Source organism: Dendropsophus ebraccatus, chromosome 1, assembly GCF_027789765.1.
Source record: "Dendropsophus ebraccatus isolate aDenEbr1 chromosome 1, aDenEbr1.pat, whole genome shotgun sequence".
In the NCBI taxonomy this organism is placed as follows: domain Eukaryota; kingdom Metazoa; phylum Chordata; class Amphibia; order Anura; family Hylidae; genus Dendropsophus; species Dendropsophus ebraccatus.
In genome coordinates this window covers 198,364,272-198,486,167 of record NC_091454.1, presented here as the reverse complement: position 1 = coordinate 198,486,167, position 121,896 = coordinate 198,364,272, and the positions used below count along the sequence as shown (strand labels likewise).

Genomic DNA, 121,896 nt, shown 5'->3' with positions numbered 1-121,896 from the left:
GTATTACAGTATGGTCACTGAGTGCCTGCTATTCCCTACCTTTCTCCTTTGCCAGCTTATTACGTCACACATAGTTAGACAGTAGTTTGAGGGTCAGTAATAGTATTGCTGTAAAACAACCTGCAGCACAGTAATACAGTAACCTATAAACCCAGGTATGTGATGCTGGGCCAAGTATCTCATCTGCAGTAAAGTGAATGAGAGGCTTTTCCTGGAGATTTACTAGAGAGGGTAATGATAATAATGCTGTAAGCTATATATAAAAGATAGTCTGCCTTGTGTTACAGCTGTGGAGCTATAAGGCTAGGTTACCTAATGGCATAGTCCCTGGCATGAAATACCAACCTTTACCCACATTTTATCATAATTTGACCCATAAGCCATACATAAATAAAGGGACCCTGTCAGGTCTGTACCAGATACAGAGCTACAGATCCTGATGCTTGTGGGATAAAATTAACCATATCTTTAGTTTTGCCGATCATTGTAAAGTCATAAAAGTGTGTTTTCAGTAGCAGCTGAAGTGTCACAGAGGTGGTGCCGAGCCGCAGCCCCTCCCCCAACCCTTACCTGCTTTTAATGAATGACATACAGGGCTCAGTCCTTGAAACTGAGCCCTGTATATTAAAGAAGTACTCGGCTCCCTTTTTTTTCCCTGAGCAGGTAAGGATTTGCTACTGCTCTGCACAGTTCCTGACATAGACAGAGGTGGCAGCAGAGAGCACTGTGTCAGACTGGAAAAAATACACGTCAATAGAAAGGGGATATATAGGTGCAGCTCACAATCTCAATGTTTCATTGGGTCGAGGTGAAACTAAAAATGCCCTTACCTAGAAACGGGCAGATATAGGGAGGTCAATAGTAGAAAACAGTATTTAGTCCTCTAGTCTAGACCACAACAGGCCCAACCTTTAGATATAACAATTTTAATAAAAATAAAAAATAATAAATATCATAACATGTATATTGTAGCATATAAATAAATAAAGATCTTGTATTTAAAACATTTGTAAAATAACCATATAAAATGACTGTATGAATACGGAATTGGAGACTAAGTGAATAAAAAGTCAATATAATGCCGCTGGGTACTGGCCAGTATGTTGCAAATAGCGTTAGTTCCGTGTGTTTCTGCTTGCAGCTATTTTTAGTCACAGTTGTTGTTGGACTAGTAGTCCTTCTGACCACAGTTACTACTGGACTTGTAGTCCTTCTGGTGATCGTGTATCCCACGGTTCCCGATACCTGGCACCGTGAGACAATTGATAGCGGTCAGGCAAAGTCACACTTGTTATAGCAAAAACTGTCACACTTTGAATAAGTGCAGTGGTGTCTATGACGCCTCTCACCCGTCCCAATCGAGATGATGGCTGCTGTCGTGGCTCTCTCCCTCATGCAGAGGCAACCGGTTGATGTCACTTGGTCTGAACTGGAGAGGCTCTGCAGCGCGTCCTCGTGGTGTTCAGTTGGCGTTCGCGCGCCGTATCCCGGCCTTGTTCAGTATCTCGGCCTCGCTCTGTATCACGGCCTCGTTCTGTATCCCGGCCTCGTTCAGTATCCCAGACTCGTTCTGTATCACGGCCTCGTTCTGTATCACGGCCTCGTTCTGTATCCCGGCCTTGTTCAGTATCCCAGCCTCGTTCTGTATCATGGCCTCGTTCTCACCTCGGATGTCTCCGTCTAGAGTGAGGTAATGATGAGGATAATCAATAGTAGCCGTGGATTAATTGGGTGAGAGGAATAGCGGGGGGCCCCCCTGATGGGGTATATTTTGTGAGTTAGAATAACTTGTAGTTAATAGTTCATATATTGTGCCAAACGCGTTTCAAGGTTATAAAAATTAACCCCTTCGTCAGTGGCAATGGTTGGCACCACTACTATTGCCTAACATTGCCACGATGGTCTGATGAAGTGCGCATATGCATGAAAGGCTGTAGTACTTTGTTTCTCAGGCGTCTGGCGTTTTCCAAGCTGCCCAGCATGTCCTGTGGAATTTTTATGCACGTTTGAATAAATAGAAGGTCACATTATATGGTGAATGCCCTTTCTCTTTTCTACATATCTCTTTTCAAGGAAGCTTCGATTAAGCGATCCATAGGATCCTTCAGGTTCATCCAATGTTGAGCAGGAACTATTGTCCGCCTAAGGCTCGTTATTCGGAAACAACGACCAGAATCTTTTGGTCACAACCAAAGCTTTCTCAGGGTTTTTCCACTCTGATTTTATAATCCCTGAGATATAATCATCCACCTTAAAGGGGTTATTCAGCAAAAAAAAAAAATTCTTTGAAATCAACTAGTTTCAGAAAGTTAGATAAATTTGTAAATTACTTCTATTTCAAAATCTCAAGCTTTCCAGTACGTAGCAGCTGCTGTATGTCCTGCAGGAAATGTTGTTTTCTTGTGCCCTGGAGATTCCCTGGAAGACATAACTGTGATATACAGGAAGATATAAGATTCCTGAATAACAAACCAGATTAAAGATAAGTAATAATGCATACCGCAGAGTTTATGGTAACTATACTTCACACAAAGCAGGTGACACAGGCACACAATAGTGGAGCTGTAAGCTGGGCTCAGAGAAGAGAGACTTCAATGAGTAAAGAATAGTGGTGGGCACAACTAACAATAATGTAGTAGAGGTGCAAACAGCGAGTCCATAATGGTAATCTTGAACAAAAAAGAAATACAAATTCTGACATCATAATATTCCAAGCACACAGGCAGAAATCCCCCATTATTGTGCTGCTGGGGGACATAAGGGAAGTGTTCGTTTCCAGTATGTTGGTACATGCAGCTTTTATAGCCTGGCTAGCTTGCCAATGGGTGTTCAAGGACAATTCCACTGCAGCACTTTACCTAAGCCTGTCATCTGCGTCAGCAGCCACATTACATGTAGTAAGCAATTCCATTCATATAATAATGCAGTTTTATTGTTAAGCCCCAGCATGTGCTATGTCTTGCAGCAAGTCCCATCTATGGCTGCTTCCCACATAGGCAATTCTAGCAATGGTGAAGCAGGGGGCTGGGAAGTACAGAGTTAACTGGCTTGCCGTCAAGGCATGATGGGTATTGTAGTTTTGTAATAGCTGAGGGGCTGCAAGTTAGGGTGCCTTTACACAGAGAGATTTATCTGGCAGATTTTTGAAGCCAAAGCCAGGAATTTATTTGAGAAGAGGAGAAATCTCAGTCTTTCCTTTATGACCTGTTCTCTGATTACAGTCTGTTCCTGGCTTTGGCTTTAAAAATCTGTCAGATAAATCTCTCTGTGTAAAGGCACCCTTAGACACCCGTACTCCAAGAGTCTAGGACTTAACCCTATATTTGTTGCCTTTTTTTAAGGTCAGGGTTTTTGGTGTCATGTATGAGCATGGATTTTATGCTGGTTTTGTGCTGTAGATCTGTCTCTTACCCAAAGACCTTAGGGGCGATACGATTCGGACGATTATCGCTCGGTGGAATAGAGAGAACGATCAGCCGATGATTGTGTCATCGGCTGATCGTTCATTTAGGTTCAAACCTAAAATCGTCGTTCTCCACCCGCACATCGCTATGGTGGAATATCGGTGCGCGGCGACCGACGATCCAAGCAGCATACATTACCTAGCAGGGCTTCTCCTGCGCTCAGTCTTCCTCCCCGGGTCCCGCGCGCAGCATTAACTCCAGAGCGGCCTGACTGAGCTGTCAGACCGCTCCACCAATCACAGGCTGGGACCGTCGCGGCCAGTGATTGGCTGAGCAGTCTGACATCTCAGTCAGGCCGCACCGAAGCTGCAGCCCTCACTAAACGATCATCGGGCCATGGAATAGGCCCAGTAAACGTGCGCCGATCTGGCAGATCGGCGCTCGTTTACATCGTTGCTCGGCCCGTGGAATAGGACCCTTACAGTTCTCAGGAGAAGTCACACTGCAGGAAAGGAATATACTGTAGGGCCAGCCGAGGTGACACCTGATGATGGTAAAAGGACAGAGAGTCCAGCCTTAGCATAGTTTTATAAGGAATGTGAGAGGTCATTCAGGTCATTCTCACTGGCAGGTATTACCAACCCTTTACCCACTTTTATCATCTGAATTAATCCCATATTAGAAGCCACAAAAGTTAATATGTAACACAAGCCATTATTATATTTAATCACACCGTGAAGAATAACATTCCACATGTACAGTAGACCTTACGTACCACAAAGGCTCTTTCACACTGGACGTTCATAGAAAATGTTCGCTTGGGGGGGGGGGGGCAATAAAATCCTCATTATTAGCTGCATATTGCCCTGTGTGAATAGGGGATGTTCTACCAGCAATAAAGTTATTTAGCAACAGTGTGTGCAACTAAATAGCGGTTCATGTCCCCCATGGCATTAAGCCATCATCAACTAGTAGTGTACAGTACAGTAGATGGGAGCACAGGTTGCTGTTATTTCCAAAACTGGCTCATGTACCAAGTAACTTTTTTTTTTAATTGTTAGGGTGGTATTACACGGGCCTATGGGGGTCCGATAATACCTGTAAACGAGCAGCGATCTGCTAGATCGTCGCTCGTTTACTGGACCTATTACACGGCCTGATAATCGTTAAACAAGGGCTGCAGGGAGATCGTTACCGATGTCCTTGCAGCCCTTGCTTAAAGTGTCACTGTCGTGAATTTTTTTTTTGCAGAAATCAATAGTCCAGGCGATTTTAAGAAACTTTGTAATTGGGTTTATTATCCGAAAAATGCATTTTTATTATGAAAAAGCAGTTTGAAGCTGTCCCCCCTGTCTTCATTGTTCTCCTATGGAGAGAGCTAAAGAAAAGACCAAAACAGGACAACAAAGAGTTAATCTACAAATCCCTCACGGGATATCTCCTGTGACAGTCACCAGTGACCTGTCTGAGCTCGGATTACAGCTGTCACCCAGCTCCGTGCCTGTAATCCTCTGTTATCTGCTTTCTGCTGCCGGCTAACTCCCTCCTTCCTCCTCCCCCCTCCCCTCTCCCTAGAGCAGACAGGGTACGTCTCCTGCAACAAGTCACAATTTTCAGATTTTTTGGAGTAGATGAAAAAGAGGAAGGAGGGGGGACCTGGGAAAAGGCTTTTTACATGCAGATAATGGCAGATTTGGCTAATAAACCCAATTACAAAGTTTCTTAAAATCGCCTGGACTATTGATTTCTGCAAAAAAAAAAAAAAATACGACAGTGACTCTTTAACTACATACATTACCTATCCACGTTCCAAGGCTGCTGCTGCGGTCTTCTCCACGGGTCCCGCGCGCTCTAACTTCAGAGTGGCCTGTCAGCTGACAGACCGCTCAGCCAATCACAGGCCAGGACCGCCGCGGCCTGTGATTGGCTGAGCGGCCTGTCAGCTGACAGGCCACTCTGAAGTTAGAGCGCGCAGGAGCCGGTGAGAAGAAGACCGCAGCAGCAGCCCGGGAACGTGGATAGGTAATGTATATCGTCAGTCGCCGGCTGCGCACCACTATTACACGTAGCGGTGCACGGTCGGCGCCTGACGAAAATAGGTCCAAACCTATATCAACGATCAGCCGATGATCGTTGTCATCGGCTGATCGTTGTATTTATTACATGGAGCGATAATTGGCCGAATCGGGCCGATCGTTCCGTGTAATAGTACCCTTAGCTTGTCTTGCAAAACACTCCCAGACCAAGTTACTTCATCCAGAGTTTTATTGTATTTTTGTAATCTTTTTCTTTTTATCTGACAATTACTTTGTATTGCACTGCATTGTATTCAATTCAAGCTCTAGGCCGCAGCAGGCCCGCGAGAGGCTGTGAGCGTCTCTACCTTCAGGACACACACAGTGACGTCTCTTATTGTCTGTATGTGCACCTCAGAGAAAGGACGCTCAGTGTCTATAGTGGCTGCAGGCAAGACGCCTAGAAAATGTCAAAGGACTCATCTGAGCTCTGATTTCCCCTGTAATACGGACACCAGGACAGGCTCACCGGTAAAAGCAACGCTAAGCCCCTGTGTGTGACATATAGATATATATGTTTAGTTTTTTCCCCCTACAAACATAAAAGATTGTTGGCAGTAAAAGACCACTTGATCTGTCCCCCAACTAACCTCTCACTGTGTCCTCTGTCCTTGAGTTCAGATTTTTTCTAAAAACACTATGGGGGAGATTTATCAAACTGGTATAAAGTAGAATTGGCCCAGTCGCCCCTAGCAACCAATCAGATTCCACCTTTCATTTTTCAAAGAATCTGTGAGGAATGAAAAGTGGAATCTGATCGCTGATCTGATCTGATCGCTTTAAGTTTTTCACATGTATGGATCGTCTCTGGCGCAGGGATGCCGATGCTGTGGTCCTTTTTTTGAACTAGTGCTCAGTACCAGTATATTCTTGAGCACCAGCCCAGCATGAAGCACTGGGGGCAAACCCGCCAGCCCCCAGTGTGACGATCTCCCCTCTGTGCCACGGCTCTATTAGAAGCAATAGAGGCGCGTCACAGAGGGGAGGGGGTTTCATCACATTGGTGGGCTCATCTCCAGCGCTTCATGCCTATCCGGTGCCCAGAAATAGACTGCGCCATGCGAAGGAACTGGGTGCTGGTTTAAAAAAAGGACCACAGCACCGGCATCCCCTCGCCGCCGCCAATCCATTCATGTAAAAAACTTAAAGGGGTTATCCAGTGCTACAAAAACATGGCCACTTTCTTTCAGAGACAACACGACTCTTGTCTCCAGGTCAGGTGCGGTTTGCAATTAAGCTCCATTCACTTCAATGGAACTGAGCAGAAAAACTCCGCCCAAGCTGGAGACAAGAGTGGTGCTGTGTGTGGAAGAAAGTGGCCATGTTTTTGTTTCGCTGGATAACCCCTTTAAAGCGATGTACCTGATGGTACATTCACTTTAAGTCTTTCCTGATGTGTCTTATGCTGTTCATCCTCCACTATTTTTGTAGCCCGTCTTTGGTATCGTCTGCAGTATCAGCCGGATGAACATCACTTTATTTTGGGGTGTCCGTGCTCTAATTTGCCATAGACCACGGTGTAAAGGGTGGGAGCCATACTTTACACTGTGAGTACAGCCACTTGTACGGCCGCTGTTCACTGAATAACTGACTTGTCAGTTATTTTGTGCAATCACAGAGAACCATGGCCATAGTGTATAGCCGTGATTCCATACACTGTAATGTAATTGATCAATATCATTAAACAATTTTCCATATTACTGACACCTCCAGGAATATCAACCCTATTGCGCACTTTTGTGTCATCAGCAAACAGACAAACCTTACCTACCAAACCTTCTCCTATGTCACTATCCTTACCTACCAAACCTTCTCCTATGTCACTGTCCTTACCTACCAAACCTTCTCCTATGTCACTATCCTTACCTACCAACCCTTCTCCTATATCACTATCCTTACCTACCATACCTTCTCCTATGTCACTATCCTTACCTACCATACCTTCTCCTGTGTCACTATCCTTACCTACCAAACCTTCTCCTATGTCACTAACCTTACCAACAATCCTTCTCCTATGTCACTATCCTTACCTACCAAACCTTCTCCTATATCACTATCCTTACCTACCAACCCTTCTCCTATGTCACTATCCTTACCTACCATACCTTCTCCTGTGTCACTATCCTTACCTACCAAACCTTCTCCTATGTCACTATCCTTACCTACCAAACCTTCTCCTATGTCACTATCCTTACCTACCAAACCTTCTCCTATGTCACTATCCTTACCTACCAACCCTTCTCCTGTGTCACTATCCTTACCTACCATACCTTCTCCTGTGTCACTATCCTTACCTACCAAACCTTCTCCTATGTCACTATCCTTACCTACCAAACCTTCTCCTATATCACTATCCTTACCTACCAAACCTTCTCCTATGTCACTAACCTTACCTACCAAACCTTCTCCTATGTCACTATCCTTACCTACCAAACCTTCTCTTATGTCCCTATCCTTACCTACCAAACCTTCTCCTATGTCACTATCCTTACCTACCAAACCTTCTCCTATATCACTATCCTTACCTACCAAACCTTCTCCTATGTCCCTATCCTTACCTACCAAACCTTCTCCTATGTCACTATCCTTACCTACCAAACCTTCTCCTATGTCACTATTCTTACCTACCAAACCTTCTCCTATGTCACTATTCTTACCTACCAAACCTTCTCCTATGTCACTATCCTTACCTACCAAACCTTCTCCTGTGTCATTATCCTTACCTACCAAACCTTCTCTTATGTCACTATCCTTACCTACCAAACCTTCTCCTGTGTCATTATCCTTACCTACCAAACCTTCTCCTATGTCACTTACATACATATAATAAAGAACAGGACCCAGAACAGACCCTTGTGGCACACCACATGTAACCAGTCTCTGCTCAGAATATACACCATTACCAGCAACCCTCTGATATCTATCCTTCACCAACCACAACTCCACTGAACTATCCAGCCATTAGATCCAAATTTCTCTAACTTCTCTATTAGCTCTTTATGGGGAACTGTATGAAAGTCTTTGCTGAAGGCGATATCCACGGCGCGGCCTTCATCCAGCACTTTAGTGACATGAATCAATGAGATTGGTCTGACATGAACTGTTCTTATTTTTTCTTATCATGGAAAAGCAATAGTAATCTGAATTTTGCCAATCAAATATTTCACAGAGCGAAAGGCGGATAGATTGTGATAGCGATAGATCAGCATGATAGGGATCATTCCCTACTGATGACGGATTTCATACTGCAGTGACTATAATACAGGTACTAGGCGTCAGGATTCCACAGTCTTATTAGAAGTCGTATTTTGTAATGTATTTAATAGATCTGCCTGAGCCATAGTTGTCTCTCTGTCCCTCTGCCCTGGTTGGCGCTGTATATTTCTCACTCCCCCCTCTATGTGCACTGCATGAATCATAGTGAGGACTGTGGAATAGGTGGAGCTATAGGGTCAGGCCGCCTATTCTCTGTGTAGGAGTATACTGACAGGCAGCTTCTCCTAGCTTCATCTGCACAGGGGCAGCCGCAGACATGTGGCTCTACATTATAGCCGGGTTCATCCTCATCTTCATCATCCTGAAGTCATGGCTGGGAAGCCGAGGTCCGAATCCATTCGCTGTGGACACCAGGAGACCCCCAGGACCTGTGGTGTTTGATAAGGGAATGAAGAGGAAAGTGATTAAGAATGGTAATGCCATGTAACACTGTGTTACTTGTGTAATGACTGCCATACAGATGTAGCAGAGCTGAACTGTTGCTTTAAACTTGGGGGCTGCATTGTTTCTGCAATACTTTGTATTAAGAAAAGGAAGGAGTTTACTGATAGCAGTGAGTAGTGTCACATGACAAACTTGTTTTAACTACATCTGTCAGCTCTGCTTTATGTGTGTAATGGTAAGATTGTACATACCGCTTGTGTAATTGTGGTAGATAAGTAAATGGACGCTTTCGGCAGATTTCCTGTCATAGCACCTGGCTGTTGTTATTCATTGTATAAAAGGTTGCACAGTCATGTGACTGCAGGATAGCATTATGGGCTATGCTTGTAGTTCCCGTGTCTAACACTAGAGGCAACAGAGCTCACCGGTGATATAGCCATGTAGCATTGTATCTAGTTGTGTAAGGGGACATCTTACATAAAATGTATCTTTCATGTTGTGACCTGAGAGTTAAAAATCAGCATTAAATATAAGTTTAGTATGTCGTCTGTAAACTTTTTGTTAGCTATTACTTAGTTGTATCCATATTTAGGAAATCAGGGTGCCAATCAGTATGGTCGCCATTATAGGAACATTTACCCAGGACATTGGCGCACCTAGAAGATTTGTATTTTTCTTTAAAAAAACAGCGCCACTCTTGTCCTTTGTTTGCGTGTGGTATTGCAGCACAGTTCCATTGAGGTGAATAGAGCTAATATTACCACACACACACACTGACCCACTGGCCTTGTGTCCAATAACTGCAATAAGAAACCTAAACATGTGAATACACCCTTAAGCCCCTATTATACGGGGTGATGAGAGGGAGCAAGCGAGCGCCGACCTGTCATGCCAGCACTCGCTTGTTCCTTGTTCCCCGCTCGCTGCCAGCACTATTACAGGCGCCAGCAGCGAGCAGGTAAGTGCGTCGGGGCGGGGGGCCACAGGGAGCTGCGGGGGGCTCATAGGAGTTTGCGGCGGTCTGCTGCTGCCTCTCCCGTTACACGGAGCGACAGCAGCAGGTCATTGCTATCTGCTTCGTTGCTTTTTCAACATGTTGAAAGTCAACGATCAGCCAACATTGTGTATGTCGGGTGATTGTTGTTTTTTATTACACAAAGCGATTATCGCTGATAATCGCCTACATAAGGACGATAATTGCTTTGTGTAATAGGCCCTTGACCCTATAGAATGGTGGGGCTGCTGTTTGTAAAGTAATTTTACAGGCGGGTGTAATGAGGATAGGATCAAGTGTAGCGGGAATAGCGCAAGTTTCATGTTCATGTCTTTCTTCTCTTCAGTTTTCTCTCCTGACAAAGTTCCGGAGAAGTTGGACGCCATAGTTATCGGTAGTGGAATCGGAGGACAGGGAGTAGCTGCGCTCCTCGCCAGGGCTGGGAAACGGGTGCTGGTCCTGGAGCAACTGGGGAAACTAGGCGGCTGCTGCCACACCTTCAATGAGAAGGGCTATGAGTTTGATGTGGGTAAGTATGACGATGGTAGAGCTGGATGTAACGAATCCATGAAGCATAAGGTGTATGCAAAAAAACTAACATGGCTGCCATCTTCCAGGGGAAGCACCACTCTTGTCCATGCAGCGCTCTACTCCAATTATTTATATAGGACTGAGCTGCAGTACCAGATATGGTCCATTACAAGGGGGGGGGGGCGCTATTACTAGATAAGGGCAGCCATGTTTGTCACCCCTCCTACTACCCCTTTAACAAAAAACATTTCCATCATCTTTCACTCCCAGGAATTCATTACATTGGTCAGCTGAATGAAGAGTCTCCGTTTCGGATTTTGATAGACCAGCTGACAGACGGACAGCTGCAGTGGTCTCTAATGGACAATCCATTTGATGTGGTGGTGCTGGGGGACCCCCAAAATGGCCGGCGGTATAACATGAAATATGGGACGAAAGCCTATATCGATGAACTGAAGAAATCGTTTCCGGGAGAGGAGAAGGCTATCGAAAGTTTTATGAAGTTAGTTAAGGTTAGTGGTGTAATTCAGTCCTTGCTGTATATTACCAATTGCTGTGTGGTAAACTACAGATTAGGGAACCTCGAGCACACTGGGGTCTGTCCAAACCCGATCATGCAGCATTTGAATACCGGTGGCTGAAGAAGTTGGATGCAGCCCTAAGGCTGCCTGGAAAACATATTTACATCTATAGGCCATAGGCTGTATCCTTGTTGTCCAGGACTCCCTTGGGCTGCATCCAACTTCTTCAGCCACTGGTAATCAAATGCCGCCCGCTCAGGTTCAGACAGACCCGAATGTGGTCAAGGTTCGCTCATCTCTGTAAACTACACAAGGCTCACTATTTCAATAAATGCTAAATGAACTGACTATATTCTATATAGAACTAAGTAGACATTCCCTTCCCATCCATGAGGCAGGTCTCTGTGTGCTGATCACAGGCTCCGCCTGCAGATCTGGGATCAATAGGTAGTCAATATTTTTAAGATTGGTTTCTCTCCAGTGGACCTTTCTATCCAGAAGTAATGGGGGAGGCCCAAAGCAAGAACTTCATAATGCATCCTTGTATGTTACTAGAATCAATAGACAGTATGCAGTAAGCTCCAAAGCTCCACCTAGTGGTGGCTATAGGCAATCATAATGTTATGCTTTCAAATTTAGGCTAAAAGCATGGAGGTGTGTATCAGAAAATCACAGTACCAACTACTATACAAATGCATGGATGCCCTTGGGTACAATTTTTTCATTACATTCCCTATATGAAACATTCAGATTTTGTCAGGTGTAAATAAAAAAAAGTTGATTTGAGTATCAGCTAAACCAATACCATTTTCACCTCCCAGAAAGTATCTAATCGGACTCAAGACATGGTTATCCTGAAGATGCTCCCTTTGCCGATCTCCCGCTTCTTGTGTCACACTGGTTTGGTGAATTGGTTCTCCCCGTTTTTCCGCTATGCATCACGCAGCGTGGCCGAGGTTGTCAGCGAATTTACCAAGAACAAAGAATTACAGACTGTACTCAGCTACATATTCGGGACATATGGTGAGTTTTAAGAAGTTCTTCCTTCAGACAGCGCCACCCGTACCCACAGGCTGTTTGTGGTATTGCATCTCAGCTTTATTCAACTGTATGGTGCTAAACTGCAGTACCAGCATCAGCCTATGGACTAGAGTACATACAGCATATGACCTTTGTGCTCCCGGGAATCATGAATACTGGTATTGTCAGTGTTATCTGTGGTACGGGTGTGCAAAAAGTAGATAAGCAGACAATGTGCACTGTAAATCATTCTAGAACATTGCACCTATAATACCTGCGTATCCTATCTGCCAGTGTACAGACTTCATAGTGCAAACAGGAGCTCCTAGTCAAGGAGTTACACACCGCATGGCTATGTGAATATAATTGTTCTAAGTACATATAATGGTTGTTATGGTGTCATTGTGTATTTTATGGTCATAGCAAATTGTGCTATCACTGATCGGTGGTAGAAGAAATTGTATGTTGTAAATCCGTGTTTGTTTTTCTGATTCCATTAAGTTTGATGATAACCAATATAGAGAGTATTACAGCCACTGACATTATTACCCGGCTTCCCCAGACCCCTGAATGCCAAACATGTTCTGCAAACTAGGCAGAATAGACGTTCATCAAGCTTACATCATCAATATTGTATTTGTACTAGTTATAGTAATAACAAAAAATTTAAAAAAATTTAGGGGCACCTATTACATTATTTTGGATTATTTGGTGTTTTTGCACAGGCAGTATAATTGCTGTCTGTGCTATCTTTAAGCAGTTTATGTCAGCCATGCCTTGTTTGATTTTTTTGCTTGGGGGTGTGTGGCTTCATGTTAGGTATTTTTAGCCAGATTCATCATGTACATTTTTTTTTGTTTTTACGTAAAAAAATGCACAGCAGTAGTGCAGTCAGACCCTGGCATTGTTTTTAGCCAAGCTTTTAGCCCAAAAAATTGCGTAAGTGCACTAAAAATTATAGATCAAGGCTTCAAGGCTTCATGAAGGCCGTATGCTTTATGATAAATTTTGCCTGTGTTCCGCAAGATTTTGTGCAGCACATAAAAAGTGTATTAAACTTTGCAAAGGGATTCACTTCACCTGTTTTTATTGTGAGTTATTGTCTGTTCATGATTTCTGTGTTGAAAATTAATAAAAACACAATTGACAAAAAAAGAGTGTATAAGCTTAAAAAAAAATATTAGTGCAAGTGATAAATGTGCCCCATAGAATATAGGGTAGATCAGGGATGGTGGACCCTTCGGCCCTCCAGCTGTTGCAAAACTACAATTCCCATCATGCCTGGACAGCTAAAGCTTTATCTAACCAGGCATGATGGGAATTGTAGTTTTGCAACAGCTGGAGGGCCGAAGGGTCCACCATCCCTGATCTACCCTATAGTTTTACAACAGCTAAAAGGCCAAAGAGATAAGATATAGTCCGATCCCACTGACTCTAAGCGGTATTCCGGTTACTGAAAGTCTCCTGTTCAAAGATGGTCATCTGACAGATGATCAATAAGGATCATTTATATAAAGCACCCTTATCATAGGTTTAACAAAGCTTTGGCTGTCCAGGCAGGATGAGAATTGTAGTTTTTCAGCAGCTGGAGAGCCAAGGTTCCCTACCCATGTGCCTTAAAATTAATAGTGGAAATGCCCTTTAAGGTGTGGTGTGTGTGCCAGGTGGAGCATTCTGATCTGACTTGACACAAGGTTGGGTGTAGATCTTGAACTGTCAGACTCCATTACGTCAGACCACAATGAAATTCTTATTTTGTGTTAAGAATGCGTGAGATTTTATTATTTAGGATCTGTTTAACCCCTAATTTGAGTCATTACTATTTATACCTGAGAGAATCCAAAATGGTGGCTCTTCTGTCTCCTCAGGTGTGTTCCCAGACAAGGCCAGCTTTGCTCTACATGCCGTTCTGATCGATCATTACCTGCGAGGAGGGTGGTATCCAACTGGTGGTGCCAGTGAAATCACTTACCACCTGGTACCCACCATTGTAAAGGCTGGAGGAGCCGTTCTATCAAAAGCAACTGTGGAGCAGATCCTGATGAACAGCGACAAAAGGGCTTGTGGTAAGTATGGACCAAAGATATCTAAGGATATTATATGTAGTGTCCCATCACAGGTGGTTTTCTTAGTGTATTTTTACCACCCATGTAAAGTAACTCTCTCAGTAGTCACAGCAAGGGATGTCAGCTGTGTTTTCCACTACAGCCACTAGGTGTCTCCCTCCCCCTGCAGACAGCTGCAGTCTATGTGGTACGGTTAAAGCGAATGTACCAACCGGGTCGGGGTTAAAAAAAACCCTGTGATGCCGGTGCTGTTCTATTCATGTGCAAAACTTGAATGTACTGATGGTACATTCGCTTTAAGTTATGTTCTTATAGGTTAACTTATTTGTGCCTCCTCTTTCACTCTCACTTCCTGTCACAGTAGGAGTTTTACTGTCAGGAGAGTTCTTTACCTAAACCCTAGAGGTGGGGGTAACTGGAAATTAGGACAACCCTTGTATCTTCAAGTCAGGACAGTCACCCCCTAAAGGAAAGGAAGAGGGACTGATCCCCAGTAAAGCAAAGATGCATTAAGCCAACATACTTTACTGACACACGCTCGCCCACTCGGCAATATTCTTCAGTGGAAGCTCAACCTAGAGACAAAGGCCTAGGACTCATACTACCTCACAAGGCGGTCTCTGATATAGGGTATATTCACACGGGCGGGCTCCCAGCGAGATTCTCGCTGCGAGCCCGGCAGGTCCTGTCAGTTCCCATAAACTACATACTTGCTGCGGTCTAAACGACCGCAGCGAGTATGTAATTATACCGCGCTTAACCCCTTCTACTCCCGCCGGCTGTAAGCAGCATACATTACCTGTCCTTGCTGCACGGGTGCGGCGTCCTGCTCTCCCGTCCGGCCAATTAGTGTGTTGCCCAGCCGCAGCCACTGATTGGCCGGGCGGGAGAGCAGGACGCCGGACCCGTGCAGCAAGGACAGGTAATGTATGCTGCTTACAGCCGGCGGGAGTAGAAGGGGTTAAGCGCGGTATAATTACATACTCGCTGCGGTCGTTTAGACCGCAGCAAGTATGTAGTTTATGGGAACTGACAGGACCTGCCGGGCTCGCAGCGAGAATCTCGCTGCGAGCCCGCCCGTGTGAATATACCCTTAGTGTAGACAGAAGGTGGTCAGATATCAAAGCTATATCTAAATGTAAGTACAAGAAGTTGTTCAAGATACTATATTTCTATACCCATTCCGGCAGAGTACTGTTACTTATTAGACAAAAACTCCTACCCGGCCCCTATATGGCCACTATGGCTCCCAAGAGGTTATCACCCAACTCCATGGAAAATTTGCTTTGATGTATTGTGATGGGATAGTCATGTCTATGCCAGGTAAAAGTTTTTAACATAGTAAAAGTTTTTAGTAATCGGGGAGGTTAGATGAATTGTGAAAAACTAATTTTATTTTTTTTACAGGTGTTGTGGTCAGAGGGAAGGGTATGGACCCCATGAATATTTTTGCACCTATAGTAATTACTGATGCCGGGATCTTTAACACCTATGAGAAGCTTCTACCTCCTGAGGTTAAGTCAATGCCGGGTGAGTGCAATCTGATCATTTGTCCCTTAAAGTTGCATGGACCTCAATAAAGTTATGATGCCTATACTGACCAATTAGAGTTCAGCTCTGTGTAAAGACGCTGACCTGATTGGTTGCCCAGGCTTTGGCTCCAAATAGGAACACTAAACCTAGAAAGTAATTACAAAGAGAAAAATTGTCTACATTTTTTCCCCCATTTTCTATACTACCATGGTATACCACTACCGTGGTATACGTACCATGGAGGAATAAAGGAATAAAGACTTCATATTTTTGCATTAGAAACCATTTACATTACTTAAAGCGAATTTAGCATCAGGTGGGCTTTTTGCATGAACAGACCGGCAGCGGCACGAGGATGCAGGTGCCATGGTCCTTTTTTTGAACCGCTGCCCGATTCCCGCCCACAGCGCTGGTCTATTCCCGAGCATTAGCCGGGCATGAAGCACTGGGGGCAGGCCCAGTGGCCCCCAGTGTGGTGAAACCCTTCCTTCCCTCTGTGATACGGCTCCATTAGAATCACAGAGGGAAGGGGGTTTCGTCACACTGGGGAAGAAGAAGTTACAAATGGACCTGCAGGGGACTCTGCTAGGTAAGTACAGTAATACCTCTGTTCTCGAACACAAATGGTTCTGGAAGGCTGTTCCAGAATCGGGCAGTTCGAGACCCAAGCTGTGTGTTCCCATAAGGAACAATGTAAATGTGTTTAATTGGTTTTTACACGCCATGGGTCGGGTGCCCGTCTGCCCATTTTGATGCCATCTTTTACACCCAGAACCACTCTGGTAGGTTATGATTAATATAATTTTTCTGTCAGAATAATGGCTAAAAAAGGATAAAGAAAAATCCTGTGAATAAGAAACTGCTGAAAAAGAAACCAACTTCAGCATCGTCTCTCTGGCTGCCGCCCACCAGTTTAGAGCGAGGATTTTCATCACTAGTTCAGCTCACAGTTATCTCCGCTAATTTTGTTCGGATACCAAACAAAACTTCAGGGGGAAATGTGGTTGGAATCCAGAGGTTCTTTCTACAGTAAGGTTTAAAGTCAACTGTGGGAGTGCACAGAGCATGCTCTCTACCTTCTCTTATTTAAGTTAATAGAAAATAAATTTAAAAAAAATCTACATAATCAGTATATGAAACAAAGAATATGTTTTAGAGGATAGTTTTATCTGGTAAAATATATAGTTGATGTATTCCCTGCACTTTTATATTACCTATATGTTCCCTTATGATAGCATGAACTATATCTTATACCATATATTCAGGCACAGGTATATGTAGCTATGGGGAAATGTGTTACCTTATCTCAGTACAGGTGAAAACCACACAAACTCCCTTATCACTACAGTATTTACTGTGCAGGATGAATGTTAGATATTGATGTCTGGAAGCAGCCAAATCAAATTAGGGAAAAAGCTAAAGTCCAACAAAAAAAATTCCTGTCCCTTAGACAAACATTTTAAATCCAACCATGACTTGGTGGGCGGAGTCTAAAGGGGTTAGGCGGCCAGGTTGCTGAGATGTAAATCTGGTACTGCTACCATTTACATTTTGCTGTGTTCTGAAACCTCTGCCATGTTATAGATTATATAGAACAGGCAATATGACTATAAACCATGTGACATCTGCAATACTTCCTTTCCTTATTTCTCACTTCTACATTTCCAACTATTATTCATTCTTAAGGGGGCTTTCATACTATTGGAGCTCGAGAATGTTTAACATTTATATGTTAAAAACAAATCTAATGAAACCTAGTATAGCACCACCTGGTGTTTAAAGTGCATAGCAATGTGCATGTCCTCTAATTGTTCGGAGAGCTGGAGGAAACATATGACCAGTCATGATCATAACCCTTTTAACCACGTATTCTCCCCCTCAGAGATCCAGTCTCAGCTGGGCATGATGCGACATGGAAAAGGGGGCTTCAGTCTCTTTGTGGGGATTAAAGGCAATAAAGAAGAGCTTAACCTTCCTGCTTCAAACTACATTCATATTCCAGACACAGACCTGCAAAAACTGTGAGTAGCCACCATGCTTACCTGTCTACTCCATGATGTCTGGTGGATATGTGCCAACAACCACTAAGAAAGAAGTAGGGTATATAAAAAGGGGTATTACTCACTGTTTGCAGTATTCCTGGGTGGGGTTGGGATTAAAAAGTATGGTTTGGGGTAGTTCCCAATTAACTGTGTACACCCTCAGGCTGGGTTCACACTATGTATATTTGAGGCTGTATTTGTGAGGCTGTATAGCAACCAAAACCAGGAGTGGATTGAAAACACAGAAAGGCTCTGTTCACATAATGTTGTAATTGAGTGGATGGCCGTCATTTAATGGCAAATATTTGCTGTTATTTTAAAACAACGGCTGTTATATTGAAATAATGGAAGTTATTTACCGTTATATGGCGGCCATCCACTCAATTTCAACATTGTGTGAACAGATCCTTTCTGTGTTTTCAATCCACTCCTGGTTTTGGTTGCTATGAGGACCTGACATGAGGACCAAATACAGCCTGAAATATACATAGTGTGAACCCAGCCTGAGTCAGATGATAAAGTCCCTGTAACCTAATAAAATATATTGTTTAAGGGTACAAACCCACACACCGTATATGCAGCGTATTTACTACTGCGATACGCAGCAAATACGCAGCAAATACGCAACAAATACGCAGCAAATACGCAGCAGATTAGATCTAAATAACTGAACACAGCATCAAATCTTCACCATCACATCTGCTGCTTATTTGCTGCGTATTTGCTGCGTTTTTGCTGCGTATACGGTGAGTGGGTTTATACCCTTAAGGTTGTATTACACCAATCGATTATTGGTCGTACTTGGTGTAATATCGATAATTGCTTGTTTCATGTCCTTATCAGCTATCTGCCCATGTCTGCTGTGCTAAACATGATATAGAACTGACAAATTCCCTTTTAACAGACTAAGGGTACTATTACACGGAACGATAATCGGCCGAATCGGCCCAATTCGGCCGATTATCGCTCCATGTAATAAATACAACGATTAGCTGATAAAAACGATCATCGGCTGATTGTTGATACAGGTTTGGTCCTATTTTCGCCGGGCGCCAACCGCGTACCGTTACGTGTAATAGCAGTGCGCGGCCGGCGACTGACAATATACATTACCTATCCGCGTTCCAGGGCTGCTGCTGTGGTCTTCTTCTCCCCGGGTCCTGCGCGCTCTAGCTTCAGAGTGGCCTGTCAGTTGACAGGCCGCCCGGCTAATCACAGGCTGCGGCGGTCCCGGCCTGTGATTGGCTGATTGGCCTGTCAGCTGACAGGCCACTCTGAAGTAAGAGCGCGCAGGATGCGGGGAGAAGAAGACCGCAGCAGCCCTGGAACGCGGATAGGTAATATATGTAGTTTAAACATGGGCTGCAAGGATATCGGTAACGATGTCCCTGCAGCCCTTGTTTAACGATTAATAAATAATCGTAATAGGTCCAGTAAACGAGCGACGATCTAGCAGATCACTGCTTGTTTACAGGTATTATCGGGCCCCCATCAGCCCGTGTAATACCACCCTAAAGGTCTCCATACACCTTAGGGCCCTATTCCACGGGACTGTGTAATCGCTCTGTGTAATTGCAGGCAACGATCGAAAAATCGTTCGTATGTCGTTGATCGTTGATTTAGATCTGAACCTAAAATTATCGTTCGTTCGCTCAAGTTCCACGTTTTTTCACTAATCGTTCAGTGTAATCGCAAATAATTCATTGTTTTTCTGGGATCAGAAGGAATAAACGATCATAGTAACGATCACAATAACGATCGTAGTAAAGATAGTAATTATTGTTCTGTGTAATATGGTGAACGATTTCAGGTTAACGATAAACAATCGGTCAGTGTAATAGGACCCTTAGACTTTAGACAGCCAAACCCGCCATTATTCTAAGGTGTATTGGGCTCTCCTGAAAAACCACTGATATTTATTGCTGGTGGTGATAGGAATTGGCTGCGACAGAAAATCACAGCCAACCCCTTTGTTTAGAGCGAGAGAAACCACAGCTAGCGCTCTCACTGCAGCTTACCCCTCCTGATAGAGAACACAGGAAAGCTTAGCAATGCCGAACATTCCTGTCTATGGAGAGGATGGGTAGTGGTCGGGAGGCATAACAGCAAATCCAGAAAAATTGTAATAAAAAGCGATCAAAAAGTCGCATATACGCAAACAAGCTACTGATAGAAAGTACAGATCATGGTGCACCTCACCAAACCTCAGGACACCTCACACAGCCCCATAGACCAAAGAATACAAGCGCTATAAGCATGGTAATAGAGCGATTTAAAGGAACATATAATTTTTTTAAAAAGGTTTTAATTTTTTAAAAGCCATCACATAAAATAAAAATTACACAAGTTACATATCAAGTCAGTTTTACCCTAGGGCAAACGGCGTAAACACGAAACCTCCCCAAATTTAAGAAATGCGGTTTCACAGCATATTTTATTCAAAAATTACATCTGCCACTGCCATTGCAGAGGGGGAAGGACGGAGGGGCGGTGCAAGCATAGGGCATGGCTACTCTAGGCCACGCCAATTTGACAAGGGGGCTGCGAGTTTACAAGTTGTTTTTTAGGACAATAACTCCATCACCTGCCGAACGGACCCCAGGACAGATCATAGATTAAAAGCCGCTATCCAATGGTACAAGCGGTTTGGGGGGGGGTCAGATTGTGGGTGCAGAGATTGGTTCAACTTGTATACCCTTTATAACAACCTCCAAAGGGTTAATGGTTGGATTTTTGGTAAATCTGACTATTTATGCACTGGTGCTCAAGCAGGAAGTTCTATTGTATAACTGGACAAGTAAGCCATTCTGCTGGGTGACAGCAGCGATAGTAATGTTTAACCACTGTACAGATTTATGTGTAAAAGCTCTTCTCCGGTTCCTCTATCCTTCCCCTTACAGGTTATTAGTATACGCAATTTCTGTGTATCAGGATTAGGCTACTCTCAAATTCCACATTTTTTTTATTAGTTTTTATGGTGTTTGTCACTTAAAGCATAGTTTTTATTATTTTATTGCAGTCGTCAGCAGCTTGTTCTCTTATCATGTTGGCGCACTAGCACCGACCTCTCCACTATGTGTATTTTACAGTGCGGGGAATAGTAAAGGTAGCTGCAGTCGTCTATTAGCACTGATAGTATCATGTGCTCTCACTATAATCGGGTTGGGCATTTAGCAGCAATGATATGAGAATGTGGCTATGTTCACACTGTATAAAAAAAAGAGAAAAGACTGATGCTAAATACATTTAAAATGTGTAACATGTAACCGAATACAGATAGGGGGAGATTTATCAAACTGGTGTAAAGTAGAACTGGCTTAGTTGCCCCTAGCAACCAATCAGCTTTTTCATTCCTCAGAGATTCTTTGGAAAATTAAAGGTGGAATCTGATTGGTTGCTAGGGGCAACTGAGCCAATTCTACCTTACACCAGTTTGATAAATCTCCCCCATAGTGTTTCGAATAACAGGTGTGTATGTGTATGGACATAAAATATTCTCTAAGGCTGGGTTCACACTGCGTTTTTGCAATCTGTTTAACATATACGTTTTATGCAAAAAACGGATGCAATTGTTTGTCATCCATTTGGATCCGTTGTTCCATTGACTTACATTCTAAAAAAAAAAAAAACAACGGATCGAAACGGATGCGTTTTTTTTAATGGACACAAAAGTAATATTGACTATGTTTTTCTGTCCATTAAAAGTAACCAATTAAAAATGGATTTCAAAAACGCAGTGTGAACCCAGTCTAATACAACCACGCAACTAGAACTGTCTATCCCTTCAAATCAAGTTGTTTCGCGCATGGTGGTTTGTACTTTTGTTCTACTTTTAATACTGTCCTTTTAGTCATATAATACCATTTCATTGAATTTAAATGTCTTCCTATAGATAATAAATAAAAGCAAATTGCCATTTACATTCTGCGATTATATTTTAATTACACAGCGTAGAGCCACCTGGTGTTCATAGTGTATAGCAGTGTGCAAGTCAACATGAGCTTATAGTTAGTGAACACACACTCAGTTGCTCTTTCTACACCCAGGTCTCTGCATACTGATCTGAAGTAGCTTTCTACCTTAGGATATGTGCACACTACGGAATCCTGCCAATATATTCCAAAGCATTATCGCCTTGTTTGTTTCTACATCTCATAATTCATTTCCTTTACAGAGAGAAAAACTTCTTTGCTGCTTCAGCTGAAGATGCTCCACAGCTCCTCCCAATGTTATATATCTCCTCCCCTTCTGCTAAAGACCCAACCCACGAGGAGCGCTGTCCAGGTAGGTTCCTACACAGGCTTATGTCAGATATGCATACTGTAATCCACATTTGGTTCCACACCTTTCATACACCTAGACAAGCATTTCACCTCAACTCTACTAGGACTGCAGGGGGCAGTAATTATAGCTTTATACCTCTATACTATATGCTGTATTTTACTTATTTTATTTAGCTATTTATTTTTGTGACAATCATCCCTGAAACACAAACTTGTCCGTGACCTATACAAGGATCTATACAGATAGCATCACATGACCATGTCTGTTAGGGTCCTGAAACCCAGGGACAGAGCTGCAGGCTTCATAGAAGAGGATAAGCAGAGGGCTATGAAAGATTGTGTAAATAAAGTCAAGGCTTGAGGTTCATATGGTGCTTGTATTTGGGGTCCTGGGTTTATTTACTTATTTTAAGGCCTGGTTTAGGACCTGATTTTGGGTTCTGGTCTCAGGCCTGGTTTATTCTCAGAAGAACTTTTGTGTTTTTGTGTATAGGGAGATCACAGTCAGTAATAGGGAGCTGGGATTGGAGGATCAAGAGCTGACGTCTCTCCTAGAGTCTGGTGCTTATTGCTTGTTCACCCTATTTCATAGACTATTATTTCTGTAAAATGGTTATTCCATGGATACCCTGTTTCCCAGAAAATAAGATATCCCCTGAAAATAAGACCTAGTCGAGGTTTTGCTGTATCGCTAAATATAAGACCTCGCCCAAAAGTAGGACCTAGCAAAGTCTTGGTTTGGATTCATACCCACCAAACAGAACACTAGGGCATGCAGCTGTGAGTCTTTTTAGTCCACCGCTGTTGTCCCCTACCTTCACTGTCGATTGCAGAGCAGCTGCATGCAGGACATGAAGACCGTCACCTGCCGCCAACCCCGATGTTCCCTTCCATGGTGTTTAATGTGCAGGCAAGGCATCAAGAGGCCCTTAACCTGCCGTCATCCCCGTTGTCCCCTACCTCCAGATGTAGAGTCTGCCGCTATCCCATCACCTGGTGCTATATTGCACACTGTCCCTGCTGTGCTGGAAGAGTGTGCTGTGGTGAGCTCCCCCTGGTGGCTGGAAGCTGCCATAATGTACGCTTTGACTGCTGTGCATGCGACATGTGAATTCTTCTTTATGGAAAAATACATATTCCCTGAAAATAAGACATAGCGCATCTTTGGGCGCAAAAATTAATATAAGACACTGTCTTATTTTTGGGGAACACGGTAGTTTAGTGAGACTGTGTTGTTTTTTTCCTTAAATGTAAGATCTTAAATGGTCATCGCTAAATAATCTCTATAAAGAATACAAATAATATAAGGAATTGATCATTGCTTTTACACATGCATATATCTCATGAGACAATGAAATTATCGTCTAGGAAAATCCACCCTCACCGCTCTGACCTTCACCCCCTATGAGTGGTTTGAGGAGTGGAAGAATAAGAAGGTCCAGAAACGAGGGCAGGACTATGAGAGTGTGAAGAACGCATTTGCTGAGGCCATGCTGGAAACCACCATTCAGCTCTTCCCGCAAATCAAAGACAAGGTGAGTGAAAATAGGAATATGTGAAATGTGAGGCTCAGATACAATAGTAGGAACAACCATGGGTCATCACATGGAGAATAGGCAGGAATCCTGTTTCATGTTTTCATTCTCACCAGTGGAGCTAAAACTAAGCTGAAACTTCCTGTTGTGCCTGTGGTGATAAGAGGAGGCTGCTGTAAAGTAATCTGTACAGCATTGCAGCAACATGTGACACTAGTAGATAGAGTAGACAATAACAGCTTCCTGTGGAATGATGTCTTCAAAGGTCACAGAGCACACTCAGTAATGTTTTACTTTCATCTCAAGAGGACAGAGTCTGTGTATTTTGGTCTATGTCCATGAGTCTTGCTGTAAAACATATCACTAAGTGCTGTTAAAAACAGCTCAGGCAACATGGCAGCCCCCATAATAATGTACAAAAAGTGAAAAAATTACAGACAGAAAATGGAAACAGATTAGAATAAAAGAACACGTTTTAGTATCTGACTCTAATCAGTAAAATTAAATTTAGGTGACACATTCCCTTTAATAAAGCTGCCTTTATAGGGTTGCCCATGTGCTTCTTACTGTAATACATATCTATTATGTCACTAATGTAAATCTTGGTTAAAGGGCTACTCCGGCAAAAATCTTTTTCTTTCAAATCAACTAGTTTCAGAAAGTTATATCGATTTGTAATTTACTTCTATTTACAATGTCTCCAGTCTTTCAGTACTTATCAGCTGCTGTATGTCCTGTAGGAAGTGGTGTATTCTTTTCAGTCTGACACAGTGCTTTCTGCTGCCACCTCTGTCCATGTCAGGAACTGTCCAGAGCAGTAGCAAATCCCCATAGAAAACCTCTCCTACTTTGGACAGTTCTTGTCACAGACAAAGGTGGCAGCAGAGAGCTCTGTGTCAGACTGGAAAGAATACACCACTTCCTGCTGGACATACAGCAGCTGGTAAGTATAGGAAAACTTTTTAAAATACATTTTTAAATAGAAATGAGTTACAAATCTGTATAACTTTCTGAAACCAGTTGACTTGAAAAAAGTCAGAGTAGCCCTTTAATGCCTCTTTTTACACTGCACTCACCCAAAGGGTCCATTTACACAGAAAGATTATCTGACAGATAATCTGCCAAAGATTTGAAGCCAAAGCCAGGAATGTATTTGAAAAGAGGAGAAATTTCAGGCTTTACTTTATGACCTTATCTCTGTTTATAGTCTGTTTCTGGCTTTGGCTTCAAATCTTTGGCAGATAATCTGTCAGATAATCTTTCTGTGTAAATGGACCCAAAGAAATCAAAGTCTCCAGAGGGGTAATAGAAGCCTTAAGGGCCTATTACACGGGTCGTCAGAGGAGCAAACGAGCGCTCTCAGCGATCGTTTGCTCCCCGTTCCCCGCGCGGCGGCAGCAAGCGGGTGAGTGCGGGAGGGGCGGCGGGGACCTGCGGGGGGGCTGCCCAGGTGATCGCTGATCGTCCGGGCAGCCCATAGGATATAGCAGCGTCTGCTGCCGACGCTCCTATTCAACGGAGCGACGGCAGCAGATCGCTGCTATATCAGTCGCTTGTTTTTCAACATGTTGAAAAACAAGCGACTGCAACGATCAGCCGACATGAACGATGTCGGCTGATCGCTGCACTTTATTCCATGGGACGATTATCGTCCGTAGCGGCTGATATCGCCCGAATACGGACGATAATCGTTCCGTGGAATAGGGCCATTACAAAGTGTCCATTGAGTTGTCTGTGTAATGCAGGACATGTCAGGTCCTCCAGAGTGAGAGACGCTCTTTGTACATGCTCTGACTATTAGATGAGGCTTATTCTCTTATACTATTGTCTAGAAATTCTCTAAAGAGTCAGTTACAACTTCTTCTTTTTTTTGCCAGACAACCCCTCATATTCTTTCTCCTTTATGTATGCATTGGCATTTTGAACCCATATCTCATCATAGGGAGTTTTACTCCTTGATGGTCATATACAGCTCTCTTCTTTCTGCAGATTGACTGCTATACCAGCGGATCTCCTCTCACAAATGAACATTACCTTGGTGCCCCTCGCGGAGAGTTCTATGGAGCAGAGCATGATATTGCCAGGATGAGCCCAGAAACTGCGATCTCCATCAGACCTAAAACTCCCATTGAGGGTCTTTACTTGACAGGTGAGATGTTACAGATGCATACCTGTTACATTTATTTAGCTCCACATATTAAAGGGGTTGTTCACCAAAAGTTTTTTTTCTTTCAGATCAACTGGTGCCAGAAAGTGTCAGAGATTTGTAATTTACTTCTACTAAAAAATATCAAGTATTCCAGTAGTTATGAGCTGCTGTATGTCCTGCAGGAAGTGGTATTTTCCAGTCTGAAGAGCAGAAGAGGTTTTCTATGAGGATTTGCTACTGCTCTGCACAGTTCCTGACATGGACAGAGGTGGCAGCAAAGAGCACTGTGTCAGACTGGAAAGAATGGCCCACTTCCTGCAGGACATACAGCAGTTGATAGGTACTGGAAGACTTGAGATTTTTTAATAGAAGTAAGGCTGGGTTCACAAAATACGGTAAGGCAAAATACGGATGAAAAAAAACGACTGCGACTGTGTGCATCTGTTTTTCCATTGACTTCCATTATAAAAAAAAAACAAAAAAAAAACAGATCCGTTTTTGTTTTTTTTTAAACGTGGTCAACCACGTTTTTAGGTCTGTAAAAAAATACGGATCTGTCTTGATCCGTTTTATTTATTTTTTATATTGGAAGTCAATTAAAAAACGGATGCAACTGTGTGCTTTTTGCAAAAAACGGATTGCAAAAACGCAGTGTGAACCCAGCTTGAATTACAAATCTCTGACACTTTCTGGCACCAGTTGATTTGAAAGAATTTTTTTTTTTTTTTGGTGAACAAGCCCTTTAAGGGAAGGCTAATTCCAAAGAGCGTCATCATAGAGCTTTATAAATCCATGTGCAGCTAGCTCCCCTAGTGGTGACTGCAGGGAATGAGATTTTGTATTTCAACTTGATAACTGGGACGGATAGCCAGGAATTTGAAGCACTATTATGGCTACGTTCACACAGAGCAAAAGGAGCGGATTACGCAAGGAAATATTTCCGCCTGAAATCAACTGACGCTGAATTCCGAGCAGAATGTAAGCAGAATCCCTGCGTATTCTGCTAGGAAAGTGTTCAGCTCGTAATCAGCTCTTGACAAATTCAGCGCGGAATACTCGAGGAATCCGCGCTGAATCCGCATGCATTCAGCGCTGAAATTCAGCGAGTATTTGGTGAGTAAACTAGACTATACCAGAACATATACTAGAATCCTCCTCCCCCCCCTTTTCCCCATTTCCGCGCTGATTCAGCGAGTAATTTCCGCTTGTATTACGCTTGTATTCCGCGCTGAATCCGCGCTGAAACAGAAAATCAGAGCCCCATTGATTTGTATAGGCTTCCGCTAGCGGAAGAATGAACATGTTCATTCTTCTGGCGGAAAGCGGATTAGTTCAGTGCGGAAATTCCACTGTGTGAACTGCAGAGCAGAATTTCCATTCAACACAATAGAAATTAGCTCTGCACCTATTTTAACGGCTGAAATTTCAGCGCTGATTCAGCGCAGAAATTCAGCTGCTTTTGCTCAGTGGGAACGAGCCCTATAAGTAAAAAAATGGAGTTTAGACCTTTACTCCCTTTGTTTATGTAAAAGTAGTTAAAAAATTATTAGACAGCAAATTTTAGGAACCAAAACGATGGGATCATGGGATGTAACTGGACAATTCTATGAATCTTTTCCTTTCTTCTCAGGTCAAGATCTCTTCTTATGTGGATTTGCTGGGGCTCTTAATGCTGCAGTTATATGCGCCTCTGACATCTTAGGACGTAACCTCTATATTGATCTTCTGAAACTGCGACGACAGATCCTACAAAACAAGGCTAAAAAGGCTGAATAGTCGATGGGCCCCAAACCCTGCTGGAAAGAAAAGTGTTAAAAGGGACCAGGCACAGTGAATCGGACCTGCTGAGAATAAAGTTGCGGGACATGTACTACCGGGTTGTGGGAGAGTGTCATAAAGACAGGTGGAGACTTCTAGACTATTCATGCTTTACTGGGAATTCTGGGAAAAAGGATATACAAAGCAGCTCCATGATACCACCTTTTCCCTTCAAGTCAGACAGCTGCTATGTATATCCTTCAAGGAATTTCCAGTAAAGCATGAATAAGCCCCCATACGTTTTCATCAGTGAGAAACAGTATCTCTATGGTCCCACATGGATAGGCCTCTCTGCAGCACCCTGCTGTGTACTGACAAGGGGTAGTAACCCCAAAAGAGCAGTCTACAGATGGGTAACCTCTCCTATTGTCTGGCTTGGCTTACATTCCCAGTCATGTCCTAAGACTTGAAGTGAAAGCTACCTCCAAAAAGGGGCATTAGAGATTATATCCTTATCAAGGTAATCTGTACTGTATTTCATATGACACTTGTGACAAAGTGGAATTTATACATTCTAGTATAATCCAATGGGGACCAGACTTAAAGGGGTTATCCGGTGAAATTTTTTTTTCTTTCAAAACAACTGGTGTCAGAAAGTTATACAGATTTGTAATTTACTTCTATTTAAAAAAAATCTCAAATCTTCCTATACTTATCAGCTGCTGTATGTGCTGCAGTAAATGTTATTTTCTTTCCAGTCTGACACAGTGCTCTCTGCTGCCACCTCTGTCCATGTTAAGAGTTGTCTAGAGAAGTGCTTCTCAATTCCAGTCCTCAAGCCTCACCAACAGGTCATGTTTTGAGGATTTTCTTAGTATTGCACAGGTGATATAATTATGCTCAATGCATCAGGTATTATCACAGGTGATCTTTGTATGGGATATCCTCAAAACATGACCTGTTGGTGAGGCCTGAGGACTGGAATTGAGAAGCACTTCTCTAGACAACTCTTAACATGGACAGAGGTGGCAGCAGAGAGCACTGTGTCAGACTGGAAAGAAAACACCACTTTCTGCAGCACATACAGCCGCTGATAAGTACTGGAAGGTGTGAGATTTTTTAATAGAAGTAAATTACAAATCTATATAACTTTCTAAAACCAATTGATTTGAAAAAAAAAAAGAAGTTTTTTTTTCTAGAGTACCCCTTGTCACTACATAACATTTTAGGTGTCCCTACAGTCCTGTGTATTAGATGCACCAAGAGGATAGAACTGGAAATGTTTGTATCCAACCCAGCAGAAGCCACTATACATTTTGGCTCATGTGCCTTGGCCATGGTCTGAATCTCTTGGCTTTAATCACCATCTCCTTCTGGAATTGGTGCTATGAAAATGGAGGCCCCTCATGCACTGCATCACACAACTATGCTGCTAGCAAGGCCTAGTTAGTTGGCCACCTATCAGTTTTACACTGACATAGGCATTAAGTACTGCAATGAGAAAGATCACTGCATATCACATGGACCTCTAGTGTGACTAAAATATGAAAAAAAGTATAGAAAATGTGTTAAAAAAAACAAAAAAAAACAAGTAGAATACAAGGTAATCAAGAAGGATGGGGACAAAAAACACCCTCAGGGTGCGTTCACAGGTACAGGATCTGCAGCAGATTTGATGGCCAGATTTGATTTGCTTTGAATCTGCAACTTCAAATCTGCGCCATCAAATCTGCTGCAGATCCTGTACGTGTGAACGCACTCTTAAATTAGAAGTCCGGCAAAAATTTTTACTTAAGTCTCGTATTGCCCCCAAAAGTTATACAAATCCCCAATATACACTCATTATGGGAAATGCTTATAAAGTGCTTTTTCCCTGCACTTACTACTGCATCAAGGCTTCACTTCCTGGATAACATGGTGATGTCACTTCCTGGATAACATAGTGATGTCACTTCCTGGATAACATGGTGATGTCACGACCCGACTCCCAGAGCTGTGCTGGCTGTGGCTGCTGGAGAGGATGATGGCAGAGGGATGGTCAGTGTCCCTCCATTGCCCTGTGTCCCTCAGTGTCCCCCTGCCATCATCCTCTCCAGCAGCCACAGCCCGCACAGCTCTGGGAGTCGGGTCGTGACATCACCATGTTATCCAGGAAGTGACATCACCATGTTATCCAGGAAGTGACATCACCATGTTATCCAGGAAGTGAAGCCTTGATGCAGTAGGAAGTGCAGGGAAGAAACACTTAATAAGCATTTCCCATAATAAGTGTATATTGGTGATTTGTATAATTTTGGGGGGGGCAATACAATACTTTAATAAAAATTTTCGCTGGACTTCCCCTTTAAGCTATGTTCACATTTGGTAAGAGAAAAGATCATCCCGGCCGGTACTGCAGTAACGGGCAGATGATCTTTAGCGCCGCTGAGTTGACTATGGAGCGTACGGCCGGAGCTGCACACTCCATAGTGCGCACTGACAGGGTTTTCTGCGGCCGCTATTCACTAAATATCGTCCGCAGAAAACTGACATGTTAGTTTCTCACGGCGCCGCTTGGGATCCCAGACATAGTGTATACCATGCGTATACACTCCGGCTGGGATTCCCTCAAAAGGCAGCACTATGTAAGTTCCGTGGGAATCGTGGCCATTGTAACAACGGCCGTGATTCCCACAGAACTTATGTTGTGTGAACATAGCCTCAGGGTGCGTTGGCACGTACAGGATCTGCAGCAGATCCCAAGCAGATTTGATGGTGCAGATTTCATGCTGTTATTTAGTTGTTTAGATCAAATCTGCTGCAGATCCGCAGCATAAAATCCGCTGCGTTACGGTGTGTGTGTGAAGCTACCCTTAAAGGATTTTTGAGGGTAAATACGACCGATGACCTATCCGCAGGATAGGCTATCAACTGATGGCAGAAATCCAACATCCAGCACCCCCACAATCAACTGTTTGGCGCATTCACGACACCACGCAGTGAACAGGAGCTGGGTCCCCACCAACCAGCAACTCTTGGTCTTAAAGGACTACTTCATCCAAAGTGCCTTACTGTTTTATTTACCCCAATAACTCATAGAAGTCCATGGTGATATCCTGGCACATATCATTGTTGGTTTTCAATGACTTCTATGGATCCTGGCTATAGAGGTTGGATTGGATTGCACAGAACTTACAACTAGTGTCAACTCCTGGACTGTGTGAAAAATTATGTAAATTGAGTACAATTTATTGACAGTCATCTACATGAAATTCTCATCTGACAGTGAGAATTTCTTATTGTCTAATTAAAAACAGGAGTGTAAATTCTTAAAAAAAATAAAATTCTAAAAAATTATTATTGTGTGTTCCTTCCTGTATATACAGTGCACAGTTCTTGTGCTGAGCGACCTGTTCACCTCCTTTTTATATTCATGTAATGAGTTAAAAGGAAACTATCAGCAGGTTAGACAAATCTAGCCCCGTATAGCGTCCGAAACACTGAGGAGGAAGGTATGTGTCTTACCACCCCCCCTCGGCGCTGGTCCCACGCTGTTAGTCTGTGTAATCTTTGTCTGGGAGCACTGTTAGGAGCATTGCCCCGCCCCCACAGCGTCATCCCGCCTGCCCGCTCCAGTGGAGGGGCCGGATGATGCTGTGGGGGCGGGGCAGTGCTCCTAACAGTGCTCCCAGCCGAAGATTACACCAACTAACTGTTCCTGTCAATTACATTGAAGTCTTTGATTGATTAAAAAAAGTTGGTTTAAAATCTAGCAGTGAACTCGTGGCCAATATAAGATTTGTTTTGGACACCATGTAAGCAAAGTATGGAGAGGAATTCATGAGGGAAAGTCACCGGTCCTATTCCCAGAATTATGGTATGGGGTGATATAGTGTATAGTAGCCGGACCCCCTAGTCGCTGTTCCATTGAATTGATGGATTCACGTTGCTTCTGATCTTTCCCCCAACTAACCTCTGACTGTGTCCCCCTTTTCTTGTGTTCAGTTTTTTTCTAAAACCACTTCCCTGATGAACCTTATTTAGTCCTTTACCATATTTAAAGGTTATGATCATTTACCTCTCTGATAGGATGCCAGGGCATGTGTAATTCTCAATACGCAATACTGAAAAAAATCAACTATGAGTTTAAAGCAAATGTAACGATGCCCATAGGGAATAAATGGAGCCATCATTCTCTATGGACATCGGACTCATCTCTGCCGCGCGCACCACTTCCGACAGCGAGACCTTCGTCCCGGGACCGGGTCCAGGAGCAGGACTTGCAGGAAAGGGTAAGTATCCGGGGCTGCACGGGGGGTCGGGCGGGCTCTGCGCTAGAGATGAGTGAACCTGCCAAGGTTCAGGTTCGTACGAACCTGAACTCTCTGCTTCTGACTGCCGCTGTCTCTGCCTGTTGTCGCTGTATCCCAGTTTTCCAGGCGGTCCTCCGGCTGTATCCACCCTCTCCACGGAGCTGGCAGACAGCGGGAATCAGAAGCCGAACCTCGGCAGGTTCGCTCATCTCTACTCTGACAGGTTCCCTTTAAGGCCACTTTCAGGAATACAGCGACAACTCTGGGTTCATTGGTTGTGCCCGCACATAAATGAGCTCTTCACAATGTACAGAGCTGTGAACACAGCGGGCGGCATTACATTGACTTCCATGCAATGTCGTCCCTACAGTAAAGAAGAGACACTGATTCCATGGCAATCAGCATCCGTTCTTTACATAAAAATTATGCAGTGTGAACATAGCCTTACAGAGTTTCATTGATTCCATGACACCGCTATACATTGTTGTGATGAATGGTTTGTCCTATCTTTCCCTATATAATAACTACAATGTCACGTCCATACCTGTGTGTATAGACCAGCCAGTCATGCGGTGCATGAGGCAGGAAATTCCTGATGATGTCACAAGGTGTCATGACTGGGATTTCCTGGCAGGGGCGGTGTGGAAGATGACTCCCCCCCCCCAGGACATATGTTATAGCTGTGAGGCAATATACCTGAGAGGCTTATACTCTCCTGCAACAACACACACCTTCTATGATATACAGATAAGGTCACAGGTCACTGCTTCCTTGCATATAATACATCTTCTATGTCTCCATACTAGATGACATGTGATGTTACCGGAGCTCCGCTGACCACCGGGTAATGACCTGTTGTGCATGATACATAAGTGTTGTGTATATATTGTTGTTCATTCCTGCAGTATCCGTGGAGTCCCTGTACTCTTGTCCATTTTCTTCCAGAAACAGCACCTCTCCTGTCCTCAGTTTGGGTGTGGGGTTTTGCAGCTCAGTTCCATTGACGTTAAAGGGGTTATCCAGCGAAAATCTTTTTCTTTCAAATCAACTGGTGTGAGAAAATTGTATAGATTTGTAATTTACTTCTATTAAAAAAATCTCAAGTCTTCCCATACTTATTAGCTGCTGTATGTGCTGCAGGAAATGTTGTTTTATTTTGACTGACAGACTGCTCTCTGCTGACATCTCTGGCTGAGACAGGAACTGTCCAGAGTAGGAGAGGTTTTCTATGGGGATTCATAGAAAACAGAGACAGAGTTCATGTCTCGGCCAGAGATGTCAGCAGAGAGCACTGTGTCAGACTGAAAATAAAGCAACATTTCCTGCAGGACATACAGAAGCTGATAAGTATGGGAAAACTAGAGATTTTTTAATAGAAGTAAATTAGAAATCTATATAACTTTCTCACAGTACTTGTTCCTGGTAACCAGCAAGCTTGAAGTGCCTCATCTGAGTAAAGTGTTCCAGCAAGGACTGTGTCTATCAATATAATTTCTGCACCATCTTCTCGCAGCTTTACCAGCAGCCTGGGAGGGGGGCATCTCTTATATTTCACCCCTGGTAGATTCTATAATGAATGTAAAATATTTTTCTATGATAAAAAAAAACTAAATGTTTTCAAATTTATTTCATCTGATTCAAATTTCAATTAAAAAAATATTTTTCATGTGACAAAAAGCGGGTAGACGTCCTCTAACCATCTGTTATTCGATAGCCTTCGTGCTATGTGCATCAGTTACGCCGCATGCTCCTTACTGTAAAATGCTGTGTCAGGTCCATTCTATTGGCTTCCTGTAGACTGGTGAAGCATGCAGCACCTCAGGCCTCCACTGATGGTAATGTTATGTGAAGGCTCAAATATCTATGTGAAAGGTTAATGCTGATCTTGTCACTTTTAGTTATAGTGTCATTTGCTTCTACCTGTAAACCTGATTTACGTCTTCCCGCCTGTAAGATCTGATATTTTTTCACTTCAAATGGCCATAAACATTATAGGGGTACTCCAGCGGGGGGGGGGGGGGGGGGGGGGGGGGGGGGGGGGTTTGGGGGAAATCTTTCAAATCAGCTGATTTCAGAAAGTTATATTGATTTGTAAATTACTTTTATTTAAAAAATATCCAGTCATTCAGTACTTATCAGCTGCTGTATGTCCTGCAGGAAGGGGTGTATTCTTTCCAGTCTGACACAGTGCTCTCTGCTGCCACCTCTGTCCATGTCAGGAACTGGGCAGCGTTGGCATCTAGGAGTTTGATGCTTTTTTCCGCTATTTGTCAGGAACTGCCCAGAGCAGCAGCAAATTCCCATAGAAAACCTCCCCTGCTCTGGACAGTTCCTGACATGGACAGAGGTAGCAGCAGAGAGCACTGTGTCAGACTGGAAAGATCACACCACTTTCTGCAGGACATACAGAAGATGATAAGTACTGGAAGACTTGAGATTCTTAAATAGAAGTAAATTGCAAATCTATATAACTTTGAAAACAGTTTATATGAAATAAAAAGTTTTTTTTTTTTTTTTTTGCCGGAGTACCCCTTAATAGGTTATATCCAGGATTGAAAAAAACATAGCTGCTTTGTTCCAGAAACAGTGCCACTGTGCCATAGTGTCTACAGTTTGTATGTGGTATTGCATTCCAGTTCCATTCAAGTGAATGGAAAAGAGTTATAATACCGCCCACCCCTCCGGGATAGGTATAACGCTGATTTTTGAAAGCATCTATATAACTCCTTTAAACAAGCGGGCAATTTTATAAAGATTTCTTTGTACAAAAACATATGATTACTATATATCTATCTATGGTCCTTGGTAGCAATGGGAAACCTATGCCCTCCAGCTGTTGCAAAACTACAATTCTCATCATGCCTGGACAGCCAAAGCTTCGCTTTGGCTGTCCAGGCATGATGAGAATTGTAGTTTTGCAACAGCTGGAGGGCCAAAGGTTCCCCATCCCTCGTCTATGGTATGTTAGAGAAGACAGGACATTCTTAGAAAGGAAGCAATTGAACACCAGGGGGCGCCAGAACAAATAGGTTACAATGAAAATTTTTATGTTTTACATAATCTTACAGAGAGATGTAATATTTTAAGGCTCTATGTAAAGCCTGCACTGCTATTCTTCCTGTTAAAATCACAGACCGCATTGTTAGTCAATAAATGGGCTCCCTTGGTCTCCATTCTGTGATATATTTAATAGTTATATTGGTTTTTACTGCTTCTTATACAGAAAATGAAACTGATGACCCAGATATGAGCTAAATCACATTACATTTCCAAGATTAGGTCGGTCTATACATGTCCATAGTTGACGTACAGCCACTGTGTTCCCAACAGGTCCATAGACTACAATGAACCCAACAAGTCCCAATTGTGACTATGTTCAGGCTATTACATGAACATACATACTTTCTGTGCCCCATATTTTTCTGACAAGAAGGGTTTAGGTCAGGGGTAGGGAACCTTAGGCCCTCCAGATGTTGCAAAACTACCACTCCCATCATGCCTGGATTTCCATCATCCCTATGCAATAACGCCGTCAGGCCTATTAGATGTGTCAGTGTTAGTACAGTACATTCACAAACAAGCTGGGAAAAGTTCCTTATGATGTAATCACTGGGATTTCCTAGAAGGCGCAGTATAAGACCTTCCCCCAGGCCATATGTTTTACCTGCAAGACACCGGGCTATCCACTATCTCTGCAGATCACAATTGCATCACAATTACTGTGACGAGACACAGAGTCTCCGCCGAGAACAATAAAGAACCAACCCGGATGTAAGAAGCTTTATTATAGGTGAGAGTAAGGGCCCTATTCAACCAGACGATTATCGTTCAGATTATCATTAAATCGTTCGAATCTAAACGATAATCGTTCGGTTGAAATGCAGTAACGATTAACGACCAAACGAGAAATCGTTGATCGCTTTATAAGACCTGGACCTATTTTTATCGTTGCTCGTTCGCAAAACGTTCGCAAATCGTTCGCATTGAATAAGAAATCGTTTGGTCGTTCGCAATAGATACGAACGCAATAGCGAATAAATAGCGAAGAAAAGCGATCGCAATTACGATCATAAGTAACGATTATCGTTCCATGGAAATTAGTGAACTTTTCAGGTCTTTCGCAATAGCAGTCGTTTGAGATCGTTAATCGTTAACGATTATGCAAACGATAATCGTCCGGTGGAATAGGGCCCTTAAGATTAGGTGCAGGAAACCTTCTGTTCTTCATAACCAGTCCCATAACCAATGATCATGATACAGTTTTCGCCTCAAAAAAAAGTTGTGTGAACATAGCCTTAAGGCCCTATTCCACGGAACGATTATCGTTCGTATTCAGCCGATATCGGCCGCTACGGACGATAATCGCCCCCCTGGAATAGAGTGCAACGATCAGCTGACATTGTTCATGTCGGCTGATCGTTGCAGTCGCTTGTTTTTCAACATGTTGAAAAACAAGCGACTGATATAGCAGCGATCTGCTGCCGTCGCTCCATTGAATAGAAGCATCGGCAGTATCCTATGGGCTGCCCGGACGATCAGCGATCACCCGGGCAGCCTCCCCGCCGCCCCCTCCCGCACTCACCCGCTCGCTGCTGCCGCGTTGAATAGCGGCGGCAGCGAGCGGGGAACGAGGAGCAAACGAGAGCTGAGAGCGCTCGTTTGCTCCTCTAACGACCCGTGGAATAGGCCCATTATCCTAACCGCTGTTTTTCCTGAAATCAACTGCTTTCCTGAGACAAAAAAAACAAAAACAGCTGGTTATTCCATTGTAAGGCTATGTTCACACTATACATAAGTTCCGTGGAAATCACGGCTGCTAAAGGGATCCCGGCTGGAGTGTATACACATGGTATACACTCCGGCCAGGATCCCTGGCGGCGGCGTAGAAAACTAACATGTCCGTTATCTGTGGCCGCTATTCAGTGAATAGCGGCAGCAGAAAACCCTGTCAGTGCACACAGTGGAGCGAGCGGCTCTGGCCGCACACTCCATAGTGTGCTGTGGGGAGTTCTGATGCGGGCGCGCACGGATGCACTCACATCAGAACTCTGCGGCGCTTAAGATGATCTGGCTGATGCTGCAGTATTGGCCAGGATGATCTTTTTAGAGACTGTCCGTTCCGTGACCCGGCTGGTCTCATACATAGTGTGATCATAGCCTAAACAAGCAATAAAGCAAATTAGGTTCAGGGTTCGAATGGATTTACTGTAAATTTGCTCATCTATTGTCGTAGATGATGAGCATGTTGATTATTCGAACGGTGGTTATCAATTACGGACGTAATTCTATACGTTGTGTTCCCCATTTGTTTCCCATTTACTTTAATAGAGCGCATTATTATATAAAAAATACAGTTGCATGTTTTCCTCAAAATTACGGCTGTATTTTACCAGTTTTTTAGCCTTAGGCCATGATCCCACACATCAGCCGTAACCTGCTTAAAAATAGACTAAAAGCCAAAAAAATTGTTTTATCAGCCTTTTTTTCTTTTTTTGCTGTTTTTTTTTTTTTTTTTTATACCAGCCTTTTGTTAACCATAAAATACAGGTTAAAATACGTATGTAATTTTAAGGTAAAAAATACAGCCGTATTTTCAATATAACAATATGCTGCATTGAAGTAAATGGCATATTAGCTGGTAGTGCACACCATATAGAATAATGGCTGTAATGGATTAGGACCATGCAGACGATGAACATGATCAAAGACTGCCTTTTTTCATCCTTTGTTGCCTTTATTTCAATTATTGGTTTGTTTTCACTCAAAATTAGAGTCGTATTTAGCTTTTATTTTACTGTACATGAACCTAGCCTTAGGCTATGTTCCAACACAGTATTTTTGCTCAGTATTTTTCAACCAAAACCAGGAGTGGATTAAAAACACAAAAAGGCAGTGTTCACACAATGTTGAAATGGCCGCCATTTATTGGCAAATAACGGCTGGTATTTCAAAACAGCGGTGGTTATTTCAAAATAACAGTCTTTATTTGCCATTAAATGGCGGCAATCCTCTAAATTTCAACAGTGTGTGAACAGAGCCTTTCAGTGTTTTTAATCCACTCCTGGTTTTGGTTGAAAAATACTGAGCAAAAATACTGTGTTGGAACATAGCCTTATAGTGAATCCGTCAGCCGCAATTCACGGTCCAAACTTCTGACACAGTCACGATAGACATTTGATTTTAGCAACGGAGAACGAAGTGGACAAAGTTTAGAGATTGGATATAACGCTATAACACTCTGCAAGACAGTAGTGTTGAGCAAACCTGTCAAAATAGTTCCAGTTCGGAACCTGAACACTCTGCATTTGATTCCTTGCAACTGTAAAAGTTGGATGCCGCCCTATGGATACAATACTTGACTGGATCCATATTTTCCAGGACTTCCTAGGGCGGCATCCAACTTCTGCAGCTGCCAGGAATCAAACGCAGAGCGGTCAGTTGCAGAATCGGCACATTTTGACAGGTCCTCTCAACTGCAGCCTGTTTTTAAAAAAACATGAACGTCCTCCCCCCCCCCACTCTGGTAAGGTGACATACTACATGGGTAAATATTCTTTGGGGCCCTTTTATGTTTACAGTGACCGGATTCTTATGATATATGCACTGACCATTGTACATCATGTATTGGCTTATGTAACAATATTATACTATACTTTTTTTTGTACTTTGCTCTGTGCTGTGTCAGCATATCCTAAAAAAACATGGGAAATACAAGATTTTTAGTGTAAGGGTACGTTCACACTTACCGGATCCACAGCTGATTTTCTGCCGCGGATCTGCAGCGGATTTCATTTAAATAACTGAAAACAGCATCAAATCTGCACCATGAAATCTGCTGCGGATCTGCCGCAGATCTGCTGCGGATCCTGTAATTGTGAACGCACCCTAATAAAGATTATTTTCCAGCTTCTTTTTACACCATGTGAGTATATTACCTGTGGCTTACAGGATGTAGCTGATGGAAGGAGTGACACCTGGCCGCCCCACCCTCCCTTACACTCTCTACATAAGTCATAGGCCGCTCATGCTGGAGTCATAGTACAGACGTGCTGGAGGCGTGTAGGCAGCAGGTAACTCACATTGTAAGTTATACTGTCTTTTACTATGATTGGTATTATACTATGTATTACTTAGCACATTTTATGTTGTTTTATCGTTTTAAGAATTAACATTCTGGGTAGAGATTTTATAGGAAGCTAATGACATTGATCACATGATAGGGAAGTAAAGGAAGTAGGTGATCCCTTTTAAAAAAAAAAAAATATTTGTGTGTGTATGATTGTCAATTGTAAACATCCATCTAATCTAGTCTGCTCTTCCATTATTTCCTTTCTTATTATCTTAGGATAGGTGTATATGCCAGGCAGGTTTACATTCACTTACTGTAGATTTACCAACCATATCTGCTGGAAGTTTGTTCCAAGTATATGTGTGTGTGTATATATATATATATATATATACAGGTCTATCTATCTTATAGAAATAGCATGCATGTCCAATCTGTGGTAACTGGCAGCTGACCAGCTTTTATCAGTTGTCAAATATCTATGGAAACTTCTATACAGCGGTTGTTCTTTTGTCCTTGTTGAGTATATAGATTGCAGATGCTGAAAGTTCTGTTTCTGAGGCGGCCAAAAAGTTTTTCTGCATTAGTCCATGTTCACACACTCGTAATTTTAAGGCAAACCTACAGCTGCTTTGTCAGTCTAATAACCCACCCTATTAAAGCCAACTGGAAATTGGCCAAGAAGTGCAGATGCTGTATAGAATAACAGTCATAATTGATTATGAACATGCTCATTATTTACCACTTACCTTTGCAAAATATGGACATTTTTTTTTATGTTTCACACATTGTTTTATTTTCACTCCAAATGACTAAAGGCCCTATTACACGTCGGCTGATCGTTGCACTCGTTTGTCTTTGTTGAAAGACAAACGACTCATACAGCAACGATCTCCTACCGTCGCTCCGTGGAATAGGAGCGGAAGCAGCAGACCGCTGCTATATGCTTTGGGCTGTCCGGACAATCTAGCCATCACCCGGGCAGCCCGCACACCTCTCCATGGCCCCCTTCCCCCCGGCTTTCACCTGCTCGCTGCTGACGCGTGAAACACAGAGGTTTATATGCCTCCTTTCTTACTGACTTGTTGGTCTGTCATGGTTTGTGATTTTGGATATATATATATATATATATATATATATGTTGCATTAGGCCCTTTTCACACCTCTTTATTGGTGTTCATATAATGTATGCTTATCTCCCAGATCATATTGCAAAGATACCTGTAGACCCCATCACCTGATGGAGGCCAGAGAAGTGTCATCTTTGCCTCCATTTAGATGGTTTCTGTCAGGGTTAGCGTTTTTCCGTCGGATGGAATATCTTCAGCCTCTGCGATATTCCATAGCATGCTGTAAAGAATGTGTACCATGCAGTCTGTTTATTGTGATACCATGTATGACTGATAGCTATATGGTGGAGGCATAACAAGGGGAGTCCCATGATGTATACCCTCACTGGACAACAAAAAACGTAAAGGGGTTTTACTGACTTTTAGTTGAAGTCCCCCCCCCCCCCCAAAAAACAAAAAAAAAAAAGATAAATAAAGGTAATCTCACCCACCCAAATTGTCCTGTGAACTGTGGTACTGTCCTCTCCTGGTCCCCTCTGCTGTCCGCTTCTTCCTGCATCCAGTATGTTGCGTGCAGGAAATGCCCTTCATGTGCCTGAAACTCTCTGGTTGTGAGGTGATTAAAATCCCATTGTGCTTCTGTGTGTAGAAACTACAACCTATGTACCGTATATTTTATAATCTTGGCATCTCCCTATGGGGCAGAGGGGCCTGTGCTCCTCCTATTGCTTTGCTCCTGATTGGGGTCTTATTGTTTTTACAGCTCTACCATGTTAAGGCTATGTTCACACAACATAAACACCCGGCCGTTCCGTGACCCAAGCCGGGTCACGGAACGGCCGGTCTCGCTTCCCTATGTGAACTGACAGGTCTTTCTGCGGCCGGAATTCACTGAATTCCGGCCGCAGAAAACTGACATGTCATTTTTTTCCGGCGCCGCATGGGATACCGGCCGGAGCGTATACGATGTGTGTACGCTCCGGCCGGGTTCCCATTGAAAATAAGGCTATGTTCCACCCCTCAAAACTACGGCCGTAGTTCTGTGGCGAGAACTACGGCCGTAGTTTTACGTAGTGTGAACATAGCCTAAATCTTTAAACCCAACCTAGAGGAAAAAAGTTCCAGATACGAAGCCAAAAGTTTCCCAATTTCCTAAGCAGTCCATTGAGTCCTATGACCATGGCATTCATATACAACATAAAGACTGAGCTGCTTGGTTCTCTGTTTTCCCATGGTCGTGTTTGTAGATCAGATCTTCGCTTTAACACTAACCCCAAATCCCGTCTGATTGAAATGTATCAATAAGTAGTAGTTCTATTTACTGCACTGGGTTGTATTGTGTGCGTGAGTATTACATTCTATTGACCTATAGGGTGCAGTCGCTGTGCCCAGGATTGGGTGGTAGTGCTCTACCCAACCACAGAGGACAATGGAATACAGCTCAGAGATGGAAAGCATTAGTCACTGTGTAAAAGATAGATAAACTATGTGTGAGAGGCGAGATGACCCCAGGAAGTGTATGTATGGCATGTGATGTGTCCGTTGACCACCCCAAATGTACTTTACTGGAGGCTTGATACTACTTCACCACACAATTTTAGTTCATTTTGTTGGTCCAGCAAAATAGTTTTCTTTCAAATCAACTGGTTTCAGAAAGTTATATTAATTTGTAATTTACTTCTATTTAAAAATCTCAGGTCTTCCCATACTTATCAGCTGCTGTATGTCCTGCGGGTAGTGATGTTTTCTTTTCTGTCTGATTCGGTGCCCCCTGATAACATCTCTGTCCAAGACTGGAACTGTCCAGAGCAGGAGAGGTTTTCTATAGGGATTTGTTATTGCTCTGGACAGTTCCTGTCTAGGACAGAAGGGGCAGGAGAGATCAGTGTGAGACTGGAGAGAATACACCACTTCCTGCAGGAAATACAGCAGCTGATAAGTATGGGAAGACTTGAGATTTTTAAATAGAAGTAAATTACAAATCTATATAACTTTCTGAAACCACATGATTTAAAAAAAAAAATTTTTTGCCTGGAGTACCCCTTTAACTCTTCGCCAATGGAATAGAATGTAGAGTAGAGTCCATATGTGACTGCCACTACATTTAACCCAGAGAAGGGGGTATGCAGGGCCCCCATTCTTGTGATTGCCATTGGGTTACAGTCAGACACTCATTTCCTGTCATGCAGATATAGCAGATGGCTGTCTTTTATGGCAAACCCCCTCTAATCCCTTTAATTCTCTGGACAGGATCAGGAAATATTGGCCATAACATTGATTTCCCACTATGCTAACACTATGTGATCTATGGAGGACTCCCTACCAACCTTGCCTGTTCCCTCTTTTTCTAGGGGCCCTGTACCTCAAGGATAAGACTCCTCTAAGCCATGCCCTTGATTTGTCTAAATAAGCAGGAACTGTAATGACGGCCATATTAGCTTCTTTACAAAATTAAGAAACCGCTGAATTGAATTTCTTATAACTTGACAGAAGTGGGTGACTTGACAATTTGTATTTTTTACATTTTTTTTTCTCTCTAATATATTACCCCGGGGGATGTTTCAGATTATACCTGTAAGTGTCAGCGTGCTTATCATGTGCATGTATTACAAGGAAACCTATCTATCACGGCCTTTGTATTACGTTGTGTTTACTCCGGAGGACTAAACAAGCCTGGGGCGCCAGCGAGTATTTCAATTGCTGCTGTCACTCCATGTCACATCCAGGAGCGACGACGCTTGTCAGGATAATATTTTCGGTGACAAATTGCATGAGGTGGAATAAAATTCTGTTTTATATCCATTTCCATTAGGGGCTGAGACCTGAAAGTGTCATTAACAGGAAAGCCCATTTCTCTTGATCATCCTCCAGAGATGTGATGTTCAGTGACAGGCCGGCACCGCTCTGGGTTATTGCCGGGCCTACATTTTACATAAGTCTTATTCAGCGGCTCGGCTAACAATGTTCTTGCTACAACTGATCAAATATTAAACAGGAGCAGAACCGACCATCAAAACGCTGATAAATGTTTAATACTTTTTTGTAGTGGAGATTCTCCAGGTTCCTAAAACATCCCAAGATTTTAAGAACAGTGATCACATGTTGACAATGGGCACTTGTGTCCCTCTAATCTCCAACCCTGCGCCCAAAGATGTAACTTGTCCAATGCAAAATCTGTATTGAGGCGTCTTTGTCTAATATGTGCCATTTATAGGTATTAGGTCCCATCAGGCACCAATGCTTGCCCCTGGCCCAACTAAATTTAAAGGGGTACTCCAATGCAAATTCTTTCCGTTCAAATCAACTGGTGTTGGAAAGTTATATTGAGCTCTCATTTATTTCCATAAAAAAAGTTATATTGAGCTCTCATTTATTTCCATAAAAAAAATCTCAAGTCTTTCAGCTGCTGTATGTCCTGCAGGAAGTGGTGTATTTCTTCCAGTCTGACAAAGTGCTCTCTGCTGCCACCTCTGTCCATGTCAGGAACTGCCTAGAGCAGGAGAGAATCCCCATAGAAAACCTCTCCTGCTCTAGACAGTTCCTATCAAGGACAATGGTGGCAGCAGAGAGCACTGTGTCAGACTGGAAAGAATATACCTGCAGGACATACAGCAGGTGATAAGTTCTTGATGACTTGAGATTTTTATACGAAAGTAAATTTCAAATCTATATAACTTTCCGATACCAATTGATTTGTGTGTGTGTGTGGGGGGGGGGGGGGGGGGGCTACCCCTTTAAGCAAATCTACAGTAGGATTTGCCAAACTCAAAGCTCATGTATCTACCATCAATTACTTTAGTCTTGAGGATGGCATATAACTTCTCGGGTAAACCTATGGGATCAATGACCGATTCATTAGATTGAGGTTCAATTAATTATTTAATGAAAGAGTAGTGGATGAACTGAACAAACGTCCAGCAGATGTGGTAGACAAGTCTACAGTAAGAGAATATAAACCTGCCTGGGATAAACAACTTTCTATCCTAAGATAAGAAAGGAAACTAGATTTGCATTTCCAGGGAAATACATAGTTCTTGAAAAGAGCGCCCCTTTAACAGTGACTCCCCTTTAATAGAAACTTTAACCCTTGATACCCTCCCTTTAAGAGCGACTTTGGTACAGTCCCTTTAAGAGCAACTTTGGTACAGTCCCTTAAAGAGCAACTTTGGTACAGTCCCTTAAGGAGTGCCTTGGGTGCCAATGCTTTGAGTGACCCATATACTGTGCCTTTAAGACCAGCTTAAGTACTGTCCCTTTAAAAGAGACGTAGGTACCATCCTTTGAAAACCAGCTTAAGTACTGACCCTTTAAGAGCGGCTTGGGTACTGTCCCTTTTAAGAGCGGCTTGGGTACCGTCCCTTTAAGAACGGCTTGGGTATTGTCCCTTTAGGAGTGACTGGGCACCGTCCCTTTAAGAGCGACTTGGGTACCGTCCCCTCAGCTTTGCTACTTTACTGACTAAACTCTGCTACTTATAATGGTAAAGGTCATTGCTCGGTTACCATGACAACCTTACTCATGTCAGTGAGACAAAATCGTTAAGGACCTTCCATCTTCTATATCTTCTATTGGCCAATAGTAGACATGTGACTGTGTGGATGTTGTGAGGCATTGACTGACAAGACCATAGAATTTCTATTGGCTGCTATACTTCAGCTATTTGCATATGTGCTGTGATTGGCTGTTAGCGTTTACAGTGTGGCCATTATTTCCAATGGGCCATTATTTTCTATGGGAAATTAGGGGTCTTTAAACGTAAATTTCTTAAAAACGACAAATCCGATCGAAACCAAAAATAGATAGCACACCTGTCACCACCGAGGGCTTCGTAGTTCGAACAGAGTCTGTGCGCAAAGCGGTTCGCACTGTTATTATTCGCAGAAGAATGGCTGGAAGAAGAAGAAGAAGAATACGGATTACAATATAGTGCTTTTTCAAGCACTATATTAATATAAGGGCAGACTAGATGGACCAGGTGGTCTTTTTCTGCAGTCTTCTATGTTTCTATGAATGTTACTGTAGATTGCCGAACTAAACTTTTGACACATATGTCCGAATATGATATAATATGATATGTGGTGTGAACCCTACGCTGTACATAAGGGTTTGTAAGAAAACATTTTTTTTTTTATAAAACCTATGAACGCTCAGACCTGGAAATGGAGGCCTAGCTCTTGAAAAGACTGTGTGTTATATCCGTGTTACTATCTGAGAGTCACCTGCTATCACGGTGTAATGTCTCACTTCATTACCATTACTCTATCTTCTTAGTGACTCATCATGTTGAAGGTGGCGAAGTCCCGCGCTGTTATTATCGCCATTACAGAGTTTCATAAACGACAAGGGGGCAATGGTGCATCGCTAGACGCCAGGGGAGGAGTCAAGTACGACACAAAACGTCTGCACAGAGTACTGTCCAATCTCGGATTTGCTGTGTCCCTTCACACAGATGTCAGCGGCAGTGAAATCAAAGAAATCTACCAGAGAGGTAATGGAGACTAAGGGATAACCTTGTACACTATGTTATAACAAAGGGAGAAATGAAAATGCTACATAAAATAATGATGATGCCAACAGCAATTGGGCTCTAATTTTTGTAAAGCATTGAATGGGTATAATGCCATCACAGGAGACCTTAAAGGGGTATTCCACTCAAACCTAATTTTGATATATTGCTGCCCATGGTGAGATGAACGATTCCTTCCATATTCAGCCTTCTTCCTCCAGTTCTGAGTTGCTGCTTTCTGATGAAGAGACAAAAATCTGTGTGTGAGCCTTTTCTTTCAGCCTCCCCCTGTTCTAAGACAGCTGATGTAAACAAGTCCCTGGCAGGCTTTATCTGCAACTTTGTAGCTTCTTTGCTGGGAGAGTTAATCAGAGTGAGTTTATCAGCAACTTGACCTCAGAATATCTCTCCTAGCATTACAAGGAAGCTACAATGTTGCAGGTACAGCCAGCCAGGGACTTGTTTACATCAGCTGTCTTAGGGTCCATTTACACAGAAAGATTGTCTGCCAAAGATTTGAAGCCAAAGCCAGGAATGGATTTAAAAAGAGGAGAAATCTCAGGCTCTCCTTCATGACCTGATCTCTGCGTTTAGTCTGTTTCTGGCTTTGGCTTCAAATCTTTGACAGATAATCTGTCAGATAATATTTATGTGTGAAAGGACCCTTAGGAGGGGAAGACAGAGAAAAAAGCTCACACACAGTTTTTTTGTGTTTTCAGCAGAAAGCAGCAGCTCAGAACTGGAGGAAGTAGAATGAATAGGTAATAACAAGTATGGAAGCAACTGTTACTCACCATGGACGGCAACATATCAAAAGTTAGGTTTGAGTGGAATACACCTTTAAGTATTACACATCGCCGATTGGGCTGTCCATGTAATAATTGGTGACTTTTGGTTCTTTGGCTATTTTGATAAAATGTATGAAAATCAGAATAATTTATGCTATGTGTGATTGTTACCTTTTTTTGTTGTGTAAGACATTACAGCCCTATATCATGCCACTTTTGCATTGTTGAAAATGTCAGTCATTGAGGCAGTAGAGGAGATGTTTCGGCACCTCCATTGTCTCTTCTATCTAGGCGGAAACCCAAACAAAGCATGGCAGTCAACGAACCAGCAGAAGTATAATGGCCGACAGTCCATAATATTAGTTGGCAGATCCAAGGTGTTGGATATTTTACCAGTAACCCTTCCATCTTCTGCAGAGAGTAAGAAGCTACAAGGTGATTGTTTCATCAGCATCATTTCCAGCCATGGCGAAGAAGGCGTCATCTATGACTTCTATGGTGAACCTGTTAGGCTGAAAGATCTATATGGCCTGTTCTCTCCACGCAACAGCCCAGCACTGGTGGGGATACCCAAGCTATTCTTTATACAGGTGAGTACACCATGGTGAGGGACTATACCATATACCTCTAATGTATGGGCAGCAGAATAATACCTGATTTCTGTGGTTGCAGGCATGCAGAGGAATCGAACTAGATAGAGGAACCTTGGTGGAGACGGACAGTACCCCAGCGCATATAAGTGCCTTCTCCCACATTGACTTCCTCCCAAGGGATACCGTGGTCATGTTTGCAAGCAGTGAAGGTACAGTATATAAAGCACACAACGTATGAAGATGATGTAACCCTGTTACATGAAATATGTTATAGAGCATGAGGAGCTCAGCAGAGAGATATTGTTTTGCAGGAAAAGATTCCATATAACTTGCTTTATTTATTTAAATTCATGAGTCTAGTGGGCGGTCCTTATCTGTGATTGACAGCTTGACAGCTTTCCTTGTATGATGTCATATCTTTTTAACATTGAGCAGGACCGCCCTCTGGACTTTAGTTGCCAAACTTATTAAAGCCACATGTCAAGATGGTGACAGTATAAAAAGTAAACTGTACCTTTCCGAGAGTCGGGGGTGGTGGTGGGGGTTAATAATTTTGCCTGGCACACAACAACTCCTTCCTCACTGATGTACAGCACTCTGCATGGTGTAAGAGGAGCCAACTTGGTACTAATAGCAAGTGAGCCTCTCAGACTTGGCTAAGAAATATAAATTTAAAGGTATTAAACCACTGTCGGCTCCATAAGTATGATTTGTTTTGATAAGGGATGAGGGAATTTATAGTAGAAGAGAAGCACTTTGTTAGGATCATTTGGCAGCTTGGCAGGCTGTTGGCTTTGAAGTCCATGCCGCTCCTCCTCAGGTGCCGAGAAAAGCTGGATCCTGTCCTGGGAAACTAGGAGAAGTTCAGGACTGGATCCAGCTCTTCCCGGCCCTGCCAGGCTGCTGGCTGATCCTAATGAAGCCCTTCACTTTGTTCCTACTGTAAAAAATCCTTTACTGTAAAAATCCCTAGACAACTTTCCAGTGGTGTCTACAGCACTTTGCAGCAAATAAAACTGATAGGTTTCCTTTAAAGCAAATGTACAATCAGTACATTCGCTTTAAGCTTTTCATGTGGATGGAATGGTGTGGTATCCCACCACGTCTGTTGCTAGTGTATACACCCTTTGCAAAAGCCTGTAAGTGGTGATGTAGTCATACTTAAGTTTTGCCACTGGATGTCGCTAGTATAGATACTGTATACTTAAGTATTGCACAGCTGTAGTACTCAAAGGGTTATTGTTGTATGTGATTTGTACACCAATGAGAGCTCTTTCCTCTCCTTTACCTATCCCTTTTCTCCTTCTTTCTCTGCACTCTCCTCACACCCACTCACTGCAGGTATTACATACATTGTAGAAGGTAGTCACATGGGGAGAGAAAGTGTAGTTACACTTAGTCTTAGTCTGGTTCCTGTACAAGGAGGACACAAGCCAGAACGGTCCACACAGCAGCCACGTTGGGCCCTGGCTTATGCCAGGTCCCCTGCTAGAGCCAAACTCCAGTGTAGTCTGAGTTGTAGTAGTGGACAGACACATATGGGAGATAAGGATACTCGTTTCTTGAAAGAAACTCTTCTACACACTATGCAGTGTTAGACACTCTCAGAGAGGACAAGTCAAAGATCATCCCAGCTCACACCGTGAACAAGTCTAAAAGTGCAGGACAGTATCCTGAAGAAAGAGGAACTGATCTGGATAGAGCAAAGCTGCTAGAAGCCTACGTACACTTTTTCGCAGGGCGGGTGTAACCAGAAAATTCTGACCACTCTGCTTAACCCAGGTAACAAGGTCTGGGGCTTGTAACTCTCTAGGACGGGTCGCCCGACACTGGTGGGCAATAGGTGGTGTACAAGGAAGTCAACACGGGAACAAGTATTTACTCTACTCTCAAGTCTACTTATTCTATTTCTAAAGTTCCGGCAGAGCACAGTACTACATTGGGTTGGGACTCTCTCGACATCCTCCTCTCCTTCTCTGAACTTAATCGTTCCGTGGAATAGGGCCTTATCGTCCGTATTCGGCCGATATCGGCTGCTACGGACGATAATCGTCCCGTGGAATAGAATGCAACGATCTGCCGACATCGTTCATGTCGGCTGATCGTTGCAGTCGCTTGTTTTTCAACATGTTGAAAAACAAGCCACTGATATAGCAGCGATCTGCTGCCGTCGCTCCGTTGAATAGGAGCATCGGCAGCAGATGCTGCTATATCCTATGGGCTGCCCGGACAATCAGCGATCCCCCAGGCAGCCCCCCTGCAGCTCCTCGCCGCCCCCTCCTGCACTCACCCGCTCGCTGCAGCCACGATCAATAGCGGCGGCAGCGAGCGGGGAACGACTCGTGTAATAGGGGCATTACTCTACTTCTCCACGCAACCAAGCCAGAACGGCTATACTACCTCTCAAGCTCTCAGTAGTAGTCTTGTCAGTTGAGTCTAAAGTATTGTCAGGATTGTGCTGTAACCTGGTGTGAACTGAACCTGCTTTTGCTTCTGTGTGCCACACCCGCTTGCTTCTCAGCTATCTGGCAATGCGGGAGTTAATCTGATTTTCTAGGAGACTTGATCTTTCCAGCTGAGTAGGTCTTTAGACTGACAGGAATCTCTGCCTATCTGGAACCTGGATATCTGAGCGCTGGTCCAATGGGGATTCGGACTGGGCTCTGGTTCAGTATAAAAAGGAAGCTAAGACAGAGTTCCAGTGCTGGTTATTAGCTTAATACCCTGATCCCAGCTTCCCTTGTCTACTCCTGCGATCCCCACTCCTAATCCCTCTGTTTTGCTCGACTTGATACCTGACTTTTTGACTACTCGTTTGCTTGCTGATTTTGTACTGCATTGCCTGTTTGGATTTTTGACCCGGCTTGTTTGACTATTCTTTTGTGTTTGTCCGTCTTGTTCCGTGTGCACGTATTTAGCGCAGGGAACGTCAACGTGGTTGTCCACGGCCGCCTAGGGCCGACTGAGGCAAGCAGGTAGGGACAGTGGGTGGGTTCAGACCTAGGGCCCACTGTCTTGTCGTGTCTGTACCTCCCTGTCCTGACAAGTATATTGTCAAGTGTCCGAAGTATCTCTGTATCAAGTATCTCTACAGTAAAAGAGTTTATTTATAGTAACTGGACTCGGTGATATTGCTTAAGCACCTTTACAGTAATTGCATGCATCTTGGGTCATCTCTAGAGATGAGCGAACCTGGAGCATGCTCAAGTCGATCCGAACCCGAACTTTCGGCATTAGATTAGCGGTGGCTGCTGAACTTGGATAAAGCCCTAAGGCTATGTGGAAATCATGGATATAGTCATTGGCTGTATCCATGTTTTCCAGACAACCTTAGAGCTTTATCCAAGTTCAGCAGCCACCGCTAATCAAATGCTGAACGTTGGGGTTCGGATCGACTCCAACCCGAACCTGGTTAGCTCATCTCTAGTCCTCTCCCCTTTCTGTGGGTGGCGGTACCGATAGTCCAGTTGGGTCACAACTCCACTCCGGACCACGGTGATAAGTGTTCAAGGACCCCCAAACAACCTAGCAGGTCACCGACCACAGGGAAAAGGGTATAGCCAGCTTCCCTAAACTAAAAGCAGGTGTACCTCCATACCTGTGTGCCCAACCGGCCCTGGCGTCACAACAACATAACACCTGTCTGAGCTATATCCCGACCAACCATTGGTTGAGCCTCACAGGAGGGCACCACAATGGCATTGGCGTGGGCAAGAGTTTTATAGTCCAAGGGTCCTAGGGAATGTGTCATTTTTAATAGGCTTATAGTTATAAAGGGCAGTAGACTTACTAATCTTTGTGTCCTTTTTACATCTCAGGTTATGCAGCATTCAACAACCCTTCTGGCTCTTTCTTCCTGAAGACATTATATGAGTTACTAAGTGGGAGTGAAAAGGATCTTGAACTGACCCAGCTTCTTACCCGGCTTGCTTATTGGGTGGCGTACAAGTTTGAAAGCAGCGGCAAGAACAATGGAGGTTGCAAAGAGATGCCATGCTACATTACAAACCTGACTAGGGAGATCTACCCATTCCGGAAGTAGAGGGAAAACTTGCGTCTGGACTCTACAGCCTTACAGAGATATAGCTGGGGGAATATATAGGGCATGAGCCCTAGGTGCTGGATGCAAGGGATGGGCATCACCTGGCACTCTACAGGGCAACAAGCTAAAACTTTGCCACAGGTGCTAAACTGGTCTGGCATTTCTGGAGGAAATACTTGAACTACCATATGAACATTATTCTAAAAGTTATAATAGATGATGGCACATTGGCTGGATGTTAAGGCCATGTGATCATCAAACCTACATTTTTTTTTTTGTGCAATATATGCAATGTGCAAAATTTTTTTTTATTTTTAAAGAAACTTTCCTTATTTGTATTTATTGTATAAATATTTATGTTGAAATAAATTTATTTTCTTAGAAATTAAAATGTGTCAAGTTTAATTGCACAGTATGGTTGTATGTGGTACCAGTATTGGAATAAGACATGGCACCATTAGTGATGTCCATGCAGCCCTTGCCCAAACACCTGATTCCTTACCTCTTCCCGGTCTTCTCTCCCCGGTCCCGGCGGTAGCAGCCTCTGAGCGTCATGTCAGCTGACAGGCCGCTCAGCCAATTACAAACCCTGATCTGTGATTGGTTGAGCAACCTTTCAGCTGACAGGCCGCTAAGAAGCTGTTGCTGCTGGGACTGGGAAGCTGCGGAGCCCTGTAGAGAAGACCAGGAGCCGGGGGAAATAAGGTATCAGGTGTTTGGGCAATTGTCAGCTGTGCATCGCTACGTGTAATCGATTTTTAGGTCCAAACCTGAACAATCAGCCGATCATTTCATTGACTGATCATTGTCTCTATTACACGGAGAAACAATTGGATGAATTGGGCTGATTCGGGCAATTATCGCTCCATGTAATAGGGCCCTTACATTATGAGCCTGATTGATCACATGACACAGAGCCGGGTGAGGACTGCGCTTAGCACGGTCTTCTCTTGGCTCTTTCCCACGATCGGTATGGGTATGAACACTCAGACCTAGATTGATGGGAAAGTTTTGACATGTCTCTAGGACCGTTCAGAAAAGTTTTCTATGATGACAGTGACACTGTAACCTGGGTAGAGAACGAATGGGTAGAGAACTGGCCCAACGGTAATAGAATGGTAGTCGAAAGGAAAACTAACGCTATAACAAAACCTATTTAAAGGGGTCCCCCAAGAATAGAAAAAACACAGCTTCTTTCTTTAAAAACAGTGCCCCCCGTTCCCAGGTTGTATGGGTGGTGTTACAACTCGGCTTCAGTGAAACTGAGCTGCAATACTGTCCACAAACTGAGGACAAGAGTGACACTGTTTCTGGAAGAAAGCAGCCATGGATTACCCCTTTAAGAAGGTAACAACAATTATAATAGTGTTGAAACGGTACACGGCTTAGGAAAAAAGACTAACTTTATTGTGACATCAAAACAGTGCAGTTTATTTGGAATAGACTATCTAATAATCTCATTTATTTTACACTGACATGTATGGGAGTTAAGGAATTTTGGTGATGAACCCTTCACGGTCGATTAATTTATTATTATAATAAAACCTCCATCAAGAATGACACCAACCTAACAAGGTTATGCCAGGTGGGTAAATGAACTGCTATTTATGATGATGGTAACAACTGGCTGACAGATGCAAACATATGGTGTACATCTGTGAGCAGAAAAAAAAAAATTCTAAAAACCTACTAAATACATGATATGTAGCACATGTTGAGCATTTCCCACCGTAAATATATAGTACTTGGCAAGGTTATTGCATTGGCTGTCGCGCCGAGAACTGTTTGAGCCAGATGGTTAACACCTTACAATTAAAATGGATTCCAGTGTCTGGGGTGTAATAGTGTGACAGAAGGCCCATAGAGCCCCTTCCAGGACCCAGGTGCAGCAGTTACCTCAGATGGGAGGGGGCAACCCCAAGATGTTCACTCTGCTCATTAGTGTATGTGTGTGTGTGGGGGTGTTGTTTTTGTGTTCATTTTGGTGACTGGGTTTTGGATACATTTTCGACACAAAAGGTTGCACACAATTGGACACCTTTGAAGTCATCAAAAGGTGTGTTTTGTTTTGTTTTTCAGAAAATGATCTATTGTTTAAATCCAAGATTGGTGTGTTGTTGTTTTTTTTGTGTTTCTTTTATTTTTATTAAGCATTTAAAAAAAAATGTTAGTGATCTTTCTCTTCTGTGATAAGGAGTAGACTTGTTTAAAGCAGTGCCTCTCAAACTCTATCTACTGGAGCCTCACCCAACAGACCAAGGCAAGGCCTGGGCCTCACCAGACTGACCAAGAGAATGCCGGGCCTCACCAGACTGACCAAGAGAATGCCGGGCCTCACCAGACTGACCAAGAGAATGCCGGGCCTCACCATCTGTGGTGGAAGTCTATTTAAAAGCTGAAAATAATGCTAGGGCTACCTTTCACCCGTATTCCAAACTCTAAATACTAGTAAAGTAAGTACGAAATAAATTAATAATGTTGCTGAAATGGAGATTTTTGCAAACATCAAAAGGACAGTGCAGCTTATAGTCACTTTTGTGAAAACTTTCTCCCCAGCTGGGCCTCACCAGCAACTAGGGGGCGCCTCACTGTCGAGGCCCGCCTCAGTTTGGGAAGCACTGGTTTAAAGTGATCTGTACAGCATGACAGTGAGAGGTGAGGACAATAGTTAAAGGGTTGTGGCGGAGCTGTGAGCATTAAAGGGGTTACCCAGCATTACAAAAACATGGCCATGTTCTTCCAGAGACAGCAACGCTCGTCTCCAGTTTGGGTGCAGGTTTTGTAACTCCTTTCCATTGAAGTGAAGTGAATTGCCAGGTGGTAACAAGTGACGCCAATGCTGCGGTGGTTGGTCGAGATATAGCTCAGCCAGATGGTAAAGTGTTGTGACACCAGTGCCAGGTGAGCACACAAGTATGGAGGCACCCCTGCTTTTATTTTAGAGCGGTGAACTATAACCTTTCCCCTGTGGTCGGTGACCTGCCTAGCTGTGAGGGCGTCCCTTGGGTACTTATCACGGTGGTCCGGAGTGGAGTTGTGACCCATCAGTACCGCCACCCACAGAAAGGGGGGAAGACCCAAGGACAGGGGCGTAGCTAATGTCCCTTGGGCCCTGGTGCAAGAGTTCAACTTGGGCCCAACCCCCAGCCCCCCCCCGTTCCTCGACCAAGCGATGCGATACATAGATAATAGCTAGAGGCAGATATTACCAATAATACCAGTATATAGGAAATATTATCACCATACATATTACCGCCATACTGTTACTAACCAAATCCTGTATACTGTGACTGATATTACCAATAATACCAGTATACAAGGGGGAAATATTACCACCACAACCACTACCATCACCACCATATTGTTACTGACCAAATCTAGTATACTAAGACCAATAAAACACTGTACCAGATTACAAGTAACAAATACCACCACATACTGACTAACACCACCGCATACTGATAAAACATCCACTGTACACAGATCACCATCACCTCATCCAGTCATATAGAGGCAGCCCCATCTCTACACAGGCTCTGTACACCATATACATTACAGTGCAGTTATATCAAGTGACTCACATTGGACGTCTTCTCTAATTGGAGTTCTTTCCTTTTCATCTTCTTCTCCATCTGTTCTGGGCAGTCATGAGAACTTCTCCGAGCCACGAATCCACAGAATCTGACAGACAAACATATTAGGCTCCTCATACTGGCACCATCCTCATCTCTATACACACTGCACATCTGTATTGGCCCCTTTACACCCTCATTAAAGTGACTGTACCACCAGGCCCTGGCTAAAGCACTGGAGGCGGCCGACCCACCCTTAGTGGGAGGAAACCCCCGCACCTCTATGATAGGGATCCATTGATTCTAATGGAGACACGTCATAGAGGGGCTAGGGTTTCTTCCCACTGGGGGTGGGTCGGTCGCCTCCAGTGCTTCAGCCTGGGCCTGGTGATACAGTCACTTTAAGTGGGTAGGCTGACTATGTCATCCCCATGATAGTATATGCCCCCCTCTGTGTAGATGGTCCCTAGCTCAGTCTTCCATATAGATGGCCCCTTGTGCATCTCCTTTGTGCAGCCCCTCTCTGTGTAGTCCCCCTATAGTAGATTCCCCCTCGTTTAGTCCCCCTTATAGATGGCTCCTTTGAAGTCCCCCTTATAGATGGTCCCCTCTGTATCCCCTATAGTATACACCCCCCCTGTGTAGTCCCCCTTATAGATTCCCCCCTCTGTGTAGATGGTCCCTAGCTCAGTCTTCCATATAGATGGCCCCTTGTGCATCTCCTTTGTGCAGCCCCTCTCTGTGTAGTCCCCTATAGTAGATTCCCCCTCGTTTAGTCCCCCTTATAGATGGCTCCTTTGAAGTCCCCTTATAGATGGTCCCCTCTGTATCCCCTATAGTATACACCCCCCCCTGTGTAGTCCCCCTTATAGATGCCCCCCTCTGTGTAGATGGTCCCTAGCTCAGTCTTCCATATAGATGGCCCCTTGTGCATCTCCTTTGTGCAGCCCCTCTCTGTGTAGTCCCCTATAGTAGATTCCCCCTCGTTTAGTTCCCCTTATAGATGGCTCCTTTGAAGTCCCCCTTATAGATGGTCCCCTCTGTATCCCCTATAGTATACACCCCCCCCCCTGTGTAGTCCCCCTTATAGATGCCCCCCTCTGTGTAGTGTCCCTTACAGATTGACCATTTCTGTGTATTCCCCCTCAAAGATGCCCCCTGTGTTGTCCCCCTCTGCCCCCATTTTAGATGGCCCCCTGTGATGTCACCCTTATAGATGCCCTCCTTACAAGGCCTCCCCTTATAGATGGCCCCCTTATGTTGCCCCCCCCCTTATAGATGCCTTCCTGTGTTGTTCCCCTTATGTTGCCCCCCCTTGTAGATGGACCACTTATGTTGCCCCCCTCCCTTTTAGATAGCCCCCTGTGTTGCCCCCCTTACAGATGGCTCCTCTATGTTGTTCTCCTTATGTTGCCCCCCCTTATAGCTGGCCCCTCTGTGTTGCCCCCTTATACATGCCCCCCTTATGTTGTCCCCCATATTGATGCCCCCCTCTCTGTTGCCCCCCTTATACTGCCCCCCATGTAGATGCCCCCACTGTGTTGTTCCCCTATACATGCCCCCCTTTTGTTGCCACCCCCCTTGTAGATTGCCTGTGTTGTCCTTTTATATTTGTCACCTGAAAAGCAGATAAAAACAAAGAAAAAAAACGCTCCCCCGTCGCAGCTCCCTTCTCTTCTATTCTTCTGAGGTGTCGGACGGGCCCCCAGCGATGCTCAGCTTCCCAGTGTTGTCCCCGGCATTCCCGGGCAGCATATGCACAAGAGAGCTCAGTGTGCGCTGCCGGGGCTGTTACTTCCGGGTCAGGGAGCGACGCGCTCCCTGACCCGGAAGTAACAACTCCGGTGCACACAGCTCCCTGGTGCCTATGCTGCCCGGGAATGCCGGGGACACCACTGGGAAGCTGAGCATCGCCGGGGGCCCGTCCGACACTGACTCTTATGACCGCAAGCGAAAGAATGCTTGCGGTCACAAGAGTGATCAGTGCGACGGGAACCCACGGCGGAGGACGGCCGGGAGCAGGGGATAGATTGTTGGGCGCGGGCCCCCCTCGACGCCGGGCCAGGTCGCAGCGGCGACCCCTGCGACCACGGTGGCTACGCCACTGGCCAAGGATGTGGTATCTACTGTGTAGGTGCTTGAACAATAATCACTGAGTCCTGTTATCGTAAATAGATCTTCTAAAAGAATACATTGCCCAATAGCTGATAGCAGACTGTAGACTTGAGAAAAGAGAATCTGTACTGAGAGCCTTCAGAGTAGAAGAGCTGTTAGCAGTAAAGAGAAGTTTGTACTGGGAGTCCAGAACAGTGGAGAGGAGTTTGTGCTTCAAGTTCAGAGTAGTGGAGAGGAGGTTTGTGGTGCGTGCCCCAACCCAATGTAGGAGTGTGCTCTTCCAGAACTTTAGAAGAAGAAGAATACTGAAGACTTAAAAGTAGACGTTTACTAGTGCCGTGTTTCGACCTTATCCGTCGTGTACCACCTGTTTGCCCACCAGTGTCGGGTGACCATTCCCATGAGGGTGACACAAGCCCCAGACTTTTTACCTGAGTAGAGCAAGGTGGCCAATTTACCTGGTTACACCTGCGCTGCGAGATAGAGCAAAGTTACTAGAAGCCTACGTACTCTATCTGGATCAGTTCCTCTTGTTATCAGGATACTGTCCTGCACTTTTAAACTAGTTCTCGGCGTGGGTTGGGGTTACTCTGACTTGTCCACTGTAAGTGGTGGAGAAGAAAGCATAGAAAGAAAGGAGCTTAAAGATAGGTAGAGAAGAAGAGAAGGTCCTCATTGGTGTACAGATTACAACAACCCATAACCCTTTAGTTACCTGCAGCTGTGCAAAATACAAGTACTTAGGTATTACTTCATTACCACAGTTACTTGAAGTACAGACTTTTGCGAGTGGTGTAACATACTAGTAACACCTGTGGTGGGACACCACATTAGTGGTACTGTACAGCTCAGCCAACGGTGGTAATGTTGTGATGTCTGTGCTAGTCTAGCACACAGGTGTGATGGTAATACCTGCTTTATATTGTGTCTGGCTGTACGGTATATTGGGCTCCTGTCACGGTAGTCCTGAGTGGCAATCGACCCACCCAGACTATTGGTACCGCCACCCACAGAAAGGGGAAAAATTACCCAAGGTGTGTAGCGGGTGATAAATACTTGAGAAGTTAACTTGTACCTGTGTTTAGACTGTGTCTGAGCACCTTCTGCCCTACAGTGTCGAGTTTCCCGTCCTAATAGGGTGATACAAGCTCCAACTGTGGTTACCTAGGTGAAGCTAAGTATCGAAGCCTAAGTATCACCAGCACTGCAAGATAGGGTACGTAGATCCTCTGGTAGCTTTGTCCTATCCAGGCTAGTTCCTCTGTGTTGTAGCATACTGCTCTGCACTTTGTAGGGTGGTTCTTGGGATGGGCTGAGATGATCCCCGACTTTCTCCCTCTGTAGTGTCCAGCACTGCATAGTAGATATAGTTGATAGGCTGAAGAAACTAAGTGTCTCTGGTTGCTTCATACATGTGTCCTACTACCTCACCAACATATTGTATGGACTAGACTGAACACACTATCTAGAATGTCCCAGACAGGGGTCCTGGTATAGCCGGGCTCTGGCTTGGCTACAGCAGGGACGTCTGCTCTGTGTCCTCCTCCCATGAGAAACCAGATAAGACTGACGCTACACTTCCTCCCACCAAGTGACTACTTCCTACAGGCAGGGCCGTATTTGCCACTAGGCACCTGTGGTCCGGTGCCTAGGGCAGTTCCCTGTAGGGGGCGGCACCCGCAGGGGGGGGGGGGGGATTGATGGATCCGCCGGGGTGCAGCTTCGGGGCAGGGGTGAGCTTCCGGCACAGACAGCCTGTATCACAGGCCGGAGGCTCACAGCTGCAGCCCCGCGATGTCCGAATTACTCTCCTGCTCAGCGATGACGCCACATGTGTGCGCCGCCAAGCGGGAGAGAAGTTCAGGCACTGCGGGGCTGCAGCTGTGAGCTTCCGACCTGTGATACTGTCTGTCTGTGCCGGAAGCTCACCCCGGCCCCGAAGCTGCACAGCTTGGCTCTGCTTCCCTTGCCCTTCGGCCGCTCCGTGTTCCCTACCTTCCCCCCAGCCTCTCCCCTGCCCCCCAGCTTCTCCCCCTGCACCCCTTAGCCTCTCCCTCTGCATCCCCCTAGCTTCTACCTTGCCTCTCCCCCTGCCCCCCAGCTTCTCCCCAGCCCCCCTGCTGCTGCTCCTGCTCCCAGCCTCTTCCCCTGCCTCCCAGCTTCTCCTCCTGCACCCCCCAGATTCTCCCCTGCTGCTCCTCCTGCCCTCTATCCTCTCCCCCTGCCCCCCCAGCTTCTTCTCTGCTGCTCCTTCTGCCCCCCAGCCTCTCCTCCTGTCCCCCCCAGCCTCTTCCTCTGCCCCCAGCTTCTCCCCTGCTCCCCTGCTGCTCCATCAGCCCCCCAGCCTCTCCCCCTGCTCCCCCAGCTTCTCCCCTGCCCCCTGCTGCTCCTTCTGCCCCCAGCCTCTCCTCCTGCCCCATGCCTCTCCCTCTGCCCCCAGCCTTTCCCTCTGCCCCCAGCTTCTTTCCTGCCCCCTTGCTGCTCCACCAGCCCCCAGCCACTCCCCCAGCCCCCAGCTTCTCCCACTGCACCCCCCAGCTTCTCCCCTGCCCCCTGCTGTTCCTCCTGCCCCCAGCCTCTCCCCCTGCCTCCCAGTTTCTCCCCCTGAACCCTCCAGCTTCTCCCCTGCTGCTCCTCCTGCCCCCAGTCTCTCAGATTCTCCCCCACATCCTAAAAAGTATGGATAAAAGCTATCAAAAAATCACATGTACCCAAAAGGTGTACTTTAAAAGCGTCAGCTTATGCCGCTAATAAAAAGCCCTCACATAACTCCATTGACGAAAAAATTAAAATATTGCTGCTCTTACAATATGCAAGACAAACAGTTTTTATAGTATAAATGCCATAAACTATAACAAAAGTTATATAAAAAGGATATGGCTGTAATCGTACCAACCTGACGAATAACAATAACATGTCATATGTAACGTATAGTAAACGGCGTACAAAAAAATGGTGAAAAACTGCTGCTAAATTGTGTTTTTTATTTATACCACCTCATAAAAAATGTTATAAAAAATGATTAGGGTGTCACATGTCCCTCAGAATGGTAGAGATGGAAACGTCAACTCGTCTCACACAAATATTTTGGCACCGCAAGGCCAGGTGACGCACTGCGGCCACATATGGGGGATTTCTAGAAACATTGGAATAAGGAGAATAAATAGTGAGAGTTATTTCTCAGTTACTATTTGCTGTGTAAGAGGAAAAAATTTATTAAAATAGAATATCTGTCAAAATAATGAAAATTTTAAATTTCCCCTCCAACTTGCTTAAATTTCTGCGAAACACCTAAAGGGTTAATAAACTTATGAAATGTTACTTTGACTACTTTGAGGGGTGCAGTTTTTACAGTGGAGGGATTTATGGGGGTAACTAATATACAGGCCCTACAAATCCACTTCAGAACTGAACTGGTCCCTAATAAAATCAGAGCTGAAATTTTCATAAAAATTTGAAAAATCGATGCAAAATTTCAAAGGACGTTCACCAAATGACGTCAATATAAAGCAGACATGTTGTAGATGTTGCATTAATAATTAGTTTATGTGACATGACGATCTTTCTCAGGAAAAGAGAGTTTCGAATATAAAGAAATGTAAATTTTTCAAATTTTTGCGCAAATTGTGATTTTTACAAAAAACTACTGAGTGTATCAACCAAACTATACCACAAACATAAAGAGGAATATGTCACGAAAAAACAATCTCAGAATAACCATGATAATTAAAAGCATCGCAGAATTATCACTACATAAAGAGACACAGGTCAGATTTGAAAAATAGGCCCCGGGCATTAAGGCAAAAACAGGCTGAAGAGGCAAGGGGTTAAAGGTCACAGAGTATGCCCAGTAACATTTGTCATTTGTGTTGATGGGACAGGTCCCCTTTATTGTCATCTATGGGGCTTGCAGTAAAGTGTATCACGAAATGGAGTTAAAAACAGCTCAAGAAAGATGGCTGCCCCCGTAGCAATATACAATAATGAACTAAAATTGTCAGTCAGATAACAGAAACCGATTAGGAAACAAAAACATGTTTCATTATCGGCCTCTAACCAGTAAAACTGACAAAATGTGGGGAATAATAAGATAATAAGAGGTGAATGTTTCCGCATGCTGTGTAGAGTTTTTTTTTCCCTTAGAGTAAATGTTCCTGTCACCTGACATATTATCTGGTTGACTGACTCCCTGTCACAAGTGTTTCTTTACTTTCCCGAAGGTTTTTACCTTTTGTTCACATTCACGCGCCGAAGCGTGTTAATGCTGTTTGTCTCTGTAGCCTTTTTGTGGTATACTTGTAGTAGCAATGTTTGTGTGGATGTAACCAAGTGAGCTGGTACTGGAACGTAAATGTATATACACATATACACTCAGTCTGCGTTTCCATTCTGATAGACCTGGAGATCTAAGTAAACCTTGATATGGTCTCATGAAAACACTACTGTAAACACACACTGCTCTGGCTGCAACTTATTTCTCTGAGAACAAAGGGGTCAGGCAGTGATATTTTTTTTTTCCATCATGCCCAACCCCCTATCTCCACCAATATCATCTGTTGGTAGATGGTCAGGAGAGCCCCTTATACTAATAGCCATACCACAGGCAGTTTGTATGTGTATGGAGACCTTAATTTACATGACAAGACCCTGGCAAGCTTTTTATTTATTCTCTTGTATACACCTCTCTACAAGTCTATCCCTATGTTGTCTTTGTATCTAGTCCAAATGTTACATTCTTAACCAATAGGCCTGATTTACTAAAGTGTTCTCGGCAGCAAATTGTCGGGTTTTTGTCCATTTTAGTGCACATTTACGAAAGGTGTGTGACCAAATTTTTCCAAAAACCCGCCAAGTGTGCGTGTTGTGGGTGTGTCATGGGCGTGACCTTCAAAACCAGCTGCAACCGACAGATTTACTAAGCAAACTGTCATTTTTTGACAGGTTTTCTATTCTAAAAACCAGCCACTTCTAGTGAGCCGGGATGGTTAGGTTTTAGTTCCGTCTTCCAGATCGGATGTTCCAGATTTACACAGGGCGATCTAGTAAGGGCCCTATTACATGGGACGATTATCATGCGGAAAATCGTTAAATCATTTGAATTTAAGCGATCACACAAAATCGTTGTGTGTGATTGCAGGCAACGTCCATAAAATTGTTTGTGTGACGTTGATTGCATCTTTTAAGTTGACCATAAAATCATTGTTAATCGTTCGCTAATCATTCGGTGTGTGTCTGCTAAATATTCGCTAACTATACACATTGGGGGAGATTTCTCAAACATAGTCTAAAGTGAAACTGGCTCAGTTGCCCCTAGCAACCAATCAGATTCCACCTTTCATTTCCCAAAAAGTCTGTGAGGAATGAAAAGTGGAATCTGATTGGTTGCTAGGGGCAACTGAGCCAGTTTCACTTTACACCATGTTTGATAAATCTCCCCCATTGTTCATTCTTTTGTTGAGATCATAAGCCGTAAATGAAGAAATAGTAACAGTTGTAACTAACGAGTATCGTTCTGTGTAATTTTGTGAACAACATCAGGTCATTCCTAAAAGCTCTTGTTTGCGTTTATTGGTAATTGTTAAAAATCAGTTGGTCTAATAGGACCTTGAGGCGTGTGTGCAGATAATCTGCAGCTTATAATAAGTGCATACACAATCCAGCTCCACCATAAATCACCCTCTTCTTGCACTACTTTCCAACCTTGGTGAGGACAAGACAGAAAAAAATGTAAGGTTCCCAATTCCACAAGTGTGTAACCAGCTCTTCAATCTTTATTGCTTCTCCAAGATTAAGAGCACCTGACACATACAACAGGCAATGCATTGTGACTACTTATGGTGATCTTATTTATGCCTATACTACCATTACACCTTGTGCTCCATATAAAGGGGCAGCAATGCATTGTGACTGCTCATGGTGATCTTATTCATGGTCATACTACCATTACACCTTGTGCTGCATATAAAGCGGCAGCAATGCATTGTGACTGCTTATGGTGATCTTATTCATGGTCATACTACCATTACACCTTGTGCTCCATATAAAGGGCCAGCAAAGCATTCTGACTGTATAATGTCCCTATTCGTGACGCCAAGAAAAATTACAATGTCCCTTTGGTGGTATTATTGTAATATGCTGAGGGTATTGTGTTGCTAGGTGGTGTAGTGCAACCTTAGGGCTCACCTTCTGAAACCTTCCTGTCACAGTGGGGTCCGAGGATGCTGGGGCCCTTGTCTTCTTCAGCATACACGTAGGGACATATAATTTTTAGCGGTTCACGGAAGAAAAAGAGCGCTGCACCTCACACCTATGGCTGATACTAGTGCCCCTAGGCTAAATAAAAAACACATCAGAATTTTGTGTATGAATTGATCAAGCCATACTGCCCCATGTACCATTGTGCAGGTATCTGATACACATGGGTCCCTACACTAAGTCCACACCGTGCCAGTCAGTGGCCACCAACCCCGCAGGCGCGCACAGTCAGGGAACGGGGGCCATGGGACGGCCCTGCGACCCCCATGCCACAGGACCAGACCCAAAAACACCACACCAGAACCCGGCCAGCACCGCCGGCGGAGAAGGTCGCCCCCAAACAGCACAAGTCTGGATGAGGTATTGCTCTCACCATAGCTGCTGCAGACAGAATGGGAAAAGACAGGAGGGATTAAAACCATGTGCACTCAGGTGTCTCCTGCTAATTGCGGTCATGTGGGTCTCACCAGGAGGAGTGCAAAACACTGGGAAAAGAGAGAAACAAAATGCGGTTCACGGAAGAAAAAGAGCGCTGCACCTCACACCTATGGCTGATACTAGTGCCCCTAGGCTAAATAAAAAACACATCAGAATTTTGTGTATGAATTGATCAAGCCATACTGCCCCATGTACCATCGTGCAGGTATCTGATACACATGGGTCCCTACACTAAGTCCACACCGTGCCAGTCAGTGGCCACCAACCCCGCAGGCGCGCACAGTCAGGGAACGGGGGCCATGGGACGGCCCTGCGACCCCCATGCCACAGGACCAGACCCAAAAACACCACACCAGAACCCGGCCAGCACCGCCGGCGGAGAAGGTCGCCCCCAAACAGCACAAGTCTGGATGAGGTATTGCGCTCACCATAGCTGCTGCAGACAGAATGGGAAAAGACAGGAGGGATTAAAACCATGTGCACTCAGGTGTCTCCTGCTAATTGCGGTCATGTGGGTCTCACCAGGAGGAGTGCAAAACACTGGGAAAAGAGAGAAACAAAATGCGGTTCACGGAAGAAAAAGAGCGCTGCACCTCACACCTATGGCTGATACTAGTGCCCCTAGGCTAAATAAAAAACACATCAGAATTTTGTGTATGAATTGATCAAGCCATACTGCCCCATGTACCATCGTGCAGGTATCTGATACACATGGGTCCCTACACTAAGTCCACACCGTGCCAGTCAGTGGCCACCAACCCCGCAGGCGCGCACAGTCAGGGAACGGGGGCCATGGGACGGCCCTGCGACCCCCATGCCACAGGACCAGACCCAAAAACACCACACCAGAACCCGGCCAGCACCGCCGGCGGAGAAGGTCGCCCCCAAACAGCACAAGTCTGGATGAGGTATTGCGCTCACCATAGCTGCTGCAGACAGAATGGGAAAAGACAGGAGGGATTAAAACCATGTGCACTCAGGTGTCTCCTGCTAATTGCGGTCATGTGGGTCTCACCAGGAGGAGTGCAAAACACTGGGAAAAGAGAGAAACAAAATGCGGTTCACGGAAGAAAAAGAGCGCTGCACCTCACACCTATGGCTGATACTAGTGCCCCTAGGCTAAATAAAAAACACATCAGAATTTTGTGTATGAATTGATCAAGCCATACTGCCCCATGTACCATCGTGCAGGTATCTGATACACATGGGTCCCTACACTAAGTCCACACCGTGCCAGTCAGTGGCCACCAACCCCGCAGGCGCGCACAGTCAGGGAACGGGGGCCATGGGACGGCCCTGCAACCCCCATGCCACAGGACCAGACCCAAAAACACCACACCAGAACCCGGCCAGCACCGCCGGCGGAGAAGGTCGCCCCCAAACAGCACAAGTCTGGATGAGGTATTGCGCTCACCATAGCTGCTGCAGACAGAATGGGAAAAGACAGGAGGGATTAAAACCATGTGCACTCAGGTGTCTCCTGCTAATTGCGGTCATGTGGGTCTCACCAGGAGGAGTGCAAAACACTGGGAAAAGAGAGAAACAAAATGCGGTTCACGGAAGAAAAAGAGCGCTGCACCTCACACCTATGGCTGATACTAGTGCCCCTAGGCTAAATAAAAAACACATCAGAATTTTGTGTATGAATTGATCAAGCCATACTGCCCCATGTACCATCGTGCAGGTATCTGATACACATGGGTCCCTACACTAAGTCCACACCGTGCCAGTCAGTGGCCACCAACCCCGCAGGCGCGCACAGTCAGGGAACGGGGGCCATGGGACGGCCCTGCAACCCCCATGCCACAGGACCAGACCCAAAAACACCACACCAGAACCCGGCCAGCACCGCCGGCGGAGAAGGTCGCCCCCAAACAGCACAAGTCTGGATGAGGTATTGCGCTCACCATAGCTGCTGCAGACAGAATGGGAAAAGACAGGAGGGATTAAAACCATGTGCACTCAGGTGTCTCCTGCTAATTGCGGTCATGTGGGTCTCACCAGGAGGAGTGCAAAACACTGGGAAAAGAGAGAAACAAAATGCGGTTCAGGGAAGAAACAGAGCGCTGCACCTCACACCTATGGCTTGATCAATTCATACACAAAATTCTGATGTGTTTTTTATTTAGCCTAGCGGCACTAGTATCAGCCATAGGTGTGAGGTGCAGCACTCTGTTTCTTCCCTGAACCGCATTTTGTTTTTCTCTTTTCTCCGTGTTTTGCACTCCTCCTGGTGAGACCCACATGACCGCAATTAGCAGGAGACACCTGAGTGCACATGGTTTTAATCCCTCCTGTTTTTTCCCATTCTGTTTGCTGCAGCTATGGTGAGTGTAATTCCTTATCCAGACTTGTGCTGCTTGGGGGCGACCTTCTCCGCCGGCGGTGCTGGCCGGGTTCTGGTGTGGTGTTTTTGGGTCTGGTCCTGTGGCATGGGGGTCGCAGGGCCGTCCCATGGCCCCCGTTCCCTGGCTGTGCGCGCCTGCGGGGTTGGTGGCCACTGACTGGCACGGTGTGGACTTAGTGTAGGGACCCATGTGTATCAGATACCGGCACGAGGTACATGGGGCAGTATGGCTTGATCAATTCATACACAAAATTCTGATGTGTTTTTTATTTAGCCTAGCGCACTAGTATCAGCCATAGGTGTGAGGTGCAGCACTCTGTTTCTTCCCTGAACCGCATTTTGTTTTTCTCTTTTCTCCGTGTTTTGCACTCCTCCTGGTGAGACCCACATGACCGCAATTAGCAGGAGACACCTGAGTGCACATGGTTTTAATCCCTCCTGTTTTTTCCCATTCTGTTTGCTGCAGCTATGGTGAGTGTAATTCCTTATCCAGACTTGTGCTGCTTGGGGGCGACCTTCTCCGCCGGCGGTGCTGGCCGGGTTCTGGTGTGGTGTTTTTGGGTCTGGTCCTGTGGCATGGGGGTCGCAGGGCCGTCCCATGGCCCCCGTTCCCTGGCTGTGCGCGCCTGCGGGGTTGGTGGCCACTGACTGGCACGGTGTGGACTTAGTGTAGGGACCCATGTGTATCAGATACCGGCACGAGGTACATGGGGCAGTATGGCTTGATCAATTCATACACAAAATTCTGATGTGTTTTTTATTTAGCCTAGCGGCACTAGTATCAGCCATAGGTGTGAGGTGCAGCACTCTGTTTCTTCCCTGAACCGCATTTTGTTTTTCTCTTTTCTCCGTGTTTTGCACTCCTCCTGGTGAGACCTACATGACCGCAATTAGCAGGAGACACCTGAGTGCTGAAGAGACTTGACTCTGTCAACGCTCACTATCATAAAGGAGGAAGCCAGGAAGATGTGGACGGTGAATGGGAGACCCTCTATCACTTCACAATAAATACCGTTCTGGGCCATTACAGGTGCTCATGGTGGTCTTATTCATGGTCATACTACCATTACACCTTGTGCTCCATATAAAGGGGTAGTGATCACTTGTAGTGTTTGCAGTCCTGACTTCCTTGCATTTTATGTCTGTGTCCAGCTATCATTTGCAGGTCTGGGGACAATGAAGTCAGTGGTGTGTAGCAGATAGTACAGGGGATCCTATTGAAGTGCCCTGTGTCTGAAAAGTTGTTGCATCCAAATCCAAAAAAACTACACTTCCTCCCACCAAGTGACTACTTCCTACAGGACGTCACAAGGCCATGTTGGGGGAACCTGAGTCCACCATTCCGCAAACCTTTTGTGTTCCATAGAACATCTGAACCCTTAGGCCAGGGATGGGGAACCTTCAGCCCTCCGGCTTTCGGAAAACTACAATTCCCATCAGGCTGTCCAGGCATGATGGGAATTGTAGTTTTCCAACTGTCGGAGGGCTGAAGGTTCCCCACTTCTGCCTTAGGCCATTAAAATCTGTGACAGCATTCTTTGTAAGGCATCATTGATCTGAATACACTTTTGATAAAATGTTGCATCAATTTACTGCAGATTTATATGATGGATTTATATGAAGGAAAGCTCTGAGACCACTAGACTTCTATCATTTAGGAAATCCTGAAGGTCTAACTCCACTCCAATGTAATTTTCTGATGTCACATCAATGATATGCCACTTTATCACTACATAGTTTTTTTTTCTTCCAAACACAGCGCCCCACCAGTCCAAGGGTTGTATATGGTATTGCAGCTCAGGTAATTTGAAATGAATGAGATTGAAGTGTGTTCTTCTAATGTTGGACAACCTCTTAAATATAGTGGGTACAGATCCATTATACATCTAATGGACATTATATAATAACCTGATGATAGGATCTGTCCGATGCCATCTACTAAGTCAGAACTGGAACACTGTGCTATAAACCTGTCGTAAGGTAAGAGGAGTTATTGCCATGTGATTACAGCTTTCAGAACATGGAACATTGCACCTTTCCCATTATAACTGATAAGAGACGTCTGATTAAACTGAGACAGCCGCTCCCTCCTCACCTCCTACATGAAAGGTGGACTTCTAGCAAATAGCGCCTGACCAGTGACTAACCAGGGTAGGGAGTGGAGGAACAGTCACGGGTTGCAACATGGTCACAAGTGCTTACGGGAAACTCCTCATGACTTTCAGAAATTTCACAATTGAGGGTACCCCTAAAGATTTATATAGACCCTAATCCAGGACAGACCACCAGTGTTTAATCATTGAGGGTCAACCTTGTACTGGGACTTAGTCTGGCCACACACATTACATACATTTTGCCTGAACCCAAGAGAATCTGCCAACCATCTAATATGTGACTCTCACAGACAGATAATATTGCTAAAGGGAAGGATTGGGAGTTGGAATTCAACAAGTCCACGAAAGGGTTACTGACAGGAGATACATATATGTACTCCACGCCCAGTCTGTTGGTCATTGTGTCAGTGGACTATGCATAGGGTCACCACGACACCTATATTTCACAATCTTGGATTTACAGATCTTGGATTTACCCAGTAAAACAGGCCTGACCACAGTAATCATTGACATTATGCTAAGTCTCTGTCTTCCGCAATGACCCTTATGACATTAGTAGCTGATAAATGACTTTGGACTGTATGAACAGTCTTTGTTCTGACTTTTTTTTTTTATTTGTTGCATTGCTTGTCTTATAGACTTTTTAAACAGTAGCCCAGACAACTCCTTTCATGGTACATAAAATCTATATTTCCTCATCCAGTACACCACTACCTCTAGGCCACAAGTAAGGGAAAAGGTCTCTGTACAACCAGATTGTTGTACTACTCTGTGCTCTTATGGCCTTTCAGTGGTTTTCAGTGGTCTTCCAGCCGTTGCAAAACTACAATTCCCATCATGCCTGGATGCAGGTGCGGACACAGTCTGCAGAGGGCCCCCATATCCTACCTGCTACCCTCCTACCTTACAGGCACAGAAATTGATAAATAATATGTTCCCCTTGGGCATGTGTCCTGGATGTCCTGGATTTAGGCTCTTCGTTTTAGCACCATCCTCACTTCTATACAAAATCTCCATCTGTATTGCTCGACCCTGTAACAGCGCCCACTTTCTGCCCCCGTGTATTAATTAGGCTCAGCTTGGTCGCCTTTATGCACTCACATAGTAGAAGCCTCAATATAGAAAATAGGCCCCCTTCGCGGCTCCATAAAATAATTAAGCTGCATTGTACCCCCTTATAGTAGTTCTGCCCTGCTATGCCCCCATATGGTAGTTAGGCATCTCTGTGCTTCCATATAGTAGTTACAGCCCTTTGTGCACCCATATAGTCAGGCCCCACTCTGTTCATCCATATGTAGGAAGAGTGTAGGCAGTCTTCCTGGTAGTTACAAGTCAGCTCCATTCAATTCAATGGAACCGAGCTGCAATAACGCACCCGAATTTTGGACAAAAGTTTCGTTGTTTTGCTTTTTCTAATCTTGAATAACCACATCGGAGAATACTATTTCCCAGCAAGTTATAGGGGGTATTTAAGTTAGAGGCTACTCTATATAAGCACACAGGCACAAGAAGAGTTTCAGTTTACTTTTTACGGCGTAGGTGAAGTTACTCATGTAGTTTCTAAGAAATAGCAGTGTCTGTCTAGTAACCTCTGACCAGACTTAGTTGTAGAAAGTACAGGAAGGAAATTCTGTAATAAAAAGGATGATGACATCTACAGTATATGCTGTCTGTGTGATCAGTACACGCCTGTATCAGCATCTAGACAACCAGGTATAGGTAATACCATTCATTTACTAAGCTGCATGCATGGACCTTGTATGGTGGTACACAGAGTGGAAGCAATCTTCCTAAGGGAGAACACCCCTATAAAATAGCATATACTTCTAAAATTATAATTATGCTGGGGTTATCCAGGATCAGAATAACATAGCTTTTTTCCAGAAACAGCACCACTCTTTGCATGTGGTATTGCAGCTCAGTTCCTTTGAAGTAAATGGAGACTAGTTGTAAGAAAGTTGTCAAGAATGACTTGGCCTGGGAAAGACTGGGGGTGACTGGAGCAGACTGGGGCAGACTGGGGATGACTGGAGCAGACTGAGGGTGACTGGAGCAGACTGGGGCAAACTGGGGGTGACTGGAGCAGACTGGGGGTGACTGAAGCAGACTGAGGGAAACTGGAGCAGACTGGGGTTGACTGGAGCAGACTGGGGACGACTGGGAGTAAATTGAGCAGACTGGGGGTGACTGGAGCATACTGGGGGTGACTGAGGTAGACTTAGGGTGAATGGAGCAGACTGAGGGTGACTGGAGCAGACTGAAGGTGACTGGGGGTGACTGGAGCAAACTGGGGGAGACTGGTAGTAAATGGAGCAGACTGGGGGTGACTGGAGGACACTGGGGGAGACTGGAGCAGACTGAGGGTGACTGGGGATGAATAGAGCAGACTGAATGTGACTGGGGGTAACTGGAGCAAACTGGGGGAGACTGGTAGTAAATGGAGCAGACTGGGGTGACTGGAGGACACTGGGGGTGACTGGACCAGACTGAGGGAAATTGGGAGAAAATGGAGCAGACTGGGGGTGACTGGAGCAGACTGAGGATGACTAGAGCAGACTGAGGGTAACTGAGGGTGACTGGAACAGACTGGGGGTGACTGGAGCAGACTGGGGGTGACTGAGGGTGACTGGAGCAGACTGAGGGTGACTGGAGCAGACTGGGGGTGACTGGAGCAGACTGGGGGTGACTGAGGGTGACTGGAGCAGACTGAGGGTGACTGGAGCAGACTGAGGGTGACTGAGGGTGACTGGAGCAGACTGGGGGTGACTGGAGCAGACTGAAGGTGACTGGGGCAGACTGAGGGTGACTGGGGCAGACTGAGGGTGACTGGAGCAGACTGAGGGTGACTGGAGCAGACTGAGAGTGACTGAGGGTGACTGGAGCAGACTGGGGGTGACTGGAGCAGACTGAGGGTGACTGGGGCAGACTGAGGTTGACTGGAGCAGACTAGAGAAAACTTGGGCAGACTGGGAAAGACTGGGGGGAGCTGGGGCAGACTGGAAGAGACTAGGGGGTAGTTGGGGCAGATTCGGAGTAGCTGGGGAAGACTGGGGGTAGCTGGGGGAGATTGGGGCAGACTGGGGGGTGACTGGGAGAGACTGGGGGTAGCTGGGGGAGATTGGGGCAGACTGGGGGGTGACTGGGAAAGACTGGGGGTAGCTGGGGCAGACTTGGGGCTGACTGGGAGAGACTGGGGGTAGCTGAGGCAGACTTGGGGCTGACTGGGAGAGACTAGGGGTAGCTGGGGCAGATTTGGGGGATGACTGGAGCTTTATTACCTTCAGCATAATCCCCCTCCACAGCACTGTATAATACTGGTCGTATAATGAGGAGCCCTCACGAGGGGGATTATAAACTATACATTGGTGTGAGAGGCTAGTATACTGGAAGACAGGTAAATCAGAGCTGTGACTGGTATACACTGTATAACAGTCCCTCAGCATAATCCCCCTCATGTGGTCACCTTGTTACCTGGCTCCCTGCAGCATACGGCCATCTTGTTCCTTAGGGCTCTTCTATCCCAGAGGCAGGAGTGAGTGACCTCACTGTCAGGCCCTGTAGCTGGGAGGAGAGAGCGGCCTTTGGTGGCTGGAGGCAGAATACACAGCCTCCAGCCAAAAAGCCTATGCTTAGGCTTCAATGCATTGGGGGCCGTTACGGGGGTGGGGCATCACAGGGTGCGGAGCTTACCGGGACAAACTCGGGACATTACTTAGCCGTCACTGGCCTGTCAAATCCGGGACAGTCCGGGTGAAAACAGGACTGTTGGCAACTATGGTAATGTACACTAAAAGGCCTTTTATATAATCCTTCTGGCAGGTCTGATAGGTCACATCAACCCATGTAAGGCCCTATTCGCACCTGCCGATAAACACATGCTGCCAAAACCATGAACTCATGTGTTCACCAATGGTCACCAATGTTTTCCAGATTGATCAGCATGAGCGATTGCAACCTAAAGGCAGACATGACGGTTCTAATCAGTTTTTGTTATGCTGCTGATGTTATTTACTCACCAGAGAAAGTACTGTCACCCGACTTCCCGCAGTAGCTTGGACTTTGTAGACTGTTTATTATAATACTTATTGCAGTGTTCAGAAACTAATTCATAATGCCGGTTAAGATAGTTCCCCCAATAACCCTGTCCTGATACAGAAAGCTCAGCAAAGATAAAGGGAATTAGTGTCAACACATTTCACCATAATATCAGAATAAAGGAGCGGCCGGGAGCCGTCACCAAGTCATTACTAAGATGGGTCACACAGGCTGATGTACAGTAAGCCTCAGTTCACACCACATCTTCTAAAGCTTACAATATGGATGCTGTTTCTCAACAATACCGAAAAGCAAGACTTACTTTTCAACATTGCCAAAAAGTTGTGCATATTTAAAGGGTAATACTGAATTGAGAAAATTAATGTTTTTTTTTTTTTTTATAAAGTGAAACAATTTTCCAATATACTTTTTGTATATGTATGATTTCAATTAAAAATCTTAACCAAGCGAAGTGCTTCGTTTGATCAGCACTGCTCCGCTCCCTGCCACTTCTCCCTCATTGCCGGGAAAAAGCTCGATCCAATCCTGGGAAACTGGGAGAAGTTTACCGGGATTGGATCCAGATTTTCCTGGGATCCTGAGAGGAATGGCAGGGAGGAGAGCAGCACTCAAAGGCCGGCGGCGGAGTGGGTGCTCCTACACAGTGCAGTTTTTTTTAATTGATTTTTAGGCAGGTCAACAACCCACTGATCACAGGCCTTATTGCACAGGGCTATATTAGCCTACTGGGCTGATTCACCTCCATGTAACGTACAATTTCCATAGGAGGTACAAGGAGAATAATGAGGAAGATGACATATACCTTATCAGTAGAATCATTAAAGAGTATCTGCCTTTTAAAAACCTTCTGATATATCACTATGTTTAGATTGGTGGCATTCCCAGTGCTGAGACCAATGATACCCATAACAGTAGGGTAAGGCCTTATGCACACAGCAAAGAAATGTTTGACGCAAAACTGCATGAAGGTTGTCCTTTATGTAAAGCATTGGTATTTTGCATCTGGTGGTTGCTTTTAAACAATTGATTGTATAGGCAATTTGTATGATTATATATAAATATAGTTTTTCAGTTAATTTTTAGAACTTTGACAAGCAGAAGTGTTGTTACAACTACAGACTGTTCCAAAGTTGCAAAGAAAGTCACCATTCAAGAAAAGCAAGAAACAATTCCCCTCTAAGTTCTTTCTTCATCTCTACCGGCTTCACGAGAAATATGATTCAGGACAAAGTAATGTGTGTTCATCTTTGTGTGGAAGTTCCAAAGGCCGAGGTGTCTACAGGAAGCTGTTATGTATGGAATGATGGACAGCTAATATAAAGGTTAAAAAGAAGACTGTCATTAGTTTTACTTGTCGGTAACAGGGCTTTACGTTATCGGTATGGTCCCCGGCAGCTTCTTCCCGTTCCGCTTGCAGTTATTGATAGATCTCTGGTCCCCAATCAGTGTTACATGAGGTTACGGCAGGATAACCGGTAGTAGTGGTAGTTATAGAGGCGATATGTACACATTCTGTCCATATATACAGACGATATGCAAGGGACCGGATTCACGGACCTCTTAGTATCATGTATCATTATGATGGCAAAAGCTCTGAATCAGTTTAAATCTTTACGGTACTGTACTGACACAGCCGCACGGATACATGATGCCAGGAGGTTCAGTGTTGGTGAATACTCTTTCTAGTTGCAGGGAGTATGCGAAAAGCATTTTCTGGGACTTTAAGATTGATTCCTTACCCTTAAAGGGGTTATCCAGGCTTAGAAAAACATAGCCACTTTCTTCCAAAAACGGCACCTCTCCTGTCCTGTCTCCAGTTTGAATCCGGTTTTGCATCAAAAATAAATGGCATCCTTCACTAACCCCCTTGTGGTTGAATCTGCACAATTCCTTACAAAGTCTAGTGCAATGTCTTCCCGGAAAACTGAGGACAATTACAGCAGGAGAGCTGAACCAATGCCAATATCCATACCCAGAATTTTAGAACAAAACACAGACAGATTTAGTTTATAGAAACACAAGACAAGGAAACAAAAAAGCAATAAAACAAGAATAAATGTTATAAACTCAGCAGAAGGTGCGGATGGTTTATAAGCATTTACACTACAACCATATGGTCTGCAGTACCTGATGTAACATAAATACGTCTTTTTGTAAAACAGAGTTGGGTTCAAGCCCCACAAGACGATTATTGACATTAAGAATACGAGTGTAAATGGAGGCTGAGCCATCTTACTGAGAGGGTGCCGAACCATCCTCCACACACTAGATGCTGAAGAGCCCCTAAGGACTGGCTCAGGATGGGGCTCAATTAACTTTGGCTCCTTCTGAACCTTTGTGGAGGCCTCTACACTGACCCGCAAACTCACCTGTCTCTCCCAGCTTGGGTATGGGGATGAGACAAGGGGGCCACTAGGGCACTATTTGGGACAATCCTCCTTATACCAGGGTATTCAAGTGGGCAGACAAATTGTCTTCCATTTCTATCAAACCCTTCAAAGGACTTGAGCAGTGCCCTTCAGGCAATTTCCCCCTTTGGTACCTTCTTGGATCAAGATTGTTGCTGACCCCATTCCCTGTACCAATTCAATCATCCCCTCAGCTAGTCAGTGCTGTCAGCGCTTGTTTGGTCCTCGTTCCCTACTCGCTGCCGCCGCTATTGCACACGCCGGCAGCGAGCAGGCGGGTACAGGGGAGGCTACCCGGGTGATCATCTGGGCAGCCCACAGAGGATAGCTGTGGTCCGCTGCCGCCGCTCCTATCCCATGGAGCGGCGATAGCAGATCGTTGCTATCATTGCCGCTTGTCTTTTAACATGTTGAAAGACAAATGAAAGCAACGATCATGTCGGCTGATTGTTGCCTTCTATTACAGGGCCATAACGGCCAAAAATTGTTCCGCGTAATAGGGCCTTAAGTTCTCTCATCTCTTAAGAGCAACACAATAAGGCTAGGTTCACAATGCATTTTTTGCAATCCATTTTTTTCATCTGTTTATTGCAAAAAAACGGATGCATTTGTGTGCATCTGTTTTGATCTGTTTTTCCACTGACTTCTATTGTAAAAAACTGATCAAAACGGATCAGTTTTTTTAATGGACACAAAAGTAGTGTCAGCTATGTTTGTGTCCTTCAAAAAAAACGATCCTTTTTGATCGATTTTTTTCTTACAATGTAAGTCAATGGAAAAACGGTTCAAAACGGATGCACACAAATGCATCAGTTTTTTGCAAAAAAACGGAGTGCAAAAACGCAGTGTGAACCTAGCCTAACCATGTTTGCTTCTCATCTATTTTTTGGCATTGTCAAGACTTTGTATTATTCTCTTTTGTTTGGATTACTGTATAGTTTCCATTTAGGGGGACGGTCCCATTGTGTTCTATGTTATATTATTTAAAATGGCCGATATTTGTCTTCAATATAATATACTGTGTATGTGTGTGTATATATATATATATATATATATATATATATATATATATATATATATATATATATATATATATATATATATATGTGTGTGTGTGTGTGTGTGTGTGTGTGTGTGTGTGTGAGTGTGTGTGTAAAGAAATGACTAGGAGTCCAGTCTTGAAAGGTGCAAATTCCTCAGGTTTATTTAAAACCAACCAAAAACTAAAAACATAAATCATTTATTCTCCTACATCTTTATACAGCACCACAATCACCCCCTTATTCCTGATTGAAACCCCATGACTAAAAGTGGCACAGAACAATTTCACATAAAAAAAACAATTCCATATTGTTGTTGGTAGATTAAACATCTCACAAAAAAAATATGAATAAAACAAACAAAACAGTAAACGCAAGTTCAAAAACACTCTCCAGTAATGTCTATTTCAAAGGGGTCGTCGAGGCTTAAAAAAAAACATGGCCGCCTTCTTGCAGAAACAGCCCTCCACTGTACTCAGTTTGGGTGTAGGTTTTGCAGCTTAGTTCCACTGAAGTGAATAGAGTTGAATTGTAATACCACACACAACCTGAGTACAGGGGTGGTGCTGTTTGTGCAAGAAAGTAGTCATGCTTTTTCTTATCCAGGACAACTCCCTTTGAGACCCCTTTACAGCAGTAAAAATTCGGCTGAGGCGGCCAATTTCAGCATGAGCAGCCAACTGTCTAGAGCAGGGATGGGGAACCTTCGGCCCTCCAGCTGTTGCAAAACTACAATTTCCATCATGCCTGGACAGACAAAGCTTTGCTTTGGCTGTCCAGGCATGATGGGAATTGTAGTTTGCAACAGCTGGAGAGCCGAAGGTTCCCCATCCCTGGTCTAGAGGGTATGGGGGGTCCTCTCAACTCTCCGACCGACACATCAGGGGAGAATGGTCAACTCTCCTTTTGTTCTTGGCAAAAAAGCTGCCAACACAGGAGTCTGCTCCCTGACACTTTAACACAGGCTGAATTGGCATGTCTAGCAATGCTCATTGACGATGATTGCCAAGGATCAGCCCAATCTAGAGTTTAATAAAAGATGCTATTTACAGGGTATACCTATATATACTAAAACAGACATGTCTGGAGAGATGACTGATCCGCTATACGTTTACCGCTGTTAAATTACATAAACATGTTCACATTGTTAACATTGTCATAAATCCAAATTTTTTATTATTTTAAGCTTTTCCCTTGAAAACCTGATAGTTGACACATGTAATATTCTGCCCAAACTGGTGCTTCCCTGAGTCAGGTCACTGACAGTGACCCTACGAGCATGTGGTAGTATCCTTTCACCTAAAAGGAAGGCGGCCATTCCGTGCTGGGCCTTGTGTTTAAAATTCATCATCTATTATTAAAGGGGCAGTGCAGCGCTAAGAAATTATTCACAAAATAACACACATTACAAAGTTATACACATTCAAAGTATGTGAATGGCCCCCTTCCCCGTGTTCCCCGACTCCCGCCCGTGGAGCCGGAAGTGAAGTGCATTATCCATACCCGATTCGTGTCGTCCCCGACCGCCGTCTTCTGACAGTGATGTAATCTTCGGGAGGCCGGCTGACCCGCTCCTGCCGTTCCTGATGCCGGACCCCCTCTGCCACGTCATAACTATGCTCAGCCGCGATTGGCTGAGCACAGTTATACTCAGCCAATCGCGGCTGAGCACAGTTATGACGCGGCAGAGGGGGGCCGGCAGGAGCGGGTCAGCCAGCCTCCCGAAGATTACATCACTGTCAGAAGACGGCGGACGGGGGTCGACGCATATCAGGTATGTATAATGCACTACAATTCCGGGTCCACGGGCGGGGGGCGGGGAACATGGGGAAGGGGGCCACATACATAAAATACATTACAAAGTTGTATAAAACTTTGTAATGTGTATTATTTTGTGAATAATTTCTTAGCGCCGCACTGCCCCTTTAAAAAAAAAAAAAATTATACTTACCTACCCTGGTCTACCTGCAACTCCCATTCAGCTCCTTCCAGTCATCTGATTCTTCTGTCTGAGAGCCCAAGGGAGGACCTACCTGATGAACCAGCCAGTCACAGGCTAGGACAGGGCACCGCTGCAGCCTGTGATTGGCTGAGCAGACAGACCTTGCCTTGAGTCTCAGAGGCAGACAGAAGAGGTAAGAATCAGAAAGCCAAAAAAAAAGCTAAAATGGAGCTGCAGAGGACTGGGAATAGGCAGACATAGTTGTTGTTTTTTTTACCAAGCCGTCAGCAAAATATTTTTTTGTAAAAGCAGGAATATCCCTTTAAAAATACCCCTGTTTTCTATATCAGCCAATCAAATGTCAACTTTATGAAAACTAAAAAGTGAAACCAGTCCTCTGATTGGATCCTACAGGCACCCCTCCCTATTAACATTCACATAATATCCGCTCAGGTGACAAGCCTCACCAATTATCAACTAAATTAATGTAAAATCCCATATATTAAATCATAAATAAGTTACACAATCGTCATAGCCGTATGGGAATGAACAGACATAACAAATTATAATAATCTTATAAACAATGAACTATAAAAAGCTTTAAAAAATTTAAAGAAAATCACATAATATACAACATTATCCTTAGACATGAAGAAAATGTAATCTTGTGGCAGCTTGGCTTATTACTTAAAGGGAACACATATCGCTGCCAGACACCTCTCTCCTCCTAGAACACAAGGATTGGGCAGTTGACATCCAACATGCCTGATCCTTCTCTCTCTTCTCCCATCTGATGTTAGGGGAGAGTCAGGAGGCCGCCATTCACATCAGATGGTTTCCTCAGCTGACATTGATCTGATGTATATGGCTTTATAGTGGCTCTTGTATACATACAGAATATAGTCCTATACACTCTAAGCTGCACTTAAACCACCCGTCATAAAGCGAAATAATCCTTTCTACAACATAACACGTTAAGCTACTGTACCACAAAATGAATAGTATATATTGAGTTCTCTCTTTTTATATAGTGCAAAACACAGTCCTAAAGAATACAGATCTATGGGGGTTTTCAGGCATAATGATTGACGGGTTATCCTCAGATGACTGGTGACAAGTGGATGTATACACAGTGTATGAAGCTGGAAGCCTTGGCATTGTATAGTGCTCATACTAGGTCACTGCTTAGATGGGAGTCGCGCTGCAGTAAGCTAGCAAGTCCACTATATACGGAGAAGAACCATCTGCTTCCAGTTTTATTCACAGTGTATATGTTGGAGCCTGGGCAATACATGGCCTATCATGACTATAAGTCATCAACCAAATATTCCTGAAAACCCCCTTTCAAGGAGTTATCAAAGCTTACAAAAACATAGCGGCTTTCATCCACAAACAGCACCTCTCCTGTCCTCAGTTTGGGGTTTGGTGGCTCGGTTTTATTGAAGTAAATGGCGCTAAATTGTAATACCACATACATCCTGAGGACAGAGGTGGTGCTGTTTTTGCAAGAAAGTAGCTACGATGCTTCTAAGCCTGGATAACCCCTTTAAGAGTCAAACTATTGCTAAATCACATTTCTCGTGATATTTCTTGTGTTATAACTCCGAAAGGGTAAGGGTCACACTTGGTGGAGTTTTTTTCTTCCAAACACAATGGCAGCTTATTCTTCTCCAAATTCACACTAGAACATACACATATGCCACTGTGGATTTTACTAAAGAAATTTTAATCTGGAAACAGTGCATGTGGCCGCACTCTAATAGCTAGCACAGTATAGCTGGCCGTTCAGCCATCGGTTATCTCTCCTGACCAGCCCCTGTCCTCCCCATACACAGGAATTTATGGCACGGCCGAGTTCCTGTATTCACTTTGGGGAGGGAAGGGGTAATCAGTGACAGAGCTCTCTACGGCTTATCTCTTCCGAAACAAAGGGGTTGGACAGTGATTTTCCATCACGACTTCATCTGCTGGTGGAGAGTCGAGAGAGCGGTTGGTATGGCTATCAAAACTCTAAGGGTCCTATACCACGGCCCGAGGATGGCCCGATCAACGATCTGCTAGATCGCCACTCGTTTACTGGGCCTATTCCACGGCCCAATGATCGTTGAGCGAGGGCTGCAGGGACATTGTTACCGATGTCCTTGCAGCCCTTGCAGCATCATACATTACTTGTCCAGGCTTCTTCTCCGCGCTGTCTTCATCCCCGGGTCCCGCGCGCTCTATCTTCAGAATGGCCGGTCAGCTGACAGGCCACGTGGCGGTCCCGGCCTGTGATTGGCTGAGCGCTCAGTCAGCTGACCGGCCATTCTGAAGATAGAGCGTGCGGGACCCGGGGATGAAGACAGCGCGGAGTAGAAGCCTGAACAGGTAATGTATTGCTGCTGCTGCTTCTCAAATCGTCGGTCGCCCGCCGCGCACCGCTATTCAACCGTAGCGATGCGCGGTGGGGGAACAATGATTTTAGGTCTGGCCCTAAATGAACGATCAGCCGATCGGCTGATTGTTTTCTCTATTTCACGGAACGATAATTGGCCGAATTGGGCCAAATGGGGCCGGTCTGGCCGATTATCGTTACTGTGGAATAGGGCCCTAACGTGTATAGGGACCTTAATTGTCTATCCCTCCATTGGAACATGGCAATGCAGTGGAAGATACCCACGTTAAAGTTCCGGAGGAAACATTGCACCTAAAAAGGAAGATATTACAGTATAAAGTCTAGAAGGTGCTAGAAGTGTACCTGTACATTGGATAGGTGCATGATACACAGGTCCTATGGGTGCATAACCCTGTGGTGATCACAACTTTTTCTACTACAATCATTTACAGCCTTGTTGCCCATTGCCGATAGAGGGGTGGACATCCCAGGAAAGGTCACTGTCCGGGATACATGAAAACAATAGAGCGTTCCATCACTATGTAGTCATAGCTGGTGTCAAGAAAGTCCCTATTAAAGACCTCGAGCCAATCTGGTGGTACTGGCGACCCACACAGACACTGCAGACATCCTCACCATATACAGATACAAGAGCTTACAGGAGACCCTGTATAAAGTGCACCAGTCTACATGGTAGGTACAAGGTGCGGAGAGTCGCTCCAAAACTAAGTGGCTGTAAACCATATAAATGCAGAATTTCACTTTAAAAAAAAAAAAAAACCATGAACCTAAACACAATATCATTAGATAAGTTATGTAAGTCACGTATACACAGGATAAGGGGATGGGGATTTTGTTCATTTTTCTCTACAAGTCACTTCCTCCTATGAAGGAAAGGTCACTAGTGAAATACATGCTGTTCTCTTTTGTCGTACATTGATTTCTTGGTCATATCTGCACCCGGGAAAGCCTGCTTATATAGCGATATACATCATGCTTCCCTGAATACAGATACAACACACGGATGAAGAACCTGTATCAACCTGTGATTTTATGGATTTTTGGAGAAAATCTTCTTCTATTCTCGCAGCTTATATACAATATGTCGCTTAAAGGGGTTATCAGAAGATTACAACCTATTTATAGGATAGCTGATGGTGATGGTCCGACTCCCATGAATGGTGGGGGCCCCATGTCCATCTTCTATCCTAGGCGATAAGCTGTCATCTTGGGATAACCCCCTATAACAGCAGTGAAAAGATTTGTCACACTGTACGATATACTAAACTGGAGTGACAACAGATCGAACAAGCAATTTGTTAATGTGCAAATACAGCTTAAGAGTGAACTACCAAAGACGCAAGTTCCTTCTTCCCAGATAGAAGTCTTGGAGTACACAGGTGGGTAATCTATACGACTAGGGTGGCACAGGGTGCTGATTCCATCGCCATTTGTAAGTGGAGTGTTGAGTGAAATCTGTGACAATTCGGCAAACGTCCTAGCTGACAGATCGTACTGAAGGCCGCGCAGGGATCAAATCTGAAAAACAAAGAAGGTCGTCTCAGACTGTACCGCTATATAATGTGTCATGAGCCAGTGCTGTGCCTCGGAAATGTGAGCTATGTAAATGAGTGGAAACAAATAAAAAAAAGTTGCTTCCTTGTTCCTGGCACTGGAAAAGAGGGACAAAGTATTTCAGAGCCTACAGCGCCACCTAATGTTGAATATGTGTACAGCAGATTTTGCTTTTATTAAAGGGTTATTCTGATTTTAAGTTATTAAAGTGTGAAACAGAGTCCGCCAGCAGACCCCCCCTCCCTTCCTGCGATTTTCCGTTTCGAACTAAGTGAAAAGTTGACAAGCGAACTAATGCTTCATTCATTGCCTATAAAGTTGTTAAAGAGCCAAGTGCTGTACTCCGCTATCTCTGGTAGCTCCATACCCAACAAATGCAGTGGTGGCATGCCTGCTCACTTGCCATTCCATTTAAAACAAAAGGAGTCGAGGGCCGCTCTTGAGATTGTTAAGGTCCTAAACTGGAATACACCTTAAGGCTGGGTTCACACACAGTATATTTCAGGCAGTATTTGGTCCTCATTGCAACCAAAACCAGGAGTGGATTGAAAACACAGAAAGGCTCTGTTCACACAATGTTGAAATTGAGTGGATGGCCGCCATATAACAGTAAATAACGGCCATTATTTCAATTTAACAGCCGTTGTTCTAAAATAACAGCAAATATTTGCCATTATATGGCGGCCATCCACTCAATTACAACATTGTTTGAACAGAGCCTTTCTGTGTTTTCAATCCACTCCTGGTTTTGGTTGCAATGAGGACCTGACATGAGGCCCAAATACTGCCTGAAATATACTGTGTGTGAACCCAGCCTTAGGGTGGGTTCATACTGATGAATTCTCGTGAATAATATCAGCGGAATTCCGCAGTACGTCCGCGCGCCTTTCCGCCGGCTCCATAGACACCATTCTATGGGCCGGCATATTCCGCTATTCGCCGAAAGAACTGACATGTCACTTCTTTGGCGGATAGCAGAATACGCTGGCCCATAGATTGGGGTCTATGGAGCCGGCGGAAAGGCACGCGGCCGTGCGCGCGGACAGCCGACGGAATTCCGGGGAGCTTATCCGCGAGAATTCCGTAGTGTGAACCCACCCTTGGGGTACAAACACACTGGGTGTATCCGCTGTGAATTTGCAGCGAGATCCGCTGCGGATCTGTGCCCTGTACACTCTATGGGCAGACAAACTTGCAGCGTGATGGACATCCCGCTGCCAGTACGTCAGCAGCCCGCCGCGTATACTTCACCTGTTCTTCGCTCCGGCTTGCTTTGGGGCTCCCAGCATCTTCACGTCCCGCTCAGCCAATCCGAGCGCTGCGTCGGGGCAGCGCACTGATTGGACGAGCGGGACGTGCTAGGAACCCCCGAAGCAAGCCGGAGCGTGGAGAAGGTGATGTATACGCTCCAGTGGCAGAGGTTGACGGGGCGGACTGCTGACATACGCCCAACAGGATGTCCATCCCGCTGCAAGTTTGTCTGCCCATGTCTGCCCATAGAGTGTACAGGACAGGGATCTGCAGCGGATCTCCACTGCAGATACGCCCAGTGTGTTTGTACCCTAAAGGGAGCTGTGTGAGGATGACATTTTTTTTTTAAGACTTTGGATGCTACAGAAATTAAACATACTGACCTGCCCCCATCCTCCTTCCACAACTGTTCCATATGGTCCCAGTTCCTGATGCTCCCCTCCTAATCTCCATTGAGTGGCAGCAGTAAGGGACGACATGTGTCCCTCTGTTGCATCCAATGTTTGATAGCTTTCCATCACTATCACTGTGCAAGGCAGCAGCTCTGCTTGTGGCTCTAGAAGCCTCTCCCTCTGTACTATGTATTCTCATAGGGGTGGGGGCATTTGTGGACAGGACCCTGCAGTTCCTGACATGAACATTGGTGGCAGCAGAGGGGCATGTGTTGAGTGAAAAAGAAAAAAAAAAGTCCATTTATTTTAATGAAGCTATATTAAAAAGTGATATAACTTTATTAAAACAAAGTATTAACAGAGTACCCTATCAACTCTGTGTGTGTTGGGTTGTTACCGTCAGAATTTGGTACTTACCGTCCCCCACATGTTACCACACCCCTTTTTTGGTATGATCTTACCCACAGTCATAGTAACTATACTATGTTCAATTGAAAATCCCTTTAGGATTTAGCTACGCTCCACACTCATGTGACCCTCACCTTATGCTCCAATCTCTGGTACTCTCCTGAATTTGGCCGCCTAACACCTCTTGCGCGTCTTCCTTCAAGTGCAAAAGCGATGATCTGGGAGAGGCAGGAAGAAACAAGAAGGAACCAATAGGTTACTCACTCAGGGAAGAAAATTTCAACATCGCTTACTGAAATTAGGAAATGTCGCTGGCGGTTACTACTAAAAGGAATACAAGAGAAAAACAAGTATTTCAGCACTACAGATAGTGGGTACAAGTATAAAGCTTATATCCTGCACAAAAATCATGAATTGCAGATTTCTCACTAAATGTTGTCTGCAAGATTTACATAATTCTATAGCGCAGAAAGAACCTGGTGACAAGTGCCCAATAAGCCTGCAGTGCCCCCACAGGAGAAACAAGGTATTACACAGTGAACTGAGTTTGCGATCTATGGGGGAGATTTATCAAACATGGTGTAAAGTGAAACTGGCTCAGTTGCCCCTAGCAACCAATCAGATTCCACCTTTCATTCCTCACAGACTCTTTGGAAAATAAAAGGTGGAATCTGATTGGTTGCTAGGGGCAACTGAGCCAGTGTCACTTTACACCATGTTTGATAAATCTCCCCCTATATGATATATGGATGTGAAGGGTCCTCAACAAGATGATCTCTTCTCCGGTGGACAGACGAGAGACCTCAACCAACCCACTACTGATTTACTACTACCGAATTCACTGATAAAATGTCTATGGTTTCGGTATCAGACAGCCGCTGTGAATATAACCTGTCTTTTAGCAGAATTAACATTGCTTACCTTGCGTTTGTTGTGATAGGCTATGTACAGTACAGCAACAAGGACAGCTGAGGTGACCAGATAGGCAAAGAAATGGCTGCTTTCTGACTCGTCTTGGAAAACGATGTTCTCTTTATTTCCAGGTGGTGACTTTTCTAGTTTCCCTGGTGATTCTTCAGCAGCATTACCATTAATCAGATCATTGTCCAAAGCGTCAAAGCCATCAGTGTCTTCGTTGTCCTCCAAATCTCGGTCATCTTCATTGTCCAGGTCATTGCCATCTTGCGTCTCGTCCTTCCCTTTATCGCTCTGCCCCTCTTCCTGGGAATTCTCCACTTTGTTAAACCCCTCGTCTTCTGGATCTACTTCTGACTCCTTCCCATCCTCGGGGGTCTTCCCCTCAGACTTTGCCCCACCCTCGGGGGTCTTCCCCTCAGACTTTGCCCCACCCTCGGGGGTCTTCCCCTCAGACTTTGCCCCACCCTCGGGGGTCTTCCCCTCAGACTTTGCCCCACCCTCGGGGGTCTTCCCCTCAGACTTTGCCCCACCCTCGGGGGTCTTCCCCTCAGACTTTGCCCCACCCTCGGGGGTCTTCCCCTCAGACTTTGCCCCACCCTCGGGGGTCTTCCCCTCAGACTTTGCCCCACCCTCGGGGGTCTTCCCCTCAAACTTTGCCCCACCCTCGGGGGTCTTCCCTTCAGACTTTGCCCCACCCTCGGGGGTCTTCCCTTCAGACTCTGCCTCACCCTCGGGGGTCTTCCCCTCAGACTTTGCCCCACCCTCGGGGGTCTCTCCCTCAGACTTTGCCCCACCCTCGGGGGTCTCTCCCTCAGACTTTGCCCCACCATCGGGGGTCTCTCCCTCAGACTTTGCCCCACCCTCGGGGGTCTCTCCCTCAGACTTTGCCCCACCCTCGGGGGTCTTCCCCTCAGACTTTGCCCCACCCTCGGGGGTCTTTACCTCAGACTTTGCCCCACCCTCCGGGGTCTTTACCTCAGACTTTGCCCCACCCTCGGGGGTCTCTCCCTCAGACTTTGCCCCACCCTCGGGGGTCTCTCCCTCAGACTTTGCCCCACCCTCGGGGGTCTCTCCCTCAGGCTTTGCCCCACCCTCGGGGGTCTCTCCCTCAGGCTTTGCCCCACCCTCGGGGGTCTTCCCCTCAGACTTTGCCCCACCCTCGGGGGTCTTCCCCTCAGACTTTGCCCCACCCTCGGGGATCTTCCCCTCAGACTTTGCCCCACCCTCTGGCATCTTCCCCTCAGACTCTGCCCCACCCTCGGGGGTCTTCCCCTCAGACTTTGCCCCACCCTCGGGGGTCTTCTCCTCAGGCTTTGCCCCACCCTCGGGGGTCTTCCCCACAGACTTTGCCCCACCCTCGGGGGTCTTCCCCACAGACTTTTCCCCACCCTCGGGGGTCTTCACATCAGGCTGTTTACCATGTTGAGAGTCCTTGGTGTTAGAGTCTTTCCCAACCCGAGTGTCCTTTGCATGAGACTCTTTTCCATCTTCGGGGTTCTTTTTTTCAGTATCTTGCTCCTCCACATCTGCATCAGGCTGGCTATTGGGTGGGGCATTGCCTTGTTGCTCTGGTTCCCCAACACCAGTCTCCGTTACTAGCTTAACACCCTGAGCCTCGGACTGGCCCTGGTTTCCGGTACTCTGGTCTGTGTTGTCTGACTTCAAGTTTACATTTTTCTCTGGACCGACAGGCACGGCTGTAAAAAATAATTGTATATGGATGACTAACATCACCATTATAAACTACCCTAGAATTACCAGGCACAATCCTGCAATCATAGCAAATGCCCATCAAGCCACCATTGTAAATCCATCACTGATCTCAGGGAGACAAGCTAAAGAAGGCACTGTCAGCTGATAGTAAAAGTGCTCAATACAGTGCATTGCCCCCTATCCCGTCCACAAGCTGCCTGGGTGGGCTTATAGGAAAGATAGGCATTAGGCTAAGCATGCGCCCAATGATCTCTGGGGACACGCGGAGCTGCACTTGTGTTGCTTGCAGATTTATTTCCTTATTGTTAGCAGATACTTTATTTTCTCTCTCTTTACTAGGGAGAAGCAGCCATATAAACACGTGATCCAGCAGCAAAACACCTTGGACATTGATCTCCCATACCTATAACCTGTAAATAGCAGATTATAGGTTATGGGAGACGTGTGTGCTCATCTACATAACCTGTCTGGCATCTCTGGGTGTGTTCGCAACACAATCTGCCTCTACGTTGCACAGGTACACTGGTAACCTGTCAAAATAGGATTTTTTTTTTTTAAATCAACTGGTGCCAGAAATTTGTAATTTGAGAAATCTCAAGTTTTCCAGTACTTATCAGCTGCTGTAGGTTCAGCGGGAAGTGGTGTATTCTTTACAGTCTGACACAGTGCTCTCTGCTGCCGCCTCTGTCCATGTCAGGAACTGTCCAGAGCAGCGGCAAATACCCACAGAAAACCTCTGCTGCTCTCCAGACTGGAAAAAATACCACTTCCTGCAGAAAATACAGCAGCTGATAAGTACAGGAAGACTTGAGATTTTTAACAGAAGCAAATTAAAGTCTGATCACACTCCTTAGACGCCTGTGCGGGGACAGAATTCACACTGTGCACATACAATGCAAGCGTCTTTCCTTTCCCATACGCTGCAGTGGAGTCTTCAGGAAGTAAGAAGTGATAGTTTTATGAGTTTTCTACTTTTAGATCTGGTTACAAATGTAAAGCGGGGACTGGGCCTTAGGGCATGTGCTACATGTAGTTTCCAAGTCCCCGAAGAAGCTTCTTCAGTCTTTGTCTACCTGTTAAGATTATTGGGGAAAGGGAAGTTAGGCCACGTACTTACTCTCCGGATGAGTAACAGCTGTCACTAAATGTCAGCAACACTATCTATTCTGGGGTCTTAGGGTGTAAGATTTCCAATGCCCTGGTATAATATGGAGGCTTCTTCTGGATCCCTAGGTAACAGCAGGGGTGAGGAGGTGCTACTTAACTGTACCTGGCCTCATGCATAACCATGTAACAGATTAGTGTGGTGGAGAGGTCCCAATCCCCCCACACACATGCTGCTTGGCCGACACCTCTCCCTTCTGATCCCCCCCCCCATACATATAAACACTCAGCTGACAGCTCTCTCTCCCTATCCCTTATACACATGCACGCTCAGCCGTCCGCTCTCTCCTATACACCACACACACTCCGCTAACATCTTTCACTACCCTCCCCCCACATGCACGTTCCGCTAACATCTATTACTATCCCCCCATACACATGCATGCTCACCTAATATCTCTCTCACTATCTCCCCCCCCCCATACACATGATGGCTCTCTCCTATCCCCCCATACACATGATGGCTCTCTCCTATCCCCCCATACACATGATGACTCTCTCCTATCCCCCCCCTACACATGATGGCTCTCTCCTATCCCCCCATACACATGATGGCTCTCTCCTATCCCCCCATACACATGATGGCTCTCTCCTATCCCCCCATACACATGATGGCTCTCTCCTATCCCCCCATACACATGATGGCTCTCTCCTATCCCCCCATACACATGATGGCTCTCTCCTATCCCCCCATACACATGATGGCTCTCTCCTATCCCCCCCATACACATGATGGCTCTCTCCTATCCCCCCCATACACATGATTGGCTCTCTCCTATCCCCCCCATACACATGATGGCTCTCTCCTACCCCCCCCATACACATGATGGCTCTCTCCTATCCCCCCCATACACATGATGGCTCTCTCCTATCCCCCCCATACACATGATGGCTCTCTCCTATCCCCCCCATACACATGATGGCTCTCTCCTATCCCCCCATACACATGATGGCTCTCTCCTATCCCCCCCATACACATGATGGCTCTCTCCTATCCCCCCCATACACATGATGGCTCTCTCCTATCCCCCCCATACACATGATGGCTCTCTCCTATCCCCCCCATACACATGATGGCTCTCTCCTATCCCCCCCTAACACATGATGGCTCTCTCCTATCCCCCCCCATATACATGATGGCTCTCTCCTATCCCCCCCCCCATATACATGATGGCTCTCTCCTATCCCCCCCCCCATATACATGATGGCTCTCTCCTATCCCCCCCCCCCATATACATGATGGCTCTCTCCTATCCCCCCCCCCCCCATATACATGATGGCTCTCTCCTATCCCCCCCCCCATACACATGATGGCTCTCTCCTATCCCCCCCCTACACATGATGGCTCTCTCCTATCCCCCCCCCCCCATATACATGATGGCTCTCTCCTATCCCCCCCCCCCCCCATACACATGATGGCTCTCTCCTATCCCCTCCCCATACACATGATGGCTCTCTCCTATCCCCTCCCCATACACATGATGGCTCTCTCCTATCCCCTCCCCATACACATGATGGCTCTCTCCTATCCCCTCCCCATACACATGATGGCTCTCTCCTATCCCCTCCCCATACACATGATGGCTCTCTCCTATCCCCTCCCCATACACATGATGGCTCTCTCCTATCCCCTCCCCATACACATGATGGCTCTCTCCTATTCCCCCCCCCCATACACATGATGGCTCTCTCCTATCCCCATACACATGATGGCTCTCTCCTACCCCCCCCCCCCTACACATGATGGCTCTTTCCTATCCCCCCCATACACATGATGGCTCTCTCCTACCCCCCCCCCCCCCTACAAATGATGGCTCTCTCCTATCCCCCACATACACATGATGGCTCTCTCCTACCCCCCCCCCCCACACACACACACGATGCCTCTCTCCTACCCCCACCCCCCAACACACACATGATGGCTCTCTCCTATCCCCCCCCATACACATGATGGCTCTCTCCTATTCCACCCCCCCCCCATACACATGATGGCTCTCTCCTATCCCCTCCCCATACACATGATGGCTCTCTCCTATCCCCTCCCCATACACATGATGGCTCTCTCCTATTCCCCCCCCCCCCATACACATGATGGCTCTCTCCTATCCCCCATACACATGATGGCTCTCTCCTACCCCCCCCCCCCTACACATGATGGCTCTTTCCTATCCCCCCCATACACATGATGGCTCTCTCCTACCCCCCCCCCCCCCTACAAATGATGGCTCTCTTCTATCCCCCACATACACATGATGGCTCTCTCCTACCCCCCCCCCCCCACACACACACACGATGCCTCTCTCCTACCCCCACCCCCCCAACACACACATGATGGCTCTCTCCTATCCCCCCCATACACATGATGGCTCTCTCCTATTCCACCCCCCCCCATACACATGATGGCTCTCTCCTACCCCCCCCCCATACACATGATGGCTCTCTCCTGTCCCCCCCATACACATGATGGCTCTCTCCCCCCCACACACACATCACGGCTCTCTCCTATCCCCCCCCTATACACATGATGGCTCTCTCCTATCCCCCCCATACACATGATGGCTCTCTCCTATCCCCCCCCCCATACACATGATGGCTCTCTCCTATCCCCCCCATACACATGATGGCTCTCTCCTATCCCCCCCCCATACACATGATGGCTCTCTCCTACCCACCCCCCCCATACACATGATGGCTCTCTCCTATCCCCCCCATACACATGATGGCTCTCTCCTATTCCCCCATACACATGATGGCTCTCTCCTATCCCCCCTACACATGATGGCTCTCTCCTATCCCCCCCATACACATGATGGCTCTCTCCTATCCCCCCCCATACACATGATGGCTCTCTCCTATCCCCCCCCATACACATGATGGCTCTCTCCTATCCCCCCCCATACACATGATGGCTCTCTCCTATCCCCCCCCCCCCATACACATGATGGCTCTCTCCTGTCCCCCCCATACACATGATGGCTCTCTCCTGTCCCCCCCATACACATGATGGCTCTCTCCTGTCCCCCCCATACACATGATGGCTCTCTCCTGTCCCCCCCCCCATACACATGATGGCTCTCTCCTGTCCCCCCCCCATACACATGATGGCTCTCTCCTATCCCCCCCATACACATGATGGCTCTCTCCTATCTCCCATACACATGATGGCTCTCTCCTATCCCCCCCCCATACACATGATGGCTCTCTCCTATCCCCCCCCCATACACATGATGGCTCTCTCCTGCCCCCCCCATACACATGATGGCTCTCTCCTACCCCCCCCTCATACACATGATGGCTCTCTCCTGTCCCCCCCATACACATGATGGCTCTCTCCTGTCCCCCCATACACATGATGGCTCTCTCCTGTCCCCCCATACACATGATGGCTCTCTCCTGTCCCCCCCATACACATGATGGCTCTCTCCTGTCCCCCCCCCCCATACACATGATGGCTCTCTCCTGTCCCCCCCCATACACATGATGGCTCTCTCCTGTCCCCCCCCCCCCCATACACATGATGGCTCTCTCCTATCCCCCCATACACATTATGGCTCTCTCCTATCCTCCCCCCCCCATACACATGATGGCTCTCTCCTATCTCACATACACATGATGGCTCTCTCCTATCCCCCCCCCCCATACACATGATGGCTCTCTCCTATCCCCCATACACATGATGGCTCTCTCCTATCCCCCCCCCCCCCCATACACATGATGGCTCTCTCCTATCTCACATACACATGATGGCTCTCTCCTATCTCACATACACATGATGGCTCTCTCCTATCCCCCCCATACACATGATGGCTCTCTCCTATCCCCCCCCCCCCTACACATGATGGCTCTCTCCTATCCCCCATACAAATGATGGCTCTCTCCTATCCCCCCCACACACATGATGGCTCTCTCCTATCCCCCCATACACATGATGTCTCTCTCCTATCCCCCCCATACACATGATGGCTCTCTCCTATCCCCCCCATACACATGATGGCTCTCTCCTATCCCCCCCATACACATGATGGCTCTCTCCTATCCCCCCCATACACATGATGGCTCTCTCCTATCCCCCCCATACACATGATGGCTCTCTCCTATCCCCCCCATACACATGATGGCTCTCTCCTATCCCCCCCATACACATGATGGCTCTCTCCTATCCCCCCATACACATGATGGCTCTCTCCTATCCCCCCCATACACATGATGGCTCTCTCCTATCCCCCCATACACATGATGGCTCTCTCCTATCCCCCCATACACATGATGGCTCTCTCCTATCCCCCCCCCATACACATGATGTCTCTCTCCTATCCCCCCCTCCCATACACATGATGGCTCTCTCCTATCCCCCCATACACATGGTGGCTCTCTCCTATCCCCCCATACACATGATGTCTCTCTCCTATCCCCCCCCCATACACATGATGTCTCTCTCCTATCCCCCCCTCCCATACACATGATGGCTCTCTCCTATCCCCCCATACACATTATGGCTCTCTCCTATCCTCCCCCCCCCCATACACATGATGGCTCTCTCCTATCTCACATACACATGATGGCTCTCTCCTATCCCCCCCCCCCCCCCATACACATGATGGCTCTCTCCTATCCCCCCCCCCATACACATGATGGCTCTCTCCTATCTCACATACACATGATGGCTCTCTCCTATCCCCCCCCCCTACACATGATGGCTCTCTCCTATCTCACATACACATGATGGCTCTCTCCTATCCCCCCCATACACATGATGGCTCTCTCCTATCCCCCCCCCCTACACATGATGGCTCTCTCCTATCCCCCCCATACACATGATGGCTCTCTCCTATCCCCCCCCCCAAACACATCATGGCTCTCTCCTATCCCCCCCCCCCCCATACACATGATGGCTCTCTCCTATCCCCCCCCCCTACACATGATGGCTCTCTCCTATCCCCCCCCCCCCCTACACATGATGGCTCTCTCCTATCCCCACTACTACTCCCATCATGCCCTGCAGTTCCATCACACTAAGCAGCTATTTTGCCATAAACACACATCATACATCTTGAGAATCAATACCCTCCTATACCAGGGCTGTCAGCAGACTATAAGGTCAGAGGTGACAGGTGTCAGAGACCTCAGACCGGAAGTGGATGTCAACAATTAAAGTGACAGCCCAGAAGCCCCGGCTCATTCATTCCGTCACCCCCCTCAATAAGAACCGGCACCGCGTTACTTCTCACCGTCACCCGGAGACAGGACAGCCGCCAGCAGCAGGGACAGGAGCAGCAGCCAGCACACACGAGCAGCCATCGCAGTGGAATCTTCTGCTACACTTCCTGTTAGTTTTCCGGCTTCCGGTCAGACAGCAGCCGCCACGTTGGTACACCCCGGGGGGCGGGGCTTCTGTGGTGGAGGAAAATGGCTGCTGCTCGAGCACCGTGAGGATTGTTCTCGGGCGCCACCTAGTGGTGGAAAGTGTGAAAAGATGATGAAAGTTTCGGAAATCTGTAAACGTCATGGCTAAAAATATTTTACAGTCTCATTTGTTTCTTGGGCAACTATGCTATACCCAAGAGATGAGGAACCTACGGCCCTCCAGCTGATGCTTGGATGCTTGGACTGCCAAAAGGCATGATGGGAATTGTAGTTTTACACCAGCTGGAGGCCCAAAGGTTTCCCATCCCCGCTATAAGCCTTGTAATGATTATATCCAACAGATAATTTATCCGTAATCTGTGGAAAATTACTTCCCCCAGTTTATCAGGGCATGCTGGGAGTTGTAGGACACGATTTGGGAAGCCATCAGGAAATGCCTTCAGGGTTTCCTGATACATATCAGAACCTCCAGCATACTGACCACAAGATGCTGGAAAAGCTGGGTGACCTCCATCATACTGACCACAAGACGCTGGGAAAGCTGGGTGACCTCCATCATACTGACCACAAGACGCTGGGAAAGCTGGGTAACTTTCATTATACTGACTACAAGATGCTGGGAATGCAGGGTGGCCCCATCATACTGACTACAAGATGCTGGGAAAGCTGGGTGATCTCCATCATACTGACCACAAGACGCTGGGTAAGCTGATGATATCCATCATATTGACCACAAGACGCTGGGTGACCCCATCATACTGACTACAAGATGCTGGGAAAGCTGGGTGATCTCCATCATACTCACCATAAGACGCTAGGAAAGCTGGGTGATCTCCATCATACTGACTCCAAGATGCTGGGAAAGCTGGGTGATCCCATCATACTGACTACAAGATGCTGGAAAACTGGGTGACCTCCATCATACTGACTACAAGATGCTGGGAAAGCTGGGTAACCTCCATCATACTGACTACAAGATGCTGGGAAAGCTGGGTAACTTCCATCATACTGACCACAAGATGCTGGGAAAGCTGGGTAACCTCCATCATACTGACTACAAGATGCTGGGAAAGCTGGGTGATCTCCATTATACTGACTACAATGTGCTGGGAAAGCCGTGTGAACTCCATTACACACTGACTACAAGATGCTGGGAAAGCTGGGTGACCTTCATCATACTGACTACAAGATGCTGGGGAAGCTGGGTGACCTCCATCATTCTGACTACAAGATGCTGGGAAAGCTGGGTGACCCCATCATACTGACTACAAGATGCACGACACATTATACGTGGTTTGCCTCAAACAGTGACCGCAATAATGGAATGTGGTTAAAAGGGTGTGTTCACCCTACGGAATCCGTGTGTATATCATCCCGTGGATTCCGCCACTCGCCCCTGTGTCTTCTGCTTGACTCTCCCCTGATCCCATAGGTTTCATTCTATGCTCGGGCGGATTCTGCCGTCCGCCCAAAGAATTGAGATGTCAATTCTTTGGGCAGACGGCAGATTTTGCCCGAGCATGGAATGGAGTTTATGGCATGGGCAGAGAGCAGGGGCTGGCTGGCAAATTTTAGCCTGGGGGGCAAGCACACAGCACTGGCCCATGAGTAGCCGGCTAGCGGCCCATCCTTCAAGGACCACTCTAGGCCCTCACTTATTACACTCCCCACATCAGTGCAGGGAAGGTAGATGCCACCCACTCCAATACTTCCTCCAGCGGCAATGTTCTCACACTTCGGATAACACATTCAGCCCTTCCAGTCATTTGTAAACAGGGAATTCCTACTGCTCGCTGTGACGGGGTCGGGGATCTCTTTACTGTATAAGTATATGGGACGGCTCAGCGCTGACACGGAACCATCCCATAGACTTACATTGACAAGGTGACTTCTGGCCCCTTCACACAGAGCAGTAGGAATTCCCTGTCACAAATGACCAGAAGGGAAGGAGACGTTACCCGAATTGTTGGAACATCGCCGCTGGCAGAAGTACAGGCCCGGGGTGCCATCTACCGTCCCTGCACTGATGTGGGGAGGGTAATAATAGGTAAGGGCTGGAGTGCTCCTTAAAAGGAACCAATTAGCACAATTGTGGTGATATGGTTTTCAGCTGCACAGTATAGATATACTATGCAGCTCCCCGAGGCTACCAGCCACTGAGTATAAGATGGTGGGAAAGCTGGGTGACCTCCATCTTACTGAGTATAAGATTGTGGGAAAGCTGGGTGACCATAATATACTGAGTATAAAATGGTGGGAAAGCTGGATGACCATATTATACTGAGTGAAAGATATTGGGGAAGCTGGGTGACCTCCATTTTACTGACTACAAGATGCTGGGAAAGCTGGGTGACCTCCAACATACTGACTACTATATAATATGCTCCAAAATAACCTACAAAATGTGTATATTGTTCTGTATGAGTGCGTATTGTTCTGTATGGGTGTATATTGCACTGTATGGTTCTGTATGGGTGTATATTGTTCTGTATGGTTCTGTATGGGTGTATATTGTTCTGTATGGGTGTATATTGTTCTGTATGGGTGTATATGGTTCTGTATGGGTGTATATTGCACTGTATGGTTCTGTATGGGTGTATATTGTACTGTATGGTTCTGTATGGGTGTATATTGTTCTGTATGGGTGCATATTGTTCTGTATGAGTGCGTATAGTTTTGTATGGGTGTATATTGCACTGTATGGTTCTGTATGGGTGCATATTGTTCTGTATGAGTGCGTATTGTTCTGTATGGGTGTATATTGTACTGTATGGTTCTGTATGGGTGTGTATTGTACTGTATGGTTCTGTATGGGTGTATATTGTACTGTATGGTTCTGTACGGGTGTATATTGTTCTGTATAGGTGTATATTGTTCTGTATGGGTGTATATTGTACTGTATGGTTCTGTATAGGTGTACTGTATATTGTTCTGTATGGTTTTGTATAGGTGTATATTGTTCTGTATGGTTCTGTATGGGTGAGTATTGTTCTGTATGTGTGTATATTGTACTGTATGGCTGTATATCGTACTGTATGGTTCTGTATGGGTGTATATTGTACTGTATGGTTCTGTATGGGTGTATATTGCACTGTATGGTTCTGTATGAGTGCGTATTGTTCTGTATGGGTGTATATTGTACTGTATGGCTCTGTATGGGTGTATATCGTACTGTATGGTTCTGTATGGGTGTATATTGTACTGTATGGCTCTGTATGGGTGTATATTGTATTGTATGAGTGTATATTGTACTGTATGGTTCTGTATGGGTGTATATTGTACTGTATGTTCTGTGTGGGTGTATATTGTACTGTATGGTTCTGTATGGGTGTATATTGTTCTGTATAGGTGTATATTGTTCTGTATGGTTCTGTATATGTGTATATGGTTCTGTATGGGTGTATATTGCACTGTATGGTTCTGTATGGGTGTATATTGTTCTGTATGGTTCTGTATGGGTGTATATTGTTCTGTATGGGTGTATATTGCACTGTATGGTTCTGTATGGGTGTATATTGTACTGTATGTTCTGTATGGGTGTATATAGTACTGTATGGTTCTGTATGAGTGTAAATTGTTCTGTATGGGTGTATATTGTTCTGTATTGGTGTATATTGTTCTGTATGGGTGTATATTGTTCTGTATTGGTGTATATTGTTCTGTATGGGTGTATATTGTTCTGTATGGTTCTGTATGGGTGAGTATTGTTCTGTATGTGTGTATATTGTACTGTATGGGTGTATATTGCTCTGTATGGTTCTGTATGGGTGTATATTGTACTGTATGGTGTGTATGAGTGCGTATTGTTCTGTATGGGTGTGTATTGTACTGTATGGTTCTGTATGGGTGTGTATTGTACTGTATGGTTCTGTATGGGTGTATATTGTACTGTATGGTTCTGTATGGGTGTATATTGTTCTGTATGGTTCTGTACAGGTGTATAATGTTCTGTATGGGTGTGTATGGTTCTGTATGAGTGTAAATTGTTCTGTATGGGTGTATATTGTTCTGTATGGGTGTATAATGTTCTGTATAGGTGTATATTGTTCTGTATGGGTGTATATTGTGCTGTATGGTTCTGTACAGGTGTATATTGTTCTGTATAGGTGTATATTGTTCTGTATGGGTGTATATTGTTCTGTATAGGTGTATATTGTTCTGTATAGGTGTATATTGTTCTGTATGGGTGTATATTGTTCTGTATGGTTCTGTATGAGTGCGTATTGTTCTGTATGGGTGTATATTGTTATGTATGAGTGCGTATTGTTCTGTATGGGTGTATATTGTTCTGTATGGGTGTATATTGTTCTGTATGGGTGTATATTGTTCTGTATGGGTGCGTTTTGTTCTGTATGGGTGCGTTTTGTTCTGTACAGGTGTATATTGTTCTGTATGGGTGTATATTGTACTGTATGTTCTGTATGGGTGTATATGGTTCTGTATGGTTCTGTATGAGTGTAAATTGTTCTGTATGGGTGTATATTGTTCTTTATAGGTGTATATTGTTCTGTATGGTTCTGTACAGGTGTATATTGTTCTGTATAGGTGTATATTGTTCTGTATGGGTGTATATTGTTCTGTATGGGTGTATATTGTTCTGTATGGGTGTATATTGTTCTGTATGGGTGTATATTGTTCTGTATGGGTGCGTATTGTTCTGTATGAGTGCGTATTGTTCTGTATGGGTGTATATTGTCCTGTATGGGTGCGTATTGTCCTGTATGGGTGCGTATTGTTCTGTATGGGTGCGTATTGTTCTGTATGGGTGCGTATTGTTCTGTATGGGTGCGTTTTGTTCTGTATGGTTCTGTATGACCGTATATTGTTCTCTATGAGTGTGTATCATTCTGTGTGTGGGGGCACAGCAGTCTGAAATGTGTGTGTGTGTGGGGGGGGGGGGCAAAGCAGCCTGAAAAGGGGGGGGGGGGGACCGCAGCCTGAAGGGGGGGGGGCACAGCAGCCTGACGGGGGGGGGCACAGCAGTCTGAAGTGTGTGTGTGTGGGGGGGCACAGCAGCCTGAAAGGGGGGGGGGGGCACAGCAGCCTGAAAGGAGGGGGGGAGAGGCAAAGCAGCCTGAAGGGGAGAACACAGCAGTCTGGGGGGAAGGCTCACACAGCAGCCTTAGGAGGTACATATCAACTACAGGTGCAGAGGGGCAATGCAGCCTGTGGAAGAGGGTGCAGCTATAGGGGGTAAAGGGCAGCAGCTACAGGGGGTTGGGGGAACAGATGCTAGTGTGTGTGTTTGCCTCTGTCAGCCCAGCCCAGCAGACAGCCCTCTCCTCTCTGTCCCGACCTCCCTCCTATCTACAACCCGAAGTACCTGCATTTATAGCTGCTGAGCAGAGAGCAGGACAGGAGGGGGATGGTCAGGGAGCAGGAGCCTGGAGCTGGAGGTTAGCAGCCAGCCTCCTCCTCTCCACACTGTGTAATACAGGAAGTCCTGGGCCAGGAGGAACATGGGAGGTACACAGGGGGCGGGGCTTAACGGGGGCGGGGAGCAGCTTCAGCTGCAACTGGCATCACAGAGCGGCCCTGCAGCACAGGCAGAGAGGAGAGCGCTGGGGCGGTAAGCAGCCTCAGCACGGCCCTGTAATGTACTGGGGAAGGCCGGCCCGGGGGGCAGATGCCACCCTGCCCCCCGGCCCAGCCCGCCCCTGGAGAGAGTCAAGCGGGAGCGCACTGGGGCAAGCGGCAGAATCAGCGGGATGTTCTCCGCACGGATTACGTAGTGTGAACACGCCTGGAAGGCCCAGTAATCGGCTGATGACCCAGCAAATTGTCGGCTGATCACATAGATTGTGCAGCCCTGCAGGTTCACACAAGCAAGGAAATGCCCCCAAACACCACACTTTTTACACATCTCCTATTGAGTTTAATGGGAATGTTTAAAAAAAAGTGTTGTTTTTTTTGTTTGTTTATTTTAAAAACAGGGCTGACAAAGTGACCTGTCACAGTTCAGAGAGGTTCTGCTTAGAAGCTCACATTGAAATTCAAAAAGCGTGAAAAACCACGTAACACAACTTTAGAAACACTTTGCGAACCATGCAAAAAAAAAAAATGCCCCACAAAAATTCCTCCATGAAGCAATTTTTGTGGTGGTTTTTCCTTTCCAAAATAGTCTGAAATTCATGATCCGCAAAATATCATCCGTATTTTGGGGAACCGCAAATTAAAGGTAGTTCTAAGAAAAAATTGGAAGGCAAAAATGAGCTTGGTGATGTCACTAAAATGCGGATCAGCGATTGTGGATGGTTTTGTGGATTGCAATGTGCTCTCCGCAAATTTTGCCCATTTCCATAGACTTCTATTGGAGTGTCCGCATCGCAATTGCAGACCGCATTACAAACAGTCCTATTTTTTTGCATTGCAGATCCCAGACTTTACAGGATGTGTGAATAGCACCATAGAAATTAATGGACTGCAAAGGATTCAGTATTTGCTGATAAGCAAATACTGATAAAAAATACTGACGTGTGAATGAGGCCTAAGGCCTCATTCACATGTCAGCATTTTTCATCTGTTTTTTCCGGACCAGGAAATACGGAATCCATTACAACCCATTATTTTCAATGGTCCTATTCATAGATCCACTTTTTTAGCGGATCTGCAATCCATGACAAAAAAAAGGACATGTTGTAATACAGTCCGTAATTACAAAACGGACACCCCAATAGAAGTCTATGGACAGCACAAAATTTGTGGAGAGTAAATTGCAATCTGCAAAACCGTATTAAGGATCTGTTTCTTAGTTTTTTACATCACCAAGCTCTTCCTGCCAGAAATATCATGGCTGATAAAAATTACTGTAAAATGGTCCCCAGACAGCCAGGTGACTTTTTCGGGGGGGGGGGGGGGATTGGGGGGGGATTGGGGGGGACCGCAAATGACATCATTTTTGCCATCCCCTCTTTTTTCTTTACTACATTTTTTTTTGTGGATCTGCAAAAAGCGGATAACGGATAAAAAAAAACGGATAACGGATTGCGGATGAAAAATAGAGAATCCAGATTTTTATCTAGAAAAACATAATGACGTGTGAATGTAGCCTTAGACTTACGATTAACATTTGGACGCAGATGGAGAAAAAAACACCATCTATCCTCCATGGCATTTCTTCTGAGATTGTTTCAGGAAAGCGACATTTGTAAAATCACCCATAGTAGGATGAATTTACCAATGTGTGTGCTCCCTCTCATGGCTTCTCTGTGGCCACCAATGGACAGACAGCTTCTTCACCTGTAATGTATCATTGTTGCGGTGGCATCTATGGGGGACAGTAGTGTGGTAAACTCTGTAGGAGACATTGTTATGGGGGCATCTGTAGCCAACAGTAGTGTGGTAGTCTCTGTAGGAGACATTGGTATGGGGGCATCTATGGGGGACAGTAGTGTGGTAAACTCTGTAGGAGACATTGTTATGGGGGCATCTGTAGCCAACAGTAGTGTGGTAGTCTCTGTAGGAGACATTGGTATGGGGGGCATCTGTAGCAGACAGGAGTGTGGTAGTCTCTGTAGGAGACATTGGTATGGGGGCATCTGTAACAGACAGTAGTGTGGTAGCATCTGTAGGAGACATTGGTATGGGGGCATCTGTAGCAGACAGTAGTGTGGTAGTCTCTGTAGGAGACATTGGTATGGGGGCATCTGTAGCAGACAGTAGTGTGGTAGTCTCTGTAGGAGACATTGGTATGGGGGCATCTGTAGCAGACAGGAGTGTGGTAGTGTCTGTAGGAGACATTGGTATGGGGGCATCTGTAGCAGACAGTAGTGTGGTAGTCTCTGTAGGAGACATTGGTATGGGGGCATCTGTAGCAGACAGGAGTGTGGTAGTCTCTGTAGGAGACATAGGTATGGGGGCAGTGGCGGAACTACCGCCGTAGCGGCCGCGGGCCCCCGGAGCTCACATAGCCTGTAGCACCCGGCGGCCGAGCAGGCCTCCCGGGTGCTACAGCTGTTTGGGGTCCAGGCAGTGGCCACGAAGGGGGGCCCGCGGGGCCCTCCCGATCAATTACTCTTGTGACCGCAAGCAAAACAATGCTTGCGGTCACAAGAGTAATTGATCGGGAGGGCCCCGCGGGCCCCCCTTCGTGGCCACTGCCTGGACCCCAAACAGCTGTAGCACCCGGGAGGCCTGCTCCCCCGGCTGCTGCGCGGCTGCCGGGGGTGTCGCATCTTATCCCCGGCAGCGCGCGCATCTCAGCGCAGCAGCCGGGGACAGACCAGGAGGAGAATCAACGTGGCAGCGCGTTGTCAGGTGAGTTAAGTTTTTTTTTTTTTTTTTATCAGCCTGCAGGGTGGGGGGAAGGACGGGGGGCATCTATGAGGGTGGGGGGAAGGAGGGGGGCATCTATGAGGGTGGGAGGAAGGAGGGGGGCAACTATGAGGTTGGGGGGGAAGAGGGGGCATCTATGAGGGTGGGGGGGAAGAGGGGGCTTCTATGAGGGGGGGGGGGGAAGAGGGGGCATCTATGAGGGTGGGGGGGAAGAGGGGGCATCTATGAGGATGGGGGGGAAGAGGAAGCATCTATGAGGGTGGGGGGGAAGAGGGGGCATCTATGAGGGTGGGGGGGAAGAGGGGGCATCTATGAGGGTGGGGGGGAAGAGGGGGCATCTATGAGGGTGGGGGGGGAGAGGAGGCCATCTATAAGGGAGGGTGGGGGGGAGAGGGGGCCATCTATAAGGAGGGCAACATGGGGGGAGAGGGGCCATCTATTTGGGGGGGGGGCAACATAGGGAGAGAGGGAATACACAGAGGGGGGCATATATTATTAGGGGGTCACATAGAGTCAGGGCTATCCACTAAATGAGGGTGTAAAGGGGACAGTACAGATGTGCAGTGTGTATAGAGATGAGGGTGGTGTCAGTGTGAAGAGACTAATATGTCTGTCTGGCAGATTCTGTGGATTCGTGGCTCGGAGAAGTTCTCATAACGGCCCAGGACGGATGGAGAAGATGAAAAGGAAAGAACTCCGATCAGAAAAGTCGTCTCCTGTGAGTCACCTGATATATCTGCACTGTAATGTATATGGTGTATAGAGCCTGTGTAGAGCTGGGGCCACCTCTATATGACTGGATGAGGTGATTTAGTGTACTGGATTTGGTCAGTAACAATATGGTGGTGATGGTAGTGGTTGTGGTGTGGCAGTAATGTTTCCTTCCTATATACTGGTATTACTGGTAATATTGGTCTCAGTATACAGGATTTGGTCGGTAACAGTATGGCAGTAATATGTACGGTGATAATACTTTCTCTTCCAATATGCTGGTGTTATTGGTAATATCTGTCTTGGTGTGTATATATATATATATATATATATATATATATAATATTTATACACACACACCAATAGCATCACTTGGTCGTGAAAGGAGGGGGGGGGCCAAGTTGGCCTCTCGCACCAGGGCCCAGGAGACATTAGCTACGCCCCTGGGTCCAGGGGTGTCCCGGGGATTCCCAGGCAGCAAAGGTGACAGGCTCGGAGTGGCTTGGCGTCCGCCGGGGGCCAGGGTAAGTACTTCTGGCGCAGGGACTTCAAGCACTAACAAGCGTTCCTGTGTACAGGCTAGGGGCGGACTCTGAGCTCACTGGTACCGGTGCTGCCGGGGATGCTGCCCCCCCCTGCCACCGTATTGCTGTCCCGGCAGCACAGGTACCGGTGAGCTCAGCGTCCGCCCCCAGCCTGTACCTCCGGCACAGGAGCACTTGTTAGAGATGCACCCTGCGCCGGAAGTACTTGCCCCGGCGGACACTGAGCCACTCTGAGCCCGACACCTGTGCTGCCTGGGATTCTCCAGGACGCCCCCCCCCCGGGAGAAGAGGAGAAGACAGCCGACGGAGGAGTTAGGTGAGTTGTGTTTTTTTTTATTTTCTATCTGCTTTGCAAAGGGGGATAATACAGGGTGGGGCCATCTATGGGGTATATACAGGGGGCCATCTATGAGGGATATACAGGGGGGCCATCTATGGGGGATATACAGGGGGGCCATCTATGGGGGATATACAGGGGGCCCATCTATGGGGGATATACAGGGGGGACATCTATGGAGGATATACAGGGGGCCATCTATGGGGGATATACAGGGGGCCATCTATGGGGAATATACAGGGGGGACATCTATGCGGGATATACAGGGGGGCCATCTATGGGGGATATACAGGGGGGACATCTATGGGGGATATACAGGGGGCCATCTATGGGGGATATACAGGGGGGACATCTATGGGGGATATACAGGGGGGAAATCTATGGGGATATACAGGGGGGAAATCTATGGGGGATATACAGGGGGGCCATCTATGGGGGATATACAGGGGGGTATATATAGGGGGATAATACAGGGGGCCATCTATGGGGGATATACAGGGGGGACATCTATGGGGGATATACAGGGGGGACATCTATTGGGAATATACAGGGGGCCATCTATGGGGGATATACAGGGGGGCATCTATGGGGGATATACAGGGGGCCATCTATGGGGGATATACAGGGGGCCATCTATGGGGGATATAGAGGGGGCCATCTATGGGGATATACAGGGGGCCATCTATGGGGGATATACAGGGGGCCATCTATGGGGGATAATACAGGGGTGCCAATCTATGGTGGATTATACAGGGAGGTATACATAGGGGGATAATACAGGGGGCCATCTATAGGGCGACACCATGAGGGGGCATTTATAAGGGGACCAAATGAGAGTTCATCTATAGGGGGACAACATGGGGGATCATCTTTAAGGGGGATGGACAACACGGGGGGTAATTTATAAGGGGCCAACAAGGGTGGCATCGGTAGGGGGGAATACACAGAGGGGCATATACTATAAGGGGATCACATAGTGTCAGGGCTATCCACTAAACAAGGGGGTAAAAGGGCCAATACAGATGTGCAGTTTGTATAGAGATGAGGATGGTGCCATAGTGAGGAGCCTAATATGTTTCTCTGGCAGATTCTGTGGATTCGTGGCTCGGAGAAGTTCTAATGGCCCAGGAAGGATGAAGAAGAAAATGAAGGAAACAACTCCGATCAGAGAAGACGTCCCCTGTGAGTCACTTAATATAACTGTACTGTAATTTATATGGTGTACAGAAGCTGTGTAGAGCTGAGTGTGTTGATGGCGTAGTGGTCGATTGAGGGGGTGGGGGCCCCAATCAAAAGTTTGCTATGGGGCCCAGCCATTTCTAGTTACGCCCCTGTATGGGGGCATCTGTAGCAGACAGGAGTGTGGTAGTCTCTGTAGGAGACATTGGTATGGGGGCATCTGTAGCAGACAGGAGTGTGGTAGTCTCTGTAGGAGACATTGGTATGGGGGCATCTGTAGCAGACAGTAGTGTGGTAGCATCTGTAGAAGACATTGGTATGGGGGCATCTGTAACAGACAGTAGTGTGGTAGCATCTGTAGGAGACATAGGTATGGGGGCATCTGTAGCAGACAGTAGTGTGGTAGCCTCTGTAGGAGACATTGGTATGGGGGCATCTGTAACAGACAGTAGTGTGGTAGTCTCTGTATGAGACATTGGTATGGGGGCATCTGTAGCAGACAGGAGTGTGGTAGTCTCTGTAGGAGACATTGGTATGGGGGCATCTGTAACAAACAGTAGTGTGGTAGCCTCTGTAGGAGACATGGGTATGGGGACATCTGTAGCAGACAGTAGTGTGGTAGTCTCTGTAGGAGACATTGGTATGGGGGCATCTGTAGCCAACAGTAGTGTGGTAGCCTCTCTGGTAGACATTGTTATAGGAGCCTCTGTGGCTGGTACACTGTTATGGGGGCATCTATAGGTGATGCACCACTTTAGGGGTAGCTGTAGTTTATGTTCACACATTTTGTGTTTCTGTTTCACTATTGTATACAAAAGTGTAGTGGACTACACTATGATATACAGCAAAAAAAACATATATTTGCGTAGTGGTTTTTTAATGTTTCTAATATCAGTCAATGGGAAACATTATATGGCATGCAGCAGAATCTGTTATTCGGCATCTGTTATCATATACTTTAGACATAAACAAAAGTGCAATGTGAACCCCACATTGTCTATGTTCATCTCCAGCATATCAGCGCCCTGTGCGGAGAGGAAAGAGTTATCCAGACATGACAGTGACTTGTCACTAATCTCCATCAGAACATTTGGGATTCACGCCGAGGCGCACAGCCGAGTAGCAGGTGAGTTAAACCCTTTGGAAATATGTAATTATTCACAGAAATTAATTTTGCTAACAAAGCTTTTATTTGCTTCGCTCCCCGGTGAAGCGTGTTTATTTGTTACCTTGTAAAACAGATTAAAGCTAACTCAACAAGCAATAAAGACAAGCCAGTCAGCCATGTAATCCATTCTGGAGGAGACACAGCACTCTATCAGTGGCGGATCACTGGCTATATGATCACTGGGATGTCCACTGCCATAGTGCTACCGGGCACCATCTGCAGGCTGCCACCACATCTCTATATGGCTCATGACATTATATATTACACTGCCAGGATCACTAGTGATCAGGATGTATTGGATTCCTGATATCGCTGAGAGGAAGCTGTTGGCGGCCATATACAATGTTCTGTCAAGTGAATGGGCAACCGTATAATACGTGGTAATGGGGTCCATGGGTTTTACAATAAAATATGGAAAGAGTGTGTCTTAACAAGCTCTGCATGTCAAAATGACAAAACTGTGGCTGGAATTATGGGGGGGACTGTGTTTTTGGGGGCACTAAGACTAAAACCTGTGGGGGCACTGATGTAAAAACCTATAGGGCACAGATATGGAAACCTGTGAGGCTACCGATATGTAAACCTATGGGGGCACTGATATGAAAACCTTTGGGAATACTGATATGGAAACCTGTGAGGGTACTGATATCACAACCTATGAAGGCCATAATATAGAAACCTATGGGGGTATTGATATGGAAACCTGTGAGGCAACTTATATAGAAACCTATGGGGGCAGTGATATGGATACCTATGGGGGTACTGATATAGAAAACTATGGGGGCACTGATCAGAAAACCTTTGGGAATACTGATTTGGAAACCTGTGAGGGTACTGATATCACAACCTATGAAGGCCATAATATAGAAACCTACGGGGGTACTGATATGGAAACCTGTGAGGCTACTTATATAGAAACCTATGGGGGCAGTGATATGGATACCTATGGGGGTTCTGATATAGAAAACTATGGGGGAACTGATATAGAAACCTATGGGGGCACTGATATAGAAACCTATGGGGGCACTGATATAGAAACCTATGAGGGCCATGTTTTGGAAACCTGTGTGTGTGTGTGTGTGTGGGGGGGGGGGGGGCACTGATATGGAAACCTGTGGAAGACTATGGGGGCACAGTGGTTGTTCCTTATGGTGCGATATTTCCTTCCTACTGTTTTTGTTGCCCATAGCAACCAGTCACAGCACAACCTTTAATTTTCAAGGGGAGTATAAAGGAAAGACAGCTGTCTTGACCCTGGTTGCTATGGGCAACATCTCTTCTGTTAGGCCGGGTCCACATTACGATTTGTGTCATGCACATTTATGGCTGGTCTAATTACGGCCATAAAATACAACTACATGTGAACTGTCAGCCATTTCCCATTCAATTCAGTGCAATTCAGTGAAAACAAATTGCCATTTTACACCTTAAACAATGAAAGATAGCCCAAGCAGTCACAGTATTGTGATAGACCCCATTACAACATCCTTGTAGGTGGCAGCATATCACCATTACTACACAAGCCCCTGTGCATTGTCTACATGTCATGTCCTATGTGCCCAGTAGGGGGTGCTACACAATCAAGATATAAGTATGGTTCACCTATATGACTGTGTGCTATAGCCCGACAAGATGATGTCATGTATATAATATGAAATTGTTCACACTGTAAAGTATAAGTAGAGAATCCCTACTTGATTCAGGGTGACAGTCTTATATATACAAAGTAGACACTAATGATAGTTAATGAATAGTATAAATGATCTGCTTTTACACACAGTCTGGTTAGTTATGACCGCTGCTGTGTGTTACTGACCATAACAGTCATTACGTAACTGATGTGTTAAAAATATTTGCCGCCAGACATACCAAAGTGTATCCATGACGGGTTAGCATCGGATCTGTTCATCCATGTTTTTAGTTCTGTGTTTGCAACATTATTCTACCTAGTAAAAATCGAATAGATCCATTTAATTCATAAGGACTTGGCTCTTTTAGGCCTCTTTTTTTTTCAAATCAACTAGTTTCAGAAAGTTATACAGATTTGTAATTTACTTTTGTTTAAAAATCTCCAGTCTCCCCATACTTATCAACTTTTGTGTGTTCTGCAGGTAGTGGTGTATTCTTTCCAGTCTGACACAGTGCTCTCTGCTGCCACCTCTGTATGACACAGGAACTGTCCAGAGCAGTAGCAAATTCCCATAGAAAACCTCTCCTGCTCTGGACAGTTCCTGTGTCGGACAGAGGTGGCAGCAGAGAGCACTGTGTCAGGCTAAAAAGAAAATGCCACTTCCTGCAGAACACACAGCAGCTGATAAGTATGGGAAGACTTGAGATTTTAAAACAGAAGTACATTGCAAATCTGTATAACTTTCTGAAACCAGTTGATTTGAAAGAAAAAGATTTTTGTCGGAGAACCCCTTTAAAGGGGCGTTCTTATTATCAAAAGTTATACCCTACCCACTTCGCAAAGGATATCTAGCTGATTAATGGGGGTACGACAGCTGGGACCCCCACCATTTCCAAGAATTGAGGCCAAATGTCTTCCGAATTGAGCGGTAGTGCACTTTATTCTTGCTGTATGAGGCTTCCTAACATTGACCAGGACTTTTTGCTGGTTCAGTTGACATTTTCATTGTTTTTTTTATTGGGGTACATAATACTTTTTAATAACTTTTTCCCCATTTCTTTAAGATTAACAAAAAATGGCAATTCTGAGTCTTTTTTTATTTGTTTATGTTCTGGCGTACTCCATGTGAGTAAAATAGATAACTTTATGGGTCATTATAGTAACAGCAATAAATGATTACCATGATATATTATTAAATGAAATCATCAGAACTACATGATTCCCATAACATCACAGTAAATGGCTGGAAAAGGAGTAAAGTCAAAGGGATCCAATAGTATCTTCAGAGTTTATAGACCTTTTTTGGAAAATGAAAGGTGGAATCTGATTGGTTGCTAGGGGCAACTGAGCCAGTTTCACTTTACACCATGTCTGATAAATCTCCCCCATAATTTAAAGGCGCTATTACACCAAGCAGTTATTGGCCATATTTTGCCTATTATCAGCCGATTATCGCTTGGTATAATCGCTAGAGTTAAAAAACAACGATCAGCTGATATGCACAATGTTGGCTCATCCAATGTCTTTCAACGTATTTACGATAACAATGGTCTGCTGGCCGTCACTCCGTATATAGGACTGGCAGCAGCAAACCGCCGCTATCTCCTGGGGCTTCCCACTTCCGCTCGCTGTCGGCACGTGTAATAGGATCGGCAGCGAGCAGGGAATGAGGAGCAAGCAAGCGCTGATCTGACAGGTCGTCACTCACGTCCTTCACACGATCGACCCGTGTAATAGGGCCTTTAGTTCACTCATGTCTAGTCACATAACCTTTCATGATTTTTCGCTCATCTTTAGTCACATAACCTGTTGTGATTTTTCGCTCACATAACCTGTCATGATTTTTCGCTCATCTCTAGTCACATAACCTGTCGTGATTTTTCCCTCATCTCTAGTCACATAACCTGTCGTGATTTTTCCCTCATCTCTAGTCACATAACCTGTCGTGATTTTTCCCTCATCTCTAGTCACATAACCTGTGATTTTTCCCCTCATCTCTAGTCACATAACCTGTGATTTTTCCCCTCATCTCTAGTCACATAACCTGTGATTTTTCCCCTCATCTTTAGTCACATAACCTGTGATTTTTCCCCTCATCTCTAGTCACACAACCTGTTGTGATTTTTCGCTCACATAACCTGTCATGATTTTTTAAGTTTTTAGGTTTCTTGCTTCGAGCCCTAATTGAAGTCACTCTATGTAGAATTTCTTTTCTGCATATATATGGACATCTTTCATATATACCCACAACACCCAAGGCCAGCGGGGCTGAAGATAAGACCCTCCACACATGGTAATACTTTTGTTATCGGTTGAGACAATTAGGCCAACGTGACCGGCCACTCTATGGGCCTGACATATTGGGTTACAGTCACTTCTCATTAGTAGGGATCTAATCCACCATTGTGGAGAACTGGGGCAAGCGGTGACCCATGGCCGCCATCACATTGCATCTGTGCGGTCAGCGTTTGACCTCATAATGAAGGCAGACATTGGACGAGGTTCAGGGGTATTTGATACGGGTAGCCGAATTATTTACTGATTTGATTGAAATAAATCGGTAGCAGTCCAAATCCTTCGTTATTCAATGATTTCCCCCAAATCCCCAGCTCTGGACACTCTGTAATTCTGTCATAAGTTTCACATCTGCAAAAATGACCAAGTTTGTATGTTCCATAGAAATGTCACAAATGGAAACCTAAGAACACCTAAAAACAAGAAAACCTAATATGAACAGTGGATAGAGCTCCAGTGGTATTCAGTAACTAAACAGATCCTTAAAATTAATTTAGACTAGACAAGAAATATATATACTAACTTCTTTCTTCACTTTCTGGGGCTGCTGCATACGCCGTCCTGAGGCCGGCCGGCAAAGGACGTTAATCTTGTTATCCTATTATGGAGTGGATGTCTTAATTTAGTTTACTGACCATAACCCTGACTGCTGATTTTCTGCTTTGTATCCTGTTTTTCTGACCCGGCCATTTGTGTTGGGATTTTTCTTTTGCTATTTCCTCTTTCTTGAAGCTAAGCATTTCACAATAATGCTAGCTGTCAGATCCAACGTAAATCCAGGGTACCCCAGCCCCACAAGTCATTCCAAGGGCCATTTTTGTTGTTGATATTAGGACATATCATTAGTAATAGTTGCGGCCTCCTAAGACGAAATGCTCCCTATTGACAAATGTTTGATTCCTAAGTCACCTCTAAATGTCATTGTCTCTTGTTGGATCTCAAATCTTACAGTACTTCTTAGCTGCTGTATGTCCTGCAGGAAGTGGTATATTCTTTCCTGTATGACACAGTGCTCTCTGCTGCCACCTCTGTCCATATCAGGAACTTCTCCCAGTTTCCCAGGACTGGATCCATCTTTTTCCAGCACCCGGGGAGGAGTGGCATGGAGTGGAGCAGACTTCAAAGCCCACAGCCTGATGAGCAGAATGCAGATTGGAACAAAGTGCTTTGCTTTGTTCCTAATGTAGATTCACTCATCTGTACTCCCCACTAATTTCAGTTCGTCAGCAGCAAATCTGCAAATCCTCCACTCTTCCACATTTGCTGTAGACCCATTGACGACAATGGGTAGTGAAATCTGCATTGGCTTATGTACATGGGACCATATCCTTAGGGCCCTATTGCATGGGCCGATTCGGCCGATTATTGCTCTGTGTAATAGAGACAATCATCAGCCGATGAAACGATCATTGACTGACTGTTGGTTAAGGTTTGGTCCTAAGATTGTCGGGCGCCGACTGCGCATTGCTTTGTGTAACAGAGATGCAGGGCCTATGGCTGACGATTAACCAAACACCTGATACTTTACCTCTCCCCACTTCTGGTCTTCTCTCCTGTGCTCCACAGCTTCCTGGTCCTGGCCTGTGATTGGTTGAGCTGCAGAAAGCTGCGGAGCACAGGAGAGAAGACCGGGAGCGGGAAGAGGTAAGTTATCAGGTGTTTGGGCAACGGCTGCATGGACATCCCTAACAATGTCCATGCAGCCCTTACTGCCCGATTATCGGGCCATCTAGTAGATCGGCACACGTTTGCTAAAATGATCGATCCGTAGTCAGCAAATTTGACTAAAATATGATAAATCAGATTACAAGACTCTAGGACTATATATTGTTGGGAGCTGTCTTAAAATCTGCAGATTAAATGGTGGAGAATAGTTGCCCAGAATATAAATAGTTAATTCGCCATTAAAACAACAACAACACCACAAGTGCTTGCATTCTGATCCTGTTAGTAAGACACATACAAGCAATGCATAAAATCCAGCTCACCCAGGCCCAGAATGAAGAACACATGCGGCCATAAATAATGAATGGTGCAGCTGAGCTGTCTCAGCACAATGGCACTTTAGTGCGCCGTGACTGACACTCATACATGACCGGATCATACATGTACGCTGAGGGGTCAGACACCGCACAGCTTTCTAGTACACAATAAATACTTTGTTCTCCATCCAACACATCTTCTTCTATTGAAAGTCCCGTCTTTATAGAATATATCGGGGAATTGCATAAATAACAATGACATAGTATAACAGGATTATTACAATATAATAACAATGAGAATATAAAGGGCTAGAGGAAATATCATGGTCTCCCTCCAGACCTGTCCGCTAGTCTATGGCAACACATAGACTGGAAGCCATTGGTTCAGACCAGTACACACTGCAGCCTGTGTTCTGTGTTTGGAGTTTCCCTTAAGGGGCTGTTCTATGCTTAGAATAGATCACCTATATAAGATCAGCGATCAGCTCAACTCCCCAACTGATCAGGTGATTGAAGGCAGCGTAATCCAGGCCACCTCTGGTGAACATGAAGCCGGCCTGCACGGGGGATAGGTGAATAGTAGATGTGATGACAGGAGCGACATCATGCGCTCCTGTCATCTCTGCTGCCGGGCGGCAGGGGTGCGGGGGGGGGGGGGGGTTGATCCATGCCGTGATCTGCACTAGGACATGTCATTTACTTTAGTGGTACCTAAAATTGTCCGCAGTTGCATGAAATTAGAAAGTGCCTATAAGTGTTGGGTGAGCCAGTCACCCGCCAATGTCTGAGTACAGGTACAAAGTAAAAAGTGCATGGAACCGTTAGAGATGTACAGTAGAAGATGAGGGGACAACACAGCAGGAAGCAAAATTTTGGGAATGTTATAAGTGTGTCTGAAGAGATGAGTCCTTTGGGGTAGAGATGAGTTCTTTGGGTAGGACGTTCCAGAGAACTGGCGCAGCACGAGAGAAGTCTTGGGTCTTGGAGGCGGGAGTGGGAGGTTCTGTTTATGGAAGATGTTAGTGTAAGATCATTATTAGAACGTAGAACACGGGAAGGATGGTAGGTGGAGATGAGGGAGGAGATGTATGGAGGAGCAGAATTGTGGAGAGGTTTATGGGTGAGGGTGAGAAGGTTAAATTAAATTTACCGGGAGTTCCAGTGAGTAGCAGCTCTATGTCGCCACCTTTTAGTGATCTTTCACTCCATTATTTTGGGCATCGCTGCTTAAGCAATTTCCTGATTTTTCTTCATATGGGTTATAGGTAGTCTAAGGTCATATTAGGGAATTACCCATAAAGCAATATTCTCATTGACTTCTCTTGAGTGACAGCCACATTAACAAACAGAGAGAGAATGTTAATGGCTGCGGAGACTGTAGCGAGCCCCGCACCTGTCCATCCATCACATGCTCAGACAGATTGTTAGCTTCTGGAAGTAAACAATCAAGGCTCCCATTCATTGAATACTTGCAGAACTGTTGCAAACTGTATACTAAAACATGGTGTAACTTTTTAGTATACATAAATCAGCTGTATTATGTGAAATTCCGACACTGCGTATTTTCCATAGTGTTTGGTGTCACTAATCTTGCAGAGACATGTGAAAAGTTCTGATCAGTTGGGGTCTGAGCATTCAGATCTTTAGATACTGTTAAGGAGAAGCACACAGCTTAGCTCTTCTCTCCCCAGCTGCCTATGACTTCTGTCTTGATGCACAAGTTTTATAGACTTTTAATGGAGCTGGTCTAAGATTTTTAGATTGTTCGGATTTAAACAATAATTGTTTAGTGAAATAGCAGGCAACGAGCAAACGGCCAACGAGAAATCATTGATTGTTTGATAGAATCTGGACCTATTTTAATCGTTGATCATTCACAAATCGTTCTAACATCATTTGGTGTAATAACACGTCATTCGGTCGTTGCCTGGTCTATCAGCCCTGTGTAATAGGGTGAACGATTTAAGATTGCCCCATGTAAGACCACCCTTTTTTTTTAACTATAATATTCTTTATTTCCATACAAAATATTATACAATCTTGTCACACATAGTATAAATTTTTTCCCCCTTACCCATCCCTTTATCCCCTTATCCCCCCCTCCTAACCCATTAAATGGTGAGGACTCATCCAACGTAGAAGTCTTCCTTTATCTTTATACTTCCCATTCCATTCCACATAATATCCCGCCAGGGGATGCCCCCTAAGGTTGCCTTTTTATCTACCAACTATCTGTACCCTCTATGATACTACCACTCCACCCCTTACTTGTATCACTATCCTATTCGCGACGTCTTCCCCGAGGATCAGCCCAGACGAGCTCTACAACCTCTCCATCCAACAACCTTCTTCTAACACCTCAGTTTTTTTTAACCTCCATTAATTACACCACTTACAACTTCGTCTCCTACTCTCGGGAACACATCCTTCCTTATACACTTCTCCGCTCGCCCAAGAGGACCCATCCCCTTCTCAAGAAGACAGGCTTCCCCCGAACCTGCGGACACTCAACACAATCATCCCAGGTATCCCATTTATTATACAGGACTTGCTCATTCTAATGGTCTCCCCTTACAATTGGCACCCATGATTTTCTGGACTTGCCACTGTGGGATCCAGTCCCATTCACCCCCCGGGAGTGGCCTCTTTCTTGGGTTTTGATGCCAGCTGTACAACCCCTAGCTAGAGGCCCTTTAAGTAGTCAACAAATTCTAATTCTTGCTTTTACACTTCCATCCACATTTAAACCCTGCCGACCTAGGCACCACCACCAGGGGAGACAGCGAGACCACCCACTCACTATACCCTTTAACACTTCCTTCCTTTTAGTCCTCGGGCATCCAGGGGACATCCCCTCTGGTTACACAGCATTCCTTTTGTTTTTTACTTCACCAACCCATACCTTCCCTCTAACTCCCCCCCCCCCCCCCCCACACACACACACACATCGCCAGAGGAAGAGGAAAAAGAAAAAAAAAAACAAAAAAACAACCACAGTTCACTTTTCCATATCTTAGGGGCAATGAGTTCTCCAGTAATGTAGACCACCCTTATGCAGTGAGACACAAATCACAGGAGGCTGGGGAGAGAAGTGCTCAGCCATACGCTTCTCCTGGTTATATCTAGAGAGCGTCTGGTAAACATCCAGACCCCAACAGATGAAAACTTTTAACATATATCTGTGAGCTTTTTTTTATAATAAAAGTAAGAGATGAGCGAAGCAAATCAGACAAATTCTGATTCGCAGCGAATCGGGCGTTTAATTCGTCTCATTGTGATTTGCGAATTCACCAGATTCGCTTCGCAAATTAGCTAAACATGGCGGACGCAATATCGAGTGCACGTTTGCTTATACTTACGCAGTTGCGTACATTATGCAGTTGTGAATATTACGCAGTGGCTAAGAATACACAGCTGTGAATATTACGCAGTAGCTAACATAACGTAGTTGTGAATATTACGCAGTTGCGTTCATCATGAGATAAACGTTTGCATGTTCGAGATAATGATTGCTATAACCATTCCGATCATCGAACAGATTGTTCGGAACTGACGAACACAAACAGTTAGCGGCATTTTCTTACCAACGAACGAACATTTACAAACATGTTCGCTCGCCAATATTTTTAATGAAATTCGTTTGTATGCAATTTGCAAATATTCACAAATTCGTGTAAATATTCGCGAACTTTGCCAAACAAATTTCGAGTGATTCGCTCATCTCTAATGACAGTGACACTTTAAGGGGAGTAGTGTAAACAATGTAAGGGTATGTTCACACATAGGGGGCGATTTATGAAACATGGTATAAAGTGAAACTGGCTCAGTTGCCCCTAGCAACCAATCAGATTCCACCTTTCATTTTCCAAAGAGTCTGTGAGGAATGAAAGGTGGAATCTGATTGGTTGCTAGGGGCAACTGAGCCAGTTTCACTATATACCATGTTTGATAAATCTCCCCCATACTGTATAAGTTCGGGTTTTATGCTTTGTAACTCAATACAAATAAATAGCCAAACATATAATACAGTAAGCCACACTGTTAACACAACTCCCATTAAAGTCAATAGAAGTTCAGCAAAATGTAAAGGGGGACCTCCATCTCATCTCTATCGGGTGGAAATGCCCCTTTAAGGAACAACAGCCAATAACTTCTTCACACAATCCTCTAATTTTATCTAGCATTCCCGTGTTTCATGCCAACAATAAGCAACTGGACACCGTTGTCTAACCCTGAGTTTTGATTCTTAGAAATTAGATTGTAAGCTCTTTAGACCAGACATCCCTGAAGGTTTGGGTTTTGGTTTTTTTTCTTCTCTTTTTCCGACGTGCAGAGAAATCATAGAATAAACGCCACCTTGTTATGATTGTCAGATGGGTGAGCGCTTTCTGATTCTGTCACTGAGAGACGCTGTTTATCCTAATAGGTCTAGTGCTGATCTGCCCTGCGGGGAAAAGTGACAGATTTGTGCCGGGGGGCGATGTGCGCTGACGGGATGAGCACAGTAACTGGTCACTGTCACCAGCCACGATATCTATGTGCCTGGGGGCAGAGAATGATTACCCCTGTCCTCATTCTCTCTCTGCTTCTTCTCCCGCCCTTAACTGCGTCTCCTGTAATTCCTATTCTTCTTCTTAGCCAACCCCTGCACCAAACTTTCCAGTCTTCTCCTTACTCCCTATTGTTATACCGTTTAGGCCCAGGAGGCTGTGTGGTGGGATGTTTGTGTGTGTGTGTCACTATGTCGGCCTCAGTGGGAGGGACGTGTGCCCCTTTACAATAAGCCTTTTTTTCTTCTTCGTCTTCTTCGTCTTCTTCTACGGCAGACATTGCCCAACCTGGCAGAGACAAAGGGAACAAATATACTCCCTGCTAGGAGGAAATATTAACCGATCCTCTGATACATTGTTAAATCAGCTGAATAAATAGAAAATGTATTCCACGTATAAGCACTGCATACAGCCATCTATATACACAGCGCAGGTGATGCTGGCACGCTCTTGTGGGCACCCTCCAGGGCACGTCACTGTATTCAGACAGTAAAGAAACTTTCTGGCAGGTGAGATGAATTATCATAGTGGTAGGGAAGCATAAGCTAAAACTAAAAGAGGGGGGGGGGATCAGATGTAATATTAGAAAGGAGTTAAGTGATTTTTGCATATATTTGCTCAGGTAAAAAAGAATTCCGGGCAAATATAAAAAAAAACAATAAAACAGGGAGGGCATGGGGTAGTGGAAACATAATAATAAAGTTATACTTACCTATCCTGGTGCAGCCGCAGCGCCACCAGCTTACGGTCATCCTCTGGTCTCCTGAATCTCTTGCGTACTTGTGTTGCCTCGACCTGGGGGAAACTACCTGCTCAATCAGTCTGTGACAGCACAGGTGTTCCGCCTCAGTCACTGGGCATTTCGGAGCTGGGTTGTGACATCACCGAACTGGCAGATACGAAAGACCAATGAGCGGTGGCACTGACCAACAGGATGGGTAAGTATAACTTCCCATTATGTTATGTTTCCACCACCCTCTGCCCTACCAATTTTTTTTTTTTACGTTTGCCTGAAGTTTTCCTTTATATAGTGCACTTTGCTTATTAACTTCTTACTGGCATTATGTTATAGAGCAGGATTGATATATAACTTTCTGGGAAAAAGATTTAGTATGACTTTTAAGTTATTGACTGAAATTCAATAGCTTTATGCTATTCTTAGGAGTCCGGTAGGACCACCCACTGGACTCCCAAGCATGGAAAGATCAAATACTTCAATTGATAAAGGACAAATTATACTGTAGCTTTTAATATCTTTCTATCTATCTATCCATCCATCCATCCATCCATCTATCTATCTATCTATCTATCTATCTATCTATCTATCTATCTATCCATCTATCTAAATCTGCTCATCTCTTCCTGCTCTGTAACATGGTGCTTATAGTTGGGGTAGCATATTAATGGTAGAAGGTTCCCTTTTAGGGCACAACCAATTTCCAATTATTTCTTCATTATTGGTATCATTGTGGGGCACATGCAACTTTTAGCTAACTTTTTAAAGAGGCCAGGTGACCAAGACAACAGGATTGATGCCAAGAATACTTTTAAATATCAATATCAGTTTCCAATATATATATATATATATATATATATATATATATATATATATATATATATATATATATATTGTGACAGGACCAGGGGCAAAGTAGTGGATGGAATGTATGTTTCACCTAGGTTCCTGTCATATGTGTGTTAAATAAGCAGGCAGGGAGTAAGGATAGCAAGGAGAATATGTTTCCTTGCTATAGGTTTTTGTCAAAGACTAGAAAATAGGGCCTGGCTGCTTTGGAGTAGGGGAGAGATGGGTGGGCTCCTACTCCACTTGGCCACTCCAGGTATTGGGAGTGACTCTGGTTACTCAGGTGCAAGCCTGTGTGTGCTATAACAGGGCAGACAGCACAGAAGTTGATGGCTCTCTCTGCTCCTGGGTAAAACTTCATTGTAAGTAACAAAGTGCTGCATGTTTTGTTTGAGAGCTGTGCAGTAGGCTCAGCTCTGGTTAGTGAGTTGATAACTGTTTAGTTAGTCGCCAGACGGCGTAGGTTTTCTTTTGTATTATTGTTTCTTTTATCTGCTGCAAAGAAAAATAAAACTGGTTGCGGCCAGTTGCACCTTACTTGCTGGTGTGGACTGTGTTTTGTGCCAAAAAGCGCCCATCTAACCCAGGAGATGGTGATCCCATGAGCTAATCCCCTCACAAATGGTGGAGGCTGCGCTGGCACAAAAAGTGAACAAGTTGCATGTCGTGGGTTAAGTCTGCTGCTGTAGCAAAACCTAAGACTGCAAATATGGATGAAGTGGTGAAGCAGCTGATCCAGGCTAACATTCAGCTGCAGAAAGCCAATGCTAACCAGCAAGAAACCAATCGCTTGCTCATAGAGTCTACGCAAACTGCCTTCAGAGAGCAAAAAGCGATTAATGTTAATCTGGTGGAGCAAATGAAACTGCTGGCGGAAAGGCCTCATGTTCAGGCCGAGTCTGTATCTGCTGCAAGGAGAGTGCAAGCCTCTCTGCAGAAAATGACTACAGAGGACGATGTAGAGGCGTTCCTGGTCATCTTTGAAAGAGCTGCTGAAAGAGAGAAACTTCCAGTGGACCAATGGGCGGACACAGTTGCTCCTTTTCTGAGTGGAGAACCTCAGAAAGCGTACTTTGATTTGGGTGAGCCAGATGCAAGACTTTATCATAAACTGAAAGCAGAAATTCTTTCTCGCTTAGGTGTTACACCTGCTGTCAGAGCCCAGCGGGTACATACCTGGACTGTCCAGCTGGATAAACCCGTGAGGTCACAAATGTATGACCTAATCCACCTGGCTGAAAAGTGGCTGCAACCCGAGGTCTCCACGGCAGCCCAGGTGGTTGAAAGAGTGGTCCTGGATCGATTTGTCCGAGCCCTGCCGGTCCGTATACAGCGCTGTGTGGGACAAGCGGAGTCCAGTGATGCGGATCACCTGGTCGCACTTGTGGAGCGGTACCTGAACACAGAGGAACATCTCCAGAGCCCCTCACCTACACGGCCGACCCCAAGGAACCAGAAGACCTCTGAACCTGGTAAGACTGTTCCTAATTATAAGGGGGTGAAGGAGGCCCATAAAGGAGGGGTGGGGACAGACTTTGTGGCCAGACATCTTAGGCCAGTTAGCCCTAAACATCCTCAGACTTTCAAGAACATTATTTGCTGGCGTTGTCAAGGGGTGGGACATGTAGCTGCCAATTGTCCTCTTGTGGATGAGCCTATGGAGTGTGATAGTGGGCGGAGAAAGTCACTGTTTGCTAGACCTGCCTACTCTGCCTTGCTCTCACAAAATACAGAGCGACAATCTTGTAGCCTGGTCGTGGAAGGACATTCCGTGGAAGCTCTGTTGGACTCCGGCAGCCTGGTGACCCTTGTCCACGCCAGTTTGGTTGACACCAGAAAGTGGCAAAGCAGACATATGGGGGTCATCTGCATACATGGGGACACAAAAGACTATCCCACTGCTGTTGTTTCCTTTGAAACTCCATGTGGAAACATCACCCATGAGGTTGGGGTTGTAAAGACTTTAATGCACAAGGTCATTGTGGGATGTGATTTTCCATTTTTTTGGCAGTTGTGGGAAATGCTTGATAAATGTTTATCTGTGTCTGCTGTAGACCCTGTCCCACTAGCTGATGCTAACAATGTGCAAACAGTAGGGGTGACCCTGAGTGAGACCAATAATTTCCCTTTAGAGGTTTTTGCAGGAGATGTCGCAGTAGATGCTCCTGAAATTGGTCTCCCTGACTTGCCGGTCTCCAGTGATAATTTCGGGACCGCTCAACTCAGGGACCCTACGTTATCCCATGCATGGGAAAGTGCAAAAGTTATTAATGGGGTGCCCCAAGAACCTGGGGCTGAGAAACGGTTTCCACATTTTGCTGTAGAAAATGATCTCCTCTACAGAGTAAATGAGGTGTCTGGACAAGCTCTGGAACAACTAATAGTCCCTAAATCGCATCGCCAGAAAGTGATGGATTTAGCCCACACACATGTACTAGGGGGACACTTGGCCTATGATAAAACAAAAGACAGGGTGTTGCAAAGGTTTTATTGGCCAGGGGTACATAAAGAGGTAAAAGAGTACTGTGACTCGTGCCCAAACTGCCAGTTACATAACCCTGTACCGTCCTTTAGAAGTCCCTTGGTGCCTCTCCCCATTATTGAGACTCCCTTTGAGAGAATTGCAATGGATCTGGTGGGACCTCTTGTTAAGTCCGCTAGAGGTCACCAGCATATCTTGGTTGTCCTCGATTACGCAACCCGTTATCCAGAAGCAATCCCTCTAAGGAAACCCACAGCTAAAGCCATCGCAAGGGAGTTATTCCATATGTTTACCAGGGTAGGGATACCAAAGGAGATACTTACTGATCAGGGGACGCCATTCATGTCCAAAGTCACAAAGGAGTTGTGCAAACTGTTGAAAATAACTCACTTGCGTACTTCAGTTTACCATCCACAGACAGATGGCTTAAGGCCCTATTACACCAACAGATCTGACGACAGATTATCTGCCAAAGATTTGAAGCCAAACCCAGGAGTGGATTTGAAAAGAGGAGAAATCTCAGGCTTTCCTTTATGACCTGTTCTCTGATTATAGTCTGTTCCTGGGTTTGGCTTCAAATCTTTGGCAGATAATCTGTCGTCAGATCTTTTGGTGGAATAGGGCCTTTAGTGGAGAGGTTCAATAAAACTCTCAAGGGGATGCTTAGAAAAGTGGTGGCACAGGATGGGAGGGACTGGGATTGCCTCTTGCCTTATCTCATGTTTGCGGTACGGGAGGTACCCCAAGCATCCACAGGTTTCTCCCCTTTTGAGTTAGTGTATGGTCGACACCCCCGAGGTCTCCTGGATATAGCGAGAGAAACCTGGGAACAAGAGGCTACACCATACACAAGTGTTATTGAGCACATCACACAAATGAAGGATAGAATTGAGAAAGTTATGCCTATTGTTAAAGATCACTTACAGCAGGCCCAAGAGAGTCAGTCCAGGGTTTACAATAGGTCTGCAAAGCCAAGAAACTTCAACCCAGGTGACAGAGTAGTGGTCCTTGTCCCTACCGTGGAAAGTAAGTTCTTGGCTAAATGGCAGGGCCCATATGAAGTGGTGGAAAAGGTTGGAGCAGTCAACTACCGAGTTCATCAGCCAGGTAAACGTAAACCATTCCAGATTTACCACGTAAATTTAATTAAACCATGGAAATATAGGGAGGTGTTGTTAGCAGACAGTACATGTAAAATAGATTGTGTGGCGGGGATACCAGAGGTAAAGATTGCAGAAACGTTGTCAGTATCCCAAATTCAGGAAGTAAAGGAATTTGTACAGGAAAATAGGGATGTGTTCTCTGATCTACCAGGGCGGACCAATGTGATCAAACATGATGTCATTACAGAACCAGGGGTCAGAGTAAACCAAAAGCCATACAGAGTACCTGAGGCCAAGCGTGAGGCAATTGCAAAGGAGGTGCAGATGATGCTAAAGTTGGGGGTCATAGAGGAGTCTCATAGTGACTGGTCTAGTCCTATAGTCCTAATCCCAAAACCTGATGGCACGTTGAGATTTTGTAACGACTTTAGAAAGTTGAATGCTGTGTCAAAGTTTGACGCTTATCCAATGCCTCGAGTGGATGAGCTAATTGATAGACTTGGTAACTCTAGGTACTTCACTACATTAGACCTTACAAAGGGTTACTGGCAGGTGCCACTGACAGAGGAGGCAAAAGAAAAGACAGCCTTTAGTGTTCCTGATGGCCATTATCAGTATGTGGTCCTTCCATTTGGTTTACATGGAGCCCCAGCCACATTCCAAAGGTTGATGGACAGAATTTTAAGATCACATCGCAAATATGCAGCAGCCTATCTGGATGATGTGATCATACATAGTCCTGACTGGGAGAGTCATTTAGCCAAGGTTCAAGTGGTTCTGAACTCCATTAGGGAAGCAGGTTTGACAGCAAACCCAAAAAAGTGTGCCATAGGACAGGAAGAGGCCAAATACCTTGGGTACACAATTGGGCGAGGTATTATCAAGCCTCAAATAAATAAGATTGAGGCTATTCAGAATTGGCCCAAGCCTTTAAACAAAAAACAAGTCAGGGCATTCCTTGGTTTAACTGGGTACTACAGGCGTTTTATTGAAAATTTTGCCAGCATTGCAGCCCCTTTAACTGACCTCACGAAGGGTAAGGATTCAGTTATGGTTAAATGGTCCCCAGAGGCTGAGCAGGCCTTCCAGAGACTAAAACATGCTCTATGTGCTCAGCCAGTGTTAATAACCCCTGATTTCAGGGCAGAGTTCATTGTGCAAACAGACGCCTCTGATGTTGGTGTAGGAGCGGTGTTGTCCCAAATGAGGGGTGGAGAAGAGCATCCTGTGGTTTACCTGAGTAAAAAGTTGAACGACCATGAGAAAAGGTACTCCATTGTCGAAAAAGAGTGTCTGGCAATAAAGTGGGCATTAGAAGCCCTCAGGTATTATCTGCTTGGGAGAACATTTAAACTTGTCACTGACCATGCCCCTCTGAAATGGATGTGTGTAAACCGGGAGAAAAACAGGCGAGTAACCCGCTGGTTTATGTCATTGCAGGACTACAGCTTTACAGTGGAGCATAGACCCGGGCGCCAGTTGGGTAATGCCGATGCCCTATCTAGGGTGTACTGTTTAAGGGCACAGAGTGTTCCGTCCCCAAGGTTGAAACAGGGGGGGAGGATATGTGACAGGACCAGGGGCAAAGTAGTGGATGGAATGTATGTTTCACCTAGGTTCCTGTCATATGTGTGTTAAATAAGCAGGCAGGGAGTAAGGATAGCAAGGAGAATATGTTTCC

General features: G+C 45.5%; 3 protein-coding genes across 4 annotated transcripts; 2 read left to right on the top strand and 1 right to left on the bottom strand.

The window, feature by feature from the left end:
• The first annotated feature begins 8,963 nt into the window (after positions 1–8,963).
• Positions 8,964–28,211, top strand: LOC138785255 (all-trans-retinol 13,14-reductase-like). Its single transcript, XM_069961047.1, has 11 exons — positions 8,964–9,168; positions 10,480–10,662; positions 10,935–11,176; positions 12,007–12,208; positions 14,074–14,271; positions 15,679–15,801; positions 17,687–17,825; positions 22,021–22,130; positions 23,498–23,664; positions 25,654–25,813; positions 27,444–28,211. Exons 1-11 carry the CDS (start codon positions 9,012–9,014, stop codon positions 27,587–27,589), a joined length of 1,827 nt encoding a protein of 608 aa, XP_069817148.1. The 5' UTR covers positions 8,964–9,011; the 3' UTR covers positions 27,590–28,211.
• Positions 28,212–38,879: 10,668 nt separating this feature from the next.
• LOC138766637 (caspase-7-like) lies at positions 38,880–51,319 on the top strand. Of its 2 annotated transcripts, none has more exons than XM_069944234.1 (5): positions 38,880–38,945; positions 45,271–45,487; positions 46,711–46,883; positions 46,966–47,095; positions 50,705–51,319. In XM_069944234.1, the coding sequence occupies exons 2-5, from the start codon at positions 45,280–45,282 to the stop codon at positions 50,926–50,928; spliced, it is 735 nt and encodes a 244-aa protein (XP_069800335.1). In that variant the 5' UTR covers positions 38,880–38,945; positions 45,271–45,279; the 3' UTR covers positions 50,929–51,319. The 2 variants fall into 2 exon arrangements, with proteins under 2 accessions (XP_069800335.1, XP_069800342.1); XM_069944241.1 differs by having other exon boundaries at positions 38,884–38,933.
• A 29,573-nt stretch (positions 51,320–80,892) lies between these two features.
• On the bottom strand, positions 80,893–92,364 carry TGOLN2 (trans-golgi network protein 2). Its single transcript, XM_069944223.1, has 4 exons — positions 92,239–92,364; positions 84,137–85,830; positions 83,350–83,433; positions 80,893–81,128 (listed from the first exon to the last, which is right to left on the bottom strand). The coding sequence occupies exons 1-4, from the start codon at positions 92,306–92,308 to the stop codon at positions 81,123–81,125; spliced, it is 1,854 nt and encodes a 617-aa protein (XP_069800324.1). The 5' UTR covers positions 92,309–92,364; the 3' UTR covers positions 80,893–81,122.
• Between the last annotated feature and the right edge of the window lie 29,532 nt (positions 92,365–121,896).

Coding starts and splice junctions, on each gene's coding strand:
- LOC138766637 (XM_069944234.1), top strand. CDS start 45,280: ATGTTGAAGGTGGCGAAGTCCCGCGCTGTTATTATCGCCATTACAGAG. Junction 46,884..46,965: donor CCAAGCTATTCTTTATACAG/GTGAGTACACCA, acceptor CTGTGGTTGCAG/GCATGCAGAGGAATCGAACT. Junction 47,096..50,704: donor CATGTTTGCAAGCAGTGAAG/GTACAGTATATA, acceptor TTTACATCTCAG/GTTATGCAGCATTCAACAAC.
- TGOLN2 (XM_069944223.1), bottom strand. CDS start 92,308: ATGGCTGCTCGTGTGTGCTGGCTGCTGCTCCTGTCCCTGCTGCTGGCG. Junction 85,831..92,238: donor TGTCCTGTCTCCGGGTGACG/GTGAGAAGTAAC, acceptor TATTTTTTACAG/CCGTGCCTGTCGGTCCAGAG. Junction 83,434..84,136: donor CCTATCACAACAAACGCAAG/GTAAGCAATGTT, acceptor TGCCTCTCCCAG/ATCATCGCTTTTGCACTTGA.
- LOC138785255 (XM_069961047.1), top strand. CDS start 9,012: ATGTGGCTCTACATTATAGCCGGGTTCATCCTCATCTTCATCATCCTG. Junction 11,177..12,006: donor GTTTTATGAAGTTAGTTAAG/GTTAGTGGTGTA, acceptor TTCACCTCCCAG/AAAGTATCTAATCGGACTCA. Junction 23,665..25,653: donor TCCCGCAAATCAAAGACAAG/GTGAGTGAAAAT, acceptor TTCTTTCTGCAG/ATTGACTGCTATACCAGCGG.